Source organism: Ahaetulla prasina, chromosome 8, assembly GCF_028640845.1.
Source record: "Ahaetulla prasina isolate Xishuangbanna chromosome 8, ASM2864084v1, whole genome shotgun sequence".
NCBI classification, from domain to species: domain Eukaryota; kingdom Metazoa; phylum Chordata; class Lepidosauria; order Squamata; family Colubridae; genus Ahaetulla; species Ahaetulla prasina.
In genome coordinates this window covers 36,781,702-36,894,468 of record NC_080546.1, presented here as the reverse complement: position 1 = coordinate 36,894,468, position 112,767 = coordinate 36,781,702, and the positions used below count along the sequence as shown (strand labels likewise).

The window sequence follows — 112,767 nt, the reverse complement described above, 5'->3', positions numbered from 1 at the left end:
GCTTAATGAGATGGGGAAATCTGGTGGGCCATTTTAGATTATAAATGCTGTTTGATAGAACATCTTACGAGGTGAAATAAGAAAAGTTAAACAAGATGTAAAAAGTTGGAGCAAATTGGCAGATCTTGTGGATTATAACATATTATGGATTTTGAGGAATAGTTCGTGTTCACATTTTGGTTCCAAGCAAACCGGTTCTTAGAACCAGCAGCAGCCCACCACTGAAGCTAGGATAAGGAACCATAGGGTAGATAAATAAACTGATGCATGATACAGATGTGAAACTAGGAGACTCTCAGTAAATGACAATGAAAAATGAACAAGAAATACAGGAAATAGAGGAGAAAGTAGAAGGAGCAGAGGAAAGAATAGAGGAGACAAATCAACAAATCACCCAAGCAGAAAAAGATGAAGTCATAGTAAAAATTCTTGAAATGGAGCAGGCAGATTACGCTTTAAGGGGGCAAAATATAGAAGAGGACAAAGAGAAAGAGCTCCCAGAAGTGATGAAAGAGTCATTGATAGGTGTGCTGGAGATTTGACAGTGAGGTAGATGTAGAGGCAGATGAAATATTGAGATTAAATATAAGTGATGTAAGGGAAAATAAAATCCCAGGGGAGGAGCATGGGAGATTTGTCAAAAAAAGTTGAAATACTAAAAAGGGCAAGATATGACAGATAGATACAGAATACTTCTTAATGAGCCATGGTGGTGCAGTAGTACTGCAGGCTACTTCTGCTGACCGCCAACTGCCTGCAATTTGGCAGTTCAAATCTCACCAGGCTCAAGGTTGACTCAGCCTTTCATTCTTCTGAAGTGGGTAAAATGAGGATCCAAATTGTTGGGGGCAATATGCTGACTCTGTAAACTCTGTAAACTGCTTAGAGAGGTCTGTAAAGCACTGTGAAGTGGTATATAAGTCTAAGTGCTATTGCTATTGCTAATATAGGACTTGCTTTATTAAGAATTAGAAAATAGAGGTAAAAATTATAAATGGGGAAAATATTACTATGTATACTGCTACAATTACTATGTAGAGTAAATGTTAGAAGTTGAAAGAGCACTACCATGTATACCTGAATAGTATTACTATTGTTATTAGTTATGGTGTTGTTATAGTCTGCCAGCAGTCTGCGGATCTGGCAATGAAGTCGGACAGTGATGAGGCTGAGGTGGGGCCAGGGCGATCAGGGAGTGAGATGTGGACTCCAGAACCTCCAGAGACTGACAGTAATGAGGCAGAGGAACAGGAGGAGCCTGTTCCTAATGCATGCATGAGAAGAGCTGCCAGAAGGCAACAGCAGTTCAAGCAAAGAGGACAACTCGAGAGTAGGGCCAAGAGATGATTGGCCCCTCCCATAAGGCTTAAAACGGACCAGCAATAGCGTTTGGGCTTTGCCGGAAAACAATGTTGGTAACTTCGTCGTCTTCTTCATCTACGTCTTGCATTTATTTTTGTACCTATGACTTCTGAACATTTGCCAAGAAAGGCCTTTGGCAGTTTGCCTAATTGGACCAAGGTTTCTGATAGGACTGAGGAATTTATGTTGGGAGGAATTTGCAGTGAAATGAAGTAATTCTCAGCTGTTCGAATAAAGTTAGTTTGTTTTTTCACTGACTGAGTTCCCTACTACCTACTTGGGCCTGGGTCACAACAGGTGTATAAAGTAAATTGACCCAGACAATACACTGTTCACTAAGCAGTTATGTATGCCAGAGAAAAAACTATAAATAAAATTATATATATATGTGTGTGTGTGTGTGTGTGTTTGGTTAATCTGAGCACAACTAATCTGAGCACAACCAAGCCCCCACCCAAACAGGACACACCCCCAGCTAATCAGAGCAAAAAAAAACCCCCAACCAATCAGAGCACAGCCAAGCTCCCACCCAATCAGTTCAAACCCCCACTAGCAGTTAAAAAGGAAGAAACAGCTGCAATCACACATTGCTCCCAGAAGCACGAAGCTGAAGCCTGAAGATGACGAATGAGACTTCGTCGAAACGGCGCCAAGATACTTCCAATTTTATGCGGGAGAAAACCCGAATAACCAAAGACCTACATACAAACACCCACGAAAACCTCAGAAAACAAATATAAATATATATTATTATATATTATATATATGTTTTCTGAGGTTTTCGCGGGTGTTTGTTTGTAACCAAGCCCCACCCAACAGAACACACCCCCATCCAATCAGAGCACAGCCAACCCCACCATCCAATCAGAGCACAGCCAAACCCCCAACCAATCAGAACACACCTCCACCCAATCAGAACACAGCCAAGCTCCCAACCAATCAGTTCAAACCACCACTAGCAGTTAAAAGGAAGAAACAGCTGAGATCACACATTGCTCCTAGAAGCTGTAAAGCTGTAAACACCAGTCTGAAGATATATATATAAGGTATGCAACCCCAATTATTGATATGGCTGATGAGGTACTCACCCTCTTCTGCATACACAGCTAGCCAGGTAATGAATAGATCATGATGTTTGCTGCTAGTAACAACAGAGTAATAGTAAACTTGAATGATTTAAATGAAATTGTAAAAATTATAGGACATGATGCTCTTCCTGTGACAGTGCTCAGGACTGGCTGCTTTGCTTCTAATGTTAGCCTTACATGGCTTGGGAGCAGGTTATTTGAAGGAGTTTCTTTTCCCAGTTACATTTTACATTCACTAAAGACGGGAAACAAGGTATGTTACAGGTCTCCTCCCTTACGAAAGTCCGTCTAGACTCATGATGGCAAACCTATGGCATGCGTGCCACAGGTGGCACGTGGAGCCATATCTGTGGGCATGCGAGTGTTGCCCTAGCTCAGTTCCAGTGCACATGCGTGTGCCAGACAGCTGATTTTTGGGCCTTCCGAAATCGGGAAATGGGCCGTTTCCGGCCTTCCCGGGTTGGGTGAGTAAGGCCGTTTTCATCCTCCCCAGAGCCTGGGGAGAGTGAAAAACGGGGCTTCCGGGCCTACCAGAAGTTGGAAAATGGGCTGTTTCCAGCCTCCGGAGGGCCTTGGGTGGGGGAGGCCATTTTGCCCAAGAAAGCCTCTGGAGCCTGGGAAGTGAAAAACGGGCCTACCCTTTTTGCCGTCATGTGCCAAAAGCAGGGGGGGGTCGCACGCGCATGCACAGGTGTGGGGTGTGGGGGGCATTGAATTATGAGTGTGGGCATGCACGTGCGTGATACCCCCCCACGCTCCCCAAGCTTTTGGCATGCAACTGCAAAAAGGTTAGCCATCACAGGTCTAAACTCTAGTGGGACCAAAAAAGGCCTTCTCCATAGTGGCTTTCTTGCTGTGGAACATCATCCCCGCACAGTATTCAGTAGGATACTGGATGGGAACAGAATACAACAAAGCTTCATTCATGCTTATGATGACTTCCTTCCTGCAGCTAACATTATAATAGTCAAGACAGGAAGTGACTAGGGCATGGGTCACTGTAAGCAAAGTTAGTTGATACAGAAAAGAGTGTAACTGATGCACACAACCCACTGTTACTCAAAGGTCCTTCCGGCCACAACTTGCCACCTGTTCCTCAATATATATCAACAAATGCCTATGAAACAAATTCCTTATTCTATCAGAATAATTATAGTAAAATTGTTATGTACTTTAAAAAAATCAACTGAAATTTTTAGTATTCAGCTTAGCATAAAATTCAAGTAGCTTACATATAGACATACAATGCTACAATATAAACTTCAGAATGAAAAACAATAATTGAGATGAAAAAGATGACATTAAAGCTTTTAAAATTCTAACTGTGCTTAGATCTGATTCCCTAGGCAGACTTTTAGATGTTGCAGGATTGTATTATTATTATTATTTAAATAAATACATCATTCAATAATATTAAAATATTTGATTATAATCATAGCAGAAGTGAATAATAATTACCTTTTAAGTTTGTTAAACTTAAAAACATCTTTATAAGATGTTAGATCCTTTTAAAAACATATTTTTACATTATGTATTTTTGCCTTTGGCACGTAATGGAAAGACAAACAGCAAAATTCTTTGCATAAACAGATTCGTTCATGCACATCCCAAGTTCTGTGAATATAAAATGCAGATTGTATGTACTAGGCTTATGAAAGAAACGGGAAAAAATAGGCTCATTTTATGATAATTTTTTAAAAATGTATATTTTCATACATTTCAGCAAAAATGGATGCTGCATTCAAAGATGATCAAACCAATCTTCCCCATCATGTTGTGTTCTTCCTAATGCATATGGCATTGTTTGCATTTGCTTATGCCCAGAATTTTGTTAATTCATGATGTGAATCTTAACAAGTAAAATAGATTAGCTTGAGCTAATTTTTTCTTATTCTGCAATGGTTCTGGAATGGTTTAATCCTCCAATGATTCTAAATATTAGGATATTCCACATACATGAAAGGAATTTAATCTGTTATAAAGTGCATGAAGACTTCCAGCAATTCAAAAGAGGAATATATACATTTAAGGCTGCCACTGGCTACTAGAATAGAATAGAATAGAATTTTTATCGGCCAAGTGTGATTGGACACATAAGGAATTTGTCTTGTTGTTTGAGTCCACTATGCTCTCAGTGTACATAAAAGAAAAGATACCTTCATCAAGGTACAACACTTAACAACACTTAATGATAGTCATAGGGTACAAATTTAACACTTAATGATACAACACTTAATGATAGTCATAGGCTACAAATAAGCAATCAGGAAACAATATCAGTATTATACTGTATTATATATATATTACAGTATTATATATACTAGCTATGTTTGCTGTATTTATCTGTAGGATCAAAGATACGTTGCTGAAAATAACACTTTTTATGGAATACTGGGTTCCAAAGGCTGGCTTCTGCTAGAGTTAATCTGTAAGTAAACACTCAGAGCAAATTCTAGATATTTCAACTGGGAAGATATCAGTGGTCAGAGACTGGGCATATTTAAAAATAAACATAAATCCTATGCAGGCCTAATAGCCATAGCATAATGCAAAGAAGTAGTCTGAAGTAATAGAAGCTTCACTTCACCTATCTCCCACAACCACAATTCCCAGGCCCCACCAAACAGGAAATTACTGTTAAAATTGGTTGAAGTCTGTAATATGGCTGTGACCACAGATGTTGTGTTACTGTTACTATTTCACAAAAAAGGAACACAATTGGTTTGTTCGTAGTTTGTAAAAAAAAAAAAAAACCTGCCTATTTTGTAATGTCAGGATGCAGTTTTGTGTCATATGATTTCCAGATGTGCTAAGCATGGAGAAAAACCTCATTAGTAATCAGGTCGGCACCTTAGACTAAGCTGACATATTTTGCTATAATTAGGAATTGAGTCAGGCGCTCTGTGTTACAACTGCTGAGAATCTCAGAGGACTGATATCAGAGCTTTACGTAAGCCTTGGATAAAACCCACTAAAATACAAAGTGCAGAGTTAAAGCTGATTGGCACAGTTGTTAGAGAAGCACAGTAGCCTTCTTGGCATGTTGTTTTATTTCTCCCGAAAAAGGACTTGAGGCAAAGAGAATATTAAGAAGAACGATAATCTGAATCATGAAGAGAAGAAACTTCTGTGAAATTTCATTGAGGGCCTCTTAATACCTGTCTTGGTGTTGTGTAAATGAGCAAATAGGGATTTCAGACTCATCTTTCTCATGTTTGGATAAAAAGGTTTATAATTTCCCAAACCTCTTTGTGTTAATATCATGCTGTTCTACAAATTACATAAGATATAAGACAACGGAACTTTGTATACAGAAATATCTGCTGGAGTTTCTTCCTAGTTATTCCTATGCTGAGGTAAAGAAACTGGCAAACCTGCATTGTTTAGAGTTCTGGGAAGTGATAAACCTCTGTCCAAAAAGAGCCCAGCTGAGAAGTCACTGAGATGGTGGACAGGCTGGAATGAAAGACCCTGTAAGCTGAGCTTTTCTAGAAAACCAGCAGACCATGTTCTGAAGTAGCCTAAGTCACAGGCTACCACAACTGTGGATTTCTCCTTAGTGACCCATTCAGCCAACTTGAGTAATGGCTAACTATATCACAGGTGGCTGCCAAACTTTAAGAAGAAAGATTGCTGTAGGTTTTCCCCAGCATTGGGGACATTAATTGCTAATGGCAACCTTGGAAATGTAATACAGAGGCAGATGGACATGGAAAGGGACTTCATTGGAAAGTAGTTTATTCATTCTTCCTTGAAGCTTTCTATTGATACCATCTCAGAAGAACTACCGGTAGTTATTTTTCAAGATCAAGTAAAAAAACTGCTGTGACATCAATGAATGCAAAAGCATGACTGGATAGGAATGGGATATATTTTTCTCTCCCCAAAAAAGTCCCTTAGAATTGTGTTTTTAGCAACTTTAAGAAATGTAGATTTCATCTCCCAAAATTCCTTTACTTCTAAAGTTATTGAAGTCAAGAAACATTGCCACAGCTAGATGTTTATCTATTGAAAATAGGGCCGGGATAGCTCAGGCAATAGAGAAGCCTGTTATTAGAACACAAAGCCTGCAATTACTGCAGGTTCGAGCCCGGCCCAAGGTTGACTCAGCCTTCCACCCTTTATAAGGTAGGTAAAATGAGGATCCAGATTGTTGGGGGGGCAATAAGTTGACTTTGTAAAAATATACAAATAGAATGAGACTATTGCCTTATACATTGTAAGCCGCCCTGAGTCTTCCGAGAAGGGCGGGGTATAAATGTAAACAAAAAAGAAAAGAAAAGAAAAGAAATGAAAATGATTGATGAAAACTCACAATACATGGTCAGATTGAACACAGTTTCATGGTATTTAGCAATTGGATTTGGTTAAGATGGCGGAGAGAGTGGGCGCACTGGCGGGGCTGTTCTTGTAATTTTATGTTGGGTGCTGTATGCTGTTTTTAGGGTTTGAGGGATGTTTTTGGAGTGCCACTTATCTGAAGGTAGCTGCACTTCTTGGCTCAATTTGGATTTCTTTGGCAATTTTGCTGGGCCAGCTGACCAGAGAACTGTGCTGGAGGATGATAGGACTTGCTGTCTTATGGGGCTTGCTGTGTTTGCTATATTTGTACATTGGACAGGCTTTTAAAAAAATTTGGTGGATTATTTTTTGGACTGGCTTGGCTGCTCCTGAGGGGACTGCTGCTCTGTAGAGGATGCTCTGAGGAGTGGTCGGGCTATTCCATAGTGGACTGAGGAGTGGGCCAGAGAATAGACTATAACAGGAGACAAAGTGTTTCTGTTTCTTTTGCACTTGCCATATTGACTGCATTTTGGGAGCTCAGTAATGCTCTGGTAAGGTGCTCTCCTTGCATATATATGCTAGTCATTCCCGACTCTAGGAGGTGGTGCTCATCTCCGTTTCAAAGCCAAAGAGCCAGCGCTGTCCAAAGACGTCTCTGTGGTCATGTGGCCGGCATGATTCAACACCAAAGGTGGACGGAACGCTGTTACCTTCCCACCAAAGGTGGTCCCTGTTTTTCTACTTGCATTTTTAAGGTGCTTTCGAACTGCTAGGTTGGCAGAAGCTGGGACAAGTAATGGGAGCTCACCCCGTTACACGGCACTAGGGATTCGAACCACTGAACTGCCGACCTTTTGACTTACAAGCTCTGCATCTAGCCACTGAGCCACCGGGTCTACCGCTCTGGTAGAGTCCTTTATTTCACCACTTGCTCTGTCATTGAACTGAAACTTTGGAGATGTGGCAGTGGCCCGGCTGGGGAGACATTGCAGTAGACTGGCATACCTCTGTGGACCCCCTCCCTGCAGATGCCTTTTTGCTTTCCCTCCTGTATCCCTGAAGATGAAAAAAAGCTGCTGTTGCCATCTATCCAATGGTGAAGTGCTTGAGAGTTGGACTGTGGGATTTCCAATGTGGACTCCTTTTTTCTCCCTCCTCTATGAGAACAAGAGGTGGAAGTGATAGGAGGTAAATAGGGCGGGGGCTTCTACCAGCTGGTGATGATGCTACATGAGGGTGGTGATGCCTTTAGATGCTAGTGGATAAGAGTGAGTGTGAGTGAATCAATTCCTTCCTTTAGGTGAGAGCCAGAAGAAAAATTGACAGAGGATGAATGGCCTCTCTGTATCTTTCCATTGGGGTTGGGTGGCATGGTGCTGTGCTGGTTCACCTCCTTTCTCTGGCTCTGATTCCAGCCTGTGGTTGCTGGAGAGGAAAGCCTATACTATATGAAGTGTTGCAGGGTTCGGTACACATCTCTATGAAGCTGCGAGGTGAGCACATGCATCACCATGAGATGAGGTATCATACAATTTTTTTTATTTTTTATTTTATTTGCATTTATATCCCGCCCTTCTCCGAAGACTCAGGGCGGCTTACATTATGTTAGCAATAGTCTTCATCCTATTTGTATATTTATATACAAAGTCAACTTATTGCCCCCAACAATCTGGGTCCTCATTTTACCTACCTTATAAAGGATGGAAGGCTGAGTCAACCTTGGGCCTGGTGGGACTAGAACCTGCAGTAATTGCAAGCAGTTGTGTTAATAAAAGACTGTCTTACCATTCTGAGCCACAGAGGCCAATGATACATAATTATATATATCTACCACTAGTAAATTAAATTATGCTGTGAACATTTTATACCAGTGCCTGGAGGCTATGAGGAGGCTATCAATGGGGAAAAACAGGTTTCGATAAGATTGAGTGGCTTTGGGGTTTGGGACCTTCAGTTCTAGGATGATGCCATCATTGGTGCTGAATGGGTTTGGCACTATGTCATGCAGATCCGGTGTACAATCTGGGGGTCATCCTGTATCCATGATTCCTGCTTGAAGAACAGGGGGAAGTCATGGCTTGGAGGGCCTTTGCACAGACTTGTAGTTCATTTGTTCCTGGATCATTGGACTCATGCCTTAGTCACCTCCCACTTGGACTTCTGTAATGTGGGTTTCACCTTGAAGAATATCCCATCAGATCTGGCAGAGAGGCATGCTGTGGATCCTACCTGTTAAGAAATTACACTTGGTGAGTCCAGGAGGCAGGCCTTCTATGCCATGGTGTCTGCTTTATGGACTCTTCTCAACTCAGATGTGACATTAGCTCCATCCCATTTAACATTCTGCAAGTCCTTCACGATCTGGCTATACCATTAGACCTACAGCTCCCAGAGGACCTGAGTGATCTTGGGGTGGCTCCCCTAGACACATAGAAATGAACCATATTTACATCACAAAAAAGAGTAAAAGAGCTAAGAAGGAAACAAAAAGACCAGAACACATCCCCATCAACAGCCATCACCCAGATAAACAGAGATTACTCAGGCAAACTGTCAAGGAGAAAATAATACGCTAATCAAGATGCTACCAAGGAGGAAACCACACTGCTACCAATAGTGGTAGGGCAAGTTACTGTATATAAACAGCGGGCAAAACCCACACTCATATTACCTAATTCAATAATGAAATGTGCAAGAAACCAAATTCAAAGAGCACAAAGGACTCCATAAAACAATGTACAGTTTTAAGTACTAATATCAGCCACTAGATGGCAATATAATCTTGATAGAACCCACCATATGAAATTATGTCCTGATGGTGTTTGTTTAGTCTAAAATCTGTGGTTCATTAATGAAGGCGATGTAAATATTTTCTCAGCCAGCCTTCTCCAGTTTTAAAACAACTACGTGAGGTCAGGGAAAAAAATAAAAAATAAATAAAAATCATACATTATTTTTAGAACTAATTGAAATATCACAAAAGTAATCATCTGGTCATATAGGACAACAGGTAGGTAGCAAAGTTTTATTTTTGTTAAAATGGACCTTAAAATAGAACACATACATTATTTTCAGAGAAGGCTGAGCCAAAATAAGAGTTGATATTTGATATTTGATTTAACGGCATCTTTACATCAAGTCTTTTGTTAAGAACCTGAGTAGATCTGAACTGAGCAGCTTAATTCTCAGAATGCTGCTTATCTTGGAATTGGTTATTCTGTTTTTCATCTTTATTTCTAGATGCTGATAACATTTCTCTAGCTTTTAAATGTACTCCTCTTCAGATGTTTGAGATGGTTCTTTCCCTTAAGACCTATCGTATCAGTGACATATTGTATGAACAGATCACAGCAGCAGAACCAACTGTCAAACACATTATTCCTTTTCTCTGATGACCATATTTTAAATGGATCTTAAGAATAAATAGCAACAAGAAATAAGAAAGAAAATAGGAAGAACAACTGAAAGGATGGGGCATAATAAATAAATAAAAGGGGAGTCTGTTGGCACTTTCTCAGACTTGACAGAAATACGTTTTTGTGAGTTATCTAAAGTTTAGGCTCTTAGTCTGAAAATGTGCTACCAGATTCCTTCTGATGTTGGGATACCAAAGACTAATACAGGTCTATTCCCACAATGAATTAATAATAAACAAGAAAACATTATTTATGGCTCATCTTGAAATCATGACAGTGGGATTATAAAGGAGGCCTCTTCGGCCCTTCGTGTGTAAAGCTATATTAGATCATTTCCCAGCATTGTTGACAAAAACATATGAAAATACCTGTGGTTTTCTCTTTATGATTTAATTTATGTATTTTCCTCTTATATGAAGAGTCGTTTTAGCAGTTTTGCTGCATCATCAGACGGAGCCTAGTCACAAGATTTAGTTCTGCTGTTTTTAAAGAACTGGGAACATTTGTCTTGTGACTTTTCTCAATTCATTAGAATCCCTGTAATCAAGAACTGTCATCTAGGAAATATTATGGAGAGCTGGTATAGCAAGCTTGGATTTGAAATTCAGAAAATTAGTTGAAACACTTTACTTTCCCCTACTTGAATATCTTTTTTTTTAAAAAAGCTCTTAGATACGTTAATCTATTTTATTAAATGAGCCAGAATGTCAGCAAACATCAATCAGGGTACCCATTTAAAATTTATGTGGAAGAAAAACAGCTACATTTGACATAGGCTTGTAAATGAATAAAAAAAAATTAGATCTAATTTCTTCCTATCAATCAAAGTGTATTTTCCCATGAAGTATAAAAAAAGCATTTTTGCAAAGAGATTACTGGAAAAAATATTTATTTAAATGAAGAAAACATGTCATTGCTTTTAATCTTAAATTTAAAAGAATGGTAAACTCAGATTGTGGAAGTTGTAGAAGAATATGTATGTGTGCATGTGTGTGTGTTTTGATATATTCACTTCTATTCTTCAAGATTGCAACCATTTCATTTTCCTATGGTGTGTATACAATTCATTTCAATTAGTCTATCTCTTATTTACATTTGTCCTGTTTAATTTTTTTAAAGTTCCAAAATGGTTATCAATAGATGCAATCCATTTGCGATACCAGACTGGGAAACTAAACTTGGAGAATATGCAGCAATGGCAAAATTAACAGCATATATTCTTAACAGAAGGTTAACTAAATTTAAGCAAGAATGGCTTACTTATATATCATACATTATACTACAAGGCAAGCATATACTTAAGAGTACAACTCCTAAGGGGGGGGGAAACAGGTAAAAGTATATATAAATTTATATTGATTGTAATTATTAGTGGAGCACAGTGGGAGGAAATAATAAAAATTTTAACCAAGTAGTTTTTAAATAACATTTTATTGAATTTTCCCTTTTCCAGATGTATTTTTTCTTTGTGAATATTTGTATTTAACTTATGAATACTTAAACTTAAAATACTTAAACATGGATGAGATCAAGACTTAAAATACTGAGGAGGTCATTGGGATTTGGGTGGGAAAGTATGTTTTTTTCACCACTTTCTTATTTGTAATTAATACTGTAACCTCCTTGATTATAAGATACAATTTTGTATTATAAAATACAAAATGCTATGGCTGCTGAATTAAATTTCTTTTACTGCAGCTACTATGAGAAACAATTCTTAATTCCTCTTTCTCCCCCATACAAAACATATTAACAGAAGACAATGTAAACCTTCAATTGAATGGATTCCATCAAATTCCATGGATTTTTGTAGATTATAATTTGTAGCACCTAGGAGTAGTATGTGAAATGATTTCAAGTTTTGCTGTTCTAAGAAACTAAGTTCAACCAATACATTTGCTAAGAAAAATGTATGACACTTCTCAGATATCTTTTATTAAAAAATCCTTGCAATAAAATTGCTTAGAATTCACAATCCTTCAGCTTTTACAGTTGCAATATTTTACTAATACAGAATAACACAGTATCACATATTTACATTATAATCCTCTATATAACAAAAATAGCCATGTTTTACTACTGAATAATGTTTTTCCAATATTTCTCCTGACCCTCGCTGAGTCACTGTCTCAACTGAAGTACAGAAAGGACAACAATAAAGAAAAAAAATCCAATGTATCTGCCTCTTGATTTTAGACAAGTCCCTTTAGTGATAGTGTCTGACTCCCACATTCTCCAAGTGATATAAAGTGCATTGGAAAGGAAGGTGAGAGATATAAAAAAGATACAGAAATAAAGTAACAGGAGATATACTAGTGACTGAAATATATTTGCAACACTTTACTAAATATTGTAGGAAAACAAATTCTTCACAAACCACTGGTGCTTTGCATAGGCATACACTTCACATAGTATAGCAAAAAAGATTGGTTTATAAAGAAAGCCTTTGCCTATGCAAATATTAATGGGCGATCGTGATGATTTCCATCTTCTTCTCTATTTTGCTAATCAAGTTGAAGACTAGGCTGTACCGTTACTGTGCTGGATTGTTTTCCTCTGTCAAACCAGGAAGAAAAAAAAACACAGAATAGCTAAAAATTTAAAAGATTAGGATGTTTTTAGAGGAGACTTACTGAACGAAAACAAAGCACATGAAAACAAAAACAAAAACAACTCCCCCAAAACAACCAATCTGTTCTAACAATTTCATTACCTCAGGTTTTTCTGTTTAGTACGATCAGTTTATACAGCACTTCACAATAGTAGCATGACTGAAAGGGCAGCCTGCCTCAAGTGTTTGGAAAGGCAAGGAGAGATTACGGTACTCTTTGCTCTGATTATTTTAGCCATCCCTTGACTTCTTCAGAATATTGGTTTGATACTGATCAAGAAACTGGTCAGCATAAGCCCTGACCCTGGTCAGTCTGATAGCTCTTCCTCTAGATCAGGAGTGTCAAACTTGCGGCACGCGGGCCAGATGTGTCATGCGCTGGCAATGCCCACCCCTGGTTTAGCGAAGGAAAAAAGTTGTGATACGTCACGTGATGACATGTCATCATGAGTTTGACACCCCTGCTGTAGGCAGATATTGTTAACATATCAGCAGGTTTGATGTAATTCAAATTGGAGATTCTGTTTTGTCCTCTGAAACAAGGCAGAAAGAAAGCCAAACCATGGCTTCTTTTTAATTTGAAGTTTGTTTTCTTCCACCATTTGTAGGAGTAAGTATGTTTGTTTGCTAATAAGCCAAAATTCTGAAGAGTTCTGGTTTACAGTGTCATATCCATATGTGTATGTAATCTCCATTCTCTATTTTTAAACTGGTTTTAGAGCATAGTTATAATTTTTTAAACAATGAATTAATGCTACAACTGTTAGATGAGTGAAAGAGGAAATGACCTTATGGCTTTACAGAATGCTAGGCAATCAGCATAGACAGAGCTGACTCTCCAGCTTTAAACAGAAAAACAAAGGTTTTCCTGAGCAAAATTCTGACGAGCAAACAGTAACACCTGAATAAAACTCAGCATGAGTGCTGTCAAAGCAGTCTCCTCATTCAAATATAAATTGGGAAATATTCCAAATCCAGCAGATAGAAGCAAATTTCTTGTTGAAAAACAGACATTGCAAAAAAAAACGCAATTAGAAATAATTTAGTTGCCACTATTTAAAAGGAATTTTTCTAGTTTGTTTGTTTTTAATTGGCATTTGCTGGTATAGCATGTAGTCTATATGATACAGCAAGAGAGAACTTTGGAGCTATTACTGTAATTCAAATATTTTTGTCTTTATTGATGAAACTCTTTATCAAATGTTTTTTGTGTTTATAAAGTACTTTAAATAAAAAATATTTTTGAGAAATGGATGGAATGTACAGTTTGACAAGTACAAAATTATTTTAAAATGCTAAGTACAAGGAACTTCTTGTTATAAAAATAACAGCCCTTCCCACCCACCAAATTAATTCCTGCTTTACATTTTATTCTATTTATAAAATGGTAAATACCTTCATCAGGTAGCTTAGCCATGAAAAAGGGAAGAAGAAATGATACTATGTACATGTAAAAAACATTTTGATATTTCACATCAGTAAACCATTACAGCAAAAGAAATGGGTAACATCAAATGGTAAAACAAACAAACAAGATACAAAAGAAGCAAACAGGAAGAAAAATGTTCAATTTCTTTTCTTTCTTTCTTTTTTTTTTGTAGTCTTCCACACATACATTCTTGTAAGAGACACTCCAAAAAATTATTTGCTGAGGATGATGCACTATAAATATTAGATTTTTTGGGAGCCTTTTAGCATGTTTAATACAACTTTCTTTTCATTTTTTAAAAATAATAATGGACATCACTCTCTGTCTTCAATCCCACTTGTGGATGATTCAGCATTTTTACTATTGAGATAAATTTCCAACTAATAAAGCAACAAATATATTAAGAGAGAAGTTCTAAAAACTGGGATTTTTACAGCAGAGGGCACTCCTCAGCTATGCAGCTGTTAGCAAACACGATCTGCTATGCAGAAACCTACATACTAAAGTATCTTATATTATTTATTATTATTACTATGGATCAATTGCTTCAGTTAAAAAGAAAGAAAACAAAAGTTGTTACAGATCAATCTTTTTTGCTGTCTGCTAGTATTCTATGGCCTGCTTATAACAAACACTTTTTTTAATAAACAAAATGTACTAAAGCGTTCTCAAAAATCCTGTATACCGTATAAATACTTGGGGAACGTTTCAGTGGATATGGAACTACATGTCTGTCAGTAAAATAGAGACGGTCTTTATATAACTACCAGCAATATCTGGTGTTTCTACGCGTCTGTACATATTCTATCCTCTGAACTGTGTTTTCCTTTATTATTGATTCATCTGGTTGCCAATGGAAGCACATTCAGAAGCATGATTTCTCTTCCAGTTCTCTGTAACACATACTATGTTCAAGTAGATACTGGAAAAGGCATTGCTTTGAGCCTGCTTCATAGACTTCTTGGCAAAAATACTCGAGGTGAAAAACTGGCAGCAGCACTACATCTAATGATCATGACGCAGTTTATATTGATGGCATGCTAGAAGTATTTAGTGGGGTGTGATTTCTCAAAGAACTACTGAAAAATAATATCTCCATTTTTCACAGCCTGCGTACTGTGCAAATGTAAAATGGAACTATTCTCCCTACACGGTAAGCAAGAACAGAGAGAAGTTTTATAAATACTACTGGAAGCTCATACAAGCTCAAGAAAGTCTGTTCTTAATACTAGTGAAGTTATTAGAATTACACGTTGGCAAAGACTGTCCTGCATTATTAAATTTGATTAAATAGATCATCCAATGTAACATTGTATACATTCTCACAAAACCAGCCACATATAGCAACACAACTAGCAAAAGACTTTGTTCTCTACATTATAGATAAGTTTCCCCTCTTACATTTCCTGTGGAATAGCTGAATGTTGGAGAGCTCATGATGGGCAGGTCTTACTTTAATGTTATAGTGTCATTTGAGGACAGCCTGGTCATTCAGAATACTTGCAGTTCTGCCTTCCAACATGTTACTACTGTTATTCTGTGGTTGACCATTAACATGCAGTCCACATTTATCTCATTTCACTACAGTATTATAATAATTATTTTTCTTCTCAAAGCTCTTGGTGGCAGAAGCGATTATTTGGAAGTAGAAAGCCAGCCCCCAAGAACCTTAAGGGTCCCATCAGGTTGCATTCTGTTCAACAGTTGGTGGGGTTTGAGCAATCTGTAGGCATCAGGCATTTCAGACCAAAAAGCCATTAGCTTCTAATATCCCTTTTGGCTTTTGCCCTCTCTCTGCATTTACCCAGTTCAGTTGGCTGGGGCAGGTTATCTTGCCAGAACTCTAAACTGATTCTATGCAGAAAATTATTTCAGATTGATTACTGTTACCCAGTGGTCTCTCTTTGCAATTTTATCAGATCCTTAATATTCATTTCTATGTGTATGCCTGAAAGCTGTTGTATTTAGAAAATAATGTTAAACAGATTTTCTGAGTTATTCTATTGCTTTTAATATCAATTATTAGGTAAGACGCCTTCAGTAAATTGGAAGATCAGTAATAAATCCAAAAACACTCAGTAGCTTTAGTTCATTGGCACTAAGCACATTCTTGGATAGCCAAAAAACAACAACAAAAAACCAACGAGATTTAATTACTGATTTCTTTAGTTCAAAGAAAGAAGTTCTAAATGATAAGGAATGTCCTTAATTGAATACTGCTAGTCTAAATTAATGACACAGGGAAAAGACATCTTCCTAAAGTAGAGCAGAATATCAGTATTTTCTAATTACATATATTTTCTTCCATTCATTCATGACCAATTCTTGGACCCTGCCTGGATAAGTCCCTGCAGTTTTCCTAGCAAAGATTTTCAGGGGTGCTTCACCATTACCTCCTTCTCAGGATTGAGAGAAACTGACTAGCCCAAGGTCACTCAGCGGGCTTTGTCCTTAAGGTGGAACTGGAACTCATGGTCTCTTAGTTTCTAAGCTGATGCCTTAAACCAGGGGTCTCCAACCATGGCCACTTTAAGATTTGTGGACTTCAACTCCCAGAATTCCTCAGCCAGCAAAGCTGGGAGTTGGGAGTTGAAGTCCACAAGTCTTAAATTGGCCAATGTTGGAGACCCCTACCTTAAACCACTGCACCAAATTGGCTTCCTTAGAGTATTACATACTTTCCCTTTTTTGTATTTTGGAAAAGAAAAGCAATCAGTGCGAAACCACACATGCTGTTCATTGACCACCTACCTACCACCAGTATATGGGCCATAATGGCTTTTACTGCTTAAAATAGTATGTCATTAGTGTTGTTTACCCTCGAATAACATGGAAATGGTTGGAGTGAGGTAGGAGAAATGCAGGCAGGCCTAGGGACAGTTTACAAGCTAATCTTACTTTTGATTATCATAACCCAACTTTGCAGATGGGCTGCATGCAGATGGATAACATGGTTTAACATGTCAACAACCAAGAAGAACAAAATAGGCATATTTACTGCATCTTACTGCAACACTAGTTAACGTAAAGTTGGACATGACCATGTAGTAAAGAAAGCTGGTCCTACAAGATTCTTTTGACCCTGACTACCAGTAATTAATACAGTATCTCACACGTCATGGAAATGAATTGAATTGAAGATAGGGGTGCCTTATATATACTGGAACAGTGAGTAGCCTCTTCCAATATTAAAACAACTACATCCTTATAATCTGGCAGGCAAGTTTTCACAGGCAGTTAACAACATGTGGCAGCACAAGTTATACTCGCCAAGATTCTTTTTGTATTAGTAGAGGAGGGTTTAATTTCCCCCAATTTGAATCAAATAGCAGTAAACAGAGTACTAATATTTCTAGTTCTTTTGTTATTTCAGAGTGAAATGGAACTGCATCAGTTTGGGGGAGATTCCTCATTAAGCTTCATGGAGATGGGGCAGACCGATATTTCTCTTTTGTTGAAGGTAATGACCTTAAACAGAGCAATCTGTTTTCAAAATTGCCGTTTCAGTGCTTATAATAAATCAGATGCAACAACAAACCTTGATACAATGTAAATAACTGTCTCAGGTACAGTCATTTTCTACTTGCACTATTCACAGGACCAAAATTCGATTTCATAAGATGTTTTCATCCCCATCCCGAACAAAGAAAGATGGAAGCAGATGGTATCTTCAATGTTTTGGGATTTAATGCCAGTCCTTAGCACTGTCCCAGGTGGCATTTTGCAAAATATGTTGGAATCCAAAGATGTTCTGGGATAGGAAGAAATTGCATTAATGATGACATTTGCACTTAAAGTTTTCCAATTTTTGTGGAACATAATAAATTGTGCTGAATACAAAGCCTGGCCATTATTTCATGGTTCGGTTTCCTCACAGAGTAGCAAATTAGGAAAAACTAAGCAGAGAGGGGGGGAAACAGAATGTAAGAAGAGTAACAAGACAGTACATAGGCTAATTTCAGAAGTTAGCAAAATCTCTGTTTTCAAGGATTTATTACTGCCATTACTTCTGCCTTTGGATTCACTGTATCAGCCTTTGGAGGCTGATACAGAAGTCAGACATTGAGATTTAGAAACATATGGGGCTAAAAGCTCGACTAGTGGACCAGGTTGCAATGCAGAATAAAGAAACAATACTTTAATCAAATGGCAATTTAAGGTGGGGAGGGCCTTTTGTGGCTACTGTCATTATACAGGTATTAGGAGTAGTTACTGATCTATAGCCAGTTACTCAGGATCCATTAAGTAGATCTAGATCTACTTTTTGCTCAACTATGGATGAATTCTTACAGTACTATTCTACTACAGGAAGAAAAAACAGTCTGTGTCTATTCAGTTTATAAGTACAAGTGACTCTGTTACCTCTGTTTATCTACTATGATTAAAATTACTACTTTTAATGTCAGAAGTATTAGCTTAACCTTTTGTGACATAAAATAAGATGAAAAGTCCATCTTAAGTATTTTGATTAAAATACAAATTGCTCTTCTGGATAAATAGCACACCCCATTAAGCAACAGCATAAAACAAAATCACTTAAATTCCAGCAGCTAATGGCACTTATTTTCAACATAAAATAGTTGGGGAAAAACACACAACTCTTAGTGAATTTGGTTGTGAATGTTTCAGTTTTAAATTGTGATTCAGAAATAAGATTACAAATAACCACCTTTTGATTTACTTCTAAAGTTATCCAGGTTTAGCCACATCAGGAGCATAAACAACAATAAAAGCTGTTGGTAGCATATTTTCACACATCATAATAAAAATGCCTGAGACTTTCTGAATAATTTTAAGGTGAATTTAAATATGGTACAATCAATTTGATTAAGGGATATTTAGGAAAGCAGTTTATTCTTAATACAATTTTACTCGTTTCTAGAGATGAAAGGATCTCCCTGAATTGGATTACTGGTTATTTATCCAACCTTGTTAAAATGTAGTTAAATAAAGATGAGGCTGTGTCTGAGCATCCTTTTCCACAATCGTTGAAATGTTCCTTGGAAACCTGGAAATTGCCACTTGTAAAATCAAGAGTAACTAATAAAGATTTTGAAGGGATAAAGTGATTTTCAAGGTATACCTTCTTTGATAAACAATCACAGTCCATTGGTAACTACCCTAAACTATCATATCCCTGCTGCCTTCCTACAACATTTTTATTTTCTTTCCATCTAACCACAAATAATATCAATACATTCCACTAATTCATAGGTCAGAAAGTTCTTGGGAACTTTTTTTTAAAAGTAAAACTAATTGCAAATCAATCATTATGAAGAGTATATAGTGCAGGGGTCTCCAACCTTGGCAACTTTAAGCATGGAGGACTTCAACTCCCAGAATTCTGGGAGTTGAAGTCCTCCAGGCTTAAAGTTGCCAAGGTTGGAGACCCCTGATATAGTGGTACAAAGGGCCACATATATTGGTTGACCTTTAATTTCATCCTGATTGTTGTCTTCACGCTTCTTCTTTCACTCAGAAGTTGTACACCAACGTTCTAAAGCTCAGAGTGGGACCCAGCAGGATTAAATAGCAATTTGCCAACTTCAATCAAACCAGTCTCTGTTCTCTTGTCTGGAAGACCCTGGAAGCACAGATCTCCAAGGGCCGATATTAATATCTTAATAAAAAGAGTCTTCAAATCAAGTCAAAGTTGGAAGCACCATTTCTTCCTGAAGCCATGCTTTCTTCATGTAGAAAATGCCTGGCATTCATACATTTTTGTGACCCACCATAATGTTCAGATCTCTGAACTGAATACTTGAATAAGCTTGGGTTATTGAGAAGAAAGAAAAATAATGTCCATCAATGTCAGCTATAATCCTCTTATGGTATTCCTTTTCTTTCTTTTCTTTCTTTTCTTTTAAAAAACAAAGGTGTGTGTGGGGGAGAGGACTTCATTTCAGTTATATGGTTCTAAGCCATCAAGCAAGGGCATATTCTTCTGGCACATGGATTAGAACAATACATTTTAAATTTCCATTTTCAATTTCCATTTTCAATGAAATGAACAAATGTAATTGATAATGAAACTGCATCCAGGCAGACATATCTGTAACTATTGCTTTTCATGACCATCCCAGAATGGAATTAACTGGAGTTCGCATAATGTTCCAGATGCCTTTGCAGTTACATATGTGCACGTGTGTATATGGGTATTCATGTATATACAACTGACCCAAATCTTACATATGTGCACATATGTATATGGATAATTGTGTGTACCACAACTGATTTTTTCTTCCCGCTACTGCCTGTTCATTTAGTAGAAGGATGTTTCGATGGTTTCCTTTTTTCAGGATTTCACCTCCTCGCAGTCTTGATCAGTGGAAAGCTCCACATCAGAGAGTCCAACCTCCATTGCCATAATCAAAGAAATATCTGAATCACTACTTATTGCTGGTTCTTGCTCACCTGAAAGAAGAAAGAAAGATTAGAGCCCATCTTTCACCATTTAAAAATCATCTTCACACTTCTATTTTGTTCTTGTCATCTGATTTTAAATTTGGTCACCACATTACAAAAAAGAGACTTTGAGACTTTGGAAAAAGTGCAAAGAAGAGCAACTAAGATGATTAAAGACCTGGAGACGGAAACATATGAAAAACGGTTGCAGGATTTGGGTTTAGCTAATCTAGAGAAAAGAAGAACTAGGGGTGGCCATGATAGCAGTATTCCAGTATTTGAGATGCTGCCACAAAGAGGAGGTAGGCAATTTATTTTCCAAAGTATCAGAGAGCAGGACAAGAAGCAATGGATGGAAACTAATCAAGCAGAAAAACAATCTGGAATTAAGGAGAAACTTCCTAACAGTGAGGGCAATTAACTATTGGAACAGCTTGCCTTCAGAAATTGTGGGCGCTTCATCACTTAAGTTTTTTAAGAAGAGACTGGACAGTCACTTATCTGAAATGGTATAGGCCAAGGTCTCCCGCTTGAGCAGGGGACTGGCCTAGAAGACCTCCAAGGTCCCTTCCAGCTCTATTCTGATTGAAATAAGAAAACGTGTCTAAGCATAAGTCCACAATATTTTTACAAGATCAGCTCTTGCATTTGAGTGGCATCATGGAACCTATGTTTCCAAAAGTTTATAGTTCAGGACAAAACAATTTTAGGATTACTTTCTGCATATTCAATTTCTCATACTGACAGTTACAATTTGGTGGAATGAGGAGGTGACTGGAAATCTTGAGGGAACATATGCACTTCTGAATCTTTAGGTTGGACGTTCCTGCTTTCTCCAATTAATCAATGTCTCCTAGTATTGGCTGTCAGAGGTAGATTGGGACATAATCTTCAGTAAATTAATAAAGGTGATTGATGCCTAATATTATCACAAAATTAGTATAATATTGTTTCAATTTTTAAAATAGATGTAGATAATTGTTCTGGTATTTGGTTTTCTTTGAAGTGACTGTGAAAATCCACTTTCACAAAATTAATGATAGAAAAATTAAGAGGCTCTTCGATGCCTTTTCACATAAAAGTTCAGTTCCTCTGTGAAACTTCATCCCAATGTAATGTTTTCTTCAGTGGTGCGATTCAGCCAGTTCGCACCACTTCGGGAGAACCGGTTGTTAACTTTTTGAGCAGTTTGGTGAACTGGTTGTTGGAAGAAATCCAACATTAAGGCAGAGAACTGGTTGTTAAATTATTTGAATCCCACCACTGGTTTTCTCCCCCTAATTGTTTTAATGTGATGTCTGAGAAGAAAGCTGCTGACATTTCCATTCAATGGCTAATGAAACCCCTTAGTTCCAAAACTCACAAAACATTTTCTCTTCCATCTTGGAAGAGAAAATAGGCATTTGTCGAATACCTATTAATCTTTAGGGAACAATTGTGCTTTGCAGAATATGCTTGAAAAGTATGGTTTAGGGCAGGGGTGTCAAACTCGCGCCCCAAGGGCCAAGGACGTCAAGCGCTGGCCATGCTCATCTCCGGTTTAGCAAAGGGGGAAAAAAGTCATGATAGGTCACGTGATGACATGATGCTGTGAGTTTGACACCCCTGGTTTAGGGCATTTATGTTGAATACCAACAACTGTAATTATGCCTAATGATTAATGTAATAAGCAACCAATGTAGATATTTCAGTACAAATGTCACATATTTCCTGTTGCACGGCTTAGTTTATTTGCTATTATTTGTACCATTTCTAGACATTTTTCAAGGGCAACCTCATACAGGCTATATTGCAATAATCAGGATGCGATGTTACCAGCAATGTAGCTTACATGAAGTTGGCTTTGAAAAATCTGGAAATTACAAGTGGTGAAAATAATGACAAGTAAATCACTAGCTGTACAATTCATTATTGTAAAATTAATTATTAAGCTTATAATTGGCCACAGCTGGAACCAGTAATTATATAATTAAAGTCTTTGCCACAGCCACCATTTGCAAATCCAGTGACAGTACTTGCTCTTTCAAAGGCCTTGCTATGCCCCTGAAACAGGCTAAAACACAATCACCTTATGCCATGGCTCAGAATTCAGACTCTGACAAAGCTGCTCTAGTCAAGCCTTAGAACATAAGCTTCAGAAACTACCTAGCCAGGAATCACTTGAAGCTGATCAAACACAGGTACCGTCAGAATAGCCGGAGTAGTGAGATGATGGGGCATGAACCCCAAGACTCTGAGTAGAGTGAAATTAAGAACAAGAATAGTTAATGAGGCTCCTTGCTAAGCAAGGGATAACTGTCTTGATTAAAGATAACTTGATCATACTTTTTATATAGATGGTTAGGAAGCAGCATTATGTTGACTCAGATTCTACATTCTACATTGGGAATGGACATAAAACTAGTAGTATAAAATATGTTTCAAAACAAAAGAATTGCCTTTAATAATTTCTTTTTGGAACTTCCACTGCAAAGATGTAACTATTTACATCTAAAATTACCAATAGTCAATATTCAGCAACAAAATTTCATTTTAAATTCCACAAAAGCTTCTCTTGGGAACAATTATATTCAGGACAAAACTAATTTATGCTCATAGCTCTTCATGCTATTTTCAAGAACTACAACTCTGTCTCTGTAATGCACACCCACATGCTAACCAGTGTGTACCCATGTTGGATCATAGTTACTGAAACAGTGAAAAACAGAATGCCAGATGCATAATGTCAATATGTAAATGCAACAATCCACCAGAAGGTAATTATTTGAATTTTTATGCACATATCCTGAATATACAAGTGGGCTTTGAACAAAATGCCACAATATGGAATTTTCATATTCAGTGTTCTACCCACTTAGTTCCATTATTCATCTTTCCCTCCCTGCCCCACGAATCAATATTATGTAAAGCTTGTTTCCAATTTCTATCTATGCACAGCTCTTCTGTATTTTATTTTAGACACTCTGTTTCATGTTTCCTGGTTTTTAATTTTTCTTAATCATTCTACTCCATGCTACATCTATAAATTTTTCTCCTGTTTTCCAATGTTATTACGTCATACTATTTCTTCTTTAATTTGATTGTCACCCTTCTCTCAGGATGATCAATATTTTATTCCACTATGTTATTGTTAAAATGTTTCCTCCTTTTATGTTTTTGTTTAGATATTTTTCTATCTTTTCTCTTGGAGTTTCCTCTGAACATAGGATAGTCTCTCTGTTTTTCCTCCATCTCTGTATGCATGAGATTATTTATTCATTTATTAGGAATTTAATAGGAATTGTGGTGATTTTATGTACCTTAGAACAGGGGCTTCCAACCTCCAGTCCATGGACCAGCACTGGTTCATGGTATGCCAGAAACCAGGCTGTGCAAACAAGCAAAGCCCCATCCAGGGATGCAGGCAAAATGTGAAACCATGCCCCTCCAGCAGGGGTGAAATCCAGCACGTTCTGACAGGTTCTGGACAACCAGTAGTGGATATTTTGAGCAGTTTGGAGAACCGGCAAATACCACCTCTGGCTGGCCCCAGAGTGGGGAGGGAATGGAGATTTTGTAATATCCTTCACCTAGAATGCAGTGGAAATGGAGATTTTGCAGTTTCCTTCCCCTGCCATGCGCACCAAGCCACACCCACCAAGCCACACCATGCCCACCAAGCCACGCCCACAGAACCAGTCCCTGGTGCCCCAAAGGTTGGGGCATTAGGAAAGTACATCAAGCTAATATATTTTGATGAAGGCCATAAAAATTCATCAAATACTATAAGATCCTTAAACACAGAAATGTGATATGCATAGAATACTGGAGGCAAAAGGATGAAAGTCACTTTGCATTTCTATTCTGTATCACATTTGGGTAAATTTATAATGAAATTTATCTGATTTAAGTAAGTGTATAATGAAATCTGACCTGATTTATGATGCCCTGCTACTACAGCTGACAGCCAGCAAAAGGAAATGGCAATGACACAACATGTAAATTGGCAATAGCTTATATCACGTATGCACAACTGAACATCTTGGTATGAGCTGCATGCCAAACCAGCAAATGCAGCTTTTGCTAACATTACACTGTAGCTGAGCCAAATTTAACATTCTGTAACCTTGAGTATTTATGTAGATCTCTGTGCAACAAAAAGCCTCCACATAAATGGTTTCAGAAATGCAATGAGAATAGATTCAACAATGTTTCTAGTGTGTATTTGAAAGGGTACCAAATCATCATTTAAATAATCCTTATATTCTGAAGTGTTATGAGCCTTATTAGGAGAGAGAAAATTTATCTGGGTTTTTTTAATCACTAAAGAAAGCGGGTGGTAAATTATTTGTTATCAACCTGGGATATTGTTGGGACCAATATTACTGTCTGTATCCATTTCTCCTTTAGCTAATTTGAAGTCAGAAACTACCCAGACATTACCAATGGCTATCTGTATTGCTGGAGAAGGCTCCTGTGAGTCCCTTAGACTGCAAGGCAATCAAACCGGTCAGTCCTAAAGGAGATCAACCCTGACTGCTCTTTAGAAGGCCAGATTCTGAAGATGAAACTCAAATACTTTGGCCACCTAATGAGAAGGAAGGACTCACTGGAGAAGAGCCTAATGCTGGGAAAAATTGAGGGCAAAAGAAGAAAGGGATGACAGAGAATAAGGTGGCTGGATGGAGTCACTGAAGCAGCAGGCGTGAGCTTAAATGCACTCGAGAGGATGATAGAGGACAGGAAGGCCTGGAGGTCCATGGGGTCACGATGGGTCGGACATGACTTTGCAACTAACAACAACAAAATCTATATTGCACTGTAAAACATAGCCAATTAAACCATTGAACAACCTTTGTAACATAAGCATACAGCCCTTTCTTACAGACGGTTAAGTTTAAACAAGATTATTCTTTTCAGTTTAATGAACATCTTGCTTTGTATATGTCATGCTTTGTGTGTAGTGCTACAGACAGTTTGGTAGTTATGAAATCAGCATTTTTGTCCTGGGAACGACTAGCTCCCAGTGTATCTCCTTTAGGAAATACACTTATAATGTATTTATAAATACATTTATAAATGTACTTATAAATACATTTCCAGGGGTGGTATTCATTTACTTTCCAACTGGTTTGCAAATGTGAGCTCACACTTCACTCGCATGCGCCCCATACATGCATGTCCCCGGCCTTCCACGCATGCGCTTTGCTGGTGTGCACATCTTCTGCACATGCGCCCAGCCTCAAAATAGGCCCAGCCTAAATAGGATGGCATAGAGCTGGGGAGGTAGGTGGCCCCACCCACGATTTCCACTACCGGTTTGGGCGTACCGGTCCGAACTGGCTGAATACCACCTCTGGGCATTTCCCTCTGAGAAAGCATTCTTATGATCACATCATAAAGAGATGCAACAGCACTGCCATTTGTTAATGTTATTTTAATAAAAAAACACAGAGGAAAGATGTACATATGCACCCATTTTTCTCCAATTCACCATTCTTCAGATGTTAAGTATATATATATATATATATATATATGTCTTTGGTTGTTCGGGTTTTCTCCCGTGTAAAATTGGAAGTGTCTTGGCGACGTTTCGACGAAGTCTCATTCGTCATCTTCAGGCTTCAGCTTCGTGCTTCTGGGAGCAATGTGTGATCGCAGCTGTTTCTTCCTTTTAACTGCTAGTGGGGGTTTGAACTGATTGGGTGGGAGCTTGGCTGTGCTCTGATTGGATGGGGGTTTTTCTGTGCTCTGATTGGCTGGGGGGGTGTCCTGTGTTGGTGGGGGCTTGGTTGTGCTCAGTCTAGTCTGTGCTGCAGGGGGATTTGAGCTGGTGAGCTGCATAGCTGTTGTTTGGCTTTGTGGTCGTGCTACATCTTCATAGTGGGTGTCAGTCTGCTGCATGAATGGATTGGAGGGGTTTGAAATGGCTAATGTTGCAGCTGCGGTCTGGCTTCTGGTCCTTGGTCGTGCTTCATGATCAGTGTGGGTTTGGGTCTGCTTTCTGGGTGGATGTGCGGTGGTGACATCCTGTGTGGACCTTGTGAGTGTGGGTCTGGTGTCATTCCTCGTGTTAGGGACTCGTTTGTCAATAAGGGCGGGTTTCCAAATGGCTGGTAGGCGGGAGGTGTCATCTCGTTTGTTCATGCTGTGTGGGCGTTTTTCTATCTCAATGGCTTCTCTGATTATTCTGTTGTTAAAGTGTTCAGTTTTGGCGATAGTTCTGGTCTTTTTAAAGTCAATATCATGTCCTGTGACTTTAAAGTGTTGGACCAGGGAAGAAGTTGGTTCCTCTTTTTTGAATGAGTTCTTGTGTTCTTCAATGGCGATAATTCTGGTCTTTTTAAAGTCAATATCATGTCCTGTGACTTTTGAATGACTTGAAACTCATTCAAAAAAGATATAAGTATATATATATATATTTTCTGAGGTTTTCGCGGGTGTTTGTATGTAGGTCTTTGGTTATTCGGGTTTTCTCCCACGTAAAATTGGAAGTGTCTTGGCAACGTTTCGACGAAGTCTCATTCGTCATCTTCAGGCTTCAGCTTCGTGCTTCTAGGAGCAAAGTGTGATCGCAGCTGTTTCTTCCTTTTAACTGCTAGTGGGGGTTTGAACTGATTAGGAGGGAGCTTGGCTGTGCTCTGATTGGATGGGTTTTTTTGTGCTCTGATTGGCTGGGGGTGTATCCTGTTTGGGTGGGGGCTTGGTTGTGCTCAGATTAGTCTGAGTTGCAGGGGGATTTGAGCTGGTGAGCTGCATTGCTCACTGCATTGCTTCTCGAGCAAAGAGTGTTATAATAATAATAATATTGAACAAGATTCAAACCCAAACCCATCCCACAGAGAAAACACAACCACCATCCAGAAGCCAGACCATGCTGACACCACTGGCTGCTGTGCCCCCCTCCGATCCCCACACAAAGCAGGCTGACACACACCAGGAACACATGACAGGACCTCGGACTCGGAGCCAAACCAGAGCCCGGGATGCTGCATCACAGCCATCTGCTCAAGACATCACATCACAGAACCTCAGAGGCCACAACACCAAAGTTCAGGAACAAAAGACCAGGACCACACCCACACAGGATGCTACAAAACAGCCGACCAATCTGCAAACACCCACTCCATCTACCAGTCAGGATGCAACCACAGAGCCAACCAACCCGCTCATAGCAACACTCCCCACCTCGACCAATCTGCAAACACCCACTCCATCTACCAATCAACATGCAACCACAGAGCCAATCAATCCGCTCACAACAACACTCCCCACCTCCCCACCAGTATTTATAGAGAACAGCAGCTCCGATCACTCTTTGCTCAAGAAGCACAAAGCCGAAGAAACCAGCCTGAAGATGATGAGTCAGACTTCGTCGAAACGTCGCCAAGATACTCTCAACCTTACACAAGAAAAGACCTGAAAATGCCAAGACCTACACACACACACACACACACACATATATACATACATACATACATACACACACAATTGCACAGTTTTTTAAAACTGTATTTTTGTGCCAAATAATTGAAGGCTGTATATAAAAAAAACCCAATTGCATTTATTACTTCAGCTTTTCTTATAAAAGTCTAAAAATCTTTAAAAGATTATTTTCCACATGGAAATGTTATTAATCATATGAACAGCTGGGAAAGCAAGAATAAGAAATTCCAAAGTAGTATTTCAACTGGATTTTTTTTCTTTGAAAAGGAAAACCATCTCTGCAACCATTAGAAACCACTGAAAATATATTTTAAAGACTTTTTAGTTTTATGTAAAGTGCCTTAAAAAACAATATATTTAGACTTCCATTGGAGGGAACTAACTGCCATCTAACAATCCTATTATTATAACTTTATATAGATTGGAGGGACTGTCTGAAAGAACCTGACACCCATGGCCTGTAGTTTGAAACTATATAACCTCTGATCTTACTGTGATGGAAGCAAATTTATGTCATGACAACATCAGCAGAAATTGAAAATGAATCAACTCTTGGGTTGATATTTTAGAAGGGCAATGACTTGTGTTGAACTCTAAGCACTGTAAATAGGCAACAAACTCCAGGAAGTTAAAAACTAAAATATCTGCTCTAGCTAGAGCCCAGTATTTCTAATATGCAGTTTTGGAAAGAATAAACCTTAATTGCAAAGAACTAAAATGCTACACAATATAATCCTTCATAAAACAGTAGATCACATAATGGATTCAAAATCAGTCCTCCTGAGAAGCCAGCATCATCAGACTTTGCCTCTATTCCATGCTCGTCTAGCAGCCGCTGAATCTAGATCAGTTACATAGGAAGTCGGGGCACAGCAAATTTAGCCTTTACTCTTTCAGCCATTGAAATTCTAGCTATTCATAGGAAGATATAAGAGAAAGATATTCCAGCTGAATTAAAGCTTTACAGATTGCTGTTAAAAAAACCTGGTTAAAATGAATCAATTGAAGATAGCAGCCTGCGTATTCCAGGGTTTCAGATTATACAATCAAACAGAATTACAGAAACATCTGGTAAACTGAAGGGTGGAGGTTTATGCCTATATATTAACATCAGCTGGTGTCAAGATTTATCTGTAATTTACAAATTCTGCGACAACAATTTAGAGACTTTAATTATCAACTGCAAACCATACTATTCGCTTCGTGAATTTTCCTCATTTCTTCTAATTGCTGTTTATGTACTACCTCAAGCCTGTGTAAACAAGGTATTACAAACTTTAGCTGACCAAATCATGGAGGCTGAAGCCAAATACCCTGATTCACTGGCCATTATTTTGGGAGATCTAAACAAGGCAAACTTAAGGAAAGAGCTACCAAAATACTTTCAGCATGTCAATTGTCCCACTAGAGGCAAGAATACTTTAGACCATTGCTACACAACACTAAAAGATGCTTATCGGTCTTTACCACGTGCAGCTGTAGGACACTCTGATCATTGCATGATTCACCTTGTACCTGCTTACAGGCAAAGACTTAAAACCACAAAACCAACAATTAAATCAGTGAAGATCTGGACGGAGGAGTCAAAATTGAAGCTGCAGGCCAGCTTTGACTGCACTGATTGGAACATTGCAGACCTGGATGAACTCACAGATACTGTAACATCATATGTCAACGTCTGTGAAGACCTATGTGTACCGACAAGGAATTTGCGAATATACAGTAACAACAAACCTTGGTTCACACCTAAACTTAAGCAGCTACGCATTCCAAAGAGGAAGCCTACAAGGAAAGGTGATAAAATGCTGTACAATCAGGCCAGAAATGTACTAACAAGGGAGATCAGAGCAACAAAAAGAAGCTACTCTGGAAAGCTAAAGAATCAGTTTTCAGCAAATGAACCAGCAAACATGTGGGAAACTCTTAAAAATATCACTGGCTATGGGAAACCTCCCTCCCAGGCTGAAGGAAATCAACAACTGGCAGATGACCTGAACATGTTTTACTGCAGGTTTGAAAAGAAACTACAGCCACCTATCTCCATAACCCCCATCTCAGACACACCAACAACAGCCAAGCCTCCTACAACTGACCCCATTCCATTGGGTTCACAACCCCTAGTGATCACAGAAAAGGAAGTGCAGGACCTATTTCACAGACAAATGCCAGGAAAAGCTCCAGGCCCAGACAAGATAACTCCTTCTTGCTTAAAAGTCTGTGCTGACCAATTGGCCCCCATCTTCACCCATATCTTCAATAAATCACTAGAGATGAGATATGTTCCTTCTTGCTTCAAACGCTCTACTATCATCCCAGTACCGAAGAAGCCCACTATAAAGGAACTGAATGACTACAAACCAGTTGCTTTAACATCTGTAGTCATGAAAGCCTTTGAAAGGCTAGTGCTTTCCTACTTGAAAACCATCACGGATCCACTGTTAGACCCCTTGCAATTTGCATACCGAGTAAATAGATCAACAGATGATGCTGTTAATATGGCTCTGCACTACATCTTACAACATCTTGAATCTCCAAAGACCTATGTAAGGGTCCTCTTAAACTTTAGTTCAGCATTCAATACCATCATTCCAGACACTCTTCTAACTAAACTAAACCAGCTACAAGTACCTGAACAGACCTGTAAGTGGATCACAAGCTTCCTAACAAACAGGAAGCAGCAGGTGAAGCTAAGCAGGATCACATCAGATATCTGTACAATTAGCACAGGGGCCCCCCAAGGCTGTGTGCTCTCCCCACTTCTCTCTGTATACCAATGACTGCATCTCCACCGATCCATCTATTAAAACTACTGAAGTTCGCAGATGACACAACAGTGATTGGTCTCATTCGAGACGATGACAAATCCACATATAGACGTGAGGTTGAACGACTAGCCTTGTGGTGTGACCACAATGTGGTGCGACCACAATCTGGAACAGTTCCAATCTGGAACTGAACACACTCAAAACTGTAGAAATGGTGGTAGACTTTAGGAGAAAGTCTACCATACTTCCACCTCTCACAATACTTGAAAACACAGTATCAACATTAGCAACCTTCAAATTTCTAGGTTCTATCATATCGCAAGATCTAAAATGGACAGTTGACATCAAAACCATCATCAAAAAAGGACAACAAAGACTGTTCTTTCTGCGCCAACTCAGAAAGCTCAAACTGCCCAAGGAGCTACTGATCCAGTTCTACAGAGGAATTATTGAGTCTGTCATTTGCACCTCTATAACTGTCTGGTTCGGTTCTGCAACCCAACAAGAAAGACACAGACATCAGAGGATAATTAGAACTGCAGAAAAAATAATTGCTACCAACTTGCCTTCCATTGAGGACCTGTATACTGCACGAATCAAGAAGAGGGCCGTGAAAATATTTACAGATCCCTCACATCCTGGACATAAACTGTTTCAACTGCTTCCATCAAAACAACGCTATAGAGCACTGCACACCAGAACAACTAGACACAAGAACAGTTTTTTCCCGAAGGCCATCACTCTGCTAAACAAATAATTCCCTCAACACTGTCAAACTATTTACTAAATCTACACTACTATTAATCTTCTCATCATTTCCATCACCAATCTCTTTCCACTTATGACTGTAATTTTTTGTTGCTATCATTAAGAGTTAAAATGTACCCAATGACCATCATTTGTGTTGTAAATGTTGTACCTTGATGAAGGTATTTTTTCTTTTATGTACACTGAGAGCATATGCACCAAGACAAATTCCTTGTGTGTCCAATCACACTTGGCCAATAAATTCTATTCTATTCTATTCTAAAAGTTCCAGATAGCTATTTTTTAATGTTTGTTTTTAATTTTAAGCCTGAGGATAGACTCAATCACTTATTGATCTTTCCCAGTTGAAACGATGTTAAGCCTGTCTATATGTTGTGAGATTAAAGAGTTGCCATTATGCCTTCTGACTGCCAGTTGATGTTCATGGATGCATATTGCTAGTCTTCTGTCTGTTTGTCCTACATGGGCTGTTACAATCTTTATACTGTATGTTGTGGATAGCTCCTGTTTTTTTCTTCTGAGGCTGCTAGTTCTTTTGTTTTACTTAGGGTGTTTTGGAGGGCTTTAGTTGGTTTGTGTGCTATGCGGTTATAATAGTATATTGGTGTTTCTGAGATGTATGGCAGTGTTATCCTTTTATAGGTTGTGCTATATTAGGTTGAATGTTCAGGCACTTTTTGATAAAGTTTCCTTTTTCTGTTGTTCAGGCTTGGCATACTGAATGCCTATCTAAATAAAGTTCTTACATCGGAGCCATGAAATTATAATATTTGAATATGATATAGGGACAATAATAAATAATCCTATTAACTATATTTACTGAATTTCAATAAATTCAATTTTGTTTTTATGTTGCCTCCAACCACTTCTTCTGACTCTTCCTGCTTTTTGACTTACAACCCTGGTGGTCTAATTAAACACCCACGTTTTTCCTCTAGTTTTACAACCTTGACTTAAATAAATAAACAAAGTTAAACTTGGTGGAGTTCTCTTGCTGCCAAAATGTGTCCTTCATCACTGACTTGAATCATAACCAAGAAGTACAGAGAACAGGAAGAGCAGTGTGTGTTATTAATTTACATTTCTATTTTCTCCGGTATAGATTATATTGCAAGATATTGGATTATCCTTGATCTGGGATGCAGAAGACCATCAGGCATTTATAAAAACATGTCACAATTCTTAGGCTTTACAAATTATTGCAGGCAGTTCCAAGTTTAACCAATATCACAACTTTAGTCACGATGTTGATATATCTTGCTGCTGTGATATATGAAGGTGAAATCTATTTCTAAAAATATTTCATAAGTGACCCAGAAGAATATAGACAAAAATTACTTGTAAAAGATATCTGGCAAGATAAAGCAGATAATCAAGAATAGTTATAAACTAATATTGGCAAGGCCAGATCATGTATTGAATAAACAGAATGATACGAGGCTAACTGGCATACTGGGAACTGTAATATTAAAGTCTGTAATAAATAAAGGGAGAATGGGAATCTTTGAACAACTGTTTTTTTTGCTGAAGCTGCATTTTTAATAGTAAAACTTGGAAGCATAAATATTGCTGAAATTGAAGCCAGCTACTGTAGCCTGAAAGGTTCATCTCAGCTGTTTTCCCTCCCAGCATATAAAAGAGTACATTTGTAGCAATAAGATTAGAAGAGGCCTAGAGGTAGCAGCAAAGATTTGCAAACACAGACATTTGCAACTGGCTTCCAGATCTATCCAGAATAATGTCAGGAAGCATAGGGCTTACATCTCAAAGGTCAGACAAAACTGTTTTCTCTTCAAGAAGGTATATATCTAGGTCACTAAACGTTATTTTTTTTTTCAAATCAAGACTGATGTATATCAGGTATAAGACCTATATCTCATACAATGCAGCAAATTTATTATTGAATTTTGTCTGTATGTGAAAATATTTTGAGGGAAAAGCATAATTTGGTGCATAATGTAGTAATTTATAACTACATCAGTGGTGAAATTAGTGGTAAAATCCAATTTTTTTTACTACCGGTTCTGTGGACGTGGCGCGGCTTGCTGGGTGTGGCGTGGCGGGCGTGGCAGGGGAAGGATATTGCAAAATCTCCATTCCCAACCCACTCTTGAGCCAGGCAGAGGTTCTCCGAACTGATCAAAATTTCCACTACCAGTTCTCCAGAACCTGTCGGAACCTGCTGGATTTCACCCCTGCTTTACATCCCCAAGTCTTCCTGCAAAACATTATTTTTCAATATAACAACATGATCCCAGCCAATCACCAATCATATGCTGAACATGTTGATCCTATGTTCCATGCCACTAGTGAGATTTGGTTTCGAATTAATATCAAGGAGAAAAAAAATTGTACTATAACCCCCTATGAAAATTCTAGTTCTATTGAATGTTTTCCAAGTGGAATCCAGAGGATCAACTAACTGAAAATATTTCAGAAAAGCCACCTTATGTACTTTTATGAATTGCATCTGTAACGTTTTATTCAAAGGGACTACGTCAAAGGGACGACATCTTCTCCCTGATCTACGGACCTTTAAACACGAGCTCAAAATCTTTCACCAAGCAGGGCTGGCCTAATGATAAATTTTTAATTTGAGGGTCTTTTAGTGGGGTTTTTAAGGGGCTTAATTTATTTAGTAACTTTTATTCAGTAATTTTAGTATTTAGCTTATTGAATCAGATTTTTAATTGAATATTGTATTTTTAAATTTTTTTGATATCTATGTTTTATCTATGCTGTACACCGCCCTGAGTCCTCGGAGAAGGGCGGTATAAAAATATGAAAAATAAATAATAAATAAATAAATAAAGCCAAGAGATCAATGGGGACTTACTGCTTGTGGTATTGTTACTTTCCCCAGCCTGTGGAAGGGGATCTGCATCCTGAATAACTTGTAATACTCCAACTGTCCGGATAGGAGTATCTACTGCTATGGAGCTTTCATTCACAGTGATATCACTAGCTCCTGTAATCTGATTGGTTGGGGGCCCTCCTATAGAAGCTTCAAAATCCGGAGGGATGTCATCCACACAATCTGCATTAGGCTAAAAGAAATGAAAAAGAAGAGAATCATAGAATTGGGAAGAAACTTTGTAAAAGATAATGTTCAGGAGCAATATTGATTGAAAAGGTTTCCCTCTGCCCCAAAACCATCCTTACAATTTGATAATATATTCCATATGTTATCAGGAAACCTATCATTAACTATGTATTTTCATTTCATTTTAAACAAAAATAAAAGTTGATGGAGACTATATTAATTTGTATATTGAAATGAAAATAAATGATCATATCAGAAATTCGTTAGGATAGATTTTTGTTGAAAATTGCCTGGGATTAAAACACAACTCAATTTATCAAAATAACATTTTCACATGAATTTGAATCCAAACCATTTCATACTTACTATGGCCATTCCTTTTTTTTTTTTTGATGGCCATCTCTTCTCAATAACACACTATATGTACTTCTACTTCATAGCATCGATTCAGTTAAAATATTAAGAGAGAAACATATATAAAATAGCACTTTTTAACAAGCAAATGCAATCTTTAACTTTTTAATAATAGTACAGAGTCTACCAATGAAACAGTCTTCCTCACTTAAAAGGCATAAGCAACTAGTGTTTTTCTGGAACAAAACTAACCAAGTGCAAGCTGTTTGGGAATCAGGAAAGTTATAGCTCAATACAGCTGAAGGGTTTCTATTTTTCTTTCTATAACTCCATTTTTGTGAACCTTCACTGCTTTAGAAAACTCAAGATTTAAGGAATTTGCTGTGTTTAAAAACAATGTAGCTGTTACACCAATAGTAACAGCACTTAGACATATATACTGCTTCACAGTGATTTTACAGCCCTCTCTTAGCAGTTTACAGAGTCAGCATATTGCCCCCAACAATCTGGGTCCTCATTTTACTGACCTCGGAAAGATGGAAGGCTGAGTCAACCTTGAGCCTGGTGAGATTTGATCTGCCAAACTGCTGGCAGCCAGTGATCAGCAAAAGTAGCCTGCAGTACTGCACTCTAACCACTGTGCCACTGTGACTCATTACCAATACAAATGGTACCAGTTTTAAATAGCTACTCTATTTAAGTTTGTAAGTACACAAAACGGCCATAGAATATTTGGGTCTTTTATGCTGCATTGGAATATATTACGTGCTTTTGCTTATAAATTAGTATATGTGACTTATTTTTCATTATAAAAATTTTGCAGAACTACAGTTTTACTTACTATATTACTTGACATGCTTACCGGAATCCCTAGTGCTTTTAGTATGTTCATTTTACACATAGGGCAGGTACGATGATCTAGGAGCCAGGGATCTACACAAGATTTGTGAAAGAGATGCCTATGAAATGGAGTAAAATTATATTTAGTTCAATGGGGTTTTTTCTCTACAGGTTGAAATTGTCAAACATTAAGCTGAAATAATTTGTTTGGTAATATAAAGAATCTTAACTAACAGTATATTTGTGTAGCAAACTTTTTTTATCAATAGAAAAAGCTAAAAAGGAAGTCAGAGTTGAAAAACAGTAGTATTTTGGAGTTGATTGTGAAACAGTATTAGAATAAAAAAAGAACAAAAGAAGTGGATAGATAACTTTTCAATATTATAAATAATTATTATAGAAACTTTTTTTAAAAATATAAAAGGACATTTTGGATGTATTGGATGTATTTGAAATATAGCATAAATCAATGAACTGTCCGTAATCACAATTCCAAACATAGATATAGATAATGAAACATTTGTCCCAGTATGATAAAGAAACAATTCATTGTACTTTATTTGTGACACCAGTGGTAAATTTGTCATAAATGTTAAGACACATTTATACTCATCCCAAATATTATGACATTACAGAACAATAAATATTGTTATTTACTGTGAACAATATCATAATATTTGGGATGAGTATAAACAAACCTCTCTATCTGGCAATCTAATGAAACTTGGAAAAAGATTCTGATTGTTTCTTAAAATCAATTACTTTATTAAAATAAATTTGTTGGGATAATGATAATAACTTACCGGCAGGGCAAGATCCTGACAACATCATTTGGTTTGTAACCCTCAATACACACTGCACAGTTGTCAAAATCAGACTCAGTTTCCTAAAAAAACCCCAATAATAATTAATATTTTTAAATAACAAAAATGCAAGTTAAGTGAAACTCAGGGAGACGTGTCCTTGTTGATGTGGCCAATATCGATGTGCAAATAAATCGTGGTAAGATATAACTGTGCTCGTTTCCCCCTCCCCCCCTTCTTGTCCATGTTGTATATGGAAAGTCTAAACTCCAGATCACTATGAAAATGGTAGCTATGCATGAACCTTCTTTAGGCTTATCCAATCTTATGACCAGTCTTTACCCACTCCATTTTGTAGTTGCAAGTAAAAAACTTCTAGTTTTATTTTTTTAAATTATTATTTTGTCCTTAATATTGTCTCAGAACAAAGTGATCATTTTTAAAGAGAAGCATTTTTTAAAATTACCTTATCTCCTTTCCTTATTGTTCTGACTTGGAGTTTGCCAATTGCTTTCTTTGCAGCATCTCCAAGACGGCGCTGAAAAGAAAAAACAACAACAATCGTTTTATACCTATGGGATAAACTTTCATACAGATTACTTCTTGCATTAATAAATAATTGAAGACCATTTAAAACAAAAGAGGTAAAAACAAGAACTTTTATAGGGAGCAAACGCTGTACAACATAGCACAGATTAAATATTAAATTATGAGCAGTATTGGTAAGCAAAACTGTGAAATTTTGGTTATTGAAGTTTAGTAAGCATTCTCTCAAAGGACGCCCATTTCTCCACTTGCTTTTTTTTTTTTTGCTACTTGTATGTAATTAATTTTCACCCTCTATAGTGCACAGGTGTCAAGTTCACTGCATCATGTTGCCGTCATGTGACTTTTGGGATGTTTTTCCCCTTCGTGGAGCTGGGGTGGACATGGCTTGCGCGTGACGCATCTGGCCCATGGGCTGCCAGTTTGACAAACCTGCTATAGTGCATCATACAAGCTTTCATTTGCAAAACATTTGGTTCTCAGCTCAAACAGGCTGCTGCATGCACCTTCTGCATGCTGCAGTACCTGAATATTCATGCCTCTAAATCTCCTTTGGCTGTCTGTATACATTACGATAGTCCATAAATGCATGAAACACTCAAGAGTACATCACACATACTCCCTACACAATGTTGAAACCTTTGCTAAACATTAACATTTATATTAGTTCAGTGGTGGGTTTCAAAATTTTTTATTACCGGTTCTGTGGGTGTGGCTTGGTGGGTGTGGCATGGCTTGGTGGGCGTGGCAGGGGAAGAATACTATAAAATCTCCATTCCCACCCCACTCCAGGGTAAGGTTACTTCAAAATCCCCAATTCCTCCCGATCAGCTGGGACGTGAGAGGCAGAAATAGATGGGGGTGGGGCCAGTCAGAATTTTTACTATCGGTTCTCCAAACTACTCAAAATTTCCGCTACTGGTTCTCCAGAACTGGTCAGAACCTGCTGAAACCCACCTCTGTTTTAGTTGCACCATTTACAGTTTTACAATTTTCAACATTTCTACAGGAATTATGACTTCCCTTTCATCCTTTTTCCCCCTTGAATATTAACATGTTGTAAGAAAGTTAGCACCCACCAATCTCCTAGAAGAATGAAATATTCTAGGAAATATTAAAAAGGAAGAATATTATATTTCCCTGGATGAGAAAAGGAGAAACATGTTTTTAAAGACAAAGCAACTCTCTGCAGCTCCTTGCCCCCCACTTCAGCTCCAGACCCTGAGGACATGATAGGATTAGCTTCATTACCTCATCACCCAGCAAGGTTCAACCAAGCCTGGGACTCAAGACAACAATCAAAGTTACCCCTGCATGGCCCCATGGGAGTCTAACTACCAATCAGAATACATTTCTTGCACAGGAACAGGAAGCTCCAAGGCGGGGCCCAAGAGAGGGTATAAATCTCTCTCTCTGTCACCCATGTTTTGCTCAGGGCCCAAAAAACCCCATGGGTCCTGTCCACCGTTAAACCATCTTTCCAAACAGTTTCCACATTTCCAGTGTCTTTCTCCCCAGTTGGAACTGAACCCAGATGCACCTTTCTTCCAACAATGTATACCATCCATTTCAGCATCAGTTTTTAACATATCACTCTTTTCCCCATACAAATCTCAAATATCCTCCTTCAACTTTAGTTCATCCCAAATTATATAAACTTTTTAATTTTTAATTCCTATACCATTTCAGACAAATGGTTGTCCAATTGCTTCTTTTTCTTTTTTTAAAGTAATTGTACCTCTTCTTTGTAGTAGCCCCTGAGATATTGGGACACTGCTATCATGTCTCCCCTAGTTCTTCTTTCCATTAAACTAGACATACCCAGTTCCTGCAACCGTTCTTCATATGGTTTAGCCTCCAGTCCCCTAATCATCTTTGTTGTTCTTCTCTGCACTCTTTCTAGAGTCTCCACATCTTTTTTATATCGTGGCAACCAAAACTGGATGCAGTATTCCAAGTGTGGCCTTACCAAGGCATTATAAAGTGGCACTAACACTTCATGTGATCTTGATTCTATCCCTCTGTTTATGCAGCCTAGAACTGTGTTGGCTTTTTTGGCAGCTGCTGCACACTGCTCGCTCATATTTAAATGGTTGTCCACTAGGAGTCCAAGATCCCTCTCACAGTTACTACTATTGAACAAGGTACCCTATATATTATACCCGTGCATTTTGTTTTTCTTGCCTAAATTTAGAACCTTACTTTTTCACCATTGAATTTCATTTTGTTAGATAGTGTCCAATGTTCAAGTCTGTCAAGATCCTTTTGTATAAGCCTATTTTCTGGAGTGTTGGCTATTCCCGCCAGCTTGGTGTCATCTGCAAATTTGATGAGTTTCCCATCTATCTCCTTGTCCAAATCATTGATGAAGATGTTAAAGAGTACTGGGCCTAAAACAGAGCCTTGGGGTACTCCACTGCATACTTCCCTCCATGTAGGTACAGTTCCAGTGAGGACTACACGTTGAGTGCGGTTGGTCAGCCAGTTATGAATCCATCTAGTGGTGATGCTGTCTAACCCACATTTTTCTACTTTATCTAGTAGTAGGTTATGGTCTACTTTATCAAATGCCTTACTGAAGTCCAAGTAAATTATATCGACAGCATTCCTCTGGTCTACTAATTTTGTCACTTTGTCAAAGAATGCAATAAGATTAGTGTGGCATGATCTGTTTTTGACAAATCCATGTTGGCTTTTGGTTATTACTTTGTTTTTAGGTGTTCACTGATTCGTTGCTTGATTATCTTTTCCAGGATCTTCCCTGTTATTGAGGTCAGGCTGATAGGTTTGTAGTTTCCTGGTTGTTGTGTTGTGTACTATTGCCTTTGATGTATTGCATACTATTGCCTTTGTTGATTAAGATCTCCCACCCTCCCAAAGACAAAAATTCTCCAAGAATTCTCTCCAAGGGCTTCTACATCATCTTTCCTTACATGCACTTTCCACTCATTCATTTGGGAGATTGATGCATCTTTTAATATTTTTACATACTTTCTGGAAGAGAGAAAAATGATAGATGTAGCATCTGTAGTTAAGAGCTTCCTCTAAAGCCTCTTTTAATTTTTAACTAGTTCTTTTACTTTTACTTCATTCCATTTTATTTTATTTTCATCTCTTTTATTCTTCTTCTGCTGCTGCTGTATCTTTACTATTTTTACCGCAGGCTGTTATTTTTATAATCTCTGCCATGGGGAAAAGGAAGAAGAGATAGAGCCCACTAAACAGCTTAAAGTTAACAGGTACTTAAAAAAATAAACAGCCACTTGGTCTAAGTAACTAAACCTCTCTTATTTTTCTAATAGCCTCTCAATAGATATGACTCCCTGGAATGGGATCTACAAGCAGAGACACCCAACTTTTAGATCTTTCTGCCCCTGTCGTCAAAGAAGCTTCCCTTTCTTGGAGTGAGGCTGTTGTCAGATTTATGCAGCAAATGGATGAGGTCTGGCTTTAGAACCAAGCAAATGCCTAATGATGGAACAAACAGCAGTGTTAGTTTTTGAGCTTCTGATCACAATTAATAACACAGTACACATCCTAAAAGGGACGCTTATGAAACTTAAACACAGTTATCTAAATACTCTTGCTGACTCGGCTTAAAAAAAAAAGCAGATAATAGTGGTAAAAAGATAGATCCCAATTTGGAACCTAAAAAAGAGAGACGAATAAGCAAAGAGATCTCCATCTACTGTGAATCCAGAGTAACACTCAAAGCAATTTTTACCATCCCAGGAAGCACTGTATGAAAGGCAAGCAAATCATAATTGCTACTTACAGCCAAATCGGATTACTTTGTAAATTCAAAATAATAGACAAAATAAAGGAAAATAGGGTTCCAGTAGTGCAGCCATTCCTTCCCTCAATCAGCTTCTACATTGTAAAAAGCAGTTGGTTTGATTTACAAAAGGCTGAATAGCTTCCATCCAGGAAAACTCTAAAGGAATCCTTCTTTCATCGAACGCCCTACGATTACCAGCATGTTGTTCAAAATGAAGCCTTTTTTGAGCAAGTTTGAGATCTTTCCATTACGTGTATTTATCATGGAGGAAGTTATTCCATTAATAACTCATATTGGCAATAAGAGTGCTTCTACTTTAAGGTTTAATTGTAGCAACATAAAAGTTGATAACTCCAATGACATTCCATCATCACCATCCTTGAGAAGAGAGAGACTGAACAAAGAACCTGTGCCTCCCACAGCATGTCACTTTTCTGAAGAGCCCTTTCAGATAAATTTGATTAACTCTTTCAATATCCTGCCTGGTACTGAACAACTGAATATTATAGAAAGGCTTGACAATCTTAGGGAATTATTAGCAATAACACATAAAGCTACCAAACTTCTAATAGAACTAGTCACCCAACTGACCAAGAAAATAATGCCTATTTTGTAAAACTATCTGCTGGTACTTCCCCTATTTTAACATGGAATATGGACATGGAGAACAACAACAAAGAGTCCTTGGGAATAGTTTCTATGTTACTCCCCCTACTCTCCTGATAAAACATCACACCAAACAGAAAATGTAAATAACGGAAATAAAATAGAGGTTGGTAAACAAGTTGAAATGAGATACAGCCCAAATCTTTGTGAGCTACTAACCAAGGATGGTCTTGGAGTAGGACTGAGTTCTAAAGAGGTCACCTTTAGCTCAATGCTTCTAAAAATAGATACATGCCCCAAATTGCCAGCTAGGGCTATAGCTCATGAAGAAAGATGGCTAAGGAGATAATTTGAGGCAAGAAAATCATCCTCACCTAGAAGTTACTATTCTGAATTGCCAACCTGCAAAAGTATTCCACCAAATTGCTGCTCACCTTAAAACCTGCCTGTTGTATAACAGCAAGGTAGTAGTAAAGATAGACAAATTTAAAACCAATGGTTCTTGGTTTTTTTGCACCAAAAGAATTATGGATAACATCACTGTTGTTGAATGTCGGAAAAACCTATGTGCTTGAATCCAAAATTTCAATGTTTTCCCAATCACCCCCACTAATATTAAGCATGAAGGCTCTACCCAGTTACCTACCTGGAATATTGCTGGCTGAAAAAAATAGAACAGAACAGAACAAAGGATGGAGACCTGGTGGAATTCCTCTCTATATTTGATTTCATGGCATTCCAAGAGACCTGGTTGACTACAGATAAGGAAAAGAGTCATTTTCCAGGCTTTAGATCCTGGAAGTATAACACTAAAGGGTGGGAATTGGGAGGTTTGACTCAGTGGTGAAATTCAATTTTTTTTACTACCGGTTCTGTGGGTGTGGCTTGGTGGGCGAGGCATGGCCTGGTGGGTGTGGCTTGGTGGGCGTGGCAGGAGAAGGATACTGAAAAATCTCCATTCTCACCCTATTTTGGGACCAGCCAGAGGGGGTATTTGCCAGTTCTCTGAACTACTCAAAATTTCTGCTACCGGTTCTCTGAACTACCCAAAATTTCCACTACCAGTTCTCCAGAACCTGTCAGAACCTGCTGGATTTCACCCCTGGACTATACTTGCCAATGCAAAGCTTGGCTGGCAAGTATACGAATTGGTCTTGATGACTCTCCCCATTAGTTTGCTGTAAAATGTTTATATAAATTCTCTGAAATAGTTCTACTGAACATGTGTCTACCAACACATACATCTTCCCAATTTTCTCTTAATACTTTGGTGAATCTAGAAAAGACCGTACTAAAGATAAACTCAAATCATTCTAAAGCTACTGTAATATTAGCAGGAGACTTTAATGCCTCTAGAAGATTTTGTACACCTGGGTGTTATTCATGAGGATTATTTTATAAATAATCCATTTGGTTCTCCAAAGACCTCAAAATAAATACCGCAGGCTCACAACTGATCTCCTTAATTTATAAATGTAACCTCCATATTTTAAGAGGTAAAGAATCTGGTTTTATATATCACTCAGAAAACTCTTAACTATGTTTTAGATTATCTATGTGTTACATAAAACAAGATTGCTCTGTTTTCAGACATCCAAGCCCACATAAGGAAGGATAGCAATCATCAAGTAATCACAGTCCATTTCCAAAGCAGATCTGATACTAGATTAGCTATGCCTCCAGAACAGAAGCTATTAGCTAATCTTTAAGTAAGGCAGAATAGACAGCTCAATTAGGCAAAAGAAAGAAAGATATCTACCTTTCTGAATACAGAACATGTCCAGACTTGGACAAAATTTTCTCCTTTATTCAAGATCCAAATAAAATCTTGACTCATTACACTTGATTTGTGTCTTTCTGAGAAAATCCTTGACCGATCAATTTTCAGAAACCAACAGCAAATAAATTCAAATTGGTTTGATTCTCCCTATTTATATACCAGAAAGTTGAGAGCAGTAATGTACCAGATCCAGGGATACCCTAATGTAAAAAACCATGCTAAATTATTAAAATAAGGTGTCATTTCAAGAAAGTGACAGCCTCCCAAAAAGCTTCCTCCACAACTAAAATATGGTCAGATCTGGAAGGGAGAAATTAAATTTTTTCCCCTGGAATATTGTATCAAGTTTATTAAAGGAACGTAAATTCAGTTCGATATTTTTATTCCAGCTTCAGTTTGGGAGAATTTAAATGGAAAAGTACTTACTAATCTAACTAGGGCCCCCAACGTAAGAAAATTATTGATACTCTAACCTTTGAAAACTTTCTTCCCTGGCCTCTAGTGTCAGTATCAGAAATCAAATTTATTAGTCAATCTCTAAATTCTCATAAGGTACCTAGAGAAGATTATTTTTATGCCCAGAACTCTTCAAGAAACATATTGATTGGTGGGCTCCATTGTTAAGAGAGCTGTTATATCATATAATTTTTATTTATTTAAGAAATTTATATGGCCTCCTACTTGCTCACAGCTACTCTAGATGGTTTACAAACAATAAAAACAGTATAGAAAACAAACAAACAAACATTGAAACAACACACAGTCAAATGAGCCATTTGATGGGCTCCATCTCTCTTTGGGTTCCCCAGGCCCACTGGCAAAACCAAGTCTTCAGGGCCTTACAAAAAGATCATCAAAATGGGGACCAGTTTAATTGCTGCAGGGATGACATTTCAAAGGGAGGGTGTGTCAGTGTATAAGAAATTATGAGCTGGGATAGCCATAACAACAAATCAGCCAATGGGAACTGTTTGGTGACTAAGAAATAGGATTTGTTGTGAGCCATGAGAGATGGCTCAGAGCCTGGGCATGGCTTAGTTTAACTGGTCTGTATATACGTTTTTTTGTGCTTGGAATATAGCTTCTCTGATTATATAGCTTCCGATCTGTGCTTCTGGATTCTGAATTCTTGCTTCTGCTTCTTGTTCTTGTACTTGCTACCACTTTGCAAGAGCTGCATGGGTATTTCATACATGTATCATGTTTAATATTACTGTATATAAACAATTTTCTTCTATAAATGAATTCTGCTGAGTTATTTACTTGTGTGCTAGTTGGATTGCTGCAAACTCTGACAGGTTATGGACCCAGAACACACGCAAGCACACAGAAAGACTGAACTGTAATTAAGATGAAGGACAGCTTGTGTTATAAGGAAAAGAGAACAAGGCTGACAAGGCTTGCAGGATGGCTGTTGAGTTCAAGGAGTGCTCTCTGCCTCGATTGGGACAGAAGAATTATATTATTTGGGCTGCAAAAATGGAATGCTCCCTGAAGGCTAAGGAGTTCCGGGATATTGTTATTAATCCACCCCAGGCACCATTAGCAGCAGCAGATCAACGGCAGCATGATAAGGCACTGGCCTACATCATCTTAAGTTTAGAAGATGAACAATTCTTGAATACAGCTGATTTAAAAACTGCAAAGGAGGTTTGTCTGAAATTGAGAAATGTGCATGTGAGTGTGTCAGCATGCAATATTGTGCAATTATTGAGACAATTATACAGAGCCCAGTTGTTACCACAAGAGAGTGTGGAGAAGCATTTGCTGCACATGCAGATTGTGTTTATTGAGTTGGAACAGCATGGAATGCAGATTCCTGAATCTCAGAAGGTGCCGTTGGTGTTAAATAGTCTTGATGAAATGTGGGACATTGTTTCAGCCATTTTTGAATGCAAACCAGAACAGGAATTATGAATGGAAGCCCTTAAAGCCTATTTGCTTTCTGAAGAAAATAAACACCATTTAAGAAGAAGCCACAAGGAGAAATTTCTGAGGTGGAGGCCCAAGGAGCAGAGAGAGAAAAGCAACAGACAGGATATCTGCAGAGACCAGATTACAGCCCAGCAAAGTTTTTCTAAGAAACAGAATAGCAACAATGGCAGTGCTTCATCTGTGGTGATAAGACTCATTTAAAAAAAGACTGTTTGCAAGGAAGAAAAGCAACAGATGGGCAAGCAGCTGTTATTGTAATAACAGAGACAAATGGTTAATAGACAGTTGGGCTTCAGTGATTATATAGCTTCTTTTGTTCTGTGCTTCTGGATTCTGTGTTTCTTCTTGTCCTTGTACTTGCTACCACGTTGCAAGAGCTGCATGTATTGTATACATGCATCATGTTTTATATTATTGTATATAAACAAATTTCTTCTATAAATGAATCCTGCTGAATTATTTACTTGTGTGCTTGTTGGATTGCTGCAAACTCCGACAGAGTGCCACCATGGAGAAAGTCCTTCTGAGTCCCGCCAGGTGTACCTCCTTAGGGGTTGGGACCTGCAATATTCTTTGCCTCCCCATTCTAGTGGGTCAGGTGAATATGACCAGCAAGAGATGGTTCCCCAGATAACCTGGTCTCAAATCATGAAGGGCTTTAAAGGTGACAACCAGCACATTGAACTGCACCCGGAAGCAAATCGGCATCCAATGCAGCTCCCGCGCAAGAGGTAAATAATGCAGGTTGCATCCCAATTGGATAAGAAATCATCATTATATTCCCCATATTTAAAAAGGCGACCCAAAAAATTAAAGACCAGTCAGCCTTATTGGAATTGTGGCTAAAAGGTATGCAAAACATCTTTTGAACAAAATAGAAAATTGGGTAATAGAAATAAATTACTTAGTGGATGAACAAGCTGGGCCAGAGTGTTCCACAGTCATCAATTTGTGTCACTATGTGTATATTGAAATCTCCCACCCCTCACAGCTATTGGGTCAGGTGCTGGAGAAATTACCTATAGTGATTGTTGGGGTGTGTGTGTCGCTGAATAAGGCAATTAGTAAACAAGGCTTGTCTGTATTGCAAATGAACTCATTTTAAAAGATAAAGGCATTAACGTAACAAAATCAATATTATTTCAATCTATTTTTACATTGAGGATAGCAAAACTCTTTTTATTACCTCCTTGTTCACTTGGGAAATTTATACCACATTTCTTCATGTAAAAGCAGAATTGGAATAATTTCTTACCCATCTGTTCCCAATTCTTTTGTCCCAAAGCAATGTGATGTGTGTGTGTTTGTGTGTGTACCCATATGCATATATGTATATAAAGATATTGCTGTTATTTAAAAAAAACATGCAATAGATGATAAAAAACCTATCATTTTTTTAAAAAGGCAAAAGGACAACTAGCTGTAGAAGCAGGTAACCTAGTAATATTTGGATATTTTGGAGTACCTGTCTTAAGATATCCCATTCACCATCCTGTTAGTTGCAGAATACAGGAGTGACAATTCTAAACTTCCAGATTCTATCATTTTACCAACTCTTTATATATATATATATATATATATTATTTTTTAATATAATAATTTCATCTTCAATTAAACAGTGATAAAAATAGGATCACCAATATGATCATCGACGTCTGATGATGGATATGGCACAAGAAGAAGTCGTCATTACATTAACGTTAATTCTATATTAAAATTATAATATTAAACATAATAATCATAATATTTCTCTTAACGTATCTTCTTTATTTCACTAATCTTTTTCTTTTGTTTCCGTTTCTAACTTCCATACTTGTTATCTAACCATTGATAAAATAAGTCCCATGTCATGTAATATTCAGTTTGTTTTTTCTCCTTATTTGGTTGTCTATTCATTTCTGCACATTCTAATATTTTCCTGATCACATTCTCACCTTTGTGGATCTCTTCACTTTTCTAATTTGGTGCAAATACAATTCAAGCTGCAGTTAATATATAATTAATTAAATATGCATTCCCCTTACTATATTTTTGGAGTACCTGTCTTAAAATATTCCATTCACTGTCCTGTTAGTTGTAGAATACAGGAGTGACAATTCTAAACTTCTAAACACTATCATTTTACCAACTCTTTATATATATATATATATATATATATATATATATATATATATATATATATATATATATATATATATATATATATATATATATATATATATATAATTTTTTAATATAATAATTTCATCTTCAATTAAACAGTGATAAAAATAGGATCACCAATATGATCATCGACGTCTGATGATGGATATGGCACAAGAAGAAGTCGTCATTACATTAACATTAATTCTATATTAAAATTATAATATTAAACATAATAATCATAATATTTCTCCTAACGTATCTTCTTTATTTCACTAATCTTTTTCTTTTGTTTCCGTTTCTAACTTCCATACTTGTTATCTAACCATTGATAAAATAAGTCCCATGTCATGTAATATTCAGTTTGTTTTTTCTCCTTATTTGGTTGTCTATTCATTTCTGCACATTCTAATATTTTCCTGATCACATTCTCACCTTTGTGGATCTCTTCACTTTTCTAATTTGGTGCAAATACAATTCAAGCTGCAGTTAATATATAATTAATTAAATATGCATTCCCCTTACTATATTTTTGGAGTACCTGTCTTAAAATATTCCATTCACTGTCCTGTTAGTTGTAGAATACAGGAGTGACAATTCTAAACTTCTAAACACTATCATTTTACCAACTCTTATTTGTGCTGATTGGTGAGTTGTAGCCCACGAACAGAAATATATTTCTGTGCTTACAGAATAACCCAACCTTCCCATTTTCTCTTTTGCTGCTTAGATATGAAGCCACTGCTGTTCCAGACTGAGCAGTGGAAGAAAGGAATGCAAAAAACATAAGTCTAATCAAAGGTCAGGGAACATGCCAAGCAGAGGAACAAGGCAAGCCAACATACGAGATTTCTTGCAACATATGAGTTACTGAATATAGATCAATTAATTAATCAGGCACAAGATTAGTTGCTGCGATGTATTGTCAACATAAATGTTGATTGGATTACATTGCTATGTTTCTTTTCCATATATATTAAACGGTGACACATGCTTTGTCTCAACAGTTTTATACATGAAACAAAAAATAAAATTATAAAAGTGTAATCCAGGAATACACAAGTGCCTTCCTGTTTCTGGAATCACTGCATACCAGTGAAATCCTGCACCTGCCTAGAAACGCACAATACAGACGTTTGATGCATCTGCTAGAATGCAGTATATTGTAATATAGAAATTTCAGATTTGTTCTTCAGCTGATGCAAGTATGTTAGAATAGATATTTATTTATTAATAAATACTTATAAAACCACATTATATAAGTTCTGTGATAAGTCTCCAACTAGAATGGAGGGAGGTGTGAGAAAGGGTCTGAGCTTAGATTCCTTGCACAGGTCTATGACAATTTGCTGCAGCCAGTTTGTCACGGCCAACTTACTGTGGCCAACTCACTGTGGGACAACTCGCTGCAAGACAAGCATTACACTAATATCAACGAAATGGTGGAATAGAATCATTAAAGAAAAGATGCAAAAGGAAGAACAGAATGAAATGTGAATGGCAAAAAATAAAATATTTTTAAAATTTATTTTAAATAATTAAATAGAAATGTTAAATTATCCCACAGTGAGTGGTCCTGCAGAGAACTGGCCATGGCAAGTTGTCCTGTGGCAAGTTGGCCATGGTGAGTTGGCCACTGCAAGTTCGCCATTGCGAGTTGGCCATGGTGAGTTGGCTGTTGCAAGTTGGCCGCTGTGAATTGATTGGTGGGTTGAACTGTGGCGAGTTGGCTGCTGCAAATTGGCCATGGTGAATTGGCCGCTGCTAGTTGTCCACTGCAAGTTGAGTGTGGTGATTTGGCTGCTGCGAGTTGGCCACTGTGAATTGACTGGCATGTTGGATGCTGCAAATTGGCCATGGTGAGTTGGCCACTGCGAGTTGGCTGCTGCGAGTTGGCTGCTGCGAATTGACTGGCGAGTTGACTGTGGTGAGTTGGCCACTGCAAATTAGCCATGGTGGGTTGAACACTGCTAGTTGGCCGCTGCGAGTTGGCCACTGCAAGTTGACCATGGTGAATTGGCTGTGGCAAGTTGGCTGCTGCCAGTTGGCCATGGTGAGTTGGCTGCTGCAAATTGACTGGCGAGTTGACTGTGGCAAGTTGGCCGCTGCAAATTGGCCATGGTGAGTTGAACACTGCGAGCTGGCCAATGCGAGTTGGCCACTGTGAGTTGACCGTGTTGAGTTGGCTGTGGCAAGTTGTCCCATTCCATCCTTTGCACAGCAAAAATCAGTGCAGCCTCCCACAGACTCCCTGAAACGTTATTTCACCATTGCCAAGAGAATACAATCAGTCTTGTAAACTGGCATTACAACACTGAAGAAGTAATTTGATTTACTGACCATGTGGGTCTGATTCCTTGTGCGTGACAGTTCTGACCAATTTATATAAAACATTTCCAAATCTTAACTCCAACTTGCCAAGTAAAATATATATAAAAAAAACCCTAAATGGCCATCTAATCACCACGGGGTTGTTGAGTGAATGCCTACTAAAAAAGAATTGATATCAGAATAATAAGTACAAGGAAGGCACTATATTCCATACTATTAGAGCCATATATAAAAAGATTTATCTTCTGTATGTATCATTTAAAGTTCCCTGAGTTGTTGTTTGCTTTCAGACATTTAATTGCCCAATTAGGCAATTAAAAACCTGCATCTAAATGTATAATGCATGTGTAATCTATGAGATATATTTTAACTTACATGTTTTCATTATGTGTGTTTTTTATCCAGTTGTAAAAGTTATAATCTTATCAGGTTTCAAGAAAAAATACCTTTTTTTACTCATATAGGACATAAAATATCCATCTAAATTTATCTGAAATATAATTAAACTCATATGTTTTGTACTGCAATATAAATAAAAATATAAAGAAAATAATCAATTAACAGATTCTAAGGAAAAATGATTGATTTAACTATTTACTGTACTAAGATTCCTTTGCATTTAATGTCCATCTCCAATAGGAATAATTTTTCTTAATTTTTAGCTTAAAATTTCTGAGACATTTTGTGATACAATGTTTTTCTCTCCTGTTTCTCAAAGTTATTTTCCAAAAAACACTCATTCTCTCAGTCAATTTCTCTGAGAAGCACTCCTACATTCTTACCCCCAGACACACAAACATACATTATTAAACCGGTAGCCTATCCAAGAAAGTTCCTATTTATTTTTCCAGCCCCTGTGCTGAATTTTCCAGCCCATTTTCATCTGTCTTCCAGTTCCAGGTTCTTTCCTCTCTTTGCTTTTTTTTATTTGGAATTATCTAGGCTGAAGGAGAATTTTGATGACCCATATTAGTGGCACTATCACATCAAGCTGCAAATTCTTGCACTCAATTAAGAAATAGTGAAATGTGGTGCTTATTAATTCAACGCATTGGCTGCATTATGGAATATGAATTTTATTAATCCGTTCACTGATATTTTTCAAATTAAAAACTATATTAAACAACATTGTGCTAGCTTATATGCGTTAGGTAAGTGAAGAAGGACCTAGCTCCATGATAGCGAACCTATGGCACGTGTGACACAGGTGGCACGTTGCGCCCTCTCTGTGGACACATGAGCCATCATTCCAGTTCAGTTCTGCCGCACATTCACATGCGCCTCCAGCTGGTTGTCGGGTCTCTGCCGCGCATGCGTGGGGTCGAGGCACATGCACGGGGGGTGGGGTGCATAGGGGCTGCACATGCATTGCATTTTGGGGGTTTGGACGTACATGCATTTGCGCATGCACGCTTTGGGCACTCAGCCCGGAAAAGGTTAGCCATCACTGACCTAGCTGATCAACTTCTTGTTCTTTGTCCCTATCTTTAACTGTACAAAATACAATTTTCTTTATTTCTTATGCAAATGTAATATAAAGAATAAATACTCTCTTTAATACTTATTAAGAAATATTCATTCTGAAGGGCACTAAAAAAATTAAATGTGACATACACCAATGCAATTCTGGCTCTGTTACATTTTAACAACAATCCCCAATCAGTATTTCTCAGATTTCTGGAATCTGAAGGTAAAAACATATATACACCACCGCTTATGTTGGATTTTTTTCTTTTAAAGGAAGATAATGGATATTTATTTGCAAGTGAAGTATCACTCACCTGATTCCTGTCTCTGGCATTTGCATATCTGAACCTCTGAATGTAGTAGAAGACCAGCCATGCTAAGGAGATGATCATCAGCACAATGAAGGAGATGGATACAAACACCACAGAAGTACGACTAACATACTTCTGCAGGTTACGGGTTCCCACCGTTATGTGCATCATTACAGTAATATTCCGCTCCAGTAGGCTTACTATTTCTTTTCCCTTTGGCTCAGGGATCATTATCGCCACCACATCATCAATACCTATCAGAAAAGAAAGAACTATTAACAGAGAAATGCTTCAAGTGATCCACAAAACAATTATATTTTCTTCAAGAGTGATATCATCAGTGGAAAAGAAAATACAAAAACAATACAGTCAAAAGTCACCAACTACTTACCTGCTTTCCATTTTTATTCCCCAAAGGGGTGAGATCGAAATATAAGACTGTTTATTATAATTTTGTGGTTTTCTGTGAGTTTTAAGAGGCAAAATGAAAATTTCCCAAGCTTCGCTAAAAATACCTTCCAAGTTGGATTCTTTGGGAACATGGCTCTCAGCTTGCCATATAAAACCTCATAATGTCTTCAAGGCAACAGATATTGTTCAGTTTCTACAAAGGTAAAGGTGAAAAAAACTAATGGCTATATCTGAGATCAGCAACAAGCACAGTTCATAGATGTAGGATCTACCTTAAGAGTTACATCTTGTCCCCAAATATCAATTTGCAAATAGAATTTATCTTTGCTGATTTGTCTGTGTAGAAGTACAAAAATTTCTGCTTCAGTTTTTTCCCCCTGCTGTGATGTTTCTAGTATAATTTTTAGTAAAAATTTAAAATAAGGAGATAAAAGCTAAGACAAACTAATAGTATGAAAAAAAAAACAGAAATAAAAAACAAAAAGTGCAAGGAAGAAAAAATATAAAGAAGTGGCTTCTTGCAGTAGTTATAAGTACTAATATATTACCAACTCTCTCTCTAAAGTTACATCATATTACTCTTCTTTCTATAAACTATCCAGTCTATTTATCAAAACCACGTCACAAGTTAAGTATTTTCATTTTTACACTAAAAGTCTATAAGAGGCTTCTAGTCAGCAGTAAACAAAGATAATATTTTTCTATAATTAAAGAAGTTAATTTTCTCATTTCAGAAAATCTAATTTTGTACATTTTAGCAATAACTTGCTCATCAGTACACAACTGTCAAATTGTGACTTACTTTGCTCCAGAGTTCCCCAACCTTTTCAGACCAGCAGGGAGATGGGGGAGAGAGGGGATGGTTCCATGTGTGGAGCAGGCAAGTGTGCATGCACAGCTCAATTTGCACGAGTGACAGACATGTTTGCCCGCTGCTTGCACAAATAGGGTATATGCGCATGCACTCGCCCAGCACTTCTGCTGCTCAGTTCTGAAACACTCAAGGCTCGATAATGGGCTGCTGCCCAGGGATTGGGGATCCCTGCCCTAAATCTTTATATTCATTTTAAAATTTTTCAGATTCAGATGTAAATAGGAGAATGATTGCAACTATATCCTTCTACTATTAATTGTTTCTTGATTTTATTTTAAATTTCCCTTCATAATTTTTCAACAAGTCTTGGTATGTCAATCATTTATCTTTATTAGTTTAGTTTAGTTTATTCCAAGGAAATTTCATGACATTTATGTAATGAGCCCATTAAATGACTTGTGTGAGGCATGGGGTGGGCATGATTTTATTATATTAATTTATTATATGATTCTTCTTTTATTAGTTTTATTGTTTTTATATCTGGTTTTATATTCTGTAAGCTGCCTTGAGTTGCCATATGCAAATATGTGGCAATATAAATTCCCTAAATAAATAAATAAACGTATACTGATAAAATATTTTTCACATATTCACATTATCTGTTATTAAAGTATCCCCTTCTTATAACTTTAATATCATTTTTCTTTTCACAACTTATATGTCAATTATTTCCCTAGTTTATTTAATAAATTCAAAATTTCTTTGTTTCGCATAACATAGCTTTATTTCCATCTTCTCCCTGTTAACATAGATAATTTGGGGCATAAATTCCCAATATCAAAATCTTAGCTTTCTGTAGGTTCTACTTTCACTCCAGCTTCCATCCTAACAAATCTGCTATAATCATTAATCAATATAAGTTTTGGATATCGTTGAAGGTTTGTATATAGAACAACTACATATTTTCTTCAAATCTGCTTAAATAAAAATTCCTCTCCCAAATATTTGTAAATTAAATATTTTATATCTCTTTTTCCTAAAATATATTTCTTGTATACAAATTGTATCTTGTTTTAACTTACCGGTATTTAAATAGTGAAATATTTTTTCTGTTGTCCCATTTATAGTCCATGTTAAGCATTTATAATCAATATATTTTCCCAAATATTTTAGAAAAGTCAATACCTGTACCATCCAATGTAGAGTCTTTTTAAATGTCTTTTAAATGTTGTAGCATTTGTTAAGTTTCATCTGCCATTGTAACTTGCCTTTGTGTTTCCTCTAAGTCTTCTTTAAAAAGTTTGAGTTTGACCCTGTGGCTCCCGAGGACATGGACAGGTTGTTGGGTAGGCTGAATGCTACCACGTGTTTACTGGACCCGTGCCCCTCCTGGTTGGTACTGGCCACTCAGGAGGTGACACGAGGCTGGCTCCAGGCTATTCAGGCGCTTCCTTGGTGGAGGAGTCTTCCAGCCGCCTTGAAAGAGGCGGTGGTGAGACCCTCCTCAAGAAGCCTTCCTGGACCCGGCTGTTTTAGGTAATTATCGTCGGTCTCCAACCTTCACTTGGCGAAGGTTGTAGAGTATGGTGGCATATCAGTTTCCCTTGCACCTGGAGGAAACTGTCTATCTAGACCCGTTCCAGTCCGGTTTCCGACCGGTTACAGCACTGAGGCGGCTTTGGTCGCGTTGGTGGATGATCTCTGGAGGGCCAGGGATAGGGGTTGTTCCTCTGCCCTGGTCCTATTAGACCTCTCAGCGGCTTTTGATACCATCGACCATGGTATCCTGCTGCACCGGTTGGAGGGATTGGGAATGGGAGGCACCATTTATCGGTGGTTCTCCTCCTATCTCTCCGACTGGTCGCAGAGCAGTGTTGACAGGGGCAGAGGTCGGCTCCGGGCGCCTCACTTGTGGGGTGCCGCGGGGTCGATCCTCTCGCCTTCTGTTCAACATCTATATGAAACCGCTGGGTGAGATCATCAGTGGCTTGGTGTGAGGTACCAGCTGTCGCTGATGACACCCAGCTGTACTTTTCACACGGGCCACCCCAGCGAAGCTATCGAAGTGCTGTCCCGGTGTTTGGAGGCCGTCTGGGTCTGGATGGGAGAAACAGGCTCAAGCTCAATCCCTCCAAGACAGAGTGGCTGTGGATGCGGCATCCCGGTACAGTCAGCTGAGTCCTCGGCTGACTGTCGGGGCGAGTCACTGGCCCGATGGAGAGGTGCGCAACTTGGGCGTCCTCCTGGATGAGCGGCTGTCTTTTGAAGATCATTTGGCGGCCGTCTCCAGGAGAGCTTTTACCAGGTTCGCCTGGTGCGCCAGTTGCGCCTTTCTGAACCGGGATGCCCTGTGCACGGTCACTCACGCCTCGTGACGTCTCGCCTGGATTATTGCAATGCTCTCTACATGGGGCTCCCCTTGAAGGGCATCCGGAGACTGCAGTTAGTTCAGAATGCGGCTGCGCGGGTTATAGAGGGAGCCCCTCGTGGCTCCCGTATGACACCTATCCTGCGCAGACTGCACTGGCTACCTGTGGCCTTCCGGGTGCGCTTCAAGGTTTTGGTAACCACCTTTAAAGCGCTCCATGGCATAGGGCCGGGCTACTTACGGGACCGTCTACTGCTACGGATACCTCTCACCGGCCCGTGCGCTCTCACAGAGGGACTCCTCAGGGTGCCGTCAGCTAGACAGTGCCGTCTGGCGGCGCCAGGAAGGGCCTTCTCTGTGGGGGCTCCCACCTCTGGAGCGAACTCCCCAGGACTCCGCCAGCTTCCAGACCTCCGAACCTTCCGTCGCGAGCTTAAAACACATCTATTTATCTGCGCGGGACTGGACTAGTTTTTTAAATTTTCTAATTTTAAATTTTTAAATTTTATAGGGGTTTTAATTGGTTTTAATATCTATATTATTTTAATAATCAGGCTTTTTGAATATGTTTTCTTAATGGTTTCTTAATTTGTATATATATGCTGTTTTATTTGCCTGTGAACCGCCCTGAGTCCTTCGGGAGATAGGGTGGTATATAAATTTGAATAAATAAAAAAAAAATAATAAAATAAAAAATAAAAGTTTTTTAAAATCTTGCTTTTTGCACAGAATACAAACTAAATGCCTGCTGTTTGAAAGAGAAAAAAAGCACTTCTTCCAGCTTATTCCACCTAAATGTATTTTTTTCTGTTTAAGATTGTCTATCAGAAAAAAAGTACTTTTTTCTTTCATGTAATATTCTAATTGGGATTTCTTAAACACAATTACATCTATATTATCTGTTACGTTCGGCCCAGCAACATGAGTACATAGAAGTATTACTGGCTGTACTGCCAGCACACATACATAAAGAACTGTCTCCTGATTGGCCAGCCGCTTGACAGCTCAGCTATATATGAGCTGTCAACAGGAAAATTGGGATAATTGGGATTTCTTAAGCACAATTACATCTATATTATCAATCCTCTATCTGGTATTAAGATGCTGCTGTAGAACTTCATATTTTGTCTTCTTCCTGACAAATTATACAAGGACATCCCTCAGAATATTTCTTAATTCTGCAAAATGCGTAATGATGCTATGAGACTTACCAATCTTTATATCAATATTACAATAATAATAATAATATCAGAGTTGGAAGAGACCTTGGAGGTCTTCTAGTCCAACCCCCTGCCCAGGCAGGAAATCCTACACCATTTTAGACAAATGACTATCCAACATTTTCTTAAAAATTTCCAGTGTTGGAGCATTTACAACTTCTGCAGGCAAGTTGTTCCACTGATGAATTGTTCTGTCAGGAAATTTCTCCTTAGTTCTAGGTTGCTTCTCTCCTTGATTAGTTTCCACCCATTGCTCAGGTGCTTTGGAGAATAGTTTGACTCCCTCTTCTTTGTGGCAACCCCTGAGATATTGGAACACTGCTATCATGTCTCCCCTAGTCCTTCTTTTTATTAAACTAGACATACCGAGTTCCTGCAACCGTTCTTCATATGTTTTAGCCTCGGTCCCCTAATCATCTTTGTTGCTCTTCTCTGCACTCTTTCTAGAGTCTCAACATCCTTTTTACATCGTGGCGACCAAAACTGAATGCAATATTCCAAGTGTGGCCTTACCAAGGCATTATAAAGTGGTATTAACACTTCACGTGATCTTGATTCTATCCCTCAGTTTATGCAGCCCAGAATTGTGTTGGCTTTTTTGGCAGCTGCTGCACACTGCTGGCTCATATCTAAATGGTTGTCCACTAGGACTCCAAGATCCCTCTCACAGGTACTACTATTGAGCAAGGTACCACATATACAGGTACCTGTGCATTTTGGTTTTTTGGCCTAAATGTAGAACCTTACTTTTTTCACTGTTGAATTTCATTTTGTTAGATAGTGCCCAATGTTCAAGTCTGTCAAGATCTTTCTGTATCTTGAGCCTATCTTCTGGAGTGTTGGCTATTCCTGCCAGCTTGGTGTCATCTGCAAATTTGATGAGTTCCCCATCTATCCCCTTGTCCAAGTCATTGATGAAGATGTTGAAGAGTACTGGGCCTAAAAAAGAGCCTTGGGGTACTCCACTGCATACTTCCCTCCATGTGGATGTAGTTCCATTGAGGACTACATGTTGAATGCGGTTGGTTAGCCAGTTATGAATCCATCTGGTGGTGGTGCTGTCTAACCCACATTTTTCTACTTTATCTAGTAGTAGGTTACGGTCTACTTTATCAAATGCTTTACTGAAGTCCAAGTAAATTATATCGACAGCATTCCTCTGGTCTACTAATTTTGTCACTTTGTCAAAGAATGCAATAAGATTAGTCTGGTATGATCTGTTTTTGACAAACCCATGTTGGCTTTTGGTTATTATTTTGTTTGCTTCTAGCTGTTCGGTGATCTGTTGCTTGATTATCTTTTCCAGAATCTCCCTGGTATTAAGGTTAGGCTGATAGGTCTGTAGTTTCCTGTACCTGTTTTTTTTCCTTTTTATTATTTTATATTATTCTATATTATTATCCTCCCCCCCAATCCAGAAATTCAAATAATTTAACAATCTTTTCTCTAATATCCTCTCCATGTTCTTCTGAAATTGCTCTAAATCTTAAACAAAATTTTCCCCCCTAAGTTCCAAAAATGTCCAAGTCCTCTCCACTTTTTTAGTAGTTTGCTTTAAAGTGCAGCAAGTTGCTGAACGGTTTTTTCATTTTTCTTAACTTCTTCTTTCAGATCTTTTTTTATACTTGCAAAACATTCTTCCATTTCCTTTTTAACTATTGTAGTTATATTTTTACTAAATTATTCAAACAATTTCTGCAATAAATCTGATGAAATGCCCTTATAGGTAAGTTGCTCTAATGAAGCCTGCATCCCTTCTTCTGGTTTAGCAGATATATATATTTTTGTGGTTGCCATGGTTAGAAAGTGAAAGCACAGTATGCCAGTTACTATGGTGAGAATAAAAGGCAAGGTTTTTTTCAGTTTTGTTTTTTCTATCTTGAGTCTATTAGTCTATTTAAGTTGTCAGGTTTCCCAGGTAGGTACAGTCTCTGTTAATCTAATTAAGTTTACTATATTCAAAGATACTTTTGTCAGAGAGAAAAAAAACCTTTTTGTAAAAATCACTGTCCTTGTTTTCAGTTTGATGTTTTCTAATACCACAATCTCGTCAAGCTTTTTGTCTTTAAATTAAAAATTTTTTAAACAGAATTCTTCAGACAAAAAACTCCACATTCACTGAGATTATTTAATCGTCACTGGTGTTCAGAATATCTATCTTAGGTTGTAAAACAGTTAAATCATAAAGTAATTGAAACCTTTGCCCATCAAATATCCATAAAAGGCCGCACAGCATTTAGGACTCGTTTAAGGCACATTGTAAATCCTTGACTCCAAGCTATTCAGCTCACAATCAACAACAACAACAAAACTAAATTCCTGCAGTTTTTGAGAGGAACAGCTCTTCCAGAACACAAATGGATAATACGATAATTTCTCCTTCTTCCAGAGAAATTTTCTGCCACCCAGAATTGACCCTTTGCTGGTAATTGTACCTCGGTGCTATCTCTGTCTGCGGAACTAATCACAGAGGCATCTGATCAGGAAGCTCCTCCCTTTTTTTCCTGTTGTAAATTTCAGACTTTGATGAATACGGTATGATAACCTACTGAACAGATTTTCTTTCTCCACTTGAGTCAAGCTTTTTCCTCCAAATGTACTCTTTGCGATCATACACCACTGCCTGGATTAATTTCTAGTTATTTATAACTTGCTTGGCAGCACTTTAGCTCTTTGCCTTCTTTGGTCTATTATTTCTTCTAAACAAAAAACCTTGTCTCCTTAAAAGAATGGCTTCATTTTTTATCTATTACCAATGGACCTCTCTAGCTTTCCTCACTCCCTGCTTGACAGTCAAAAAGAGTTAATCCTTCCTTACTTATAGTGGTTCCACACTTGAACATCTAATTGCCTGTGTATTACTCAGATTCTTGGCCTGCAGATACCCTGAATTGCACTTGGATTCTGCCAAATGATATCTTTCAACTTACATTTTCAGTTTTACTGCCATGGCACCAACTCAGGCTGTCTGGTCACAGAAAAAGAGAACCTACAATAAGCATAAGGTGGAAATTACCTCAGTGCTTTATGTCAGCATTGGCATTTTTCAGAACAGAGAAGTGATGGTACTTAGCTGAAAAATAGGGCCAGATCTATAGCAGGCAGATGTGAAACCAATTGTAGAGGATCCTGGGTTGATAAACTTACACAGTGAGCCAATCCTGTCTCATTTTATTACATATTGTGGGGTTATTTTCACAAATTTATTTGGCACTTCTTACAGTAGTTTCTTCCACCTGGGCTCCTTACATTTTCCTTATTGTGATATTGAGGCTATTAAATTATTTAGAGTAGAAATCTTGGTCTCTATGGTCATGTGGCTGGCATGACTAAATGCCAAAGGCACACAGAATGCTGTTACCTTTCCACCAAAGGTGGTCCCTATTTTTCTACTTGCAATTTTTACATGCTTTCGAACTGCTAGGTTGGCAGAAGCTGGGACAATGGGCGCTCATCCTGTTACGCGGCACTAGGGATTCAAACCGCTGAACTGCTGACCTTTCGATCAACAAGCTCAGCATTTTAGCCAATTACTTATCAAGTAGTTTGTTGCAAAGCTTTTAATCCCTATAGTTGGGATCGAAAGAAAATGCTAGTGTTGGATGTTTTTGAATATCCATTAGAGAAGACGACTCATTTAATCTGGCTGATTAACCAGCAAGTCTAGTCCTCAACTAAGAGCTTTTTTTTTTTTACTTATCTCATACATTAACAAAGAGAATCTACAAAATCCTTTTTGGATGTAAGTTACCAATTGAAATTTGGGAGCAGGGGCACGCAAAATTAGCACCATGCCTTTCTTCATTAAGACCCTTTTTGGGACAGAAACTTTTTGCAGTAACTTTAAAAAGCTACAAAGAGATGAAAAGAGGCTAATACGTATAGAATGAGGGGTTATTTTATAAATGGGGACATCAGACCTAGTATAGACATAAGCCCGTAATCTAATATTTTATAAATTAATTGCCTACAACATGTACAATTTCTCTACAAAGATGTGTACAAAGTATTCTGTTCATTAAGGTCATATATGAGAAATCCCTGTAAAATCTTTTAGGCCAATTTAGTGTTGCATAACAGTATCTTTGGTGGGGGGAGTAGGGTGGATATATTTATGAAGCTAGAATGCACTGAGAAACCTATACAAAATTTCCCTTAACATGGCATTACCGTAGTTTTCAGAGTATAAGACGCACTGGAGTATAAGACACACTGGATTATAAGATGCACCTTAGTTTTTGGGGAGGAAAATAAGAAAAAAGCTGATTGGCAGGTGGATCAGCCTCCCGGAATACCCCCAATCAGTTCCCAGAGATGAATTTTAGCAACAAGTTCCTTGGTTGTGAACTCTGTGCCTTGCTTTTTTTTACTTTTTTTTCTGCCTCTGAAACTCTGTTTCAGAAAAAACTTTTTTCTGCCTCTGAAAGCCTCTGAAACAGAGCTTCAGAAAAAAAGCCTCTGAAGCTCTGTTTGGGAGCTTCTTTTCTGAAGCTCCATTTGGGGCTTTTTTTTTTTTTTAAGCTCCGTTTGGGGCTTTTTTTCTGAAGTTCCGTTTCTGATGCTTTTTTCAGCCTCTGAAGCCTCCGTTTGAGAAGCTGGGTAGGGCTACATTCAGAGTATAAGATGCATCCAGATGTTCACCCTTTTGTGGGGGGGAAAAGTGTGTCTTATATTCCAAAAAATACAGTATATCATTAAGTCCCATGTTCAAGTGTTTGGTCCTGAGCTAGACTAAGTCAAATGCAAGTATGCAAGTGCCTCTCAAGGCACTCACTCTTATGAAAAAAGAACAAAACTAAGGGGACTCAAAGAAAAGTGCAATACAGGTATTCCTCAATTTATGACCATAATTGGGATCAGAATTTCTGTAATGTATCTTTAAATATTTTGGCGGGAAACAAGCACGTTGCTGATTGGTTGAAGCCGCCGGTTAAACTGTATATAAGGAGAGGTTTTTCCCCAGCCCAGTTGCTGGGTTCACCATATAGTAAAGAGCTGTTGTCACTACCCTGGTCTCCTGCCTCGTTATTGCCCGAATCTAACACTGGCGACGAAGGTGGGATTTCGAGGTTAAGAGCACCAGGAGCAGGCTGAACACGAAGAACCGAACCCAGCAAAGCTCAGGGCAGAATCGCAGCGATGGCCAGCTACACTCCGCCCGCGCGTTTGACCCATCCAGGAGAAATGGGAGCGTACATGACCCGTTTGAGAGCTTCCTGGAGGCAAATGAGCTGCAAGGAGTTCAGACAACCGCAAAGGGCATATTTCCTGAGCCACTGCGGTCCCGAGGTCATCGACATCGCGGAAGCCCTGGCAGAGCCAACGCCGGTACAATCGGTATCGTGGCAAACTCTGCAAAATCTCCTAAAGAACCATTTCGCCAACACCGTCCAAATCGTACGGCGTTTTGAATTTGGAGAGCGCAGACAGCAAGAGGGCGAATCCATCAGCGAGTACATGGCTGCCCTGAGAAAAGCCTCCAAAGACTGTGGGTACCGAGATTTGGACGAGGAGCTACTAGAGCAACTCATCCGTGGGGTCAGAGACATGCGTTTGCGGAGGCGGCTGCTATCAAAAAGCAATCTAACGCTGGCAAACGCTCTGGACGAAGCCAGAGCTCATGAGATGTCCACCCAAGCGGCGGAAACCCTACAAAAGCCACTCACGCCAACGGCGAGTGCAAAAGAAACCGCGGTGCACAAGGAAGAAATCCAGAGGGCGAGGATGAGGAGGGAGTTTGCCTCACCGAGAAGGGGCAAAGAAGACCGGGATGAATGCGGAAGTTGCGGAGGGCAACACCAGCGTCAACGATGCAAGTTCAAGGGCGCTACATGTCGGTGCGAGAAGAAGGGCACCTGGCTCAAGTCTGTCGAGCACCCCAACCTTCCGCCGAAAATTCAAATCGACCAATCAGGCGCAGGATCGGCAAGGCGACCCGCGATTGGTCAAAACAAAAAGGCGCGAATTCAAATCGAGCGACCGTTGTAATAGGCCGTGCAGCAACCGCGTCGAGAAGAAAATCTTCACCAGACCGAAGATAGAAGGAGTGCCGTGCCGACTAGAAGTGGACACAGGGTCAGCGATCACAATCATGTCCTGGGACACTTTTGCAAAAGCTTTGCGAAAACCGTAAGCGCAAACTGCAAACACAACGGCTACGAGTGCACGACTACCAAGGAATCGCATCCCTGTTAGAGGACCACCTCCGTCCGCGTCGATACGGACCACACAAGAAGACCCTGCCCATCACGATAGTCGAAGGGACCCTGCCAAGTCTGTTGGGACTAGACTGGTTCCGTGCATTGGGCATGGGGTGACTGGCATCTACAGAAGTGACTGTAACCTAAAGACACACTCATGAGCGAGTTCGAAGATGTCTTCAAGGACTGCCTGGGCAAGTACAAGGGACCCCTATTTCCTTCAACTTAGACCCCAGGTAGCCCCATCAGGTTAAAGGCAAGGAGAGTCCTTTGCCCTTAAACCTAAGATTGACAAGGAGATAGACAAGCTCATAAATCAGGGATTCTGGTGCCAGTCGATCACGCAAAGTGGGAGACGCCAATCGTCACCCAGTGAAACCAGATGGGTCAGTTAGAATCTGCGCTGACTACAAGGCGGCGTTAAACAAAGCCTTACAGAAAAGCGCTTACCGGTTCCGTGGTGCAACACTTGCTGCACTCGCTGGGGCAAGGGCAAGTCTTTGCAAAGTTAGACTTGGCTCAAGCCTATCAACAACTGCCCGTGAGCGCCAACACAGCGAAGCCCAAACGATTGTAACTCACAGAGGTGCTTTCAAGTGTACCCGATTACAATTTGGGGTGAGTGTGGCACCTGGCTATTCAAAATTTAATGGGCGACTTCTGCAAGGGCTCCCAGGGTAGTCCCTATTTGATGATGTATTGATATCAGCCGAAAATTTAGAGGAATTGGGGGCGCTTGAGAAAAGTTCTGGGCATTTTCGGTCAGCGGTCTAAAGGTTAAAGTGAACAAATGCCAGATAGGGGTAGAATCCGTAGAGTTCTTGGGCTACAGAATAGACAAGAAGAATTCACCCACTGAAAGCAAGGTCAAGGCAATAAGAAAGGCTCCAGCGCCCAAAAACAAAACAGAGCTACAGGCATTCCTGGGGCTAGTGAATTTTTACGGTCTTTTTAAAAACAAGGCAACCGTTGCTGAGCCGCTGCATAAGCTTCTGGGAAAGAATACTGTTTGGTCTTGGGGAAAGTCGGAAGCTAGGGCTTTCGAAGCAGTAAAAAACCTACTCTCGAGCGATAGCTTACTGATCCAGTATCATAGCTCATTGCCATTATTATTGGTTTGCGATGCCTCCCCTTACGGGGTGGGGCTGTGCTCAGCCACAGACTTCCAAAGCGGCACAGAAGCCCCAATAGCCTTCTACTCCAGAGCGATGTCCTCGACAGAGAGGAACTATAGCCAGTTGGATAAGGAAGCGCTAGCCATTGTGTCAGGGGTAAAAAAGTTTCACGAATACGTTTTTGGTAGAGACTTTGAAATTGTTACAGACCATAGACCTCTGTTAGGGATACTGGCTGGCGACCGCCCAACGCCTGTGGCACTTTCGCCACGATTGACCCGATGGACTATCTTCTTAGCCGCTTATTCCTACAAGCTGCAGCATCGACCCGGAAAAGAGTTGGGGCATGCGGACGCCTTAAGCAGATGCCCACTACCAGGGGCGATCGAAGACCCCACTCCGGGGACGCCCATCCTGCTAATTGACTCTCTGGACTCTGGCCCAGTCACGTCTAAGGAGGTGGCTCGGGCATTATTTTGAGGACTGTACTCGGTTGGGTACAAAGAGGGTGGCCCGCTGCGCCGGGCGAGCGTTTTAAAGAATTTGTAAAAAAACGTGGGGAACTTTCGGCTCAAGGGGGGTGCCTGCTATGGGGGATCAGTGGTGATCCCAGAGAAATTGAGGAAAAGGGTGTTGGATCTCCTCCACGAGGGTCACCCAGGGATCGTTAGGATGAAGGGTCTAGCGAGAAGCTATGTGTGGTGGCCCTTAATGGACTCGAAATTGCTGAAAGGGTAGGAAATGCCAGGCCTGCCAGAGTCCAGACCTCTACCCCAACGGCCCCGGTTCGGGAATGGGAAAGACCCCAAGGGCCCTGGTCTAGAATCCACATTGATTTTGCGGCCCTTCCACGGCCAAACCTTCCTGGTAGTAGTCGATGCCTACTCCAAATGGCTGGAAATCATTCTCATGAGATCCATGACAGCCGAGGCCGTGATCTCAGTCCTCGGCACCTATTTGCAACACACGGGTTGCCCGACACGTGGTTTCCGATAACGGACCGCAATTCACGGCAACACAGTTTGAGGAATACTTGGCAGAAGAGGGCATCCGCCATGCCCTCTCGGCGCCTTTCCACCCTGCGACGAATGGCCTTGCAGGCGTTTCGTCCGAGCGCGAAGAGGCATTGTCAGACTCAAGCCAGGCGACTGGCAATCAAAATAGATATTTTCCTGGCGTCCAACACGAACCCCTGTGCCACCACCGGCAGAAGCCCTGCGAATTACTAATGGGCGAAAACTCAGGTGCCCACTAGACCGTTTAAATCCCAACTATACACGGAGGGATACAAGGGGGGACTCGAAAAACAAGGGGAATGGATATAGGCGACCGGGTATGGGCACACAACTATGGTGAGGGCCCGACCTGGGTAGCAGGAAAAATTCTAAACATAACAGGTCCCAAATCATACTTGGTAGAGTTAACTGATGGCCGAGTATGGAGGCGACATATAGATCAATTGAGGAAACGGTTAGCCGGACAACCCGAGTCAGACGAAACAGGCCCTGACTATTCCATGTTTGAACCAACAGCTGACCTAAACCCGGGAAAATCGCAGGACTTAACTGAATTCCCGGAGGTCCAGCGACGCCCACAGGTTCCTGTAGAAAACAGCAGGGACAACTCGGAAAATAATCCAGGGCCGGATGGCCTAGAGGAGGAGCCGAGAGGAGCAAACAGCCCCTCCGGCCAACTCAACCCGCTCCCAGAGACTGTACTGCGCAGGTCCGAAAGAGTCAGGAGACGCCCAGTCTATTTACGTGATTACGTTGAAAAGTAATATGTAAATAAATGTAAATGTATGGGTAAAGTGTTTTCTGGGAGGGAAGGAGTGTAATGTATCTTTAAATATTTTGGCGGGAAACAAGCACGTTGCTGATTGGTTGAAGCCGCCGGTTAAACTGTATATAAGGAGAGGTTTTTCCCCAGCCCAGTTGCTGGGTTCACCATATAGTAAAGAGCTGTTGTCACTACCCTGGTCTCCTGCCTCGTTATTGCCCGAATCTAACAATTTCCATGCTAAGTAAGGCAGTTGAGTGAGTTGCATCTAATTTTACCATTTTTTTGGTCATGGTTGTTAGGTAAACCACTGCAGTTGTTAAGTGAATGTATGGCCATTAAGCAAATTGGATTTTCCGCCCTTGACTTTGCTGGCCAGAAGCCAGCTGGGAAGGTCACAAGTGGCAATCACTTGGCCTCAAGACAGTGTAACAGTAAATACATACTTGTTGCCATGCACCTGAATTTTGATCATGTGACCCTGGGATGCTATGATAGTGGTATATGCAAGGACAGGTTGTAAGTCACGTTTTTCATCTCAGTGTTAACTTTAAATGGATACTAAACAAATGTTTGTTAGGTTTAGGACTATCTGTAGTATTTGCATTATTTGAAGCATGTTAGACATTAAGAGCAAGTCTCCATGAAAGGCAAACTACCAAGTTACCAAAAGCAGCATAGAAATAGAAGTGTTAAATGTATAGGCTACATAGTTATGCTTATTGTTTTAAAACTGGACTTCTCATAATAAATGGTACTAGGAATATGGAATATTAAAGGGATTCAACTTGAAAGGAATCAAAGAGAGTTACTACAGGAAAAAGAACTTACTATGAAACAGAACATAAAAAGTAGACTTTTATGATGAAAGATAACATGTTCATATAAAATATTTTCAAATCCTGATCTTTCTTCTTAATGATCATGCTCCAGCATTATTAACTGCAACAAGTCCAGAAGTCTAACAATATAATATGGTAATCATAGCTGATTACATTTTGTTTCAAATTATTGTCATTTAATACTGCCATGGAGTAATTACAGTCTGCATTTGCTTTTCAGCTATTAATCAAATACTAAAGATAAAATCTGTTCAAATGCTAATTAGGATTCCTTTTATAATTCAGATCAGAATTCAAGACAAAATACACCTGATTATGATACTTCCAGTATTGCACAAACCAAGACAGAATGCAGAGAAGTCACATTTTCTTCTCAAGTTTCTGAAATCATTGTCAAGGTCTCAATTCAAAAATTGCTCATTTTAATTCTATGCAGACCTTTTGCAAATTTGCAAATGCCACAAACATAATCAGTGGAAGTGTTCTTATATGATCTTATGCTTCCTCATCTTTGCGTATTAAGTTAAGCATTCACAGAATATCTAAGCATTAACATCTCTACCAGTGGTGGGTTTCAAATTTTTTTACTACTGGTTCTATGGGTGTGGCTTGATAGGCGTGGCTTGGCTTGGTGGGCATGGCAGGGGAAGGATACTTTAAAATCTCCATTCCAACCCCATTCCAGGGGAAAGATACTGTAAAATCTCCATTCCCTCCCCAATTCATGGGAAGGTTACTACAAAATCCCCATTTCCTCCCAATCAGCTGGGACTTGGGAGGCAGAGAATAGATGGGGGTGGGGCCAGTCAGAATTTTTACTACCGATTCTCTGAACTACTCAAAATTTCTGCTACCGGTTCTCCAGAACTGGTCAGAACCTGCTGAAACCCACCTCTGATTTCTACTCAAAATAAACTGTAACTTTGTTGCTTGCATTCTTATGATTTATATTGATATTGTTTCCTAGTATGATTTGATTGCTTATTTGTACCCTATGACTATCATTAAGTGTTGTACCTATGATTCTTGATGAATGTATCTTGTCTTTTTATGTACACTGAGAGCATATGCACCAAAGACAAATTCCTTGTGTGTCCAATCACACTTGGCCAATAAAGAATTGTATTGTATTGTATTGTATTGTATTGTATTGTATTGTATTGTATTGTATTGTATTGTATTGTATTGTATTCTATTCTATTCTATTCTATTCTATTCTATTCTATTCTATTCTAAAATCATGAAAATGCTCCATTTATTGCTTTGGGCTTTCCAGAAGAACATCACTTCTTACATATTAAGAAATTACTTTTATTTTGTTTATATAGTCTTCTGTGTGTTTCCCTTTTTTCTTTTTAGTGGAAGCATAGCCTTAATGTGAACACTATTAAGACTTCAGTTTAATTTTGCAAATCCTTTTTTAAAAAAATATCCAGAATCTTCACAATAACTGTCACATGCTAAGAGCGCTTCTGCTGAAAGCTCATCCGGCTACTTATTATCCTTCCCCTATTTAAAAGATTCTCTTTCCGTAAATCTCACAATGGTAAGACAAAAATCATGAGAAGGATACTCAGCTCATCAAGAAGCAAGTCTGGCATGGCTGATATGAAAATTGTGGACAGAGCATCCATTGTGCTTCAGTCTCTTTTTAGTTATGTAGAGTCAGCTTTGCTGGTTTATTTCACTGTAAAGCAACATCTGCTTGTGATTCCCCACCCCCAGCTTTCTTTATTCTCTAAATCTGTTCCAGAGAATTGGGATATCATCTGAAGCAAATCTGGGGCATGCAAGCATGTATTGGAGAAGGGAAAAACAAAGACATGTTCTGCTGAACGTAATTCTACTTATAAAATATTGAATTTAGCCCCAAATCAAAATTGAAAGCCTTGTTAACCCAAGCTTGAGATTCATAAAATCTAAGATGTAAGTTTAATTCAAATAATCCTTTCAACCTTTTTATGCTTTCCAGAGAAGAAAGTTCAGCAGTCAAGGGAATTAGCAACCACTTCTAACCATTATATATGTAATAGTTACAACTGATCAAATGAAGCTATACATTTTTTAATCACAAACAGTGATATAATTCTACGTGGCAACTAATATACATCTATAGGTTTTTTTTATCATTATGCATCAATAAAAAGCACCATTTTCACTAAAGGATATGATGCCACGATAATCAGTTCCATTTGCTAATACCCTGAACAGTTCAAAGACAGATATACAGTAATTTTTATGTTCATAAATGGAGAAGAGCTATTATATGTGAAAAATGAATCATGTTGCTTGGGCTTCTCATAATGTTATGAGATATTAGATCAAAAGAAAAATAAATGTGGCTATATAAAGAGCATTTATAGCTAAGTACTTCAAAGAAGATTTTTTAAAAAATTGCCTTTATCCTGAGAAAAGCAAATTTATAAAAGAAAGATATAAAATTATCTTCGTACTTTCTATGTATAATCTGACAACTACGTAGTCTTTGGCTGTGGAATGCAGATATGTATGCATGCCAAATATTTTCATTTCGTTATTTAAAATTATATTCTTTGCATTTATTCTTACAAAAACCTTATGAGTAGAGATGGCAATAGAAGACATTTATCCATGGCAAATGGATAAGAGTATATCTTTGCTAGTGAAAAGCGATACGAATTAATGTGTGTTTCAGTTGGCAAGCATTTGCCTATTCTGTCACCAGTAATTGACTCAACAGCCTTCTGCAATTCTGCAGCCTTCCTGCCAGTCTAAATGCCAGGTAGTGTCTGAATTTGAACACACACCTTCTCTCAGGCATGGATGTCCTTCCAAGATTTCCTCAAGTCCTTCCCTGCTACATGGGGTGGGGAGGCTTGTTTTAAAAGATAGGGCACAATTAGAAGAAAAGAAGCAAAAAGTTTTGCTTCAAACTCAAGTTTATTTTTAAGAAATATATAAATATTGTAGGTAGGAATGGCATCAAATTTAATTTGTTTTGTCTCTTGGTGCTGAGGTTCAACATTTTTTATATATTTGTACAAGCTTTGTAACTGTATAAAAGTGCTGCATTTATCACAATTCAACAGGTAATGTATCAGGACATGCATATATTTATTTCAAATATTTTGAGTTCAAACTTTTCCTGTAGATGAGGATGAAAATTATAATAAATCAGTATCATCTTGTATTCTTTGTTGTGTTATAATTAAACTTGCTCCATATTGAAGGAGTAAGTCAAGGTTGTCCCCTTTCTCCTACATATTTTTATTGGCATTTGAGCAACGGGCAATGAAAGTACATCTAGAGTATAAAATACCAAAAGTAAAATTCTAAACATAAGAACACAAATTGAAATTACATGCTGATAATTTATGAATAGATACTGAATCAAAAAAATGTTTTGTATTGATGGTGAAATATATAGCAGTATGGCTTATATCAGGGATGTCCAAACTACGGCCCGCGGGCCAACTGCGGCCCGCGGGTCAGTTTTTATTGGCCCGCAGCAAATTCTGAAAATATAATTGAATATGGCCCGCACATGGCGCTTGAGCTCAACTCTGTTGCACTTCTCAACCAGCCCCAGTACTAGAAACTCAGCGGCCGCCTGGGGCTGCCGCCTTCACCATTCTGCCCGGCTTCCCAGGTGGGGCGGCCTGGTGCAATAGAAGGTTGCGCAACGTCTCGGGTAAAATATGTAATAAAAATCGTAGATGGCTCCTGTTTCTGTACGTGACTCTTCCGTCCCGGCGCGGGGCTGTTGCAAAGAGGGTTGGGGCAGTTCAGCCACTGAGCGGCAGGGGGAGCTCGCGCAGCGACGGAAAGGTGGCACCTGTGTAGCTGCGCCGCCAAAATGGGCGACTCTGAGGATGAATTTCGGCGGCGGGATCCACCGGGGCGGCGGCGGGGGGCAGCGGTGCGCGGGATAGGCACAGGCGCTGCTCGCCGCCGCCCCGCTGCCCGCCAGCCGCTGGAAAGGGCCCGGCTAATGCGAGGCCGGGCCAGGTGGGAGGCGGCCCAGGGCTGGTGAGTCAGGCGGGAGGCGGACGGAGAGCCGCTGGTGGTTCCAGCCAAGTCCCGCTCGGAGGCCGGGCCAGGTGGGAGGCGGCCCAGGGCTGGTGAGTCAGGCGGGAGGCGGGGAGTGGGGGGAAGAGGCTGAGGGGATCGCCGCCTGGGAGCCACTGACTGCCGCCTGCTCTCCGCCTAGAGACGAAGGGCCGCGGGAGGCCGCCGCCCCCGCTGCTGCTTCAAAGGCCGGAGGACGCCCGCCGCGGACTCGAGGCCCGGGTGGCCCTACTGCTTTTGGAGGCCCCGGCCGTGCCCCGCACGCCCCCGCTGCCCGCCAGCCGCTGGAAAGGGGCCCCGGCTAATGCGAGGCCGGGCTGGCTGTGGGAGCTGAGCTCGTTGACGGGCACCCCGGCCGTAGCTCCTTGGGAGGCCGATCAGGTGCGTGGCTGCGGCGAAGCGTCGGGCTCTTCTCCAGGGTCCTCCCTTCCCCTTGGGGGCAGCTGAGCCGTCGCTCTTTTGCGGCGTTTCTGTCCCCGGAGCATCCCGAGGCTGAGTTCGCCTTCAATCCAAAGGACAGCATCACTGCTCCCACTGAGAGCAATGTTCTTCACATTATAGGTGAGTTAGAAATACACACAGTAATCATGTGTCAATATGTCACCTCTTGTGTGTGGCCCGGGCCTTTGCTTATTTTTCTGTATTTGGCCCTCACCAAAAAAAATTTGGACACCCCTGGCTTATATGGTCAGGTTATTATAAATTACAAATAAATACAAAATTCAAATTTTGTTGTGGAATTTAAACAGAAGAAGAAAAACAACACATGTATTTAATAATGGGGTTTAACACTACCGCATAAAAGATCAGATATATGGAATTTACTTGACCAAAAATATGGATTTATTCAAAAATAATTATTCACAGATTTGGAAAAATATAGCAGTAGATATTTCCAGATGGAAAAAGTTGAAACAGTCTTGGTTAGGAATAACTGCAGCTGTTAAAATGAATTGTTTTACAAAGACAACTTTGTCTTCCATGGACATATATTGAAAACAAGATATTAAGTGATTGGCATAAACAAGTTATGAATTACATATGATCCTATAAAAAACCAAGGACATTCAAAATTTTACATGATTGAAAAGAGTAAGCCAGACTGGTGCGTCCAAATTTTAAATTGTATTACCATGCCAGTTGCTTAACATGGATTAAGGAGTAAATTGTTAATCCTTATAAATCAGGACTTCTACAGAAATGCAAGACTTCTCAATGACCTGTATGAATATATCTGGATTAATACAAAGAGAAAAATCAATGTATAAGACATCATGGAATATTAAGCAATATACTGAATGTCTGGTATAAATACAGAAATAGAATTAATCCAGATTTTTCTCTTTTTGCTCTGTTAAATGTTTACTTTAAAAACATTTTAAAACTTTCAAAAAAGATATTATCTACAAATGGACATTGAAGTGATAATGCTAACTGTAATCTATATACTATAAAAGTCTTCTGTTTGTAACCTTCAATTAGCCAGAATGGTGCATTCTGGGACTTGTAGCTGCAGCAGCACCACTGTGGTCATCCATGGGCATGTGATTGTGATTTTTTTGTTCGTTGCCAGCTTCTCACAACTATTGTCAAAGGGGAAGTTTGCAGGAATTTAGAAACCGCTCCCTCTCCCAATGGTTTTTGCTCACTTGTGGTCATTCTGTTTCTCTATTTAAGAGTAAGAAAGTATCGTGGCTTCTGGCTCTACTTTTTCAGTAAATTCTAAATTCTGAATTTAGCTTGTAAACAGCACTAAACAAACTATGGAAATAACTGTGTTCTGTTTAGCTCCTCTCAATGGCCAACAGACAAACAAAAAAACCAACCAACCAATGACTAGAGACAATCAAGAAATAAACCCAGCATGTTGTTCATCTCCAGTAACACATAATTTGTACTTTTGATTTACTGTGTTATCCAGTATGGCCAGCTTGTCTGATCTTGTCTGAATAATAAATAAATTACAACAGTAGTTTTTTTTTTAAGCCATAACACACTTTGTTAAGAATAAAGTAGCAAATATTGAACCCAACTTCTGTTATGATAGCATCATGAATACGTTGTTTGCCTTGATCCATACTATAGTCCATATTTACTCTGGACACTTGAAAATAACAGATGGAATCCTATGGAATTGAAAAATTCTTCATTTCATTTCTAATGCAAAAATATTACTCTGCTACTAAGTACCTGAGATTAGAACTTTAGTAAAAAATTAGTATGTCATTTGAATTTGTGTTATCTATGGGAGGAGGACTAGACTAGATCTAAAATGGACAGCTAACATCAAAAACATCATCAAAAAAGCACAACAAAGAATGTTCTTTCTGCGCCAACTCAGAAAGCTCAAACTGCCCAAGGAGCTGCTGATACAGTTCTACAGAGGAATTATTGAGTCTATCATCTGCACCTTTATAACTGTCTGGTTTGGTTCTGCAACCCAACAAGACAGACACAGACTTCAGAAGATAATTAGAACTGCAGAAAAAACAATGGCTACCAACCTGCCTTCCATTGAGGACCTGTATACTGCACGAGTCAAAAAGACGGCTGTGAAAATATTTACAGACCCCTCACATCCTAGACATAAACTGTTTCAACTCCTACCCTCAAAACGACGTTATAGAGCACTGCACACCAGAACAACTAGACACAAGAACAGTTTTTCCCCCGAATGCTATCACTCTGCTAAACAAATAATTCTCTCAACACTGTCAAACTATTTACTAAGTCTGCACTTAGTTTAATTTTCTCATCTTCTCATCGTTCCCATCACCCATCTCCTTCCGCTTATGACTGTATGACTGTAACTTTGTTGCTTGTATCCTTACGATTTATATTGATATTGTTTCCTGATTGCTTATTTATACCCTATGAGTATCATTAAGTGTTTCACCTTATGATTATTGAATAACATATCTTTTCTTTTATGTACACTGAGAGCATATGCACCAAGACAAATTCCTTGTGTGTCCAATCACACTTGGCCAGTAAAAAATTCTATTCTATAAAAACATTCTATTCTATTAGATGCTGAATCCTTAAAGAGTAAATTATGATGAGCTCAAATGTAAAGTAGATAAGATCTCTGATTTAATATCCTGAAGGAGAAAGGAGTCCAGGTAGAATCAGAAATGCTGTAGTTATAGAATGCTGAAAAATAAAGGGGATATGTATAGAAATGGAAGAATAAACATAAGGATATACATGTTACCAGAAATGTAAAGAACTGTATCACATGATCTTAAACTGAAAATAAGGCTCGCAAGAAATGCCCAAACCAACAAGAACAGCATTTCTAGCTATGCCAAATTCAAAAGGCTGTGAATCTCTTGTGTGGTGACAAAAGGCAGAAAAGTTATGTGTCTCTTGTATAGAGAAAGAGGCACATTGATAACAGGTGGCCATCTTAACTTTTATTTTTTATGTCCATCTTCCTTCAGAAGGGAAATAAAGGTCTTGCTGACCATTGCTGCACCACTGGGATAGGAAGGCAGCTGCAATTTCAAGATAGACCAAAGAGAATAAACAAATGCTTACCCAGAATTAAATAGAATTTAAGTCCCCAGCATGAGATGAATCGCATCATAAAAACCTGAAGAAGCAGAAGAGATGGCTGCAGAACTGCTAACTGTAGTTTCTGAGAACTCCTGGAGAATTGGCAATGTACCAGAAGACTGGAGAACAGAAATCTTGTCCCCATTTTCAAAAGAGGAGGAGGACCACCCAAGAAATTACAGACATGTCAGTTAGGCAATGTCTATGAGCAGGTTATTAAACTGCATATCTGTGAGCACTTGAAAGGAATTCAGCAATTAATAAGAGCCAGCATGGGCTTGTCGCAAATATGTTATGTCAGATTAATCTGTTTTTGATAGTTACTAACTTAATAATTTGGTGAAATTCTGTAGACACAATGTACCTTGATCTCAGCCAAGCATTCAACCATGACCCACAATAACCTAATTAAAACTGTTAAAATATACAATAGGCTGGAAGATACAAATGTTAGCTAGCTTTATCAGTTGTTGAATGATTCTCCATCAGTTTGGAGAATACCAGTAGTATTGAGTGGAACGCCACTGACTCAGTTCTGAGCTCTGTGCTGTTTAACATTTTTATTAATGATCTAAAAGAAGGTTTGAGGAATTGGCATACAATCTGCATGACATCAAATTAGGAGGACTGTATCCTCCCCGACAAAGAAGAGATTTTTTTAAAAATCTAGAGATTTTAACAATGAGCTGAAATGAACAGGATAAAATCCAGCATGAAGAAATGTATGGGGGGGAAAAATGAAAGGCACAAATACACAATTTGTCTTTGCAGTTGTACATGGGAAAGGAACTGAATATTCTACCAGCTCACAAGCTGAACATATGTCAACAGCATCTTGTAGCTGCTAAAGCGGCAAATGCTATTTTGGGACCTAGCAGAGTCCGGATCACAGAAAGTAATTGACCTGCTTTATACTTCCTTTTTGGTCCCACTTGAAATACTTTTTTCCCAATTCTGGCACACAGTCTAATAAAGACATTGACAGACTAGAGTTCAGGGGACAGCTAAACAAAATGGTCAGGGGACTAAGTTGTGTAAGGAGCAGTTAAACAAAATGGGTATGTTTATGCTATAGGGAAGATTCAGATGATACATGATCTAGAAGGGAATGGGACAACTTGCCACAGCCCATTCATCCCAGCCAACTTGCAGCGGACGAACACGGTCAACTCGCTGCGAGACAGCTCACTGCGGGACAATTTAACAATAATAATTCTATTTAATTATTTTAAATAAATAAAAATTATTTTAATTTTTGCCATTCACATTTCATTCTGTCCCTCCTTTTGCATCCTTTCTTTAATGATTCTATTCCACTGTTTCTTTGATATTACTATAACTCTTGTCACCTAGTGAGTTGTCCTGTGGTGAGATGGCCATGGCGAGTTGTCCTGTGGCGAGTTGGCCATGGCAAGTTGGCCATGTGAGTTGGCAGGGACTAAATAACCTTCAAAGTACTTCTAATTGTAGGATCAATAAAGTTTGTTGAATCCATCACCTTTTTGTCATTCTATAAGTCTTTATGTGCTGAGGAATGTAACAGGCAGAAGCTGGGAGAGGGGATGACACTTTGGAAGAGGTTAGGCAAACAAAGTATGGAACTTCCAGAGGATATATTTGGCCTGTAGGCTTTGCTTCAGTAATTTAATATTTAAATTATTTGTGACAAAACTCTGACACTTCAGATAAGCTGAACTGCAAGAGGTTTACAGTAATATAAAAACAGAAAATACAAACTGTTTTTATATAAAGGGTTATACACATTTATGCTATTGTATTAAAAATCTGGAATTAAATTAATTATTCCAATAAATCAGCTCTTAAATTTTTTGATGGAAAAGATACATTTTTACCATCTTCATAAATATTGAAAGAGTAGAAACCAAACACATTACTCTAGGGATTGCATTTCACAGTTTGGGAGCCCTGCAGAAAACTCTTTCCCCAAATATTAGATGGTCCAAGTTCTGAAGGTAAAAGGATGTTTCAAGTAGCCAAGCAAATTCATAGCAGGAGAGGCAGGGCTCCAGCTGTGTGAGATCAACACAAACATCCCATTTATCAGATAATATAAAATCTGGAAATCTAAATGAAACCCTTCTTCAGTATAGGAATTCACCAACAGATGGCCCTTGATCTACAACCATTTGTTTAACAAAATAAAGGTCATAAAATCAGGTGTAACTCAACAACTGCATTACTTAGTGACAGAAGTTCCCGTCCCAATTGTGATCATTAAGTAGAGGACTACCTATAGTACAACAGCTTTGACAGATGGTCATCCAGTCCAGGGGTCACCAACCTTTTGGACCTCAGGGACCACTAAATTCATAATTTTAAATACTACGGACCACTAATATGATCTGCCTAATGACCGGCTGGGTGGGCATGTGACTGGGTGGGCATGGCCAACTCGATGTCACTCATGTCAAGGGGCACCTTGCTAGCCTCTACTTGCTACTCCATGCCTGCCTGCCCACCCAGGCTCCTTAGGGCCCCAACAGGAAGCAGTTGCTGGAGCTAAGCAGCCACCACAAGACAGAGTTGGCAAAACACCTGGCTCAGTTCAAATTGGATATGGCCGAGAAGGAGGCTCAGCAGAAGCACCTCACTGAGGACTAGGAACATAGGCTTTCCAAGCAGAGGAAAGACCTGCAGGAGTACAAGGCCAGGTACTGGCACCTAGAGGCTCATTAGGCTGAGATGGTCAGCCAGTTCCAGGCCATGATATAGTCCCACTAGAACAAGGCCCTCCAGCTCTTCGCCAACAGCAGCACTTCCCTCCAGCCTTCGTCCAAAGCCCCACACCAGGAGGCTAAAGCAGACCCCAAGTTGGAATTTCTGCCCCCCTCCGATCCATACAAGGGGGAGACTCTCTGCAGCAACTCAACCATTCATTACACATATCTGGCCCAGGGACCGTAGTTTGAGGACCCCTGATTTAGTGCAATATAAAAAAATGCAAATAATTTTTCTACGGACCACCCAAATTTTATTGTGGACCACCAGTGGCAAAAAAGCATTTATTAGTGGATTCTATGTAATTTGCAGTTATTTAGATGTCACATTTTATACTGCAATTTACATTTTTCCAAGGTACTCCTATACACAGCACATCACAGTAGACAAGGAGGGTTATAATGGCTCATGGAGGATCACAGTTGGTATATTAGCTACCGTTGTGTAAATCCATTCTTCACCAGAACTCTCAGTTACAAATGGCAGCAGGATTCAAGGGTACTCCCAAACTGTGAACCTTTTTCTTCTGGGAAGTTAGCAATAGAGTAGCAATAGAACTTAGACTTATATATCGTTTTACAGCCCTTTCTAAGCGGTTTACAGAGTCAGCATATTGCCTCCAACAATCTGGGTCACCTTTTACCGACCTCGGGAGGAAGGAAGGCTGAGTCAACTTTGAGCCACTCAGAATTGAACTCCTGGAGTGAGAAGTGAGTTAGCCCTGCAGTACTATATTCTAATCATTGTGCAACCACAGCTCAAGATCCCACCATAGTAAATCTTACCCAACTTTAGAGTTCATTGTTTTTCCTGACAGCATGTCCATCTTGTCTGGATTTATTTCAAATTGTTCTTGATCATTCAGCTCATTATTGAGATTAAACTTCAAGGGAGCTGATACTCTCCTTGAAATTGCACAGTAAAAAAAATATTAAGCTGTCTAATATCAGCACATTGATAGTACCCTAATCCAAAATTCTGAACAACTTTATCCCAAATGTTTTCTGTAAAACTCAAACAGCATAGAGTTCTGAAAGATACCATAGGTCAGAGGTAAAGTCATATTCTTATCACAAAAATTCATTGAAATAGTTCCCCAGTTTACTAGAAATCATATAAATAATAAAAATGATCAATACATATTATAATATTCAAGTTTTTATACATGTTTCTGTGCTGGTAGCATAACAGAAATTACTTTTAAACTCTAAACAAATCTGAACAACTTCCTAATTATTTTATCTAACAAAAACAAAGCACCATCCCATAATGTATTTGGAAGCCACGATGAAGTATTACCATCAGCCACAATTACATGGCACAATTACAGCTGAACAGAACAGAGATTTAAATTAAACTTGATAAAGACAAATGTTGCTTTGAGAGGCAGTACTTGCTCTGTTCGAAAATGTACAAGCTATAAATTTCAGAAATTTACCAAGCATCGTTCAGTTGGTCTTTTATGATAACCTAGAGAAGGCCTGTTGAGAATCTTGCCTCCTTATGAGGTGTATGGGGTGTAGACAAAACATAATAGCTTCCACATTCAGAAATTCTTTGCCTCCAGAAATAAGATTGTTTGGACTCTTTTCTCATTTTGAAAACATTTTTATTCAGTTAGGGAATAAAATTGTTGGGCAACTATTGTTTATGTCTGTTTTATGAATTCTTCTAGATTTCTATTGATCAAAGATCTTTATACTAGTTAGGTGACTGTTCTATTGAAATATCTGGATTTAATGCTTAAATTTCCATTTAATCATAAAGGCCATTTTGTCGGGAAGCTACAGCTTCAATTTGATTATAAACTGCACTGAAATGGTCATGTCAGGCTGCAAACATGGAACAGAATATAAGGTTCATAAACTTTGGATAAGCATGTTCCCTACTGAACATATTGGCAGCTATCCTATTGGTCCACGTGGCAGCAGGGCTAACTAAAGGAAATTGCTCTCAGGTTTCTGAAAAGGAAGACTTCTGAGAAATATGTTATTTCAGAAACCGGTCATGACCAAGGATCATATGAAAGTAACTTCTGCTGCCAGAAAAGTTCAGCTGATCATAATATTTCAATTAAAAAAACTACTTCAACTGTTTTATGTTAGAGTCATTATTTATCTTAATTAGAAAGTGCTGACCATGATGGATGGATGTGTGCATGTATAATAAGAGTATTATAATTGTAGATCTGGATGAGTTGTTTTTAGACACATGCCTCTTTATGATTACTTAATTAAGATTATATTAATTAGAACTCTTTACCTGGAATGATGGTGTACAAACGAAGATTTAGCAGAGGTATAATAAAACCATGCATGGAATGGAAAGTGAGAATAGATTGAAAGGTTTCTTCTTCTTTCACGATGTTCTAATTCCAGGTCATCTACTGAAACTGCGGAGTGTATAGAAAGATTCATGACTGATAAAGGAAGTGCTTCATTGTACAAGGTAGAGTTAAAGTGAGAAATTTTCTGCCATCAAATTTAGATCATTTTTAAAAGGGATAGGTAAATTTATATAGAATTGAGCTATTAAGTGTGTCTACTCTTGATAGCTGCTTACTATCTCCAAATCACAGACAGCATATCTTAAATAACAGTGGTTAGGGATTAGCTGGAAAAGTGGTTTGTTGTTCTCTGTTCATGCTTGGTGTTTGCATGATCAGCAAATTTATAACACATATAAGATACAACTAGAAAGATCTTTGGCTTGATGCAACAGAACTTTCCTCTATGTTTTTTATAAGACTATTTTGTATTTTAACAGAATTGCAAGACATCCCAGCTGAAGTCCAATGCAAAAAGGTAGGCAAAATAATGTTGAGCCTCATATTTTGTTTTGCCAAAACTAAAATGAATTCTAAGTCCATACATATTGAAACTCTTAAAAAAACTCTCATTTTCTTCTTCTCAGAATGTAATCTTAGTTGCACCGTTAAATAATTGGAACTCAGAAACCCACACTAATCTACTTTAAATCATCCAAAAATATATCAATAAATTCTAATCTGCCATCTGCTCACTTTTGTTTAGAAATGGGGCATTGTTTTTAGACTTCATAATAGCCTTTTTATTTAGAAGCTGGTTTCATTCAACAGAAATGACAGAATTTTTTAAAGCTAAGACCATACACTTGTACTCAACACTTAATGCCAACATTGGTGTGTTTTTTTAATGACTACAAACAAGTCCACTTTACCAGCATAAAACAAATAGAGCAGAGGTTAGGCAAACCCCTTAAGATTTAACTCCACTCAAGAGTCCTAATTAGCAAGGTCAATTAAAGTAACTGATACTGCTCATGTATACATAAGTATTCATTACAGAATTATGTTACTGATAAGGAGCCAGTCTGCTGTTTCCTCAAATTAATATCTAGTTACTTTAAACATTCTGTATGCAAAGCTGGATCTATTCAGTGTAAATGTTTCCTGATTCCCTTGTATTTTAAAATGTTTCCCAAAGACTAGATGTCCATCCAGGCATTAATGCAGATTCCTGCATGAGTGGGAGGCTAATTTCTGTGGGCTAAATGGTCCTTTTCAACTTTATGAATTGATGATACATCTTTTCCTTTTCAAATGGTGAATGTCAAATCAGAAAAGCTGAATTAGAACAATCTTTTTTATTCTTTTTCCCATTTAGGTTGAATCCAGAATCATTGTAAGAATGTTTACATTATTTTTGGTGCTTTCTTGTTAATTTTTCACTGTTGCTTCAAATGTTATGAATTGTGGGTTTCTATTTGAAATCAGGGGATTGAGCAAGCCATGATTCTGGAAAATTTGTTGCATAAACTGTCAGTCATCTCAGAGAGAAATGGTGAACTGATCTTAGAAACTAGATAGACTACTATTAGAACAGACCCTTGTCTTCTAGCAGGACAGTTATAAATTCTGAAGGAACACTATTCTAATTGCTGAAAGGAGGAGATGCAATGGGACAGAGGTTTGCCAAACTTAGCTTTGGCCCAGTGACAATTGGGACAGGAAGAAACAGCCTTAACATTTGCTCCAATGCATGTTCACCAAATGTAATTGACAAGATGAGGACTTTTAAATATTCCAAAATGTCCCAGCTAGCAGATTCTTGTGGCAGAGGAGATGTTCTCCCTTACGGAAGGAAAGGATACATAACCCAGTTATTTTGGCACAGCTCTCTTGTGTTCTTAGGAAAAGGGGAAGGGAGACAAAGGGGTTTCTTAAAGGATAGGTATTTATGCTTGCATGTAGGGGTTCACAATCTTTTTTGTTCCTTTCCAGCTCCAAGAGTTCCACAGAAGAAATTGAAGAAAGATGAAAATCAAGATTTCACAAAATAGATTGTAGGTTGGGAGAGGTTACCATTATAACCGTAGGTTACAGTATATTTGAATTAGAGAAAGATGTTTATCAGGTTCAGAACAAGCTTTGCTACCCAAGAGCATTACTTCTGGACCCTGAACCTAAGATTTTGTCACATATGTTCTCCTTTTTGTCCTCATTTCCTCCATCTGGTAGGTATATATATATAGCATTGTAGGTATATATATATAGCATATATATATATAGCATTGCTCCCAGAAGCACGAAGCTGTAAACACCTAGCCTGAAGATGACGAATGAGACTTCATCGAAACGTCGCCAAGACACTTCCAATTTTATGCGGGAGAAAACCCGAATAACCAAAGACCTACATACAAACACCCGCGAAAACCTCAGAAAATATATATATATATATATATATATATATATATATATATATATATATATATATATATATATATATATATTCATATTTTTATACCGTCCTTCTCCGAGGACTCAGGGCGGTGTACAGCATAAATAAAACATAAATATCGGAAAATTAAAATACAATATTATATTGGCCTTAATATTAGCCTTTTATAGCCTTAAAATCAAACATTGTCTGGCTTTTTAAGTATCTAACATGCTTAGGTATTCCTAAAGAATTTTTCCCCATAGTGCAACTCTTCCCTCATAAATGCTGACTTCAAGTTACAAACCCAGCTCTGTCACCTTCATTACTTCATTAGTATCCTCTGGCCAGTTGCCCTCCTGCCCTATTTGAAATTGACAAGACCTTAATCAGTTTCAGGCTGACAGCAGATCTCTCCAACCTAACCCAGGTCTAGCACATTCCTGCAATTGAAAATTTGGTCTTTCAGATATTAGAAAAAGTAATTTTGTATACCTAAGTACATTTCAGTTTTTCACTGAAATGTGTGTTGCTAAAGCAAAAAACTTAAAACAGTTATTTTGTCCTCTTTTGCTTATTCAGATAGTTGGTAACCCTAGTTATATAGGACATGATAGTACTACAGAGCTGCAAATCAGTGTCTTCTTGTTGCAGTATTTTGTTATTAAGACAGACCTTTTCTTCCAATAATTTTATTTCATGGGGGTTTTTTACTTGAATTTCAAAATCATAACTTTAATCTGATCAAGATTTTAAAAACGATGCTTTGCAAAAGTATGCAACTTTCGTATGTTTTACTAGAAATGTAAGCATTTACTCTATATAACATAGTTGTTTCACTTGCCATAATACACTGTATTTTTCGTTAACAAAAGCTTCTTTTGCCATGTATTCAGAACAAGAGAAAATCCAATCTATGTTCTCTGTTCCTTGATTTGTGTACTGAAAAAGCAAATCTGAATGACTTAAAAATAGATGCCACAACATATAATGTATGCAAAAAAATTGTGTAATTATGTCAAAAGCTTTAAAATCCTTTAATTCCCTGCTTCAGCATGAGTACAGATCTGGCTTGTTCTCCCGAACTTTTATTAATTAGAGAGGAATACCAAACCTCAGTATTAATAAAACAAAATAAAAGAAAAGCAGCAAAAGAATCCATTTCATAAATTGTTCAGTGCTTTAAAGCTGTGTGTTTGTGCCTGTGTGAGGGAGAGAAAATATCAGTGGAAAACAATCTCCACACAATTTCTGTATTATCTGGGCATAGTAATCTTTTAAACATGGACTTAATCTAACATAAATGTATGTCTTTATTTACCACTGCTCTGATCTATAGCACATTATGTCTTCCCTATCTCAAGCTTTCCTTTTTATTCCCGCAATCAGCTAAAGTGAGGAGACAGGATCTTTTCATGGCAAGGAAGTGAGGGCTCTGGCATTCCAAGGGAGCTTAACTTAGAATGAAAGCCTCACTATCTCTTAATGCTCCTTCCTCTTTTAATACATTTTCTGTGCCTTTAGAGCTTTCTGTTGAACTAATGAATCTCCATTTCAAACAAATCTATTGCCATTACAAAACTGCAGCACACAGTTTGGTTTGGTTTGTTGCGCTGTTATCCATATAGCGGTAGTCTGTGAACATTCGTACAAAGTCTTTAAAATGTAGTGGGGTGCTAAAATTAATACTAGACAATGCGAAAGATTAATTTTAATAGGGAACAGTTAATCATCACCTCACAGTCAGTCAGACTACAGAAATTGGGATGGAAACAGAATAAAATTGGAGTTATTATCCATAAAAAAATGTTAAACTCTGACAATGCGATAGGATGTGGCTTGCATTTAACAAGGGAATGTTCACCAGTTATTACATCTTATTGTATAAGATTCATGTACTCATATTCTGATAATTAATAACACCTTATTTACAATTGTTATACATTTTAAGTTTTTATACATTTACATATGTTGTTTTGCTTTTGATACATCACAGTGACAAGAATATCAAAATCCCATTGCATTTAATTGCACAGAATAGGATTCAAACACCAGGAATGAGGGGAAGAAAGTCATCAGCAAGTTTTCTCAAAGTCAGACTGCCTTTAGATATCTTTAAAACAAAACAAAATAAATTCAAATTACCAGGACAACTAGATTTCCAATTCAACATCTTTGTCTCCATTCCCTTGTTGGTGTAGGGAAGAAAGCAGGAGAACAGCAGGTGGTAGCGGATCTAAAAAAAGTCAGATGCTCCACTCTTTAATTATCTGCTGAAAGCATCCATAAACAGATCAGAAGAAACAACTGGAGCCATTATCCTCTGCTCCTTCTTCCACATGCTGATTCTTCTCTCAAAGGAGCTGACTACCATAATCATGTAGATATCATAAATATCTTGGGAACAGGCAATTCTCTTGGTGAAAGTTTTCACTTAGCACTACACTATAATCTTATTAGTCAGATGGTCTTTTCTCAAAAGGACACAATAGTGGGATCTTATTCTTTTATAACCTTTTAATGTCATATTTAATTTTGTTCAGACTTCCTTTTTTCAAATATATCATTCTTTAGAATGATCAAACTGGAGAATAATTGGAGGCTTATTCATGCATTTACTAAATATTTTATATACTAAGCCAGGGGTCTGCAAACTTGGCTCTTTTAAGACTTGTGGACTTCAACTCCCAGAGTTCCTCAGCCAGCAAAGCAAAGCTGGCTGAGGAACTCTGGGAGTTGAAGTCCACAAGTCTTAAAAGAGCCAAGGTTGCAGACCCCTGTACTAAGCTATTAATGCACAGAATCAGAGGCAAAAGAATTAAAGGTGTCACCAAAATCCCTCAATTACCAAATTGAATGGCAGCTACGGTAATAGCTTGTTTCTGTTCCTAAGTTGACTATCGGAGTCTGCTGCTCCTTATTAATTCCTAATTTAAGGAGAATTAAGTTAAAATATTCAAAATAATATTCTTCAATGGAGCTACAGAAAATGCCTTCTAGTCACCAATGCATACCTTTCTTCATCTTCTGTGCTTCTTCATTCTGATTTCAGCTTTTCCCTGTATTCTTTACTAAGTCTCACATTCTCACATTCTATGGCAATCATTTGTCTGGAATGGCATACGGCAGGGCTGTCAAACTCACGGCTTGCAGGCCAGATGCGTCACATGCTGACCATGCCCGGTTTAGTGAAGGGGAAAAAAGCCACGATACATCATGTAATGACACTATGACAACATGAGTTTAACACACGGTATAGGGTCTCCTGCTTGACCAGAGGGTTGGACTAGAAGATCTCCTAGGTCCTTTACAAGGTCCTTTATCTGTTATTCTATATTCCATGTTCTATTCTACTATGTTAGTTAACGAATCTGGCAGAAGAAAAACCACCAATTGTATAGCCAGTACTTATAAAAAGTACATCTTGTAAATGATTAGCATTCCCATTTCTTTTTATATCAGAATTGAAAGCATAATATTGCTGATTTATAGAGGCTGATAGGACTTTTCTTTTAACTTTCCACCATCATGTGCAGAGGTGGTATTCAGCAGGTTCTGACCAGTTCCGGAGAACCGATAGCGGAAATTTTGAGTAGCTTGGAGAACCGGTAAATACCACCTCTGACTGGCCCAGCTCCCATCTATTCTCTGCCTCCTGAGTCCCAGCTGATCAGGAGGAAATGGGGATTTTGCAGTATTCTTCCCCCTGCCACGCCCACCAAGTCAAGCCATGCCATGCCACGCCCACCAAGCCACGCCCACAGAACCGGTTGTAAAAAAATTTGAATCCCACCACTGATCACGTGTAATATATTTTTTTAAAGTTCATGATTCATGCCTTCTTTTATATGCTGTTTTTACTGTCCATCCACCTCTACCTCTTTTTCAGTATAGCTATGGCTTCTTTTCTAAAAGGATTTATTCTATCTCTTCCCCCTTCACATTTATGTGCATGTTATTTGGAATGAGACACAGCTATTTATTTTGTATATAATTTCCTTAAATTATTTTATTAGCAGTGCAATCCAAAAACCAGAAATTTGGCAAAAACCATTGAAATGCTGGGTAACTTATAGAGAAGATCATATACCATTTGCCAATTGGAACTATACGCTATTTGATGGACTGGGATTTTTTTTAGCTACAACATGGTTAGTAGATATAATACTTTATAGGTCTTTACAGACAAAATGCAAATTGTAAGCTATATTGTAATTGTCAGATATATTGGGATTTATAAAAGTTAGTTTTTGAGCACTTAATAGTCTTGATAATCTTTTTTTTTTTTTTTTGCTTTTCATCCTCTTTTATGCCTTATTTCATCTCATCTCAAGGACACCAGTTGTTTGGAAATGTATATTTTCCAACTGACTGGTAGAATAGACTTTTCCAACCAACTGGTGTCCTTGAGATGAGGTGAGATGAGGCATAAAAGAGGATGAAAAGCAAAAAAAAATAAAAAATCTATCAAGACCATTAAAAGATAAGGATGAAAACCCAAAGAAAGGGTTGACATGGAAGTCTGAAATATACATGGAACATTTTTTAGAATTTGGTACAAAGACAAATGGATTGAGGTATGATTAATTTGATGTCAAAAAGGGTAGTAAAACCACCACCATAACAACAACAACAAAAACCCTGAAAAATATTTCTCATTGTTATGTATTTTTTGTGTTGTTTTCTGAGAAGTTTGGAAAAATATTACATTGTGCATTTTGGATAAATTTTAACTGATTCATAAAACAAAGATATTAAAGATATGCATATATTACTATTTGGTATTGACTGTCCAAAAATTCTTAATACAACTATAGAGACAACTATTTATCAGTTCATTTCAATTCATGTACATACACTATATATTCTAGATGCTCAATGCTCAAAAGCAAGAAAAGATATTTCTTCCTTTCAGCAATACTGACATTTTCATAGAAAAAGGAAGCACCGAGTCCTTCTTTAGTAAACTTAAACTGTATGACTTCTGATTATGAGATCCATTCTTGTCCTGCAGTAAGTCTTAAAGTACTGTAATATTTGTATTTTTTCCTCTTTTTTATTTAGATTTAAAAGTATTATGTTTGTATTATTTGTATTCAAAATAAAAATTATATTTAAAAAAAACGACTACCTGAATTTATTACCTCCTGTGGGGTTGAATTAACATTGTTGCCTTTTTTACGATACTCTATTTCTGTACAACAGTCAGCAAAGAAAAATGAAATGCAGCATATATAAACGCTTATGAGCCTTACATCTACAGCCTTTTAAATTTTTCTACTCTGAACATTTCAAATTAGTTTTATGTTGTTGCAAATAATTTAAAACAGACCCTTGTTCTTCCTTTTCCTTTGTGAGCTGGTACCATTTAACATGATGCTCTCCAGATTTAAAGGGAATGATGGCTGGCTGCTGTTATCCAATTATTGAAAGCAGAAGGACTGAGTGGGTCAATATGAGTGCTGGCTTCACTGCTTTTTTCAGAAATGTTAAGTAGAACATGATTATTATTCAATTGTATTTGTGGCTTGAGGCACCTCTGAGCACCTTACAATGTGATAAAATATGAAAGACAATTATAAATATAAAAACAGATTAAAATACAAAAAATTCAAACAAACTAAAACAAACTCCCAGGTTTGGAGCAGAAAAATGGTGGTGCCTTCTGTATTGCTGCACCAACCACCTGCAGTCTACACCTTCTCTTTTATGTCTCGAAGCCCACCAGCATAGCCAGGTTTTGAAATATTTCCTGAAGACTAAAATAGAGGGGGTAGATCTCACCTCCTGTGGTGAGATGTTCCAAACGGCAGGTAAAAAGGAGTCTCTGTGTTGCTGAATCTAAGGGGCAGTGCTCCAGTGGTGAAATCCAGCAGGTTCTGAAAGGTTCTGGAGAACAGATGGCAGAAATTTTGAGCAGTTCAGAGAACCGGTAGCGGAAATTTTGAGTAATTCAGAGAACCAGCAAATACCACCTCTGGCTGGCCCCAGAGTGGGGTGGGAATGGAGATTTTGCAATATCCTTCCCCCAGAAATGGAGTGGGAATGGAGATTTTGCAGTATCCTTCCCCTGCCATGCCCACCAAACCATGCCCACAAAGCCACACCATGCCCACAAAGCCACGCCCACAGAACTGGTAGTAAAAAAATTTGGATTTCACCACTGCAGTGCTCCTCTACTTTTCAAGGCTATTGAGCCAGCGCTGTCCAAAGACATTTCCTATCATATGGCTAGAATGATGTCGAATTCGAATAATAAAATAAATAAATGTCATAGAGCGCTGTTACCTTCCCATCGGTGGTATTTATTTATCTACTCACATTTGGCAGGTGCTGGGCAAGGACAGAAGCTCATCCCTTTACATGGCACTAAAACTGCCAACCTAGCAGTTTGAAAGCATACAAATGAAAGTAGATAAATAAGTACCACCAGTGGGAAGATAACAACGATCTAGGGTTTTCAGTTTGAATTGTTTGAACCTAGGCTGCCAGTTTTCCAGATGACAAGCCCAGCATGTTAACCTCTGAGCCACTGTGCTGCCAAAAGGGCAGGAGCCAAGGCAGAAAAGTCTTTTCTCATGGAGCCACCAGGCAAAATTCCTTGGCTGATGGAATCCACAGTAGGCCCTTTCTGCCAGCATGCCTGGAGTGGGCCAATCCGATTGGGGAAGGATGGTTCTATAGATATCCTAGACCCATGCCATACGAGGTTTTAAGGGTGATAACCAACACCTTAAATTTTACCCAGAAACAGATCAGTAGTCAGTGGTGTTACATGTATCACTCTAGGGAGGCCTTCAAAACTATCCACGTTGCTGCATGGACGCCTTTTCTGATGCATGGATTTCTAGTTTTAGAATTTCACAATATTTGCCTACAAGAAAGGAAGATTCAGTGCAATGTTAACTACAGAAACATAGAAGATTGTATCACATTGTTGTTAATCTCTTCCTGTCTTCCCAGTCCATTTTGGTCTCATAAAATAGAGTTTTTTAATATCGAGAAATCTCAGTGCAGCACTGGCACTTTTAAAATACAAACACTTGTTTTCTCTGACTACTTCAGGCAACTGCTGCTCCTCTACTGTAATTCAAGGACTGATAATAACACTTAGCCATTATTACAAAAGTAGCACTTAAATGATTCTTCTAAAATGGCAATGAACTTGATGTAGGAAACGTCACATATGAGCATCTAGAAACCTATATGTAGTGATATGAGATTTGAAACAAACATGTTGCAGCATTTCAATGACGATGTCATCACATAAATATTATCATTTGTTCCCTCTTGCCCATTCACTCCCCACTCCACATAGGTTCATTTTGGTGACGTTGTGGATATTAAAGCCATAAAAATCACATTTTGCCGTTTCCTTTAAAAATGTATTATTCGAACAGACTATTTTGTAGAAAATTCAAACCACTGTAATCTAGGAAAACAATCAGCTGATCAAATAGTAGCAATTTCCTGAAATCTGTTGATCGCTAATATAACTTGTCAGTTTTAATTTATGGGAACATCGTGTTCATAACACTAATAACTAATTGTAACAAAGAGTTTGCTGTAGCATAATATGTTTAATTTCAAATGACTTCTTTAGTGAGAGTAAACAAGAGGAAAGCATTTTGATGCATGTTGTTCATTATCTTACCCAAGCATATACTTACAAAATATTTCGCTCCTTCCATATTGCTGCAAAATCTGAGTTACGGTACTTATGAAGAAGATACATAAATATTATGGCACCTGATTTTACGGGTCTAAAGCCTGGTTCCTGGAACTGTTGTATGAGTATTTTTGATTTTAATATTTTAAGATATTAAAGTTGATACATTCATTGTATTTGTAATATCCATTCTTGAGTAAAAAAGGCTGCTAGGTTTCTACAGTGAAGCTTGCATCACAACAATACTGTAACACTTTTTAAAAATTTCCTCACATACCTGGAATGCAGTTTTCCTAAATTGTCCTATTCTCCTACATCAAGCTTTTCTAATGCTTCTATCCAAGTTGCAGTTAGCTACATAGTAACTCTCTGTCATATTCTACATTTGGTACCATGCATTCTCAAGCTCATACTCTAAATAAATAAATCTATCTCTCATTTTCATGCAATGCCACCCATGTCTAGGCATCATGAGAAATAATGAAATATTAATTTTGCTAGAAGAGAGCTACACTCTTCCATCTTCTACTTACTTCCTGTGACCTGGAGAACAGTATTTTAGCTTGTAAAACAGTTGTTAGATTAGAATTTGCAGCTTGTGTAAAACAGTGTTAACATTCTTGGGGAAAAACTAGGCCAGCATATGCTTATGACATACTAGACAAACGTGTCCAAACTTACGTTATTTTCCTTACTGTTAGAAGGGAAAGATGCATATAGATGGGATTGTGTAAGGATAGTCTACAACTTTTTTTATAAAAAAGAGTTATGCAAAAGTCTTGACAGAACAAGTCCAATATGCAGCAGAAAACAAGATTTATGTCCATCTAGTAACAGAAATGGCATATGGAAAATTGTAATTTGGAATGAAAGAAGAATAAATGCTGATGAGCATGTATTACTAATGAAAGAAATAAAAATAGATGCCTGTTTGTCAATTCAAGAAAAAGGGAAGGATATATTGCAAAAGAGATTATCAGATCTTGTGGACAAAGACACCAAGAAAAAGGCTAAATTACATGCTTAAAAAGACGCTTTACTGCTATCTCAATTATTGTGCTACATATCAAATTAGAAACATGAACTGAGTATAGCTGCATGCTATATTCCAATAAACGGTAATAACAGAAGAACCAGAGATGAGTTTTAGCAACAATTAGGTAATACATATCCAGAAGATCTAATGATTTTATTACATGACATGAATGGATGGATGGGTAGAAGCAAAATAAGAATATACAGAAAAAGTTACTGTGCCATTCAAAGATGCAACATGAATGAGAGTAACCACTGGAAAAGAGGCTTATAAAATGTTTTAAATCTGTTGTTCATGTGTTAATTTGAAATAAAAAATGTAAAAATATAGAATTATTTACAGAAAGTGATAACTATTTGATATTGTAAGAAGAGATTAGTATTATTCTATGGTGACAAAAACAATCAGGAATCTGAGAGGACTTTTCTAACTTTAAATCTAAATTAGAGTTGCAGGAAAAAGGATACAGAAGGAAAACATGAGAGAAACTAGAGTGAAATCAGAATGAGTGCAATAAGAGAAAATATGAATCCTGCATAAAAATGTCTTAGATGACAAATTAATCTTCCAGCAGAATGAACAGAAAGACAAGCTTACAAATACAATATGACTGTTACTTTTATTGGGGGGGTAGACGATGTAGAACTATAGAAACCTTTGTGCTCTCTAAGTTTGATTGTTTGTTTGCAGGTGTTTTATTATCCAGCTAGGTAACATCAGTACTAGCAAGTGTGGGTTTGCTTCCTGTTTTTATAGAGTATCCTGCCCTTCCAATATTGAGCAAGGATTATCACCAATCAAGCAGAAAATAATAGCCTAATCAAGGATCTGCCAAGAAGACCACACCCTGATTGACACTTGTAACATTCCCATAGACTCATAGGCAATGAGCTATTATGTATGGCTTCATTTTTGTCTACAGTAAAGATTTTAATAAAGCCAAGCCTATGAGACCAAGAGGCTTCTAACAAGTCTAGCTAAAATAATAAATTAATCCCTGAAGCATCATGAGGTTTTGATTTAGTGCCAAGTCATAGTAGGGAAGTTTAGGAGCAATGGAGAGGTGTTGCTCAGAAGTACAGGAATATTTGTATCAAAAAGTTTGATTCCTGATGTTTTGCATGATGCCCTGGAGGGTATTACAGTAATGGATTAGAGTTAGACAGATCATAGTCTGATCTGACAGCCAGTTGGTGTATTGGTTAAGGCATCAGGCTAGAAACCAAGAGATCTAGTACCACCTTAGGTTCAAAACCATTTGGGTGACATTGGGCCAGTCACTTTTTCTTAGTCCTAAGGAGTTAATGGCAAAACTTTGTTAAGAAAACTTCAGGGGCTTGTCTAGATATCAGAATCAGTCAAGACTGTACAGAATTTTTTTAAAATTCGGTATAAAACCACTTATGTTTGATTTTCTAATACTTAATAGATAACAATTTTTGACTGATTTATCACACATTACAAAGAACTATTGCTGAAACATAATAACTGATTGATTCAAAATCAAACAGCAATATTTTCCCCAAAAGAGAAATTAGGGATCTCAGCAAAATAATACATATTTTTCGGACGATAACTGTCTAAAATCATATCAGCGGTAGTGTTATCACACTATTTACTGCTCTCTATGGATTCTGTCCTGTTAATTAGGTTGTGTCCAACATATTCTAAACTTGAATTCTACAAGCAAAATGGAAAGGTACTGCTCCAGCAGCCCTTTCAATAGGAAATGTACTGTACATAAAATTCTATGACTGAACAACAGCTAATGATCAGTGATAAACAGAACCCCTTAACAAGTGGAAACAAAATACTAGGTTACTAGGGGCTATTAATACATGGTTGAAAGGACATTGGAGCAATTCCTGCAGAATGTCAAATGATGTAAATCAGTTAGCTAGACACAAAACTGAAATAGATAGAAATTTCACATAAAATTGAGAATATGAGGAAGCCACTTTGCTCACTATACAATGTAAGTGTCTGGATGCAAATCTGAGGAGGCGAGTTAAGCGACCAGCAAGAGGAAAGGTTGTTCACAATTACATAAGCTTTTATTTCAAGACAAATGCCTCAAGTCTCCAGTTCTTTAAAATCAGATTATGCCAAAATGTCAGCAAGAGTTACGTGGATCACTAATCCTGAGAGGATACGCAACAAAAAATATTCAGAACAGATTTGCAAAAATGACTTGATACCTATTAACTGACAACATCAGAAGAGGTGTTTGCATTTACCAAAGGGCAGGAAAGAAGACTTTTGAGCAATATTGTAAACTTATTTGGACTTTTTCTGTTTGCAATTGTCCTCATCTTCTGTTTTTAATACTTGCCAAGAAACCTACAGCTACCACTCCAGGCAGTTGCCAGGAATCAAGACTGACTTGAAAGCACACAACACAAAAATCATAATACTTAATTCATTTTGATGTGATTTTGTATTATTAATGATTAAGAATAGAGTAGAATAGATACACATTGTATGTGCGTGTGTGTGTGTGTGTGTGTGTGTGTGTATACTTATTCTATTGATTTGATACTACATTGAAAATAAAATAAAAATGTAATAGCTCCTCAGAAATTAAGCACATCAAATCTCAGCAGCCATACTACCTCACATTATCTCAAAAGTCAGGAAAAAAATAAATTTAGAGGGGGGCTTATACTAAATCAGACTATTGATTCACCTCTCTTAATATATGGTATTCAAGATTTTTATTAAGCAGATTTTCTTACACTATCTTTAGCTGTTACTGCCAACTTCTTTCTACAGACCTGGGAAAGATTAGGAAACTGCAATTAGGGAAGCAGCAAGGGCTTGGATCTGAGAGAATTTCAGTTCCCAGCTATTCTTTGGGATGTCAGCGAGAAAAAGAAGCTAAGAGTGTATTTTTAATGATTGATTTCCACTTTTAAAATGTGATTTATTTTTAGAAGCATAGAGGAATGTAAGGTAATTAAAGAATAATAATTCATTGTCGAATTTGAGCATTGGATTGTTGCTCAACAAAGGCTACACTCTTAACATACTTGTGGCCATGCACAACATGAAAATGCAGTGGCTCTATAACAATCTTGTAACTAACCCTAAGTCATAGGAAATAAAGTACACAGTTACAGTTCATGAGACAGCTAATATGAATCAACTTCATCAAGAGAAATTGTTCTATATTAGCTATTATCTCATTATACTCAATCTTAAAACTAACAGGAATAGCAGAACAGAAACTAATGTTCAATTTTGAGTTATGGAAAGCAGATAAGTTTCTGCTGAATATTTATAGTAAAATCTTATTTTTTAAAAAACTGGGATATTAGTAATTATAAAATGTTTACGTTTATGTTAAATCAATCTTTTTTGGCCCAATATGCTCTTTATGTGTTGTAATTTATGGAATTCCCACTCTGGGAACAGCCTGTCAACATATCTGTAGAGCATCAGATTACAGGAGACTACATTAGGTTATGAAAGGACAGTATTAAAAGACAATTGGTTCTTCTTTGCAATCAGTAGGATTCAGAAACATGGCGAATATACATCTCTTTTAATTAAGACTTTTTCCTTATAATATTTTAATATAAACATTGTAATATTTGATTAGTGTGCATATGCAGATCTAAACAATTTGTTAGATTTATGTCCTGCCTTTTGGTCAAGAGTTTAGGGCAGGGTATGCATTCACCCTCTCCTATTTATATACCCAATGGCTATCCTGTGAGGTAGACTTAGCTTTGAAGTCACCTAGGAAACTCCTATGGCTGGCAATAGATTAGAACTTGAGTTTCCCTAATGTCAGCCCAATACCTGAAACATTATACAGTACCAGAATTAGTAGAAGAATTTTTATAAAAGTATCCAGGATCCAAACATGTGTGCTTTCAATGTGTGCTTTTTAGACACTGCTGACCACCAGCCAATATTTTGCCTATTTGCATCTAACCTTGAGTACCAATTTGACTATTTCGGTTAGTCTGGCTGAAGATTAAGCAACAGTGATTTTTAATTTTTTGCTATAAAATTCCAGGGTGAAACTACTGTAGCTAACTAACTGGCTGCTTCAATGTGCTGTGTTTATATTCCTTCAAGTGACCATTTGGAAATTGAATCTGAAGTGCTGTACAGGCCTAGGCGATACCGTGTTAATACAATTGGCTTGTAGTTGTGAGATACATGATAAGGTCTACAATCTTTTCTTAGTAACAACTTTTGCTAATAGAGAAGTGCTATAGATGCTTTGAAGTGATACAAAAGCACTGGGGTATGAATAAGACTCCGTTATCAAGAGATACTATTACACAAATTAATGAACTTTTTAAATATCATAGTGCAATAAATCAATTAATGCATTGTGAACTTCAGGAGCCAAATAATTTACAATATGAAATGAAAAAGAAGGAAAGCACCTTGACCAGACTGAATACTGTCTTTGTTTAGCATGACCATGCAAAAGGTATTGGAATGTGGAGAAGGCATTTGAAATTCTTTTAGTCTAGCTCACAGGCATGGTAGACAAGCAGCAAGAAAGGGAGAAAGTGAAGTCAAATGAACACTTAATTAGACCCATTCCTTGTAATTGATTACTCAGTCCTTTTTTGGGGGGGGTTGCAGACAAAGGCTCTTTGTTTCTTTGTGACCCCGTTCATGTATCTGCTTTTAATCAACTACATGGTCACTGTTACTTCTATCTTAAAAAAAATCATATGCTAAGTGCATTGTATATCACAAGATTTGTCATGGAACTCCGCCGTGGAAGAAAATATATCTGTAGAAGTGTTTAAATGTTTAGATTTAATCACCCCTGGTTTTAACACAATGCTTCAACATTAAAATATAGTCCTGTCGCTACTGATCATGGTTCTTTGGTCTAGTAGTTAAGGCACCAGGCTTGAAATCAGGAGACTGTGAGTTCTAGTCCCACCCCCCTCTTAGGCATTAAAGCCAGCTAGATGACTTTGGGCCTATGACTCTCTCTCAGCCTACAACATCCAGTTGGTCAATTCCACAGTGACTTTGATTTACAATAAAACATTGAAACAATTAACTAAATCTTTAGGTTGTTTTTACAACCTAAATCAATAAACCTATATCATAGAATCAGCTTGACAGCAACTATAGATTAAGAACATTAGAACCAACAGTCTAACATCATAACATAGCCTTTTCCAACCTAGCACCATCAATAGGTGTTGAACCAACTCCTTTAGCAATCAAGATCAACATTTTCAGTATTACTAACTGGGGAAGTGAGAATTGAAGCCCAACACATCTGGAGGACATTAGTCTAGTGCAGGGGTCTCCAACCTTGGCAACTTTAAGACTTGTGGACTTTAACTCCCAGAATTCCTCAGCCAGCAAAGATGGCTGAGGAACTCTGGGAGTTGAAGTCCACAAGTCTTAAAGTTGCCAAAGTTGGAGACCCCTGGTCTAGTGGAGACTGCTACAATGGGAGTCACTGTTCATATTACATTAGGATGCCCTTTATTGTTATTATTCTCTTATACCGTGACATCTCCGTTGGTGAAAATAGTATTGTAGAATCATTTTTAAAAGGTTCAGTAGTTTTGCTGAGGCTAAGATTATGTTATTATTTTTCTACTATCATGGAAGCAGAGTACATAGTTGGTGGTAGAATATGGGTTTTAGAACTACTGATGACAGGCAGCAAAATGACCAGAGTTTTGAAGAACAACACAGAGAATACCTCTGTAAGTAAAGCTGGACAGGACAATCAAAAAAAGGCTGCCTTGGTGGAATGTGGAAGAAAAAGACTGACAGGAGAACAGACTTAGGGAGGAGAGAGAGGTTAATGAGGAGAGACAGCCTTAGCAAAAACATTTAAACTGACAAATGCTGACTCAGTCTATTTTGTTGGAAAAGTCCTGCCTAGACAGCAGGCGGACTGGTGAGCTACATTTATAAGACTTTTGCAAATGCAGTCAGATAGTAGGTGAGGGGTAGAGTTGCTAGGGCTTTTGGATGTTTGGAGAATGAAGAGACAATGTGAGTAATAGAAGGAATTTACAGGAGGTGAGGACATTTTTTGAAAAGAATAGTCTGGGAGATTTGGTCTTTTCTACTGGCCCCAATCTAAGGTCCTATATGCTAGATCATTGAAGACCTTAAATTCATATTGGAACTAGTGAATGCTAGGCTCATCTGTAATAATTCCTTGCTCCTGTACAATCTAAAGGTGGAAGAGCAAGTAGATCAGAGATTGTATTCAGCAGGTTCTGACTAGTTCTGGAGAACCGGTAGTGGAAATTTTGAGTAGTTCAGAGAACCGGAAAATACCACCTCTGACTGGCCCAGCCAGTCTTCTCTGCCTCCCAAGTCCCAGCTGATCAGGAGGAAATGAGGATTTTGCAGTATCCTCCCCCTGGAGTGGCGTGGGAATGGAGATTTTACAGTAGCCTTTCCCTACCATGCCCACCAAGCCACGCCCAGGAGAACCAGTCGTAAAAAATTTTGAATCCCACCACTGAAGTAGATGTTGCATGTTTCACCAACACTTATCTAGACCAAGGAGGGAAGGATTCCTCTGTCCAAAATCTGCTAATTGGAATTCATGTGATACACCAATAGCACTTAGCAATAGCACTTAGATTTATATACTGCCCCAATAGTGCTTTACAGCACTCCTGGGCTGTTTACAATGTTAACATATTGCTCCCAACAATCTGGGTCCCCATTTTACTGACCTCAGAAGGATGGAAGAGTAAGTCAACCTTGAGTCAATCAGGATCAAACTTCAAGCTACTGGCAGAGTTTGCCTACAATACTGGATTCTAATCACTGTGCCAGTGATGCTGGGGACAACTTGGAAGGTTTGCTGCATACCATCTCCCAACTATCCAGGGACATCCCTTCCCAGATTTCTTGACTTCACTGCTGGGCTAATGATAAAAAAAATCTTCATTATGCATATTCAGGAGGACTTCAATTACTATCATTGAATACAGGTAGGTGTTGAAATTCATGACTGCCATGGCAACCATAGACTTGTCCCTAGATAGCATGATCTGATTCATATGAAACCACGCTCCAAATCTAGTATTCATTTCATAATGACTAATTTGTGGTCTGATAGTACAGAACATTAATATTAGTCCATTGTCCTGATTTGCTTTGCAACATTTGCTTTGCAACCACCATCAACCGCCTAGGATATATGCACCCATGAACTTGGTCATTCCAGGCACCTTATAGATGAAGTTGGTTATACTATACAGTGTTATACAATTCAGTTTGCATGTAGAAGACCATAGCACAGATGAGAACACGTATTTTTCTAATTGAAAAAAACTAGAATTCAGTTCTAGGTACTTTTTCAAACATCTAGTTAAACTACTTGAATGCTGCTGCCACATAGAAATGGCAGCATTGTTCTAAACAAATAATAGACTGAAATGGGTATAAAAAACTTTCAGCTACTTTACCCTCAAGAAATATGTGTCTCCATATAATCAAAGGGAGAATATAACAAGATTTACTATCTAGATAACTGCATTTAATAAGTTCTCCAAAATGCTACGTATGTTCATATTTTCATACAGTATAAAATTGTTTACGAGCAAAATGAGATGGATAATATTGCCTGCAATTGTAATGTATTATACATTATGTGGGTTGAAAAATTCTACCACAAAATGAATGGCATTGGAATTAAACCTCTACCCCTGAACATTTTTAACTTTACTTAGTATTTTTGTGGGCTTTAATACATTTCATTCTTCTCCCATGAAAGCATAATCTTTAAAAATACTCTTTTATTAGAGCTTGAAAATCCAAGAATTTCCTCTATCTTGGTTTTTAAGGAGAGTTTAAGAAAACATCTGGCAAAGCAGAGTTTCAATTTAGTGAGCCTCACCAAGTAATGCAAAGACAGTTTGGTTTTCCAGATTCTGGAAATACTAGCCACCCTATCATTCTGTGAGTCTATACTTCTACTAAATGTACAAATTCAGGAATGCTACACACGTAAAACACATTAGTGGCAAAGAGAAATATAGATTATATGTATAGTGGTTAAAATGGCTAGGTTCGTATATCATACACATATCCATTATTTTTAGCCAACGTTTCTTGAATATGTTAGTGAATGGACTCATTCACCTCATAAAACCATTACCCATAAACCATATATACCTACACAAATGTGAAAAATCAAAATCAAATGAAATTATGACATTGATAAATCTGCACAATCACTATCATCCTAAAGCCAGGTTCAGATTGCCAGCAGTCATGATAATCATTGGTTAATTATGTGCTAGTCATTAACCTTTTCTTTTTATTGAATTAATTATGCTACATTCAGTGCAGCAAGATATCAAAAATTCCTGTGATAAATAAAATGAACAAATCGTATCTCCTTATATGCAAGGTTCTTTTTTCTCTCAAAATTTGTTATCTGGGCTGAGAATTCTGGAAATGATAGTGCCAGTATCTCCTACCTTATTTCCAGATCATGGAGTAATATATGTTATTCTAGGTAAACTAACAGCAGAAGCTGAATATTCTGCTTCTATTATATTCTGTCCTCCAGCTAGTTTTTTCCCACTTGGAGAAATGTAATAAATAGTATCTGCCCCTCTAGATAAACCAGATCAAAATATTCAACTCTAGAGGATAACCAAAATTATACTTTACTGAGATAGATTATACGAACAGAATCCTGCAAATCTGATTATGCTGCATATCCTTCTCCCTCTTACCTTTCATGAATTAGGTGTCACATCCAAATATCTCGTTTCCCAACTTAAAGAATTCTTCAGTCCCCTTTGCCTAAATAATGGGGCTGGCATATTTTTTTCCAGGTCATCTCCCTTAAACTCTGCACCAGCAAAGAGGTATTTATTGACCAGTAAAAGTCTACACTGTAGTCAGAATGACACCAGCTTCTTTGGGAGGTGCTGAAATGGCATCAGTGTGCTTACAATGTTTAAGTTCATGTCAAGTGAAGCAGCCTAACAAAGTATGAACCTTTTATTTTATTTTTATCTTTAGGTAACAGTTTAAAAATACCATCCCTAAGTAATTCCAGACACTTTAGTGCATCACTAATAAAAACTGTGTTTACTGCTTTGGAAGTGAGGTATGCAGAAGTAGTATCCCTTAATTATGCTATGTTCAACAAAATCTTTGCTTTTTAGTCAGGTCTTACATTCAAAAGAAAAATAAAATTCCATGCCAATTTTTAATGCTAAAAATACTAGTTTCGTTCCTGTATATATTAAGATGAAATATACACTGGAATAAAGGATACAGAAAAGTATGTATTTTCCTCTACTTACTAATACAGTTAACCATTGGGGTTGTGTATTACAACCTAAGAGAAAAGAAGAAGGGAGGGGAGAGGAGAGGAGAGGAGAGGAGAGGAGAGGAGAGGAGAGGAGAGGAGAGGAGAGGAGAGGAGAGGAGAGGAGAGGAGAAAGAAGAGAGCTAGCAGAATAATAATTTTAGGAGTGGCACTGTTATTCTTTCTGCCCAGTAGAACTTTTTCTCTTTACTGAAAAATGTTTTTTCTTAGTTATCAGCAGGAATGTATTATTTGCTATACAGAATACAACATAAAAAAATCTTCTGTGCCAGAGAATTCAAAGCTATCTTTGGAGAAGAAGAAAGAAGATGAGAAACTAGATACCAGAAAGTCTTCTCCAACCACAAAGAAAGGGAATGGGCAAGCAACCAAAAACTTTAGAGGGATTGTTCTCCATTCAATGACAGCGAAATAAATACTTCAATGAGCCTAGAAAATTTAACTGAATGGATCTAAGATAAGGGAAAGGTCAAGAATGTATTTCTTTTTCATTTCAATATGTTTCCATTATTTTCACCTCTTTATTTTTACAATTGTCTCACACATTTCACCACTGCTAATGTAGGCACACTGCTTTTCTCGTGTATCCATTTTAGCTATAGGTCTGGCTGAAATATATGTTTTTCCTGATTCTTTGTGTGTGTCTGTGTATCTCCCCGTAAAAAAATCAGGTTGCTCAGGATACATCACAAGGAGGCTAGTATATACACAAGGGCTGTCATAATCAAATATCCAGACTCAAATCTCAGAATCCGCTGTGGAAACATGGACAGCAATTAGTCAGAGAAGACCTTGATATTGAGATAGCAGTGGCACCAGCCCAAATCTGTTTAATTTAGTGTCTGAGCCAGTATAACATCCCTTTTGCTTTGATTTCTCAAGGAAAATCTGGACAGTGCTCAACCATATCTAAACTAATCATGGCAGGTGCCAATATTGCAAATGTAAGTGGAGGCTGGTTGATAATCTCAATTGTAACCGTAGGAATGTTCAACAAACTTTACATTATATTGTGACAGAATGTTTCCTAAGAAGGTTCCCTGGATTCCTGCATGAACTACATCATCTCAAGGCCACTGTTGTCCAACAGTGAACAGCTAAATGATCTAGATATTTGGCCACAGGTTTAGTCACTCCAGTAACTGCTCATAATTTAATTTTATTCATAATTTTATTCATCACTTATACTGTGTGTTTTTAAAATAATTCACTGCTCTGGTGTTATACACATTTTATATATTGTTTCTGTGATTTTTATTCACTGTACATAAAATAACAGCATGTTATGGCTTAATGTACAATAATGGCAAGTTTCATGCAAGAAGACCACCAATAAATCAACCTCATTTTACTTTACTCTAATATGGCTGACTAGTCTTGATACCACCATAAATCTTCCAAAGTTTCAGTTTAACAGCAGCAGGAATGAAATAATTATGATAATTTCAAAGAATTGGTTTAGGAAGGTCTCCCTTATCTTATCATTACTTCAGTTGTTCCTGGAGGAACAAGAGATAAGAGAAGATCATTACAGTACCATATATAATTGTGCTGTTACTAAGGTGCTAGGTTGCATCCAGAGACAATTGGGACCTGATTTAGTTCTTGTTGGAGAAGAATTTCAATACTGCTATCCAATTTTCAAATTGTATCCTTTAGACCAGGTATGTTTAACCTTTTGGCTTGTCTGGGCCACTATGAGTGAAGAATGTGTGTATGTGTGTGCTTTTGAAGTATCAAATACCTCCATGATAGGTGTTTTTTTTTTCCTGACTTGGTCATAGATTCCAGAATAAAAGCTGTTACTAAAGGACCCCACTACTTAGTCTCTCTCAGCGCTTTCACAGCTATTGCCTCTTACTCTTCTTTCAAACCTCTACATTGAGCTTTCCTGATGCCAAAACACTGCTAGAATTCATGGGTGAATCAGCTAAATCCATGGATAGATCATTATGGATAAATCATTGGCTAGTGAGCGGGCAGAGTGGGGAAGAGACACAGGAAACGAGAATACAGTAGCAAATCCTTATAATAATAATGTGTAAATAATGTGTAATGTTAAAGGTTTAAGATCTTGTGGAGTTGCATTACTAGCTATCCAGAGCTGCATGCAGCCATAGGTTATGGGTTGGCTATCCCTAGTTTAGACATCCCATACCATGGCATTACAAGACCGGCTTTAAACCTATAGTTTCTTTAGGTAAGAAAATTGCATAGTTCTCTGTAACTTAAATCTTTCATAATATTGCAGAATGGTTTGAAATGTTGCCCTGAACCCCAATTTCTATACATATAAACGATTAGCAGAGGAAAGTTCATTTCTTTGTCCTATAGGTAAAAATGACAACAATGTTTACAAGCTGCCTAAAAGAACCTTAAGCAAAGCTGTGAGTATTCAGCCCAAGAAAGCCTCCAGTTTCATCCCAAATAGGAATGCTGTTTATGACACAGGCAATAATTGTCAGGATCCTGAGAAACTGTTGAGTCATTTGTTGTTGCTCACTTGAACAGACTGGATACTGTCTGTTGGCCAATTAAAAAAAGGCTAACACCTTAGCCGTGGTGCTTGGAATTTTACAGAAAGAACTTTCTGAAAGACTGCAATGAATAGCGTTAACCTTGCAAAAGGCATAGAGATGACAATACAACGTAACTTTCAGTGTTTCTCAAGCTTGGCAACTTGAAGATATGTGGACTTCAACTCCCAGAATTAGTGGCTGGCTGGGGAATTCTGGGAGTTGAATCTACACATCTTCAAGTGTCCAGAGTTGATGAATTCTAATCTAGCTGATAAAAATCCAATTCAGTTGTGCAATAGTTGGGAGAATTGGAGCAGTCAGCTTGTAAATCATTAGAAAGTACAGTCCCCTTGCAAAGACAAATTCATTCATTACAACTTTGCAAAAACAGCTCAGAAGAGCTGAGAATAAAAAAAGAGATGAATGGCATAAACAATTCTCTGAAGCAACTCAACCTCCCTTTTCAAGCTGCAGGCAACCAATAGGGAAAAATTAACATTAGACAACTTGCCTATTGTAGAAACTGTTACTAATTAAGACATTTTGTTTACATAAATCTAAAACTTTTAGAATGGTCTGTTTTACATAATATGCAAAGTCATAAAATGGTTTGATTTTGGCTGCATGTATTGAACAAATTCAGTCAACTACAGTTTACAGAATGAAACATAACTAAACTATGTAAATATTGTAAGTCTACTAGCTAGGATAGTTTAAGGACTTCAGCTATAACTTCAGATATTACTAGGAAATATTTGTCTAAAGATTTCTGAATACATTGAAAAACATTATAAGACAAAGTTTATAGTTGTAAGATATGTCAAAACAACACCTGAACATATACCAGAAGCAAAATGTTGCCAGTGCTGCAAACAAGCAAGCACACTAGATGAACTGACATAAAAAATAAAGCATCTTTATTTATAGGTAGACCTCGACAACCACAATTGAGCCCAAAATTTGTGTTGCTAAGCAAGACTAAGTAAATTTTGCCCCATTTTACGACCTTTCTTGCCACAGTTGTTAATTGAATCTACTGCAGTTGTTTAAGATTTGACTTTGTGTCGGAATGGTCAAATATTTGGCAACTCCAAATCTCAACCAACAAATGCTCTATCTTACACAATGGAAAAAAGAATCAGAACACTAAATACAAGCTTGATGGACATGACCTTGTAAATAACCCTCACTATGTCAAAGACCTTGGAGTTCTCATATCAAATGATCTAAGTGCCAAAGCCCACTGCAACTACATCGCCAAAAAGGCATTAAGAGTTGTAAACCTAATCTTGCGTAGCTTCTTCTCCGGAAAGATTACACTACTAACCAGAGCATACAAAACATTTGCTAGACCAATTCTCGATTACAGCTCATCTGTCTGGAACCCACACTATGTTTCGGACATTAATACGATTGAGCATGTCCAGAGATATTTTACAAGAAGAGTCCTCCACTCCTCTGATTGCAACAAAATTCCTTATGCCACCAGACTTGAAATTCCAGATTTAGAAAATTTAGAACTACTCAGCCTTCGGCATGACCTGAGCATAACTCATAAAATCATCTGCTACAATGTCCTTCCTGTCGAAGATTACTTCAGCTTCAACCACAACAATACACGAGCACACAATAGATTCAAACTTAAAGTGAACCGCTCCAATCTTGATTGTAGAAAATATGACTTCAGTAACAGAATTATTAATGCCTGGAATGCACTACCTGACTCTGTGGTCTCATCCCAAAATCCCCAAAACTTTAACCTAAGACTGTCTACTGTTGACCTCACCCCATTCCTAAGAGGTCTGTAAGGGGCGTGCATAAGAGCACCAGCGTGCCTACCGTTCCTGTCCTAATGTTCCCTTTGGTTGTATTCACTTTGTGTGGTTATTTCATGCTTATACTTATATATATTGTTGTGTTTGACAAAATAAATAAATAAAAATAAATAAATATAGTTACAGGGTTGTTAAAGTGAATCTGTCTTTCCCATTGACAGTTGCTTGTCAGAAGGTCACAAAAGGGGATCACATGATCCCAGAACAATACAAAGTATGAATCAGTTGCCAAATATCTGAATTTTGATCACATGACCATGGGGATGCTGCAACAGTTGTTAAATGTGAAAAATGGTCGTAAATCACTTTTTTCAGTGCAGTTGTAACTTTGAATGGTCACTAACTGTTGTAAGGACTACCTGTATGAGATCTCAGGAAAAAAATCAACAGCTGTTTTTTATATAGTAGAAGGTCTATGTTACCCATCTGCTACTTTGTACTTCTACCCTTGCTGTCCTCAGTAACCAAAGTTGTGTGGGTGCTGAATGAGTAATACTTACGACCAGTCGTCAAAGTTCTGGCCATTGCAGTGCCCCTGCAATCATGGGATCACAATTTGGCACTTACAATGGTTGCAGTTTCCCACAGTCGCTATTTGCCACCTTCCCTGCCAGCTATCCACAAATGGGGAAGCCAGAAGGAAAGCTTGCAAGTTGCTTATGGTAAGTCTCCTTCACTTCCTTTGCTATTCATCTTGCCCTGCCATCCATCCCCTTGCCTTCCTGCATTCACATTACAGCATCCACCTCTCAGCCAACCTGTGCTCACACCACGCTACCTCCCTGGCCTTCCTGCCCTCTTGCACATCCTATGCCAGACCTTCCAAGCCTTCCCTTGTCTCCCTCAATTCAAATGCCTCCTGCACCCTGGACCTTCCCCTGCAGCACACACTCCTCCATAGCACCCGTGTTGCACCACCACACTCATCACCTAGGATTCCCACTGCTTCCCACTTAATAACTCACACATCTTTGGATTATGACAGCAACTGGGACTGCCAGGATTGTCATCAGCAAAGCAGTGCAGTTATGTGATTCTTTGCTTTATGACTGCATTGCTTCGGCAATCCTGATCCTATTGCTATCATAAATGGTATATTTCTTTTAACTGAGAAAGCAACCAAATTTATAAGCAGCAGAATTGTAGTCACTCATTATTAGCTGTCACACCATTCAACCTAGCATCTCCCTAGTATTTAAAACTAGCACACTGTTAGTGACCTGGCTCTATATTTTAATTCTGGCTCTTCCAATTCTGTCATTCTTATGATATACGGGGCGTATAAAACAGGAAACAGGCAGTCTTATTTTACTCCCTTTCTCTAATTTTAGCTCATAAAGGAATTCTTCATTGTAAAGATTTTCCGGAAAACTACAGCTGTGTTTTGGCATTTTATCAGTGTCATAGATAATATACATTATGGCATAATTTATACAATCAAAAGCCTTTATTTTATTTGCACCCTTATTTCAATAAAAAATAAAGGTACAAAATGTTTTTTGTTTTCTTCATTTCTTCCACCTTACATTAACTATCTGACCACACCTCTCTACTTTTTTGAAAGCAGACTGTACATTTGGAATGTTTCTTCTGATGAATGGCTCAAATTTATCTGAATCAAAAGCTTGCTTGCATGGGACATTAGTAGAATAGTTTAGTCAACTACAATCTCTTGTATCAGCCTCCTTGCATTTAACTCTATTCCCTAATCATTTCCAATGTCTGGATCCTACAGTCTTACACCATAGTGCTGACTCAGATCTGCATTTCTTCTGCAGCTTTAATCAGTTTTTGGGGCATTTTAGTTGCACCAGGTGCTTTTCTATTTGACATTTGATCTATTATTTACATTATCTCACTTTTAAGTGCAGTCAGTTCCTAAATATACTCTTTCTCTGCAAATGTTTGTTATTTTTTTCACCTCATTTGTAAAGAATTTCCTTCTTCTTTCAATTCCATTTGCTTCTCTTAGATTTCTTCCATGATTATTCAAATACTCTTATCATAGTTGTAAATTGCCCTGTGATTTCTCTGGTTTTCTTAAAAAAACATTTTGCACCTTTACTGTGGATTATTTTAGCTTCACCTCTCTCTTGCCAGGAAAAATAGCACTACTGGAAGCTTCTGGCAGCTTGACTTCCAGGTTCACTGAAGCTAACAAATCCTTCCATATCAAGATGATACATGGAATCCTGTAAGATGATGAAGCTGAATAATTCACAAGTTTTAACAGCTAACAACTAACTTCAGGGCTATATAAGAAGCAATCTGTAAAAAGATACACAAATATAGCATTATCCATGTGAAAGGCTTAAGAGTTTTTATTTTATTTGGCATTCTGCATTTGCCTGCTCTACTATTCAAAGTTAACTGACTAAAGTATTCAACCCTGTGAACATCAAGTTTTCTTTTCCCATACACAAATATGCCGTACAACACAACTAGACATTTTCAGAGACGGCATTATTGTTTTTATCTGGGGAGTCATTGGCAGAAATGGGGAAAATGTGGAAGAACATTCCACTGTAATGCTTTCCATATGAGAATAAATCTGCAATATATTATGTCAGCGCTAGTAGCTATGAGAATTGGTATAATCAGAAATGCTAAAAACAGACAATACTAGGAATGATACAAAATGCTGTCTGTGTTTTTTGAAAGCAATTCAAATGACACTGATATAAGCTCTATTTTAAAAAGGCAGGAATTAGGATATGGGTGCAGTAAAATAGGCATAATGACAATCAGCTTTGCTTCAAGACTAAAAGAAAATTTACAATCAAGATGAAACTGACAAGGAACTTCAAAATGTGGCTTTACCACTACATTTAGCTTTTGTACTAGCCATACATGTTGTATAAACCATAATTGCCTGACTCATACAGGAAAGTTAACCAGAAGCTGTGGCTAGCAAATCACAATGCCTAGAATCAGACATCACTAACAATCTATAGCATGGCTTAGCAAGGAAGGGCAATTGAGCCTTTGCCTAGAAAGTCTCCCTCTCTCCCTCCCTCCCTCCCTCCCTTCCCCTCCCCTCCCTCTCTCCCTCCTCCTCTCCTTCCCTCCCTCCCTTTCTCTCCTTCCCTCCCTCCCTCTCTCTCCCTCCCTCTCCCTCTCCCTCCCTTGATCTGAAACTAATTTCTCTAGGAATGCACTTTGATTATCAGTGGCAGCTTTTCTCTTATAGGCAACAGCATTTAAGACAGCAAATTTCACTAGGACTGCAGCAAAGTGAGATAAGTCTAAATGTCTCAAGCCTGATACTTATCTAGTTTTCTCCATCACATCCTTGCAGGTTAAGCATCTTACACGTAACAAGCACACTGATATTCTGTTGTAACATCTTTAATTGTCCAGGATTAACATTTTGTCTTATTCTTTAAACAGTATCATGTAACAAATAGGGTTTTTTCTCAAAGGAACAACACTGCTATAATGTATTTGAATGTTCATAGATTAATGTAGTTTTCCCAGCTTGTGCAATTGTTGTACTGGTGACTGATCCTGCCAATAACATAAAGTCTTCTTTTAGCCATGAATAAATTCACAAGAAGATGATCATTTTTTTGTGTATTCAAGAGTAATGCTGGGATGCTTGTGATAGTTCCTGCTCTTGGGATGTTTACAACTTCAAATTCCTTTCCAGCTACTGCAACTCTTTAGACTGGACTGGATCCTGTGAAAGTGTTTCAGGAACAGACAGGAGGAGTTATGGAATATAGGATTTATATTTGCAGAATTCTTCTTGTGCTCTTTTAGATTCTAAGTAATAATAGTGACTTGTCTACTGTTTCAAAATATACAATATGAATGTAATATCTGTACTACAGGATTACAGTGAAGGTCACTGAAATAATGATCCTTTTTTTAAGCAGAGAACTACTAAATATATTTGCAAATGTCCATAAAATTAAGACAGATTAACTTCAGTACTTTAAAAAAGCATTCAAAAGCTATGAATTATGAATGGCAGTTCATGGCAGCTCACTATTAAGAGAAATGGTGAAATATTTCTTACAATACAAGCTATATGAAATTATATGGAAAAACATATTCTAACTTTTAAACCTACATTTTTGTTAAATATTCTCAGCACACATGGTTTCCTATTTAAGTATCTGTCAAAGTATGCTACTTACAATCTAAATATCAATGAACTGCACCAGGTTTTAGTGTCTAAAAATTTGTCACATTCCTTGTTAAAACAAAGTGCAAATTGGTAGAGATGAACATAAAGGAGTGATGTAGCATTCTGTCATTTGTTATATTAGAGTTATTGAAATTAGTAATATAAAAATATATTGCTGTTATAAAGCAAGTTTCAGTTATGCCTAGAAAGCATAAAAGCGACACATTTTATTTTTTTAAAAAAATACTGTACTTCCCAATTTCCTTATCTAAAACACACCTTTTGAGTTTCTAAGGAAAATAGGAGACTGAATCAACAAAATATCTTCACATTGCCTGTACAGTAATTCTTGTAATGCAGGAAACTTTATTACCTGCCTTTGAAGTTATTTAGCTGGAAATAAATCCAATGAGTTCTATATACCTAATGCTTTTGTTTTAAAAGAAAAAAATGTAATTTTGTCTAATAGATTTATCCGAATTGAAGAATAACTGCGACACTGTGGAAGGCTATTTTGCTAAGTACCTTTTTTATTTCACCATTGAAAAAACTTTATATTTACTCTTATTTTGCAAACAAATATTAAATGGGTTTGGCAAAAAAATAGGATACAGAAATACCTTAAAATAGCATATAACTGTGAATAGAAAGTTATTTTTGAAATTATAAAAAAGCAAAATGTCCTTGGCTCACTAGTGTCCCTGAAGAAGCAGTCACAGGTGTTATCTGTGTATGAATGTAACCTCCAGTTTGTCCAAAGAACAGTATTTAAGTAAATATATAGCATGGATCTTTTATAACTTACATAACTTTTAAAATTGTAACTACGGTATTTTGCAACATTTTCTAACACTACAGCAAACTACACTATGTCCAGAAGCACTATCACATAACTTCAATATTGTGTTGTAAATGATAAATAACACAAAGGCTTAGATTGTATATGGAGATATTTGATGGGAAGTGTGTGTGTGTGTGTGTGAATGAAATTAGATAAATTATTCTGGCCCTGAATCACAGGTATTGTACTAAGATTGCAATTCCGAAGTAAAATCTTGCAGCAGTAATTAATCTAATTGCATTCCTGGCGTAGCACAGCTGCTTCTCAAGTACAGTAACAGAAGCCAAAGAAGCCACTAAAACTGCTTACACTATTGCTACTCAGCATAGAAACCACAAACCCATGAACTCAGGAAGTGGCCCAGAACTTTCAAACTTTCCATGTTGCATCAAAAAGCACAGTATCAGTCAACACAGCTACTCCTTATTGGTCTCTGCAACTGAGATTTACAACTCTGTGTTGCTGGGAAATACTTTAGAAGATGAACAACCTAAAAAAAGAGCATAATTTAGCACAATAATCTTAGTGATCAGTTTACTGTTTACAGACCAATTGACTAAATTTGAAGGGGAGGTTGAAAACAATGGGATAAAACAGTGAAGGATTCTGCAGTTTTTCCAACATTATTCCAATAGGTACTCTGTCTTAACCTTGAAGCATGTTCCCTCTATTCCACTATAAAGCTCCTGTTTCTACTTCCTGTTTAATCTACTCCTGTTGAGCTTCTGATGTCTTGACAATTTTTTTAAGACTGTTCACATCCTACCAATGTTTAATGATCAGTGATTGATTAAAATATATTATCTGGTTTATACAAGCTAGGGAGCCGTAAACCAAGGACATTTACAAGGTTTGTCCGACACGTTCAGCTAAAATGTGTATGGCTATCTTGTGACTCAGTATATTGTGCTACCCCACCAATATTTATGAATAAACCTGATGTTTCATTGCATTGTGCAAAGTCAGTTAAACCAAGCTTTGGTTAGCTATGTGTTAGTCTCTTGTGGGACACGCTAGCCTATTGTGTAACCACCGACCTCTCCCTTGTTCCACCTGACCTTGCCCTCTCTTGATGGTTTTTGTCTATTTGAAAAGCCTCCTTGCATCTCCTGTCATTCAACCCAACCCCTTGCCTGGTCAATTTCTCCCACTTTCACTGCTCCACTTTTCAAGATAACACTGAAGGCAGGAAGGGGGTCACTAGATCTTGCCTTGTAATAAGACAGGCTGCATAGCCAGACCTCAGGATATTACCCACGGGCTAAGCCTGGGCTATTAATAACCTCCTTGGCTATTTGGCAGCCTAACGGAGTCCAGAAGTGAAATCCTCCAACAGAGACGTGCAGACGGACTTGTGTGTGTGTAGAGGTGGGGGGAAGGTTGTGCCTCCCACTCACCTGCGGGGGGCATCGTAATCGTCTCGTTGGCATTGCTGGAACCGACGTTGTAGATGACCACGGCCGAGGCGTTTTGAGAGGCGGCGTGCCGAATCTTGTCCTTGTAAGTACAGTTCCCTTTAGGGACAAGGGCGATCCAGAGCTTGCCGGAGCCCGGCACGGCGAACCTAGCGTTAGGGTCGCAAGCTTGCCTGTCAGCGGTCGCCGAGGTCATCACCACCTGCCCCCAGACCTCATTTTTGGGCGAGTGTTCCCCGTAGCGGCCACACTCCGTTTTTTCGCTACGCAGCTCGCTGCCGCCGCCGCTGCCGCCGCCGCCGGCGGGATCTGGATAAGTGATGTTCACGAAGGCCGTGTACCATTCTTCTTTTTCGGCCACGGTGAAATCCAGGCAGAGCAGATGCACGAAACAAAAGGAAAGCAGCCATGTTGAAAGAGCCAGACTGCGGCACGCTTGGATCACAGACATTGCCATCTTCGGCGGCTCCGGCTCGCCCCCCCGTGCGCGTGTCTGCATGGGGGCGAGCGAGCGCGCGCGGGGGGAGGCGCGTGGGGACACACGCCGCTCGGCGCGCTAAGCCGAGCAAAGGTGGGCGAGCGCCTCTCACCTTTGCAACCCCAAGGCTGGCATTTCGCCTGTGCGGCGCGGCGCGGAGCTGGCGGCCCCCCCGAGCCCGTGGTCCGCCTGCCTCGCCTCACGCCTCTTGGCAGCCCCCGGCTGCTCAGGGAAAACCGGGAGGACTTCGGCTGGCGAGCCTGGCCAAAGGGGCGCCTCTTCGGTCCCGGCGGGGCTTCTGGAAGAGAGCGGCCGAAGCGGCTTCTGTCTCCTGCCAGCCGACAGAAAAACCCCCGGGGAGACGGGCTTCGCGCTCTGCTGAGGCGGCTTCGAGTCGACTTCTGCTCTTGACCTCTCCCGTTCCTCCCCAGCCCTGCCCGCCTAGGTTTACGGCCGACTCTCGCCAGCGGAAATGTTTTGTTTGGGGGAGAGAAAGGGGGGAGTTGAAGAGCTGGAAGGGGTCGTGCGCAGGAGGAGCTTGGATGTGATGTCAAGAGCTCCCGCCGCTTCGCTTCGGAGCCAACTCGGTGCCGGAGAAGCAGGGTCGACCTCTGCCGGTAGACGGGGAGAAGGCAGGGCCAAGACGCGCTAAGGCGGAAGGCGGCCCGGCAAGGTGAGCCCTTGGAAGCGCCGAGGCAGCCCTGGTTCCAATCTCCACATTCCTGTCCCCATAGACCAGGGGTCTCCAACCTGGCCAACTTTAAGCCTGGCGGACTTCAACTCCCAGAATTCCATAGCCAGCTCCCAATTTGAATGCACTTGGAAGCCAATAGAAAGCTATTCCAGAGCTCAGAACACTGGTATCCTATATCGGTGTGTAACACCAATTGAAGATTATGAGTAATCTTCAAAGGGGAACTTTCTGTAGAGTTCATTTCAGTAGTCCAAGCAAGTATGATGAGGGCATAACTCACTGTTGTGACATCATATTCCAAGGTTAACTCACATGATCTGAAAAAAAAAAAATCCTGACCTCCATCTGTCCATCAAACAGTACTTCTGAATCCAGTAGGAGCCCTTTCCCCCCACCGAAATTGTTCCTGTAGGGATAGTGCCATTCTCATCAAGAGATATCACTGGAAAAACAGAAAACTGCAACATGCAAACAATAACTGCCTCTTAGCAGATGGTAACATCCAACTAAGAGAAGAGAAGAGAAGAGAAGAGAATTTTTTATTGGCCAAGTGTGATTGGACACACAAGGAATTTGTCTTGGTGCCTATGCTCTCAGTGTACATAAAAGAAAAGATACGTTGAAAAAAATAACATTGAAAAATCTCAACTGGAACTGGTTATTTTGGGAATGAGAAGCCACTAGAAAAGCCCAAGGTGTGGAATTAACTAAATAAGTGGGGAAATTCTAAAACAAAGCAAATAGCACACCAATTCTGATTTTTTTGTAAAGTAAACCACCTGGATGTAGCCATATGGTCATCAGACATCAAATGTAACTTAAAGATTTTGTTTCCAGAGCATATGGCAACTTCTAAGTTACAGATCAGCCATTCTCTTTTAGCCCAACACATTCCAAACTTTTAGGAGAAAAAGTAAGGCAGAGCCTTCACACATACTATGTTGAGTTCTTGTAAAAAATCTAGATATACAAACAATAATAAAACTTGATTCATAAAACTTGAATTAAGAATTGTTTTGTGCTTTCTTTTATTTTGATCATTAAGAAAAAACTGACTAGCACATGTTTTAAATAAAAGTATTCATGTGTTTAACTGTTATGCACAAGAAAGAGATGAATTTCTATTACATAGTGAGTTGATTCACATGCTGTACATCTGGTTTACTGGAGCTCAGTTTATTAACTAAAACATACAATGGTTCTGTGTTTTACATGAACAAAGCTCTTAGCTTGATACAAAAGAGGAAAGGAAAGGAAGAGTTGTGACTAGTTCAAGATGCTGCAACATCTTTTGCATTTGTTTAAAAAGGGACTCCTGCAAGGGAAAGAATGAATGCAAAGGAGCTGCATAAAAACAGGTGTGGACACATTCCAGATTGTGAATTGCAAGCCTGGAGCAATCATCCCAAATCAAACATCTCTTAACAGAGCTTACTTTGTCTGCCTCTCGCTTACAAAGAAACAGCCTTAATGGCAGACATTTCCATATTTATCTGAAACACCAGTTTTGAATCACCCAGTGATAATGTGTAGATTAGTCCTTGAGAAGC

The 112,767-nt window shown here is 38.4% G+C and overlaps 1 protein-coding gene across 1 annotated transcript; it reads right to left on the bottom strand.

The window, feature by feature from the left end:
• Positions 1–19,571: 19,571 nt before the first annotated feature.
• On the bottom strand, positions 19,572–111,170 carry RNF150 (ring finger protein 150). Its single transcript, XM_058192162.1, has 7 exons — positions 110,028–111,170; positions 51,493–51,743; positions 37,060–37,131; positions 36,594–36,676; positions 35,813–35,909; positions 34,390–34,600; positions 19,572–20,604 (listed from the first exon to the last, which is right to left on the bottom strand). The coding sequence occupies exons 1-7, from the start codon at positions 110,542–110,544 to the stop codon at positions 20,486–20,488; spliced, it is 1,350 nt and encodes a 449-aa protein (XP_058048145.1). The 5' UTR covers positions 110,545–111,170; the 3' UTR covers positions 19,572–20,485.
• Between the last annotated feature and the right edge of the window lie 1,597 nt (positions 111,171–112,767).

What these genes read in the sequence shown, in the direction of transcription:
- RNF150 (XM_058192162.1), bottom strand. Translation starts at nt 110,544, where the DNA reads ATGCAGACACGCGCACGGGGGGGCGAGCCGGAGCCGCCGAAGATGGCA. An exon ending in ATGCCAGAGACAGGAATCAG is followed by an intron (nt 37,132 to 51,492) that starts GTGAGTGATACT and finishes TTTTCTTTTCAG; the next exon opens with CGCCGTCTTGGAGATGCTGC. An exon ending in CAATAAGGAAAGGAGATAAG is followed by an intron (nt 36,677 to 37,059) that starts GTAATTTTAAAA and finishes GGGTTTTTTTAG; the next exon opens with GAAACTGAGTCTGATTTTGA.